Here is a 144,179-nt window from a genome sequence, read left to right as displayed (position 1 = left end):
CGTACTGTTCCTTTAAACAGGCTATGCCTGGTTTATTCAGTCCCAGGCACTGAGACTGCCACAGTTTAAACAGAAAACAAAGCCAAACAAAAAGCTGCTCGTCTGAGCGATAACTTAAACTTAGATGTCCCTGACTCAGAGTTGGAAATGGCTTGTCCACTTCCACCAACAAAATAAGTACCTTTGCAGTCTTTAGACAAACTAACAGAATGAATGAAGCGATTTGGGAAAGAGGCTTTCTCACCCCTCTGCAGTTCAGCAGCCTTCCAGGCTCTTGGGCGGGGCCCAGAGGAAACAGGAAACAGGTCTTATATACCTGAACTCTAATCAGCATGACAGGTGACAGAAAACAGGCAGCAGACAAACTGTGGAATGGAGTGCCTGTACCACGAGGCTGCCCTGTTCAGCTTAGACAGGACAGAAACTGTTCAGTATCCTGGGAGCCCTGTATATGGAGTTTATTACCAACCCCTGGTTTCTGTCACATATCCTCCCCCCCAGCTCAGACCTCGAGGGGTGAGCGACCATGGATATTAGGGAGTGCATCCTTGACAACCCGTCGGCATTGCCATGTTTGTGCCCCGACCTGTGTTCCACAGAAAATTTAAAGGGCTGTAGGCTTAGGAACCACCTGGTCACCCTAGCGTTCTTCTCCCTATTTTGACACATCCAGGTAAGGGGTGCATGATCTGTGATCAATCGGAACTTTCTCCCCAACAGATAATACTTGAGTGTCTCTACAGCCCACTTTATTGCGAGACACTCTTTCTCGACTATGGAGTAATTTTTCTCCTGGGGATTTAGTTTCCTACTTAAATAAAGGATGGGGTGCTCCTCCCCTTGAGACTCCTGGGAGAGTACCGCCCCCAGCCCTACCTCAGATGCGTCGGTTTGGACTACGAACTCTTTGGAGAAGTCAGGTGTGACCAACACTGGTTGGGCACAGAGAGCTTCTTTCAGGCTTCTAAAGGCCTGTTCGGCTTCGGGGGACCACTTTACCATTAGCGGTCCTCTTGCTTTTGTGAGGTCGGTTAGTGGGGTTGCCTTAGTTGCAAAATTGGGAATAAACCTCCTATAGTAGCCAATTAACCCCAAAAAGGTCCTTACTTGTTTTTTTGTGATTGGCCTTGGCCAATTTTGTATCGCCTCTACTTTGAGTGTTTGTGGTTTGAGTAACCCTCTACCAATAGAATACCCCAGATACTTGGCCTCCTCCAGACCAATAGTGCATTTAGCGGGGTTAGCAGTTAGTCCAGCAGACCGAACTGCGTCGAGCACAGCTTGGACCTTTGGAAGGTGGGACTGCCAATCTTCACTATGGATTACCACATCATCCAGGTAGGCGGCAGCGTACCGAACATGTGGTTTTAAAATTTTATCCATCATTCTTTGGAATGTGGCGGGAGCTCCATGTAAGCCAAAAGGCAGCACCTTATATTGAAAGAGGCCGTCTGGGGTTGAGAAGGCTGTTTTTTCTTTTGCCCTTTCTGTGAGGGGAACCTGCCAGTACCCTTTTGTTAGGTCTAGGGTTGTGAGATATCGGGCTTTGCCCAGTCTCTCTACAAGTTCATCCACCCTGGGCATAGGATAAGTATCAAATTTTGACACCGCGTTTAGTTTCCAGTAGTCATTACAAAACCTTGTTGTACCGTCTGGCTTTGGGACTAAAACTATAGGGCTGTTCCACCCACTTTGGGATTCCTCAATTACGCCTAGTTTTAGCATTTTTTTAACCTCTAAACTTATAGCCTCTCTCTTGGCCTCTGGGATTCGGTACGGTTTAAGGTTAACTCGGACCCCCGGTTCAGAGACTATGTCATGTTTAATTACGTTAGTTTTACCTGGCTGTGTAGAGAAGATTTCTTTGTTCCTTCTCACTAAACTCTGGACCTCTCATTTCTGATGCACGGACAGTGTTTCAGCTATGCTAACCTCTGGGTCAGTTTCTTGATTCTCTGACGGACCTGGGGGTACTAGGGTTAACAAGACCTCTCTATCTTTCCAGGGCTTGAGTAGGTTTATATGGTAAATTTGCTCAGGTTTCCTCCTACCTGGCTGCCTTACCCTATAATTTACTTCTCCCACTCTTTCCAAGACCTCATATGGCCCATGCCATTTAGCAAGGAATTTACTCTCCACGGTGGGAACCAGAACTAGTACCCTATCACCTGGAAAAAAAATTCTGACCCTAGCACCCTTATTATACGTATTCCTTTGTGCTTCTTGAGCTTTCTCCATGTGTTCCCTCACTATGGGTAGGACTGCAGCAATGCGGTCCTGCATTTGGGCAACATGCTCTATTACACTTCTGTAAGGGGTAACCTCGTGTTCCCAAGTTTCTTTGGCTATATCCAGTAAGCCCCTTGGATGTCGGCCATACAATAGTTCAAACGGGGAGAAGCCTGTGGATGACTGGGGAACTTCCCTAATGGCAAATAACAGGTATGGTAACAAACAGTCCCAGTTTTTCCCATCCTTATCGACCGCCCGGCGTAACATGCTCTTTAAGGTTTTATTGAACCTTTCCACTAAACCATCTGTTTGTGGATGATAGACTGAGGTTCTGAGATGCTTGATTTTTAGGAGTTTACATAGCTCTTTTGTTACTTGGGACATAAATGGTGTTCCCTGGTCAGATAAGATCTCTTTAGGAATTCCGACCCGGGAAAACAGAAGTACTAACTCTTTTGCTATGTTTTTAGCAGAGGTGCTACGTAGGGGAACTGCCTCCGGATATCGGGTAGCATAATCTAATATTACCAATATATGCTAATGTCCCCTAGCAGACTTTATTAGGGGTCCTACTAGATCCATAGCAATCCGGTCAAATGGTACCTCTATTATGGGAAGGGGTACCAATGGGCTGCGGTATGCTTTGAACGGGGCGGTGATCTGACATTCTGGGCATGAGGAACAATAGTTTGTAATTTCTGCCAGAACCCCAGGCCAATAAAAGCTTCGGAGAACCTTTTCTTTTGTCTTTTCCACCCCTAGGTGTCCCCCCAATGGATGACTATGTGCGAGGTGTAATACTACGTTACGGAATGTCCGTGGTACCAACAATTGTTTAGTTGTAACTGATTTTCTTTTATCAACCCGATATACTAGGTCGTTCTCTACCTCGAAGTAGGGGTAAGCAAGTGACCTATCTGGTTGGCCATGAGTACTATTCTGGTCCCGTATATTTCCCCTTGCTACCGCTAATGTGGGGTCCTCCCACTGGGCCTTCTTAAAACTCCCAGGACTGACCTCTAGGTCAGCGAGGGTCTTATCCTGTACTGGGGTGGTAAGTGCCTGATCAACATCTTGATTTGGGGTATTCCCTACCAAAGTAGTGATGGGGAAGGGAATTTCACAGCACTCCTCCTTTTCCCCTTTCTTATTTGGGCCCTCGTCAACCTCCATTTCTGAAAAAGGGAAAGGATTTGTTTCTTCTAACACTTCGTTATGGTCTGCTATTGACCTCTGGGCGCTATTCTGAGCTGGGGACCACATTTTTAGAAAATGGGGAAAGTCGGTCCCTATTAACACATCATGTGCCAGTTTGGGTACAACACCCACCTTGAAATCTAAAGAACCAAATTCTGTTTCAAAAAAAACATCAACAGTGGAATATTCATGATTATCCCCATGTATACAACAAATTGCCACTCTTTGTGAACTGTTTACCTGTTTCTTCTTAATGGGCAATAGGTATTCGGACACTAGTGTGACCATACTCCCAGAGTCAAGAAGTGCCCGAACCCTCTTACCATTAACCTTTACAAATGCCCACAGATGGTTATTCAAGGGGTCCTCTGGGCTAGGGCCCATACATTGGGACAACAGCGAATAAGGTTCCACGCTGTTGCATTGCATGGGCTCATCATTTAGTGCGCAGATTTTTGCTGTGTGGCCCCTCTCATGACAATTTACACATTTAGGTACATAGTCTGTGTCCCACTTAGAGCCTTTTCCCGGCTCCCCATGTTGGCTATTGCCCTTAGTGTGCGAACCACTGTTGCTGGTGCTGCGTGAAGGTGGTCGCCGCTCTTCAGCTCCCCTTAACCCCGGTACCCTTTTACCGTCTCTGGAAGAGTCCTGGAACCTCGGGTAGTGGGGTTGCTCCACGACTGTGGGTTGCGGGTGCTCTCCTGCTGCATTGTACCTTTCTACGAGGGCCACAAGCTCATCCGCATTGTGGGGGTCACTCCGACTGACCCAATGGCGTAAGGCAGAGGGAAGTTTCCTCAAGAACTGGTCCATGACCAACCGTTCCACGATGTGGCTTGCTGAGTTGATCTCGGGTTGTAGCCACTTCCGGGCGAGGTGGATGAGGTCATACATCTGGCTTCGGGTGGCTTTATCCATCGTGAAGGACCATGCGTGAAACCTTTGGGCGCGAACAGCCGTGGTTACGCCGAGGCGGGCGAGGATCTCGAACTTCAATTTTGCATAGACGTTAGCTTCGGCTGGCTCTAGATCAAAGTAAGCCTTCTGGGGTTCGCCGCTTAGGAAGGGTGCGATTAGACCAGCCCACTCAGCTTCTGGCCATCCCTCTCTCTGTGCCGTGCGTTCAAACGTGAGAAGATAGGCTTCCACATCATCCGAGGGTCCCATCTTCTGAAGGTAGTGGCTTGCCCTGGTCATTTTCGGAACTGGGGCTGCCGCTGCCAGTGGAAGGTTACTGATAGTCTCCCTCAGGATCTCGAGTTCCTGCTGTAAGCCCTGAGCGAACCGCTGTTGCTCCTCTTTCAGCAAGCGGTTTGTCTCTTGCTGGTTTGCATTCGCCTGTTGCAGGGCTTCATTCGCGTCTCTCTGGACAGCGACATTGCGTACCAGCGCACTCACCACGTCTTCCATCTTGTTTGGAGAGAGAGAAAAAAAACCTTTTTTTTTTTTTTTTTTTCTTTAAAGTTCTTTACCCCCCAGACCTTTTAGTGTTCTGCCCGCATTCGCCACCATATGTGACAAACGGCTTACTCCGGGGCTCCGCCGTCTGTCCGGGACTGTTAGAACACGGTCTTTTAGGGTAGGTTAAATGATGAGACGTCACGTACTGTTCCTTTAAACAGGCTATGCCTGGTTTATTCAGTCCCAGGCACTGAGACTGCCACAGTTTAAACAGAAAACAAAGCCAAACAAAAAGCTGCTCGTCTGAGCGATAACTTAAACTTAGATGTCCCTGACTCAGAGTTGGAAATGGCTTGTCCACTTCCACCAACAAAATAAGTACCTTTGCAGTCTTTAGACAAACTAACAGAATGAATGAAGCGATTTGGGAAAGAGGCTTTCTCACCCCTCTGCAGTTCAGCAGCCTTCCAGGCTCTTGGGCGGGGCCCAGAGGAAACAGGAAACAGGTCTTATATACCTGAACTCTAATCAGCATGACAGGTGACAGAAAACAGGCAGCAGACAAACTGTGGAATGGAGTGCCTGTACCACGAGGCTGCCCTGTTCAGCTTAGACAGGACAGAAACTGTTCAGTATCCTGGGAGCCCTGTATATGGAGTTTATTACCAACCCCTGGTTTCTGTCACAATGTACAGAACTTTTGTACTTAGTGTGAGTACATTTCTTATCTCTTAATGATATAAATCCATTGTATTGCAATCTGCACTATTGGGCCGTTTTGTGTCTTCTGTTTTGCATATACCATATTGGGAGCTGAATACCTGGAACAGTCTCCTTGTGTGAAAACAGAATGGTGCCATTACACTTCTAAAAGGAAGAACAACTACCTACATACCTCCTGGTTGAACTTTATTATATACATAACACTTTATTTTTATAAGTAAGTCACTCCTTTAAAGACAAGACGTTTTATTTATTTTAAAGCACTATTATATATTGCACAATTATTGCCTTTTCACGTTTTCTACCTATATGAGGTGTTCCCGATTGGATCGCTCCCTTCCCATCCCAAACAAAGACTGTATCTGTGGGAAATCTTAGCACATTTCCTTGGAAAGGTTGAGAAGTATCGTGTTGGGTAACATTTCATAGTTATTTTTTCCATCATCTTTATTTTATTTTTTTATTTTTTATTTTATTGATTTTTTTTTTTTTTTACACTGTTGATAAGTAAGAAACTGTGGTGCCTATGCAAATCATTTAAGTATACTGTAGTCTCCCAGTTCCACCAGAAGTTTCCCCTTAAGCCATGGTTGGATCACTCGGAGATTGATCCTCAAGGGGGGGATACTGTGACGACTCAGGAGATTCCTTGTCCCTCTCTCCCATCTCCTGTTACTCCTTCCCACTCTGCTCCCTTACCTTCTACCTCTCTTCCCCTGCCGCAGTACGTTCCCCGCAGGTCCCGTATACCCATGCGTTCCCTGAGCCCCTGCTTTGATCCTCCCCGCTCCATTACTCCCGCGGTCACAGCATTGCCTGCCCCTGTGGTGCCACCCAATCCGTTGCCTCCTCCTGGTGTGGTGCCCGCGGCGTGGCGCTCCGCGCGACTGGTGACGCGTCCGGTGCGTGCACTCCCCCAGTCCTCGGAGGACACACACACATACTCCGCCACGGCTCTCCCTGACTCACCTGTCTCCTCCGCTATGCCGCTGTACGCCATCGCGCAGTCTCGGGTCGCGCGCATGTTCCCCTTCGCTGGGCTCCGTCCGCCCCCTGCGGTCTTCCCTTGCTCCATGCGATCCCTCACTGTGTTGCAACCAGTGCACGCGCACTCCCACCTTACAGAGGGCGCACGCACAGGTTCCTCTTGTTCTGTTTCCCAGGTCTCCACCTCCCAATCCCTTCAGGCCTTTCCCCTGTCCGCCCCTTCTGTCTCCTCCTCTTCTCCTCCTGTCCAATCCTTGTCATCTCCCACTTCTCACTCTACTCCTCCCCTCTTTCCCATTGGTAACTCCTCCTTTATAATCCCTGTCTGTCCACTTCTTCCCCGCTCTGCATAGTTCCTGTTTCCCTGTGTGTACCTGACCTATGCTTTGCTCTCTCTGTGTACTCCCTGTATCTTGCTCCTGTGTTATCTTGGATCTCCCTGGTTTTGACCCCTGCTCGTCCTGGACTACTCTGCTCTCTGGTATCCCAGTGAACACTGCTACGTCTACTACGTTACCCTCTGGACTCCTGGATCTGGCACACGGGCACGACTATTCTTTCGGACAATCCCAAGCGTTGCAAGTATACTCTAACAACTCTTTCTACAGGCCCAGCAATGCTATACCACACTCCGGGCTTGCTCCCACTGCTGTGGGTGAGTGGTATCATACCGTTCCCACCGCGAAAGGAAGTGGGGGAGTGAGTGTGGTCGGTGGGAGGGGGAAGGAAAGAAGGGAACCGAACGGAAGATAAACCAAATGTCAAACTTAAAACACTGAACAATCTTTTTTAGAGAGAACAAATATATGTTAGCATTCCCCAAGGTAATCTAATCTAAATAATCTATAAGAAACAATGCAGATCCCAATCAACATTTAGTCCATTGGGCTGTAGCGTATTTAATGTGTGTATCCAATGCGCCTCTCGTTGATGCAAGATTTTAGTTCTATCCCCTCCCCGAGGGGGTAAGGCTATGTGTTCTATTGCGCAACATTGGAAGTTCTCTACAGAACCCAACGGACACTTATTAAAGTGTATTGGTACAGGATGTGTCATGTCTTTGTTTATAATTAACCTTAAATGTTCCAAAATGCGGATTTTTAGGGCTCTACTTGTTAGCCCCACATATTGTTTTTTACATCCGCACTATAGCATGTATATAACAAAATTCGTCTGACATGACATAAACGTTCTTATATGGAATCTGCGTGTTTCATCATGGTTAAAAAAATGTGTAGTTTTGATCATATTTGGACAAATCTTGCAATGTCCACATTTAAATGAACCGATTAATTTCGGAAAAAAGGACAGTTTAGTTTTGTTATAATTTGTTGATTTCAACATACTCGGTGATAAGAAATTCCCTAATGTAGCTGCTCTGCGAAACACTATTTTGGGACCCACGCAGACCATTTTGTTTAATAAGGGATCTAAGGATAATGTGGCCCAATGTTTACGTATTATTGCTTTAATAGTGTTCGCTTGCTCGCTATAGTTAGTGATAAAGAATGGCGCTTCTGTGTTCTCGACCTGTGTACCTTTCATTGCACAACTAGCTGTCATGTTTATGAGCGTATCTCTATCTGTGAACAGTGCATTCTGATATGCTAGATCCAGATCTGTACTATCAAACCCCCTCGACAGGAATCTCTCTCTCATCTCGTCTGCCCTGTGGACAAAGGCCTCCAAAGTGGAGCAGTTCCAGCGTAAACGCAGGAACTGCCCCTTTGGAATGCCTCTGACCAGAGGGCGTGCGTGACAACTTTTGGCATGAAGCAATGAATTCCTGGCATTATCTTTTCTATAGATATCTGATTGAATTTTATTCTCAATGTCTACATATAGATTCAAGTCCAAAAATTGTATTTGGTTTTTATTATATGTGTGAGTAAATTTCAGATTAAGTGTGTTATCTGCCAGATATTCAAAAAACCTCAAAAGTTCCTCCTCCCCACCACTCCAGATCAAGATCAGGTCATCAATGTAGCGTTTGTAGAACGCCACATGATGCCTGAAAGGGTTAGAATCTCCAAACACGTGGGACATCTCCCACCAACCCATAAAAAGGTTGGCGTAGGAGGGGGCAAACGAAGTCCCCATAGCTGTCCCACGTGTTTGGAGATAATACTGCTGGTCAAAGAAGAAATAGTTGTGTGTGAGTGAAAATCTAATACTATCCAAAATAAAGGCTATGTGTGCTGGAGAAAGAGTAGAGTGATTGTGCAAAAAGAATTCTGTGGCTGTTAGACCGTGCTCGTGATTAATAATATTGTACAAAGAAGCCACATCTAGGGTTACCCAGATGTAGCTTGGGTGCCAAGTGAAAGGTGCTAAAAGAGATAACACATGCTTGGTGTCTATAATATGTGAGGGTAAAGAAAAAACAAGTGGCTGTAAAAAGTGATCTATATATTGAGAAAGGTGTTCACCCAGGGAACCAATGCTGGAAATGATGGGTCTACCTGGGGGTGCAATTAGTGTCTTGTGTATTTTTGGCAAGTGATGAAAAATGGGAGTGATGGGATCTGGAGTGGTGAGGAAGTCTCGCTCACTGGGTGAGAGCACATGTAAAATCTCACCTTCGTCCATGAGGTCCTGGAACTCTCTACTGAACTGGGGAGTCGGATCCCTGTCGAGGGTACGGTAAGCCTCCAGGTCGTCTAGTTGCCGCTGGGCCTCAGATATGTAATATTCTCTGTCGAGCACCACTGTTGCGCCACCCTTGTCTGCTTTTCTAATAAGGATAGAGTCATTATCACTCAAAGATTTCAAAGCTGCCCTTTGATCTACTGTCAGGTTGTCTCGCTGCAAACCCCTGGTTCCTATGCCTTTAGCTAAGAGCGAAAGATCTCTCTCAATGCCCTTTTGGAAGATATCAATGTACTGCCCCCTCATATGTGAAGGGTAGAACACCGATTTCTTCTTGAAGCCCGAATTGGTACTCCCCAAAAAATCTATAGGATCATCTATAGTGTTATTCTCATTAAAGAGATCCATAAGGTCCTGCTGTTGGCACTGATCCTGGAAACCTAGGGGAATAGGGACAACAGTATTAGCATCATAAATGGGTAACATTGTATTCGAACTATTACTTCTGGTAGAGAAAAAACGTTTGAGGGTTAACTTTCTTGTACATTTAAATAGATCCACCATTGTAGAGAATAAGTTGAATTTTGTGCTAGGGGCAAAAGATAGTCCAAGGTGTAAAATGGACAGTTCTGCTTGCGTCAATTCATATTTAGAAATGTTTATGACATTACTGGTCTCAATACTCAAGTTTTCAATCTCTTTGAGGGCATCCCACTGTATGTTTTTCTTCCTGCCTCTTCTTGTCTTTCCTCGTTTTTTGAAGACTTTTGACTGGCCGGTCGGTTTGGATGCGTCATCTCACTGGTTCCTGCCTTCTCGTCGCCGGAAGATGGATAGAAATCACTCTCAGAGAATGAAAAAGATACAGCATGTGATGTTAAATCATTGTCCCTGTTCCCCTTCAGGATGGATCTATTACCCCCACCTTCCTTATGTTCCCTTCTTTCCTTCCCCCTCCCACCGACCACACTCACTCCCCCACTTCCTTCCCCCCCCTCCCCCCTCCCCTCCCCTCCCCCCCTCCCCCCCTCCCCCTCCTCCTCCCCTCCCCCCTCCCCCCCTCAAACCCCTCCCTGGCCAGTCCCCAGGTGGGTAAGGGTAAAACACGCACCCACAGCAGTGAGGGCGTGCCCGGAGTTTGGTAGTTGCGTTGCCGGGCCTGGTGAGTAAAGGTTAACGTTATATTTGCTGAGTCCGGGGCGCCAGAGGTCGGAAGATATTGTCCAAGAGCCAGAGTCCAGGAATTGGAGAGAGCAGCGTAGTGATGTCCGAAAGCCAGAGTTCAAGGGCAGGAGAAGGCAGCGTAGTCAAAGTCCAAAGCAGAGTTCAAGTTCAAACCAAGGGAATCCAAACAGGGGCAGGGACAGGAACCAGAGCTGAAACAGATAAGGGAGCTGGGCATAGACACTGCACATACAGGAGCTACAGGAAAGCTATGCAGAGCAAGGAATGAGAGGACAGACTGGGGTTATAAAGGAGGGAGGACAAATAGCAGGAAGGGGTGGAGCAGGGGTTTTTCTGGGAGCTTGCAGGGATAGGTGTGAGAGAGTAGGGGAGGAGACAGCGAGGTAATCTAGTGTAAGGGCCTGCAAGCTCCGGGGGGGGTGGAGCCAGTACCTGGGGAGGATTGGTAAGTAGAGCGGTTGCGCGCCCTCTGTAACACAGTCGCACGCGCGTGACGCACCAGTACCAGAGCGTGGAGGAAGGATCGCGGAGGAGGTACTCAGCTGGTGAATATGAGAGGGGGAACGAGCGGCGGAACCAGGTAGGAAGACGGAGGTACGCCGAGGGGCGTGAGTCCCCTGACGGGAGACCAGGGACCGGGAACGCGCGCGCACAGTGAGGGGACCGTGCATGCGCGCAGACCGCGAATGGGAGCGTGACCGCGCCGCGAGGGAATGAGGCAGAGACCGGGAAGGCAAGGAAAGGGGAAGGTTAGCCTGGAGGAACCAAGGTGACGGGACACGCTGGGAAGAGCGAGTCGCCCGATCCGTTACAGTATGAGTGCTATTAAACAACAGGGCTATAAAGAAAATTCCATATAATCAGAGAGGATGAGGAATTTATTCAATAATGCTCTTGGTCCAAAAGAAAAATGTTGCCTTCAAAGTAGTGTTGAACCTAAAAAGAGTCAACACTTTGCTCAGAGTACAGAAGTTCAGTATGGAATTCTTGAACTTACTGATTGCTGCAATAGATCCAGAAGATTGGATGATCTCAGTAGATCTAAAGGATGCCTATCTCCATATAACTGTAGCAAGGACACAAAAAAATAAACTAAGATTCACTGTGGGTCAAAACAATATCCGTTTGCGGCATTACCTTTCAGTCTAGTAACTTCTCCAAGAGTTTTCACGAAGGTCATGATAACCTTGATAGCAGAAGTCAGAAAGGAAGGAATCCATATATTCCATTAGAAGACATCCTAATAACTGACAAAGATATTTTACTGCAGCACCTCGCTCACAACTGCTAAAGGAACACGTTGGCTAATCAATTTAGAAAAAAGTGAACTAATCACAAGTATTAACGTTCCTGTGCATATAGTTCAATAGAGCCTGAGGCCTTATTTTCCTTCCAAAGATCAAAAGAAGGGATTTAAGGGAGAGGATCAGAGCACTAAGAAGCAAAGAATTGGGGCGTGGCCTGGTGCTCAGCTAATCGGTCGCACTTAGTCTGTGCTCCGCAGTAGGAAATGGAATAAATACACAACTATAGCGCTATACCCTTTGACAATCAAATATATAAAATCTGTTCACAAAAATAACCTGATAAAATGTAAACAGTCAGACAATTATTATATACCAATATATTACAAGTATAGAGTGTCTACTTGCAAACAGAAAGTCCTGCAGCCGCGAGTCCTCTGGGGTTATCCAAATCCCATATGAACAGTCTTTTGCAAAATAGAGTCCTCCTTGGCGCTGGTACTTGGTACCCCTTCATCAATGCAGTACATGAAGAAATGGAAAAACAAAAAGTGTAGAGAACAATAATTAGAAATTACACTATTTAAAGGACCACCTCTGTGTAATTTACCAAAAGTATATAATACTTATTAAAGTATATAATAAAATTAAATCAAATAACTGATGACTGGCAGTAATTTGTGAACACAACACTACCACACATATACAACTATACACACTTAGGGCCTATGCAGTAAACGCCGATAAGCCAGTTATCGCCAGCTTCTCGCAAAAAACAGCCTACTGCGATTCAGTAATCCCCAAGAAGCTGGCAATAAGAGCAAAAATCAGCTGGGTTTTTTGCCGAAATGTCTTTTCCGGCAGACGCGGAATGATAAGCCACTTTTCAGCACTGATCACCAGTTTCTCAAACTCGCTGTATTCTATAAGCTCTGACCAGCTTCTCACAGCTGATCGCCACTCTAGAATGCCGAGTTCCACTCCAGATCGTCCCGCCACATCAAGTTGACAAGAAGGTGGGGAGAAGCAGCGATGAGCGGCGAGAGAGGGGACTTAGAAAAAATGAGGCCCTTTTCCTGCCTCGGATTGATGCCCGGGGTCTCGGGAGCTGATACCCATTAATATCAGCACCGGAGACCCACGGCATGAATCAGATGCAGGAAAATGCATTTACAGGCAACTTCATTACCTTAGCGGCTAACCGCTAAGGCAATGAAGGGTTTAAACACCTGTGCCATGATTACTATGGGTAGTGGAGGTGGGTGAAGGTGGTATTTGGCCCTTGGTGGGTGTTTAGGCCGTGCAGGGGGGTTGCGGGTGGTTTAACCCCTTCATTACCTTAGTGGCCTAGTAGGCGCAAAAAGGATGGAGCGGATAAGATAATAGTACAGGCTGAAAAAAAATGAAATGCATGCTTGCTAATGCAAGAAGCCTGACAGATAAAATGGTGGAGCTTGAATTAATAGCTGCAAGGGAGCAGTATGATATCATAGGCATTACTGAAACATGGTGGGATGAAACTCATGACTAGATAGTTAACTTAAAGGGTTATTCCCTTTTTCAGAAGGATCGAGCAAATAGAAGAGGAGGTGGAGTATGTTTATATGTTAAACCGGATCAAAAGCCCATAATAAGGGAAGATGTTAATGAAGGGAATGATGAAAATGTAGAGACCTTGTGGATAGAAATTAGCATGGGAGGTAAAAATATAAAGGAAATGTTTGCAGGGATATGCTATAAACCACCAAATATCGGTGAGATTGAGGAAGCTAAAATACTTTTGCAAATGGAGAAGGCATCAAAACTGGGTCATGTTTGCATAAGGTGTGATTTTAATTATCCAGACATAGACTGGGGCAATGAGATTAGCATTACAACAAAAGGAAACAGGTTTTTGGTGGTGCATAAAGACAATTATATGACCCAAATGATTGAGAAAGCAACCAGGAGAGGGGCAATACTGGATTTGGTAATATCAAACAATGTAGAAGTAATAACAAATATTCAAGTCATGGAACATTTGGGTAACAATAGTCATAACATGATCTCATTTTAAATAAATTATTAAAAAACAGATTACTTGGGTTCAACAGCCTTAGCTGCCTGCAGCCATGCTCTTAAGCAGATATGCTTATAAGTAGATATGTTTGAAGTAGTTATGAAGTTAAAAAGGAAGTTCAAAAAGAAGTGGAAAAGTGGACAACACCTACTGCTTCTGATTCCTGCATTTGATCTACGTTGGAAAGGAGGATATCATCTATCACACACTGCACATCTCAACACTTAACTATTGCTGTGATGCCACCTTTATTTTTTATATTTGCTGTAACCTCACTTATTTTCAAATTATGCACTTCCTTCCACCAGTCTCCTTATGTCTCTATGTCATATTCTCTAGCCTGCTGTTCCCATGCTTGGCCACCGGGACTGCTGCCACTCTCAATGTCTGGTTCTAGCCTGCAGTACCTATACTTGCCCACCGGGAGTGCTGCTGCTAAATTAAGGAACATTCCAGACTCTGATACCTGACACCTCTGCACCTGTGCTCCACCTCCCAGCCTGCCTATATAAACCTCCCTTTCCTGTTCCTCTTTGCCTGTTTATACTGGTTCCTTAGCTTCTGCAAGGTTCCTGTGTTTACTGCTGTGCTAGCTATTGCTATCCTCCTGTTCCAGTTTCCTCGTTGCCGACCTCTGCTTGTTTCCTGACTTCGCTACCTGCCGCCTGCCTCGGACCCCTGCTTGTTTCCTGACTTCGCTACCTGCCGCCTGCCTCGGACCCCTGCTTGTTTCCTGACTTCGTTCCCTGCTGTTCCTGCCACTGGGATCCACTTCAGCCGAAGTCCAATCCTTGACACTCTAACTCTATTCATATATCTCCATCTCTCATTTCTTCCCCACTTCTCAGTTCACATGAACTCCTTTCTTACCTGCGCTCTCTGTCACCACACAGCTATACACCCTGCACTAAAACACACCCCTACAAATCATCCTCACACATTCTCTTTCTTTCCATGCTTCTCCTCCTTGCTTCTGGGGATATCTCTCCCAATCCTGGTCCCTGCCTTATATCTACTTGCTCTCGTCCTCGCCTCCCACATGCAACTTCTACTCCTTCTGGTGTTAACCCCCCCAATCTCACACCCATCCCCTGCCACCCTCCCTCCTCCCTCCCTTTCTCCTGTGCCCTTTGGAATGCTCGCTCCCTCTTTAACAAGTTCCTCTCTGTACATGACTTCTTTCTCTCTCACTCCCTGCTTCTCTTTGCTATAACTGAGACCTGGCTCACTCAGTCTGACTCTGCTCTGTAAGCTGCCCTCTCCTACGGTGGCCTTTCCTTCTCCCACACTCTCCGCCCTAATAGCAGGGGTGGAGGCGTGGGGCTCCTGCTCTCCTCTATCTGCCATTACCGAACCCTTCCTATTCCCCCCTCTCTTGCTTTTCCCTCCTTTGAGGTCCACACTGTCCAGATCTTCTCTCCTCTCCCTGTCCATGTGGCGGTCATCTATCGCCCACCTACCTCTACTCATCCCCCTTCTGCTTTTCTCTCTCACTTTGAATCCTGGCTCTCTTTCTTCCTCTCCTCAGACTCCCCTTTTCTTCTCCTTGGGGACTTCAATTGCCACATTGATGACCCCTCTCTCCCTTGGGCTTCCCGCTTTCTTTATCTAACCTCTTCTTTTGGCCTTCAACAGTGGACTACAGCCAGCACCCACAAGGATGGCCACTACTTAGACCTGGTTTTCACTAAAAACTTCTCTCTCTCTGATTTCTCCATTTCCCCTTTTCCTTTCTCTGACCATCACCTCATCTCATTCTCTCTAACTCTCTTCTCCCCTTCTCCACCTCCATCTACCCCGTGGTTCTGGAGAAGCCTGCGCTCTATTCACTTAACTGACTTTGAGTCCACTTTATGCTCCTCCCTCTCCTCTCTCTCAGCTCTGCTACAGACCCTGACAACCTGGTTAGGAACTACAAATCTGCCGTGTCCTCCTCTCTTGATCTACATGCCCCGCTTTCTCTCTGCTGCACTCGCCCTTCTAACCCTACACCCTGGCTAAATTTCCACACACGCATGCTGCATTCCTTCACTCGTTCCTCTGAACGCCTCTGGAGGAAATCTCATACTCTCGCAGACTTCCTTCACTACAAATTTATGCTATCCTGTTTCAACTCTGCCCTCTCGCAAGCTAAACAAGCCTACTTTTCTTCACAAATCAACTTGCACAAGTCTAACCCACGCCGACTGTTCTCTGTCTTTGATACTCTATTCAAACCACCCTCAGCTGCCTCTCCTTTCTCCATCTCCGCTCAGGACTTTGCTGACTATTTTAAGGAAAAGATGGAATCCATACGTCAGAACATCCCCTCTGTTTCTTCCTCCCATCCTACACCTCTTCCTAACTCTCCTCCTGCCTTCCTTGACTCTTTTTCCACTGTCTCAGAGGAGGATGTGTCGCTGTTGATTGCCTCTTCTCCCTCTACCACTTGCCCTCTTGACCCCATTCCCTCCCATCTCCTAAAACCTCTTGCTCCTACTATAATCCCTACGCTCACACACATTTTTAACTCCTCCCTCTGCTCTGGAACCTTTCCATCTTCCTTCAAACATGCAACAGTCATACCATTACTCAAAAACAGCAAGCTTGACCCTACCTGTCTTTCTAACTATCGAGCTGTCTCCCTCCTGCCTTTTGCCTCTAAACTCCTTGAACGTCTTGCTCCATTTTCTCAACACCTATTCTCTCCTAGACCCTCTACAATCTGGCTTCTGCACTGCTCACTCCACGGAAACAGCCCTCACTAAAATAACTGATGACCTCCATGCTGCCAAAGACAGAGGTCATTACACTCTGCTCATATTACTCGACCTCTCTGCAGCATTTGACACCATGGACCACCCTCTTCTCCTTCACATTCTCCATACTCCTGGTATTCGGAACAAAGCTCTATCCTGGATCAAATCCTACCTCTCCCATCGTACTTTCAGTGTCTCTTCTGCTAACACCTCCTCCTCCTCTATTGATCTCTCTGTGGGGGTACCCCCGGGCTCTGTCCTGGGACCTCTTATCTTTTCTCTGTACACACTCTCTCTAGGTGACCTAATAACATCTTTTGGGTTTAATTATCACCTCTATGCTGACGACACACAAATATACTTTTCAACACCCGACCTTACACCTGCTGTACAAACCAAAGTTTCTGAATGTCTCTCTGCTATATCATCCTGGATGGCCCTCCGCCGCCTTAAACTCAACATGGCTAAAACAGAGCTCCTCATACTTCCTCCCAAACCTGGCCCTACTACCTCCTTCCACATTACTGTTGGAACGACAATCATTCACCCAGTAGCCCAAGCACGCTGCCTAGGGGTCACACTCGACTCCTCTCTCACATTCGCCCCTCACATTCAAAACATTTCTAAAACCTATCGCTTTTTCCTCCGCAATATAACAAAGATACGCCCTTTCCTCTGTTGCTCGACTGCTAAAACTCTGACTCAGGCCCTCATTCTCTCCCGTCTTGATTACTGTAACCTCCTGCTGTCCGGCCTTCCTGCCTCTCACCTGTCTCCCCTACAATCTATCCTAAACGCTGCTGCCAGAATCACTCTACTCTTTCCTAGATCTGTCTCAGCATCTCCCCTCCTGAAATCCTTCTCCTGGCTTCCGATCAAATCCCGCATCTCACACTCCACTCTTCTCCTCACTTTTAAAGCTTTACACTCTTCTGCCCCTCCTTAAATCTCAGCCCTAATTTCTCGTTATGCACCATTCAGACTCTTGCGTTTTTCTCAAGGATGTCTTCCTTCTACCCCCTTTGTATCTAAAGCCCTCTCCCGCCTTAAACCTTTTTCACTGACTGCCCCACACCTCTGGAATGCCCTTCCCCTCAGTACCCGACTTGCACCCTCTCTATTCACCTTTAAGACCCACCTTAAGACACACTTGCTTAAAGAAGCATATGAATAGCACTGTGGATATTCTGAAAACATGATACATAAAGCTTGGCCCCTTGCAGACGCACTTACCAGTACTCCCTCCTACTGTCTCCTGATGTTCTCCCTACCTACCAATTAGACTGTAAGATCCTCGGGGCAGGGACTCCTCTTCCTTAATGTTACTTTTATGTCTAAAGCACTTATTCCCATGATCTGTTATTTATATTATCTGTTATTTATTTGATTACCACATGTATTACTACTGTGAAGCGCTATGTACATTAATGGCACTATATAAATAAAGACATACAATGCAATACAACAAAGACCTTAAAATGTAGATAAGCAGATTTTAATAAACAGGGCTAATCTACAAGTAATACATTGGGATGATGTTTTTGCAGGGAAAAATGTAGAACATGCCTGCACAACTTGTCAAGTGAGAAGGGCCGAACTGCTCCAAGGAATACAGATTCGGGCCGCACGGGTAAAATCATCATCATCATCATCATCATCATCATCATCATCATCATCATCATCATCATCATCATCATCATCATCATCATCATCATCATCATCATCATCATCATCATCATCATCATCATCATCATCATCATCATCATCATCATCATCATCATCATCATCATCATCATCATCCCCATCCCCATCCCCATCCCCATCCCCATCCCCATCCCCATCCCCATCCCCATCCCCATCCCCATCCCCATCCCCATCCCCATCCCCATCCCCATCCCCATCCCCTCTCATCATCATCATCCTCATATCTCCAGCACCTTCAATCTCTCCCAGCACCCCTCATCATCCTCATATCTGCCAGAGCAACCCTCATCCTGATATATATCTCCCCAGCACCCCTCATCCTCATATCTCCCCCAGCACCCTCTCATCATCATCCTCATATCTCCCCCAGCACCTCATCATCTTCATCCTCATATCTCCCCCAGCACCCCTCATCATCTTCATCCTCATATCTCCCCCAGCACCCCTCATCCTCATATCTCCCCCTGCACCCCTCATCATCGTTTGTGACTCCCCCTGTCTCACACCCCCATCTCTCCCACTCACCCATGCACAATACTCACCCTCAACATCACACACAGTACCCCCTAGAGGCGTCTAAGAGTGGATATGATAACTATATACAAATATATTCAGGGACAATACAAGGAGCTTTCAAAAGAACTATTCATCCCACGGGCAGTACAAAGGACTCGGGCCATCCATGAAGGTTGGAGGAAAGGAGATTTCACCAGCAACAAAGGAAAGGGTTCTTTACAGTAAGGGCAGTTAAAATGTGGACTTGTTCAAAAAAAAAGTTGGACATCTTTTTAGAAAGGAAAGGTATACAGGGATATACCAAATAAGTATATATGGGAAGGATGTTGATCCAGGGATTAATCCGATTGCTAATTCTTTGAGTCAGGAAGGAATTTATTTTTCCTCTTATGAGATATCATTGGATGATATGACACTGGGGTTTTTTGTTTGCCTTCCTCTGGATCAATAAGTAAGTATAGATATAGGATAAAGTATCTGTTGTCTAAATTAAGCTTAGGTTGAACTTGATGGACATACGTCTTTTTTCAACCTCCTCTACTATGTAACGATATAATTATGTAACTATGATCACGCCTAGAGGGGTTGGCATCTTTTGGGGACACTTATTGGATGAAGTGACCAAAGGACACCTGTGTTACTGTGGACATGGTGTGGGGATACACGGTGATGGGACAACACCCTGTACGGCGAGGTTTAGCTGTAACCATTAGTATTGCTATTGCCTGTATATGGTTTATGGTTATTGCTCACAGTAAATGTTATTATTGTTATTCTTATAACCTGTGGACTGTTATTAATAGTTCCTGCTCAGGGTTATCCCATCCAATTGTGATCCCATGTAGGTGGAGGCGCTGCCACTCAGTATATTCTTTACCCCAGGCTCCCAGTAACGGAGGCTCAGATCCCTGTGAGCCGACAGGTACTGCCAGCACTAGTTGACCCTTCATATTAGATGGGAAAAGGGCTACATTATATACCTTGAAAAAGGAGGGCCTGGTGTGACGGGGGAGGGGTGCCAAGCAAGTATTAAAGGGGTCACCCCCATTGGCACCCCCTTCCACCGTCTGGGAAGTGAGGGGTTAACCCGAAATGTACGTATAATACATATGTTCCCCTGCTTCACAACCAAATGGTACGTCCCTTGGTTATCCTATTCCCACATTTAGAGGGAATTAATGTATTTTTATTCCCCTGCCTCAGGGCAAACTGTGTTCTATTTGATAGAAATGTATATGGGTACAATTAGTGGTGTTTGTACCTATACAGTGTATGCAGCAACCACATACACTGGGATCAGGTCGGGAGTGAAAGGGTTAAGTGCATTTACATGTTTATTGCCCTTTGTCCCATTTCCCACCTTTGCAGTCTCCATTTTGCAGCATCTCCCATAGGTCGCCATTGGAGCCCCATGTAACCCTATGGAGATTCCGGCGATTTGGGTCCGATATCGCAGAAGACCTGCAGGTCGCGCCCGAGAGGAGGAGCGGTGGTTCCCCATTGAAAGTGAATGGAGTAATGCATTTAAATGGGGATACCTGGCAGCCAGCCAGACCGCAGAACCGCAAGAGCGGAAACAATGTCTGAAAAGAGCTTTGATCAGGTCTCGGTCAAGTTCACATCCAATTGGCGTGGGAACTTTTGTTCTAGGGCACCCAGAAATAAAATTATTTTTGCCCCTTGCCGCTAGGAACTCCATCACTCGACCCCAACCGGGTCCGACAATTAATGGCGATGAGAAAGGGTCGCGCCGGCCACGAGGGTCATTTATTTTCCCTGTATGTTTACCAAATATAGCTAAACATTACATACAGGGGCAATAAATGACCATAAAAAACAATGGCATTACATCAAAAAATACAAAACAATACAGCCATTCAGTGTCCCTGTATGTATGTATGTATGTATGTATGTATGTATGTATGTATGTATGTATGTATGTATGTATGTATGTATGTATGTATATCCATAGGGACATACATAAATTCAGGGGCATTAAATGGACATTAAAAAAAAATACATGAATAAAAAATAAAAAAAACCAGTTAAAGTTAAATAATATATACTTTTCTTTACTTACCATTAGATAGCCGACACAGCGAAATCCAGGGGAACCGGAAGCTCTCGAACCAATCCACAGGTAACCATAAAATAATAAACCCTTACAATCCACAACAGTGTCTTCTTTCTTCTATTTGTAATCCATTTCGTCAAAGGGGGTCTTCATCTGTATTCTTCTTTCTTCTTCCGCTCTCTTCCGGGGTCTTCTTCTCTTGTACCGCCACGCCCTGGTCCTTGGTGTATATCTTTCCTTTCTAAATATATCTATTGTATCTGCCATCACAGTTTCCACGGGTAATTAATTCCACATTTTAACTGCCTTTACTGTAAAGAACCCTTTCCTTTGTTGAGTGTGAAATCTCCTTTCCTCCAACATTAAGGGATGAATCGTTGTCGTTTGTACTGCCCTTTGGTTGAATAGTTCTTTTGAAAATTGCTTGTATTGTCCCTGAATATATCTGTATATAGTTATCATGTCCTGTCTTAGACGCCTCTTTTCTAATGTAAATAAAGCCTCTCCTCTTATGTCAGATTTTCCATCCCCTTTATTAATTTGGTGATTCTTTTCTGCACCTATTCTAGTTCCTATATCTTTTTTTTATGGCGTGATGCCCAAAGCTGTACTCCATATTCAAGGTGTGGTCTATGCATTTCCGTTTAATGCAAGATAAGATCTTGTTTGCCTTTGCAGCTACTGCTTGACATTGGGCACTATTGTTAAGCCTGCTGTCTATAAGCACTCCTAAATCCTTCTCCATTAAGAATTCACCTAATTTTTCCCCATTTAATACAGTATGTCGCCTGTTTATTCTTGTTTCGTTAATACATAACCTTACATTTATCTATATTAAACCTCATCTGCCATTTACCTGCCCAAGTTTCCAGTCTATCAATTTAGTGTCATCAGCAAAGATGGAGACTTTGCTCTCTATGCCAACCCCAAGGTCATTAATAAATAAGTTAAAAAGCAAGGATCCTAGTACCGATCCATGAGGTACTCCAATCAAAACTTTTTGCCCACCTAGAAAAGGTTCCATTTATTACAACTCTCTGTTGTTTATCCTTCAATCAGTTTTCCATCGAGGTGCAAATATTTTTACGGAGTCCAATTTGCTTTATTTTGTACACTGATTTGGTCAAATATATTAAAAAGAGAGAAAAAAAGACCGACACTAACTTGGTGGCTATGAGCTTTTACTGTAGTTTTGAGCTCTTAAGGCTCGGGCTACATTACAGTTAGATTTAATCAGGGCAGCAAAACCTTTCTACAAACGCTTGCCCCTAGAGATGGGCTGTGGTATAAGATCATCTTCCTTTTATGGCTCTTTACATCCTTTTATACTAAAGTGCTTTACAGACTAAATCAATAACTTACTATAGCTATTATTACACAATCCGTGGCACTTGTACTTATTTTATCTAATTAATGTAGAACCACATAGATGTAGGGTGGTTACCTAGTCCAAGACTAAAAAGACCATTTATAAAATTAGTTTGGGAAATTTAAATGCCTGCATCATGAGAACATGGGCGAATAGAAATGAAGCTATCGGATGAGATTTTCGTCAAAGATTGTGTATAGATGTGAATTGTGGGAAAAAAGTTAACCTTTTCATGCTGTATGAAATGATGTAGAAATTCTGGACTTTGAGCTTTTATAATAACACAGATGGGTCACAGCAATTTAATTTTATCAAATTGGTAACAAAATACTATTGTGCTACTGTATCTCACTGTACACTTGGAAGCAGGTGGTTATATTACCTCGTGCTGCCTTAAGAGGCCACATTGGCTCATGAAGGGCATTATGAAGTCCAAAAAAAGGGAATCATACTACCTACAGTACTCCTACCTCCTTTGCTACTTTACTACATGAAGGACTATTTAATAGTGACCAAACCTTGCCCTCTATTTTTAGGACAGGAGCAGTGGCTCACCGGTTTCACCAATGTATTTGTGGTGAGGAAAAGCAGTTGTAAACCTTAGGTAGTGCCAGCTTTTTAGAACCTTAGGCATTTTGCTCCCCCATTTATCATGCACCAAAAGATTACATAGCATATATACAGTAGTTTGTTACATTGTGATCAATACGAATAAAGGAGAGATGAAGGGCTGTAGAAGCATCTGCATTTCAAAAAATCAAAGTCTTAAATAATATTTTTATTTTGATTGCCCTCTTTATATTATTTATTATTTCTCCTTTGTTTTTTTCTTGGCTGCCTCCTTCCCAGCACCATGGCATTGTAGAAAGCGTGATAAAGGGTCACTTTGACACTGGGGGTGGGGGAATTAGGCAGTATATGTTATTTAATTATCTCTGCAATGAACTGCTGGAGAGACACGTGCTGGTTATAATGGTGCACAGAGTTGTCCATTTAGCTGGACTAATTGTCTGGGCAGAGTGGAGCCTTTGTCCCAGCCCAGTTGGATGTCTGTGATCTGTGTCTAAGGGGCTGCGGCCGGCGTGGGAGGGCGAGGGAAGCATTGTGTTGTATTCATGATTGGAGGACTTCTGTATCCCTTCTGCCTAGAGATGCAAAACAAAAACTCAATGCGGTTTCAGTGGCATCCAACATTATAGAGATTTTGAGCCCAGTCACACCAGGGGTGTTGGGTTATCATTACAACCCCTTTAAATATTTGCTTTAATTTTCAACCCCACTAACCACTAAGGGCCTTATTTTATATCTGCCATAGCGGTCATTGGGACAATTTTCAGCCAAAGATTTTTGGTTGAAAAGAGTCGCTTTGGAAGATATAGAACAAGGCCCTACATATTTGTAAATTCTTTAGGCAAGGTTTTTGCTTTATGCCTTTGTGTGTTCCCCTTATAATTGTGTACAGTATGTTGTTTTATTTATATTATTATAGAGCCTTGTCTTATAGCAGTATGTACTATTTAAAACTGAGTAATACACTAAAGGGTGTCGCTCACACTATATATACAAACAAAGGCTAGAAAAACCTGTTACAAAAACATAATAATAACATCATAATTACTTCAAACTAGAACCAAAAATAATTTAAAATAAGCCAAGGAACTGGTGGTGCTACTAAGGGATGAAACTAATATATGAACACACAAAAGACTAACAAGATCCCTAAGATAGCACTCAAATAAACCTACTTATCAATGAAACATGAAACAAAACAAGGTACAATAGTCAATATAGAAAAATGGAAAATGGTTTTAATTAAATGCAGAAGATCACACTAACATTAAAAACATACAAACACTGATGGCAGCAAATCTCAATAATTAGCAAGGAAAAAAATGCATCCAAGTATACAAAGCACCTGTAAACAAATGACTGTAAAGCTCCACTAATAGACCAAGATAATAAACCTATCTATAAACAATAACTAAAATAGTTAAAGAAAAATTGGAAGGTACAAATAAGGTATAAAGGCAGAGAACTCCCTAAATTCCTCTATCAACTAAAAGCTTAGAAAATAGTAATCTAAACTCAACAGAAATATACTGTATATAACAAAAAGGAGAGAGGATATAATAGAATTAACTTATATGTACTAAAAAATACCCACATGAAAAAATGTGACCAGGTAAGAGAGAGGGGAGAAAAAAGAATGCAAAAAACTCATACCCAATACAAAACAGTCACATGTAAAAGAAAGATCATCTTAAATAGTACAAAATGTATACATAGTTGCCTGAAAACATCCATGTGTATGGCACTGGGGGATACAAAAAATGCTGCTCCCATGCAAAAGCTATACAGATACCAGCAAAACAGAAGGATGAACCAGTCCTGATATATATATATAGATATATATGTAACGGGTATTCCCTCTAGTCTGACCCACCCAATCTCACATTGGCCCGTGTGGTCTAACCAGTCCCCATTACATGATCGTGTCTGGTGGTGCCCCTGTAAGCCACAGGACTCCTGAGTCTCCCGCATGATGGTGTTAGGGGATGTCATCCAGACAGGCAGCTGAGGTAGTGGGTGCGAGTCCTACCTATATCATGTGCAGCGCCTCCACCTCATCAGGATCTGTGCTTCCGCAGGGAGATGGTCTTGGTGAGGAACTCCTTCTTGGTGCTGTCATCCACTGTTGAGTAACTTCACACTCACACAGTGGGGGTATCTTTGAATAGGGCATCTTTATTGATGGTATCGATATGATAGACTGCCCCTGGCAGCTGTCAGCTTTAGCCGCACATTTTGCCGTGCTGTCCCTTTGCCAGGTACGCCCTCCCAATTGGAGTGGGATCCCCTCTCCCCATAGGGAGATCACCCCTGTGCCAGGTCGCTGGACACAGTGTGGCCTCGACAGGCTTGATCTGGAAACCCGTGCCACTAGTTACCGCACTAGTGGGCACAAGGCTATCCTGCAATCCCTTTCACAGGAGCCAAACACATCAGCAACAACAACTAACTTTGACAGTGTTGTGCCTTATATACCTCAGGGTGCAGGCACATCTCTGATGTCACTAACCAGGGACTCAGAGCATGCAGCCACTCCCATCCATACATAGGGCACCTCACCAGGGCGTGAGGGAAAAACCTCCATAACTTCTGCTGGCATTCCAGTACTTACCAGGGTTTACTGCCAGCAGGGAAGATGTCTGCAGTTCATTATTATGCATGGCTACCTATATATATATATATATACAGCTCAACCCCGTTATAGCGCAATCTGCTATAACGCGGATCCGCATATAACGCGGTTTGAGCGTGGACGCCAAATTTTAATTTTTTTTTGAACAGACTCACTGCACACTGCATACGTTCACAGCACATTGCATACACTCACAGCACACTGCACACACTCACAGCACACTGCATACATTCACAGCACACTACACACACTCACAGCATACTGCACACACTCACAGCACACTGCACACTCACAGCACACTGCATACACTCACAGCACACTACATACACTCACAGCACACTGCATACACTCACAACACACCACACACACTCACAGCACACTGCACAAACACACAGCACACTGCACACACACTGACACACACACAGCACACTGCATACACTCATAGCACACACTCACAGCACACTGCATACATTCACAGCACACTGCATACACTCACAGCACACTGCACACTCACAGCACACTGCACACACTCACAGCACTCTGCACACACTCACAGCACACTACACACACTCAGCACACACTCACAGCACACTGCACACACACACACAGCACACTGCACACACTCACAGCAGACTGCACACACAGCACACTGCACACACACACAGTCAAATACACACACAGACACACACACACACACACAGACACACTGTCTATTTAAGGGAGTTTGCTCTCGCAAGACGGAAGCAGAAGCAGGAAGCAGAGACAGGGAGAAGAGCTGCCAGATGCTGGGTAAGTGCTGTGTGCTGTTGCCGCAGCCCCAACGGGTCTGGCAATGCTGGGAGAGTTCTCAGCTTTCCCTCTCCGGTGGACACGGTACTACCACAAAAAAATCAAAAACTTTAAAAAAAAGGACCGCGCTATAACGGGGTTAAGCTGTATATATATATATATATATATATATATATATATATATATATATATATATATACACGAGTTTGTGATGTTGTTTGCTGAGATAAACCCTTGACTACTAAATTTTTAGTAGTAAAACTCAGGAAATAATCCTGTTAAGTAACAAATCTGGAATTATTCTCACTGATTTTTAGCATCAGCAGTCTCTAACATTTTAGTAGAGTGTTTTTCCATTCCAAATGCCATCTTTAGCATTAACCCTGCTTCTCACTGTGGGCCAGACACCTGTCGAAGGTCACATAGAGCCAGTACTAGAAGCATTAACTTGACCTCACATTTCAGGGACCAAAATTGCTTGCCCTATTTCTATTTCACATTCAGAAACCACATTTATGGTAGAAAAAAGCCAACACATTATGGTCCTTTTTCAATGTGGAAATAATGAAGCATTATGTAAGTTTTGATAGTGCTCTTACTAATTACAACCTCTACACTTATTGACCTTATATTAACTGTACTAAAACTTCATTGCAATGAATTTGTGGTAGGCAGTGGTTGGTTGAGAAGCTTGTTAAAAAATAATAGTGGTACCATACCAGGTTAAAAATCTTCTAAATGAGGCAAATTTCTTTTGAACTGTATCTTTAGAAATTTTCTACAACATTTATGCTGTGAAAACAGAAAGGGAGAGTCTTTCAAACCAAATTTAATTTAAAAAGAAAGGTTGAATTCCCAGTGTGTAAATAAAATGTAAAAAAGAAATGTGCTTTTTGACCAGCCGACCTAGGGATGATTTGTTCCTATAAAGTACACCTAGTTTGTCATAGGTTTTGGATGTCAGGGTATCAATGTGCAACCCAAATGTTAAATGGGAGTCAAACCATATCCCCAGATATTTAAAACTAGTGACAGGGGCTAGCATGGTTCTCATTTGTAGCTCTGTCAGTGGTAGCTTTAGAAATGTAGCCTTGGTCCCAAATACCATTGTTACAGGAATGTGTTTAAAAACAGTTTGCTTTGGAAAATCCAGTTTTCAAGTCTCGAAAAATTAGATTGAAGTACGTGTCCAAGATCAGAGAGGCTAGGGCTGTGTGCATATACGATTGTGTTATCCGCATATATGTGCATTGAAGCTCCCTTACAAGCTGTAGGTAGATCATTTGATAAAGACTGGTGGCTCTGTTCTGTCCAAGGGGTTGGATTTAGAGCCCTAGATAGACACATGTTGGGATCTACCTGATAGGTAGGATTGAAACCAGTTTAAAGCATGGTCCCCTATTCCAGAGCACTGAAGTTTGTTTGGCAAGATAACATAATCAACAGTATCAAACGTCTTTGCAAAATCTAGGAATATTGCACCAGTTCCATTCCACATTGGATCTCATTGCAAACATTTGGAAGGGAAGTTACTGTGTAGTGTTTTGGGCGAAAGCGAGATTGGAGTTGGCTAAGGAAATTTGTCTAGGTATAGTAATCGCTTAATTGGGAGTGGACACATTTTTCCATGACTTTGGATAATATTGGGAGAAGAGAGATTAGCCTGTAGTTTGAAACAGTGTTTTTGTTCTCACTTTTGAAGTTTGGGACAACTCTGGCAGTTTTTCAGGTCTTGAGGATATGGCCTGAAGACAAAATAGAGTTTATTAGGGCATCAAGCGGTATGGCAATGATCGGGGTACTGTCGTTGCACAGGGCCCCCTCGCAGGACCGCCTCCCCCCCCCCGTCGTCCTGCCCCTCCCCTGCAACACAGGGCCCCGCCACCACCCCACAGCACAATGACGCACCCCCCCCCTCCCCTCGCTGCACCTGGCCATCCCACCAGCCCCCGCAGCATCGGGGGACCCCGCAGCCATCGCCCCCCTCCCCCGCAGAACCACCAGCACGCCGCGCCCCCCTCCCCCCCCTGCAGCCACAGGCCTAATCGATCATCCCCAAGGTAAGTCTGATTTATATATATATATATATATATATATATATATATATATATATATATATATATATATATATGTATATATATATGTATGTGTGTATTGGGGGGGGTTGGGGTATTTTTTTATATGTATTTGGGGGGTTGGGGTATTTTTTCTATATGTATTGGGGGTGTTGGTGTATTTTTTTTATATGTATTGGGGGGGCGGGGGGGTTGGGGTGTATATATATATATATATATATATATATATATATATATATATGTGTGTAAACATACACACATTCCCAGTAATATATGTGTATGTATATATCGTGTGTGTGTGTGTGTGTGTGTGTGTGTGTGTGTGTGTGTGTGTGTGTGTGTGTGTGTGTGTGTGTGTGTGTGTGTGTGTGTGTGTGTGTGTGTGTGTGTGTGTGTGTGTGTGTGTGTGCGTGTGTATATAGATTTTTTTTAATGTATTTGGGGGTGGGAAGTTTTTTGCATTGGGGGTGGGAAGTTTTTTGCATTGGGGGTGGGAAGTTTTTTGGTATAAATATTGTGGGGGGAATTATGTGGGGGGGGGGAGGGAATGAGTGAGCTTGGGGTAATTGACGGAGGGAGACGGGGTGAGTGAAAAAGAGGGTGTTAGGCTGTGTCCATAGAGCCTCAGCCCGCGCTCCTCCGCGCTGACGCTGAGGCTCGCCTTCCCGGTCAGCAGCGATCCCATGGACTGGCAGGTGAGCCAGCATGCGCGATCGTGAGCTGAGGGGAGGTGGGGCAGTGACGTCGCTGGACCAATTGCCTGCGACGCACCAACGTCAACGTCACAGCGCCGACGTCACGGCGCCATGACGTTGACACTGCTTTGCTGTGATTGGAGGTTTTCAGCCGACAGCGTGCTGAAAAACAGCATTGGCTGTCGGCTGAAAAACCCAACTCCTCAGCACGCCTGAGGACGCTCGCGTGAGCCCCCTCTCAAGACATCCTCATTGAGGATGCCGAGGCTCAGCGCTGCCTGTCCTACCATGGACGCAGCCTAAGAATGAGAAGCAGGGGAGAGAAATACATGGGGAGGGGGCTCGTGAGGTGTGAAATGGGGGGAGGGGGTGGGGTGTAATACCACTGACACGGGGGTGGGGGGGCCCTGCTTAAAATGTTTGTCCCGGGCCCCACGGTTTCTGTTGGCGGCCCTGCATATAAATGCAGGGTATGGCAAAATACTGTATGTACTGTATAAAGAGCAAAGCTTTCTCCACTGTTACTATTCTTTATAAATGTACTGGATATGGGGCACACTAGAAGCAGTGTTTTAAAACAGGGGTTCTTAGGAAAGCTTGCCGGCATCACTAAAGGGTTCTGTGCAATTTTCACGCCATTTAAAAATGGTACCAAAAACAGAAGAATTTACAATGCATCTGATCTCAGACACGTTACTAGAGAGGATTGGGGTTCCTTTAATGCATCTGATCTCAGACACGCTCTTGGGTTCATTAACCCAAAGAAGGTTGAACACTGAACTAGAGATACACCCTTGCTCAGCCTATACATTAATTTAATGCAGGGTATTGGACATGCATAATAAATGTTTTGTGTATGTTTGGCAGAATTCTGTTCAGCAGATGGGGGTTAAAATGCTTATCTCTACAGTAAAGTCACAGTTTCAGATGATTAGAGAGACACATGGCAGATTTTATTGCCTTCTCTGACTATGTGGTTTGAAATTGGGTAGCCGCATGCTGACTAGCTGGAGGGCTGTTCCTCCCCACCCCCTTGCCTTTGTTTTTTTTACATAAAGTACTTGGCTATCAGGCAGCAGCAAGGGTACTGATGTCAAAACCTCTGAAAGATATTAATCAATTCCCCAGTAGGGGTTGTGGTGAATGGAATCTGTTCTTTAACCCCTGTGCTTCTGGACAGGCTCTGCAATACAGTGTGTTGCAATCCCCTCCGGCTGAGAATCAGTTGAAGAGGGTCTTTGATGACCCTAACAGGGCTGTTTTCAGGAACATAACAGGCATGTTAGAAACAGGGGAGAAGGATGGATGGGGGAAGGGGGTTGACCTATGTTAGGGTATACATCATGTTCTACAATCTGAAACTGACAGTTTTAACGTCAAATCAGATGCTGAATATGTTTTCTCTGCAAATACCCTCATGAGATTGTTCTCCTTAAAACATGAGTTGGACATACTGTATTTCGGTGCAGTTCCATTTATGAAAAAAATATGTATCAACATATGTATGTCTATAGAAACATGTTGTCAGAGTACCAGGTGTTTTCCGGCGCTGGAAGATGCCTTATAGCAGAAGATTGCTTATTAAATATGGTCCAGTATGTTGAAGTCTAAAAGTAATGTGTTTTCAAGTTGTTGGTTCACAATATAAATGTTCATTATAAATTCATCCCTTTAGAATTGCTCTCAGGTCCCCTCACTATGATAAATCCCAACCTCCACCACAGACTTCGTGACTCTTAAAAAAAAACACTTCTCGCCATGATTCTTTCAGCTTTGTTTTTTTTAATTAACTTTCCTGTCCAAAAGTGAGCACATTATATAATAAGTAGACTTTAGTTCCTCAATTTTTACAAGATCTAGAATTTCTTCAAATAATGCACAGTATCACTACTTTTGGTACCACTTTGTCCACTAAAATGTACTGAGCACACTCACCCACGTAATTAAAGACCTGAAACCAGCCAAAGCACCAGGTCTGGATGGTTTCTCTAACCTATATTACAAAAAATATGTTAAAATCCTGGCCCCACACATGCTCTGCATGTTTAATGTGGTACTGGGGGGAAGCCCCTTCCCGGACCAGATGCTCCAGGCGTCCATATCCCTTATTTATAAATCAGGAAAGGACCCGCTTGACTGCAAAAGCTATAGACCAATCTCCCTAATAAACACAGATGTAAAAATATATGCCAAATTAATTGCCAATAGATTGAGTCGCATCCTGCCCAAACTAATACACCCAGATCAAGTCGGTTTCATTAAAGATCGTCAGGCGGCAGATAATACACGACGAATCATTGATCTGTTAGAAATAGCCAACTCTAAATGGATAAAAGTTATGGTATTAAGTATGGAGGCAGAAAAGGCTTTTGACTGGATTCACTAGGCATATTTAAGAGCCACTTGGAGCTTTTGGTTTCGGGGAAAAAATGGTGAATGCTATACTATCCCTATACTCAAACCCAGCTTCCCCTCCACTCTTTTTAAGATCAAGAGCGGCACGAGACAGGGCTGCCCACTCTCGCCCCTCTTGTTCGCTCTCTGTATGGAACCGCTTGCGGCCCACATCCGCACGAGCCCAGACATCACAGGAATATCTATGAACAACCAAACTCATAAGGTGGCTCTCTATGCCGACGATGTCTTCATGACCATCTCGAACCCCCTAACCTCGCTCCCAAACCTTTTTGACTTGTTAGGGAGATTTAAAAGGATTTCGGGATTTAAAATAAATCGGGTCAAGTCGGAAGCATTAAATATTAATCTCCCGAAAGACATGGAAAAATTGATAACAATCAATTTCGATTTTAATTGGCAACAGAAAGCCATCAAATATTTAGGAATAAACAGTACTAAAGAATATAAGACTATCTATAAGGCAAATTTCCCCAAATTCTTCAAAACCCTGAGAGAGGACCTTAGAAGATGGACAAATTACAATATATCATGGATTGGAAAGATTTACAGTGTTAAAATGAATCTCCTCCCATGAGTCTTATATTTGTTTCAGACTCTCCCAGTGCCACTGAGGTTGAAGGACATACTCTCCCTTCAATCCGCGATCTCCAAATTTATCTGGGGAGGCAAAAAAGCGAGAGTAAAGAAAAAATCCTGCTAAAACAAAAATTAATTAACACACACACATTCCCAGGTAGCTCAAACTCCTGCACCCACCACATCATGAATATATATTTATGCCAAAATGAGTGCTACTGAGCGTGGCAAATGTATACAACAAAAGACAGGGGTGCCCAATGCTACATCAAATTGACAAAACATATATAACTAATAAAACAAAAATTAGAAGGGGGGCTTGTTTGTTATCCTACTATAAAGCAGCACAATTATGCCAAATTTTCCAATGGTATACAGACCCAGAATTGAAATGGTGGGTAGCTTTGGAGAAGGAGTGTTGCTCCCCAATGGAGTTAAACAACCTGATTTGGACCCCAAAAACGGCGAAAAAAGCTGAAACATGGCTGCTCTCCTCAATGACCAACTCGCTATCAATTTGGGAGTCTACCAAATTTGCTTGGAATTTAACCACTTATCTGGAGGTATCTAAAAAATTCAGCATGGGGGGTATCTTTTTCAGATTTAATTTGTTCAAATGTTTTAATCTTGTTATTACCCTCCAGATCCCTAAGTCTATTAATTCCTTTAACTTTTCAAATTGAGACGTCTGCCCTATCCAGGCCTAGAGCGAAGTTCGTGTTTTCCCACAGTGTACCCTGATGACCCCACTGTGGGAAAACACAAACTTCGCTCTAGGCCTGGATAGGGCAGACATCTCAATTTGGAAAGTTAAAGGAATTAATAGACTTAGGGATCTGGAGGGTAATAACAAGATTAAAACATTTGAACAAATTAAATCTGAAAAAGATACCCCCCACGCTGAATTTTTTAGATACCTCCAGAGTAGAGCATTTTATAACAAAATTACACCCCGACCCCCATTGACCACTTTTGAAAAGCTCTGTCTAGTAAAGACGAACACGAGTGTACTCACATCGCAGATGTATAAGGAGGTGATCGGTTCTAGCCCCAAGGTTACACAAAAATTAAAGTACATGCTGATGTGGGAGGCAGACCTAGGGGAATCGCTGGAAATGGAGGAATGGTCAGAGATAGTTACAGCCACTTCTAAAAGCTCAATATGCACCACTTTAAAGGAGAATGCATATAAAGTGTTGATGAGGTGGTACCACACTCCACTTAGATTATCAAAATGTATCCCAGGATACTCCCCATTGTGCCCTAGGCAATGTGGAGAGACTGCCGATTTGTAGCACATGCTGTGGTCCTACCCTCAGGTTACCCTTACATGGGAACACATTAGAGATTGCCTACAGAGGATGCTTAACCTCACAATTCCACTAGACCCGTGGCTATTTCTACTGAGCAGAAAGGTCCCGGGATTAGCCAAATCAGAGCTGAAATTGGTTGCACGTTTGGCATTGGCCACGAGGTGCGAGATCGCAGCATTATATAAACAAAACGAAAATCTAGTAATCCCCAAAATTCAGAACCGAATTTGGCATGTGTGCCAGATGGAAAAGCTGACAAGCCTCCTAAACAATACTGGCAAAAACTACCTAAAAGTTTGGATGCCATGGCTGGCCCAAACAGATATTCCAGGAGTGGAAAGGTCCACAATTTGGCTATGATAGCGACAAATGCATTCTCCTTCCATGTTGGAGGCGAGAAACAGCCTTGCAAAAACTAGGAAAGTGACAAGGATCTTAGGCAAAATGCATTTAACCCCGTAGTAAAGGAAGAGAGCCGGCGACTAGAAGCATCGGATACTCTAAAGGATTCGCCCCCCCCCCCCCCCTCCCACCTTTCCTTCCTTATATATTATTTTATTTTAATTTGAATAAGTCTGAATATGTATGCAATGTTGGTAACGTAAGAAAAAATGAATGAATGCATTTCTTGTAATACTGTTAAAACCAATAACGAACAAGTTATAAAAAAAAATGTACTGAGCACACATTGCCGCGTTATGGCTTCCTGTTTATGCCCAGCATTGGTACAAGGTAGAACGGTAAGAGCTGACCATCAAATCCATTGTTTGAGTGGCCCTCTTGAATGCCAGATGCTTTGTCCTTGAGTCTTCATTTACTTTTTTGTATTCTTGTCCTGAGTCCAACAAAACAAAGCGACCTGACCAACAGGACACACAAAGCATTGACGGCCACAAAATGTGAAAATTGCCTATGTGCGTTTACCATCACTTCACTTATACATAGCTCTGGCTAGGAGAATTGGCAGCAAATAAAAAAGCTTTCTGATGTGTTGTTAAAATTGCCAAACTTCACAGAACATTTTTCTCCATCTGCTTATTTAGTGAATTCTTTATAAAAGCAAAACACTGACACAAGCTCTGATGTGCAAGGGCTAAACCTTTGGCTCTTAATCAATAAACTGTATTGCCACTTCCCTGTGTTAGAGAAGAGATCAGTTCCATTCAAATGAAATGGGATGTACATCATCTCCAACCCAGTGAAGCTGCTTCTTAGTACGTTGGATAAGGGTATTTGAGGTTTATTGGGATATGGCTGGGAGTTAGATGCTGTCACGGGACTATAGGAGTGCTCACCACAAACCGGACTGGACCGAGAGGCCGAGGTGGGGATACAGGAAAACCACCGCCCTACAGCCGCGTGAGCGTGTCCGGTAAGCAGAGTCATGTGGATAGCCTGGTTCGGGACAGGAGAGTGTAGAGTCGTAGAGGTACTTGCCAGATTCGGGGTCGGAGAGATCAAGAGTAGTCGGGGTCCAAAGCCAAAGTCGAGGAGAAGGTAGAAGTCCGTAGGGCGAGCCGGGGTTCGAGGGTGCCAGAGATCGGGAGTCCAGATTCAAGCAAGGGTCTGTAACGGAAGACAAGAGCAGACTGCGAAGTAGCTTGTAGCAAGCACAACTAGAGACTGACTATGCTCAGCAATCAGCTCAGGGCTGGTAGCACTATATACTGAAAGGAGCCAATGAGAACCCCCAGCGGTGATGTCAGATGAAGGTAGAGCGCTGATAGGCTGAGGCAGGATGCAGGACAGATGTGGGAGGAACAAGTACATTGGCGGCAGTGGAGATGGACATAGTGGCGCATGCGCGCAATGTGCGCGATGGAAGGGGCGGATTGAGTCTGCTGGGAGGAAAAGCCGGAACTGTAGACGCGCGCGGGGGTCCGCCCCGACAGCGGAGGTAAGAGCCGCAGCGGGCTCCGTGGGTGGCGGCATTACAGTACCCCCCCTTCAGGGTCGGACTCCGGATGATCCATACCAGGTTTAAGCGGAAATTTGAGATGAAATGCCCGGACCAGCCTGGGAGCGTGTACCTGGACTTGCGGAATCCATGCCCTCTCTTCGGGTCCAAAACCCCTCCAATGCACAAATACTGGAGCCCTCCTCTTGAGATACGAGAATCCAGGATGGACTGTACCTCAAACTCTTCTTGTCTATTGACCAGTCTGGGGGGAGGTGCGTTGTGTTGGATCTGAGGCCTGGGTATAAACGGTTTTAATAGAGAACAATGAAAGGTAGAGGGAATCTTCATAGTTGCAGGTAGTTTCAGTCGGTAGGTAACCGGATTGATCCTCTCCAATATAGAGAATGGGTCGATAAATCGGGGTGCCAGCTTTGGGGATGTGATTTTAACGGTATGTTCTTTGCAGATAGCCATACTTTCTGACCCGGGGCATAATTGGGTGGTTTCCGACGATGGCGATCAGCCTGTCTCTTCTGCATAGCCATGGCCCGTTTGAGATTATCCTGAATCCTAGACCAGGAAGCTCGAAGATCCCGAATCCTCTCTTCTGCGGCCGGAACTCCTGTACTAGGCCTAGACTGAGGAAGGGCGGAGGGATGAAAGCCAAAATTAGAAAAGAATGGAGGGTGGACTCATTCCTGAGATTATTATGAGTGAATTCTGCCCAGGGGAGTAGGTTGAGCCAATTGTCCTGAGAGTCAGATATGAAACAACGAAGGAACTACTCCAGTGACTGATTGGTTCGTTCAGTTTGACCATTGGTCTGTGGGTGGTATCCAGAGGAGAAGTAAAGCGCCACGTTAAGTTTCTTACAGAAGGCCCTCCAGAATCTCGAAACAAATTGTGACCAACGATCAGAGACTATGGTTTGGGGTGACCCATGGAGCCTGAAGACTTCCTTCACAAATACCTCGGCAAGTTTAGGGGCGCTGTGTAGGCCTTTGAGTTGGATAAAGTGCGCTTGTTTAGAAAAGCGGTCAACCACTACTAGTAGAGTGTCCATACCCTTAGATATGGGGAGGTCGACAATAAAGTCCATCGAGAGATGTTCCCATGGTCGATCGGGAATGGGAAGGGGTTGCAGGAGTCCTGGAGGTTTATTCTGTGGAATCTTGTTTTGTGGGCAGGTGGAACATGCTGAGACGAAATGTTGAATGTCCTTGCGCATGCCTGGCCACCAAAAGGTTCGTTGCAAGAGGTCAATAGTCCTTTTGATCCCTGGATGACCTGCCATTTTGGCGGCGTGCCCCCATTGCATTACCTTCTGGCGGAAGGTAGGGGGTGTGAAGAATCGTCCAACTGGCACCCTGAGACCCTGAGGGATTTGATCTTGAACCTTGGTGATCTCCGTCAGTGCGTCAAAGGTATTGGCAGACAGGACACATTTAGGAGGAAGGATAGTCTCTTGAGGGTCTTCGGTTTTATCTTCTACAGAGAATTGACGAGACAGTGTGTCAGCTTTAATATTTTTAGAACCAGGGAGGTATGAAATAAGGAAGTTGAACCGGGTGAAGAAGAGGGACCAACATGCCTGCCGGGCACTCAGACGGTGGGCAGTCTCAATATATAAGAGGTTTTTATGGTCCGTAAGGATGGTGACGGGGTACTCAGCGCCCTCCAGCAGGTGACGCCACTCCTCCAAGGCCATCTTGATCGCGAGGAGCTCACGGTTACCCACGTCATAATTCCGTTCTGCTGCGGAGAATCTTTTAGAAAAGAATGCACAGGGATGCAATCTGGCCTGTGGGTTCTTCCTTTGGGATAAGATCGCCCCTGCCCCTATGTCCGAAGCATCCACCTCGAGAGTGAAGGGTTGTGCTGGATCAGGATGCACCAAGATAGGTGCTGTGACAAAGGCTTCCTTGAGAACCTGAAAAGCCATGATGGCCTCGGGGGACCACAGTGCGGGATTGGCGCTCTTCTGAGTGAGGGCTGTGATGGATGCGACCAACGTGGAAAAGTTCTTTATGAACCTGCGGTAATAATTGGCAAAGCCTAAGAACCTCTGTACCGCTTTCAGAGAGAGGGGTCGGGGCCAATTCAAGACAGCTTCCACCTTGGTAGGATCCATCGCAAGTCCCGTGTCCAAGATTATGTAACCCAAAAATGACATGGATGACTGGTGGAACTGCCATTTTTCAAGTTTGGCGAAGAGACGGTTCTCCCGCAACCTCTGAAGTACTTGTATGACGTGCCGAGTATGTTCCAGGGGATTCTGGGAGAATATAAGGATGTCGTCTAGGTAGACCACCACGTGTTGATCCAGAAGATCTCTGAAAATGTCGTTAACGAAATCCTGGAAGACGGCTGGCGCGTTACAGAGACTGAAGGACATCACGAGGTACTCATAGTGCCCATCACGCATGTTGAAGGCCGTCTTCCACTCATCTCCCTTACGAATCCGAACCAGATTGTAGGCTCCCCGGAGATCCAGCTTGGAGAAGATAGTGGCGCCTTGTAACCTGTCGAAAAGTTCGGCAATCAAGGGAAGTGGATACCGATTCTTGACAGTCACGATGCCACGATAATCAATGCAAGGGCGAAGTGTGCCATCCTTTTTCTTTACAAAAAAGAAGCCAGCTCCTGCCGGAGAGGAAGACTTACGAATGAAGCCTCTCCGGAGGTTCTCCTGTATGTAAAGTTTCATCGCCTTGATCTCGGGGGGAGAAAGCGGGTAGGTACAACCTCTGGGGGGAATCGCGCCAGGAAGAAGGTCGATCGGGCAATCGTAGGTGTGATGGGGTGGTAATTCCTCCGCCTGAATTTTGTCGAAGACATCTCTGAACTCCCAGTAGGCGTCCGGAAGGAGGGGATTCATGGATTCCAGATGTGTGGCACCTACTAGGGCCTTAGACGAATCCAGACAAATGTCTTGACACCGGTCTCTCCAGGTGATGGGTTGTGACTGGAGCCAGTCGATCTAGGGGTTATGGTGCTGGAGCCAGGGAAGACCTAATATCACGTCTACAGCCGGCATGTGGATGGCATCCAACTGAATATGTTCGGAATGGTGACCAGTCATCTTAAGACGGAGGGGAATGGTCTGCTGTGAAACGAATGCAGGCTGCAACGGCCTACTGTCAATGGCTTCAAGGCCCACGGGCCAATCCTTGGCTACCAGAGGAATCTGGTTCTTCTCCACAAAAACCTGATCGACAACGTTCCCACCAGAACCGGAGTCTAGGAAGGCTTCGTGGAGATGTCCCCAAAGCCTCCTGATAGGGTTATAGGAAGGAGTATCTTGAATGGTACTTTGGGAGAGGAAGGAGAGGTTACCATGCCCAGTGTAGTTCTCCCAGTACTCACTGGGGGCTTGCGTTTCCCGACTTGGAAGGACAAGTACTCACCAGGTGTCCACTATTTCCGCAGTAAAGGCAGAGGCCCGCCCGACGCCAGCGTAGTCTTTCTGTCAACGAAAGGCGAGTCCCACCAAGCTGCATGGGTTCTTCGGAAGATACGGCGACGGACTCCCCTGGAGCTTTATGTGGGCAGGAAGTGGGTTGGGTACCTTTTTGACGCTTCCCCTTCTCTGCTCTTCGCTCCTGGAGACGCGGGTCCATACGGATACAGAGTCCGATGAGTTCCTCCAATGATGTAGGACGCTCCAGGGCGGCAGGTTCGTCTTTGAGGGAGTCATTTAAACCCTGCCAGAACACTGCGGAGAGTGCTTCGTCATTCCACCTTGTTTCTGCCACAATAGTGCGAAATTCCAGTGCGTAGCGAGCCACAGAGCGATTTCCCTGCATTACATTGAGGAGAGAAGATGCGGCTGTTACCCTCCTACCTGATGTATCGAACACCCTCCGGAATTCAGCACAGAATCGGTCCAGGTAGGAAGTCAGATCCGGCCGTTGCTCCCATATGGGTGTAGCCCAGGCCAGGGCATCATCGGGCAGCAGCGAGATAATGTACGCGACCTTGGAACGTGGAGTAGGAAAATGAGAGGGTAGAAGCTCAAATTGGATGGAACACTGCCCCAGGAAGCCACGACATGCTGAAGGCTCTCCCGCATAGCGATTGGGAGTAGGTAGGCGAGGTTCAGGAGGGTGAGTTGGAGCTACCGGCGGGGAGAAGATAGGAGCAAGCGGAGCGGCAGCAGTATCGGGAGAGGACAGAAGGGATTTGAGTTGTTTCAAAATGGTACCCAAGGAGTTTTAGAGCAGTTCCATACGCTGGTTATTTTGAGAGAGACAAGTCTCTACTTCCTTGAACAGGCCATCGTGTTCGCTTAAGCGTCGACCCACCTCGGCGGAGTCCAGGTCTGTTGGGCTGAGCATAATGTCATGGGACTATAGGAGTGCTCACCACAAACCGGACTGGACGGCGAGGCCGAGGTGGGGATACAGGAAAACCACCGCCCTACAGCCGCGTGAGCGGGTTCGGTAAGCAGAGTCATGTGGATAGCCTGGTTCGGGACAGGAGAGTGTAGAGTCGTAGAGGTACTTGCCAGATTCGGGGTCGGAGAGATCAAGAGTAGTCGGGGTCCAAAGCCAAAGTCGAGGAGAAGGTAGAAGTCCGTAGGGCAAGCCGGGGTTCGAGTGTGCCAGAGATCGGGAGTCCAGATTCAACCAAGGGTCTGTAACGGAAGACAAGAGCAGACTGCGAAGTAGCTTGTAGTAAGCACAACTGACTATGCTCAGCAATCAGCTCAGGGCTGGTAGCACTGTATACTGATAGGAGCCAATGAGAACCCCCAGCGGTGATGTCAGATGAAGGTAGAGCGCTGATAGGCTGAGGCAGGATGCAGGACAGGTGTGGAAGGAACAAGTACATTGGCGGCAGTGGAGATGGACCTAGTGGTGCATGCGTGCGACACGCGCGACGGAAGGGGCGGATTGAGTCTGCCGGGAGGAAAAGCCGGAACTGTAGACGCGCGCGGGGATCTGCCCCGGCTGCGCGCATGAGCAGCAGGGGCTGCAGCGAGAGAGGAGAGGCTACGGGACCGGACGCCGCGTGCCCCGACAGAGGAGGTAAGAGCCGCAGCGGGCGCCGTGGGTGGCGGCATTACAGATGCACAATGAACATTCTCTCCTTATGTAGCCCTCTTTCCCCTTAGTAAAGAGTCTACCGGTACTGCCATTATCTGTTGGCTCACAGAAGGCCAGAGCCTTCGCCACTGTGAGCCTGGTGTGATCAGATGTCCACCTGAAAGGGATCCTGATACAGCAGCATAAGCCCCTCCCAGGAACAATACCAGTAATACACACACACATCTGTATATATAATAACAACCTTTACTATGAACCATAACCAGAACCCTGTTCCACACAGTATAACAACCCCAACTCTGTACCACCAATGAGTGTCACCACTCAAAGTACATTAGATACTAGGCACCAATACCCTGATGTCCTTTTCCCCATTGTACGGGCCCACACAAGATTGTAGGGAGTAGCGCTACCCCATGAATTGTTGGTGCACTTGGTGAGGTACTTACCAAGTACTCCAGTACGCGGTGTGGCTGACTTAGCGATGGGGATTCGCTGATCCGGCGAAGTCCACGATGGTGTCTGCCTCTGCGTTGGGTGGTCTCCGGTAGGAGGGTTCCACCTTTAAGAGTCTCTGTACGTAAGTGGTCTGATCCCAGACCACAGGGCCGCAATCACCGCGCGGCGTCTTCCTCTGTGTCCCTGACAGTACTCAGTAAATGGGGAAGTGTCCCTATCTAGGGCCTTTCCTGAAGTAACCACAAGCTCACTTGAGTGGGGCCTATCTGGGACCTAAGGGGGTACTCTGGCCTAGTCTGAGTGCCACTGACACTCAGATCCTACCTTCCCCTTCTCTATCCTGGCTTCGACTGTTGTGGTCCAGCTGAATGCGCAAAATGTATCCACTCCGGCTCCCTGCTTCTGTCCCTAAGGCTCATGGGACTTGTAGTTCCTTGCGGAGCCATTTTAGGCTGCCGCAACTAAATAGCTATTGCAAGTGATAAACAAATACAAGTGCGCAACTAAATACCTCAATTGTAGTAAAGTTAACCCATTAATCACCTATGTGATATTTTGAAATAAACAACCTCTGTATTGGAGATAGGCGTCTGCAGCTATAATGATAGGGATGAGAACACCCCTAAAGCAACTGAAATACAAAGAAAACAAAAGCGTAAACGCACATAGTGAAGTATGTAAAAATTATATATATATTGTGAAGGTAAAATATCTGCATACATCAGATCAATTGTTAATCAGCATTTCATGTACAATGACATGAGTTACCGGACTTCACAGAGTCACCACTGGATCGAGGGACATCTGCCCCGCTGCCGAGGAGGGAATCTCCGCCTGGGAACACACCGTCGCGACACTTGGGGTATAACCTCTGCTCCTCTCCAAAGCCAAGGCAGGAAGCCCCAGCAGGTTAAGGCCGTCCAAACCGCCTCTCCGTCCAGCTGATCGCAAGTGGAGACGCTCTCAGGAGTCAGAGCTGTTACAGCCGTGCCGGGCTGATTCGCCGAGTGTCCTGTATGTTGTTCACGACCGGCCGTAAAGTGAGGATGGCCGTAAAGTGGAATATCACGTCACTTAGATTTTTCAAAGTTCCACCGAAAATGCTAAAAACTCTACATGAGTGTAGGCACGCAGATTGAGATAAAGATTATCATATGGGCTATTAAAATCTATCCAACGCATTTCGTAGCGAAAGCTACTTCATCAGGGATATTTACTTAATAAAATCTCAAACATATATACCCCTAAGTCACATCTGATTGGTCAAGCATGAAGGCATAGTGCACCAATCACACAGCGATTTGGCAAGACCACACATATGTGTGTATAATTAGATCATTATTATTTCCTATGTTGATCAAGCTTAACCCCATCAGGTCTGGCCAGGGTACCATTTAATACACTTTTATTTCAACAGAAAAAAACACACACTTAGAAAACAATATATATATATATATATATATATATATATATATATATATATATATATATATCAATATAAAAACTGCCTATACGGTCAAAACAGATAAGTATGGCTCTGAAATGAAACAGACAATCTGTTAGTACTTATTCAGGAGGAATATAACACATATTTAAATACAAAATCTAAAGTATATATATATATTCCGGATCTAGACACATTAAATTTAGCAAGACAAAGCACAGAAAATTGATCTGAAAGACATATTCTTCAATATAAACACCATAGGTCTATATTTTCGTTTAAACCGTTAATGCCTAAGGTTTCAAGTTTCTGTATCCAGTATGTTTCTTGTACAGACATATCCTTTAGCCTATCACCTATCACCTCGTCTATTTCGAGGTATATGCTTAATCCCTTTATAAGTTAGAGATCTTTATTATGATGGGTAGAATAATGGCGACTTACGCTATGAGTCTGTAGGGCGTTTTTAATATTTCTCACATGCTCTCCGCATTCAAGAGATTCCCTCCTCGGCAGCGGGGCTGATGTCCCTCGATCCAGTGGTGACTCTGTGACGTCGGGTAACTCATGTCATTGTACATGAAATGCTGATTAACAATTGATCTGTGTACGCAGATATTTTACCTTCACAATATATATATATAATTTTTACATACTTCACTATGTGCGTTTGTGCTTTTGTTTTCTTTGTATTTAAATAGCTATTGCGCCTGCGTGAGCCTTTTGTGTGCATGCACGATTATCCAAAATGGTTGCGCCCTACCGGCGTCCCACCACGGAGGCTCCGTTGCGCCGGAGCACTTCCTACAGTACCCGCTCTTCTCTGTAACCTCCCTGAGCATCCGGCAAGTCTCCTGCTCGTAGCGGCGGTAAGGCCTCGGCCAGGTTGGGAACAGGAGCGCTGGCACTCTTGCACTGCGTCCTGCTCGGCCGAGCGATTCGGGGCCAGCTAGGTGTGCGCGTTTCTGGGGGCGCGGCCACAACGTCACGTAGCTGGTTCGTTCTCATTGGGCGAACCGCTCATGTGATGCGCTTGCGAGCAGCAAATTCAAATTTGCTTGCTCGGCAAGCAGCTAAGCGTCGGGCAGGCGCACCCGCCCGCTCACGCTGGCCACACACTTTGCCGCAATGTGTTTAATTGCGGCCAGCGTGAGCACGCCAGCCCGCTCAGTGCCACCCTGGACGAGGCCCCAGGAGGGCCAAAGGGAACCTGGCTACACTTACAATACATAGGGAAGCACCAATGTAACTGTACATAATTACCTTGCTAATTAATTCCTGTAACACTTTATTCAGAGTTCTGAGACTATACATAAGACACATGTATTGTTTTTATATATTAGATCAGATACAAAAGGCCAGTGCTCCAAAAAACTACATTACATAAAAGCACAATTCATGCTTGTGTTTGCATTAAAAAGATCCTGCTTCAGCTCTGTATGACAGAGAGCAAGTACATTTACTTTCCTGTGTCTAAGGTATTGGAGTACAGTGTAAATGTTTTATCTAATAAATCTTAGTAATATCCATATTAGTCATGTGTGTATCACAAGCGTTATACCATCTTTGATTCCCTTTCAAGGTCCCCAATAATACCTGTTTTTATGCACTATTTCATGGATATTATTCTGTACCTGTAAATATATCTTTGGACAACGGTTTTTTGGAGTAGCTGAAATGCTAGCAATTTCTTAGCTTTACTGTGCATAGATGCAGGAACACTTACAGTTGTTACATCTGAAGTATTTATCATATAGTGAAAAGATGGTGGAAAGCGGCAAATCTTTAAAAATCTAAGTAAAAAAATTAAAATAAAACCTAGTGGTAATGTATAAAGTTAAACATGCCCTGATGTGTGGTGAATGAGCAGAAATCAGCAGTCTTTGTGTGATGTGCTGATTGGCTCCCTTGTAACTCAGCCCCCTGACTGCTGTCACTGCCCTGGACCGTCCCTCTCCTATCCCAACTCCTCACTCAAAGGCAGGGACAGTGGCTCACATCAGTGGCAGGGACAGTGGCTCACAATAACAAAAGCCAGACAAGAAGGCAACTGAGGTCTTTGGTCAGAAGGCACAAGGGAAAGACGGAAAACTGAGAGGAGAAATAAAAGGAAACAAGGACAGAAGTGCAAGAAGAAAGAGAGAATTAAAGACAAGGGGCGGGGGGAATCACTATTGTTTGAAAGAAGATAAACTGGGGAAATTTGAAAGTTCCCCAGAGGAGCCGTCTATATATATACTGTACCAGATCCAGGGGAAGCTGGTTTCTTTTTCCAAGGACCTTCAACTAGACATTAGAGATCAACCATGAAAGCTGCAGTAGACATTAAACCGACTTTAACCATCATCAAAACGGAGAAAGCAGAGTATGAGTCCTATTCCTGCTCCGGTAAGTTGCCATAAGCACTGCTGCATTGTGTAACGGGAACAGTGTGAATTGATAGACAAGAGAAGAGGTTCTATGAGAGGGCGAGCAATACAATGAGAGGGCGAGCAATACAGTGAGAGGGCGAGCAATACAGTGAGAGGGCGAGCAATACAGTGAGAGGGCGAGCAATACAGTGAGAGGGGGAGCAATACAGTGAGAGGGCGAGCAATACAGTGAGAGGGCGAGCAATACAGTGAGAGGGGGAGCAATACAGTGAGAGGGCGAGTAATACAGTGAGAGGGCGAGTAATACAGTGAAGAGGGCAGATATACAAGCCAAAGAAACGGTGAGAAATACTACAGGAGATGGAGTATGGGGAGAGAAATGGAGAAAGACAGAAGGAGAATTTACAAAGAGTTGTTTTTGTGTGTGTGTGTGTGTGTGTGTGTGTGTGTGTGTGTGTGTGTGTGTGTGTGTGTGTGTGTGTGTGTGTGTGTGTGTGTGTATATATCGTGTGTATCTTTGTATATTATGTATCCGTGTGTATGTGTATATATATATAGTATATAGAGAGAACACACACACACACACACACACATATATAGATTTTCTTTTAAATGGACACAGACTGAAACAGATCGAAAGAGACACCGTTTTTGTGGTCTTTATATTAAAAGAAAATACGTTTTCTGTTTCTCTTTTTTTGTACCATACATATTTATGCAGCTGCAGTGTGAGCATCTGGGCTGCTGCTGCTGCTGCTGCTGCGGTTTGAGATGGGAAGGGTGTGAGTTAAAACTGAGAAAGAAGAAAAAAAGCATCAAACTCGTGACCTTCATCTCTCCGCCCTCCCCTCCTGTTCAACCACTCCAGCAAACATTGGGTTAAAGAAAGGAGATTTTAGGTCACCGTTTAAACCGTGACAGTATAATTCACTCAGTACAAATGAGCTTTTCATAACGGAGTTTCTTTTTTCCAAACTTCAGTCCCTTGACATTTTTAAACCAGCATGGCCAGGGTGAAAAATATTTTCACTAAGTTAAAGATAGGGAAAAAAGGCTTTTGTAATAATAATTTTAAAAAGAACAAAAGTAGATAGAAGTGATACTCTTAATGTCTGATCAAGGGGCCGGAGACTCATAACAGCATGCACTATTTTGAAACATTAGTTATAAAAAAGGCTTTTGTTCTTTTTTTCTCTTTTTTTATTTTATTACAAAAGCCTTTTTTTTGTCTACAAGCTAACGTGCTACCATTCTCTATTTATGTCACTAAGTTTAAATAATAATGCTGCATTGTACAAAAGTAAGGTAGACATAATACCTTTAATGGCTAACTAATAGTTATAGAGTGCCAACTTTCTGAACCATTTAGGTCTCCCTTGAAGAAGTGAACAAAGTGGTCCTGAAAGCTTGCCTTTGCATGGAGCTGATGCACACACAGCCTTACTGTACAGTACTTCACTGTAATAACAGTAGGAGAGTAATAGATTTCTCTGTACCACTCAAGGGGTTAACTATGTAATGAGACATACTTTGATGCACTAGATGAGACTATACCATGCTAAAAGCTCTAGCTTTCACTTCTTTACTGCTGACTTTTATAGCCTTGATGCTGTAGGATAGTTGGAAGCAGACAGACATAGCTGTCTGTTTTCAGGAGCATAATGGGACCACATCTGTAATTATAGACTTTGGCAGCTTGGCAATTTGTTACAGACACCTCTGATAGTAATAGGATTGACCCTTTCACTGCCAGATGCAGTTTAAGGCAGTTAAGGCATTGAGTCTTTTTTTGACATCTAGATTGTAAGCTCTTCAGAGCAGGGACTCCTCTTCCACAATGTTACTTTTATGTCTGATGCACTTATTCTCATGATCTGTTATTTGTATTATTTGTTATTTACAGTATCTGATTGTCAAGTGTATTACTACTATGAAGCGCTATGTACATTAATGGTGCTATATAAATAAAGACATACATACATACATACAGACATACATCTGTATCAGTGCATTAACCTCTCTGGACATCAGGCAGCATTATCCACTGTATGACAAGCTGAAGTTTTACACATTTCAAAACTGGATAGTGGGCAAATACATGTTGAAGCATTCTCGGCAACAAACTAAACCTTAATAAACGCAATATACATTGTAAATGATGTGGTATTTGTCATTGTGCTGTTTTGTAGTTATAATCAGCTTTAAATAAAAAAAACTTTTAAATATTAACAACTTTTACAACATCTAGAATTAAGAGACACAAAGTAAATTATGGTGAGTATCACAGGTTACAAAAATCCTCCACCGTACAGTGTCCAGCAAATAGAAATACTACTTAACATCACAGTAACATCAGACAGGTCCACAACCCTTCCTTTCCCTATTATCTTTTAGCATACTGTACAATGCTTCAACTGCAGTCAGGGACTCTGGACTCCTTAGGTTATGTACAGTAAACATACCCATAGACAGTTGTTGCAACCTTTAGGGTCTCATCAATGTGAGGTTGGTTTCTGGTTTTGCAATGTGAAGCAAGTAGTGGCTACAATCAGACACAAAGTAAGTTGTGGTGAGTACAAACTAGTGTTAAAATAATTAAGAGGTAAATGTCAAACATTATGGGGAAAGTGATATTATTACTACATGGCTAAGTGCATTGTACTTATTGATGGCTATAGAATAAATATGATGGCAAGTGTGGTGGATAAGTGGAGAAGACTCCCAGCAGAAAGGTGACCGAGACTAATTGGATTATTAAATTCAAAAGTGTATTGGGCAAACACAGGAGAACAACTGAAACAAGAAAAGAGAATTAAAAGACAAGGAGAGACAATCAAACCAGAGGTCACAAAGGATCTATGGTTTGATTGTATGTTTTAAAAGCAGTCACTATTATTTAAAGGTCCAGTGCCACTTATTAACCTATGTTGCAGTAAGGTTCAATCAATGTAACAAATTCTGTAACATTGTTATGGGAGACGTACAATATTTATTAGCTTTACATAATTAAGGCCTTTAAACCAACCCTTGAAAAGCTCAATTACACATATCATGCAATATTCAGTACGTACTACCCGAGGCAGAAGTAGGTTTTATTTGCGCCTGGTGCAGGTTCCACCAACTGCGCCCTCCCCCCAAACCCCCCAACCGATGGCTGAAATTCAAAGGGCATATTCTCAAAGCTCCGAGGTCACCGTTCCATGTCATCTGCCCTGGATGCCCTATTCAAGTGAATGGGGCTTCCAGGTCAGATTGCTGTTTCGTGCAATCTCGGAGACCCAAAAATTCTACAATAAATTGAATTCTGTGCTCCCTATCACGCTGCCCACTCACCCTGTCCTAGTTCCGTCTGATGATACTACTATAGTTAATGACTCATCTTGCAGGGAGCAACTAGGCAGTAACACAGCTCCTCCAGTAGCCTAGCTGGAAACATTGACTGCTAATATGTGATCAGAAAAGATTTAACAAAATTAAACAACTTATCTCTGAGAACAGTTTACGCAACTGTAACTGGCTACTTTATAAACATACCATTGTTCAGCTTTTCTGCTAGATCTGCCCCTTGTCATTCTCTTGGGTGTAAGAAATCTACCAAAAGGTGTTTTGAATTTAGATTTGTACAGGGTATGCTAATTACAGTTCTCATCCAAGGGACAGCTAGAAATATATATATATATATATATATATATATATATATATATATATATATATATATATATATATATGTAGCAGGGTATCTCCTGACTACTATTCTGCCCAATGGGCTTCCAGTAAACCCTGGTACTATCAGGTTGCCAGGAGTTGGTATTGGGGTTTCCCCCTCACCTTTAGTGCTGTACTTGAGTGACAGCAGTGGGGTGGTACATCCTGTTGTAGCTGGGACAACCGGTTGCTGTCTTCTGGCTGTACTTAAGGGCAGGGCCACCCAAAAGAGTTGTTCCTTCCCCTCTGAGGAAGGCAAGTCACACAACTGGGAGCCTGTGATTATGGTCTTCCCATGTGCTCTTCTCTCCGGGGGAGAGTGAGTGTGGACCATACCTCTGCCTCTGCTAGGGAGGTGGGGAAGAGCTGGGACGGCTGCGCGTGCCCTTGGCCTGTAGTGACGGTCCAGGGACCATCTTCAGTGATAGCTGACCTGACAGACCATCGGCGGATGATTCAGCCCTCCTGTTGCCAGCAGGTATATGCACCATACACCCTGTAATGGCCCCTATCTGTGATTGGGTGGGGGAAACACTGTTACATTTGGAGGCGCTGCAGAGATCTGTAACAGGACAGGCTTTTAGCTAAACATAGCTGGAAGTAACAAGGTACGGTTCCAGAAAAAGTACTAGTAAAGGAGGGAGGCTAGGTATAGTGTCCAGGGGACCCTGGCATACCATAATCAGGGACCAGATTTCCCCGCCAAGAAACTATGGCCTAGACTGTCCTATTGGGTGAATGGTCTGGAGACACAAGGCTATTGCTGTTATAAGTTGCCCTAAGGTTGATAGTCGAGACGCCTAGAAGGGGGTGTACCTGGGAGCCCCAGGAGCCAATGAAGGAAGGGTCTGCGATACTGGCAGCCAAGTGGGGCAGTGTAAGAGTACTGCACAGAGAAGAGCCCAGAGTACTACTAGCCAGTAGCCATACTATGGAACCAAAGAGTGCTTGTAATGGACTAAGATCATGTACAGCGTATTGAGATGGAGCTTTGCTAGCCTGGGGTACAACCTAATCTTGTTAGACTGCTAATCTATGTGCTCTGAGGAACCACAAGAACCGGATTCCTGTCAGAATCGCGGTCACTGTCTGGCCTGTGAAAAAAATGCGCTCAAAATGGAGGTTCCCCTGTCGGGAATGCACAACGTGAATCGCACAATCCAAAATGGCGGTTCCCGTCGAGAATGGAAATTGCGTGGGAGGTTTGCAAAAAATCTGAAAGCCTTGTTGCAAAGTTCTGCAAGGGTATGGCATGAAAGCCAGGACCCCACACAAGCGATGAGCCATGCCCAGTCCACGTCACCGAGTGCCCCTCCTCTAATCTCCACCAGATCGAGGGAACACATTGACAACCAATGCCCAAAGACTTTAGAGAATAAGGGAGGTACCGGATGCAGCAAACTGTACCCTCAGTTCCCTGGAGCTTGGCGGGCGAAAGGAGTAAATTACACTTTTCTTTTGTGCCCGTGTTTAGATAAAGTGAGGTCAGGCGATATGGACTTTGTCTACTATTCACTGCCAGAAGGTTTCCTGGATGTACCCACTGATGGGATCACTAGATTGATGTGCTTGGGCCCTGATTGTGCATTCCCAGAAGAAGACCTTGTTTGAGGTGCTATTTTCTTCGTGAGGGGAGCAAGCTATCTTGTGTTTACAATTGGTGAGTTCCAAGCCCTGACAACCGAGACAAGGCCTGAGACGGTTCCAGACCCGGTCCCCGCAAAGGAACAAGAGACAGTCAGTGAACCGAGACCAGCCACAAGATGCCAGGTAAGGTGACTGCCTGGGGTGATGATCCACCGATGTTCACAGAGGTGCAGGAGCCCGGAGAGGCCTTGCTTATTGCCCCTGATGACTCAGAAATGATCCAGTGCCTTTCCCCTGTAGATGTGTCCGTACTCTCTTCCTTTACCAGCAGCCGTAGATCTTCGGTGGTGTTTCGACCGCTGTCGATTATGCCGACCAATGCTGTGGAGGAACTGAACGGTCCTAATGGCTCAGAGAGACGGAGGAGCCCTGCAACAGTAACCGCGACCGTGAGACCTGAAAGGTGGATGAGCCTATATTCGGTGGAGGTATCCAGAGGCTTACAAAGCGATTCTCCGGTGATGATGGAGGTACCTTATGGTGCCGAGATCCAGGCGGATGATTGAGAAGCTACTTCCGGATGACTGCCGGATGCCGGCGCCCTTCCGGTGCGGGACCTGGAGTTGCACCAGGACCCCGCGAGACCTGCCAGAGATGATGTCGAAAGGACAGCGACCGCTGGGGCAGAGGAGAAGATTTCGATTCCTGCTCCGGTGAGTACTGCTATTACCCCAATAAAGAGACATGCCTTTATTCGGGCCATATACGAACGCATAGCCCGCCAGAAAGAGGCTGAGGATCTGGCTAAAAAGGAAGTTAGACCCCCGGTGTTCCCGGATGTAACAACACCTGCTTTCTTGGCTCAGTACCGAGACTATTTGCGAGGTCACAAACCTATGCCCCAACCAATCGCTGACCAGCCGATAGTTAGTATTACCCTAGTGTCTGGCCCCGGTAATGTAACCGTTTGGGACTCAGATACTTTCAAGGCTCCTTATCCTGCGACCCCTGTACCTGTTGGACTGGCCGAGGTTGGTGTTCCACCGGAAGAAGCGGAGGAGTAAAAGAGCTGCTAAGTCTCTCAAACCTTCCCAGGACTATCGGGATTGGGAGAATGATTTTGATAATGGGTCTGTGGGGGCGTCCAGTATTATTTCTGAAGGAAGTAAGTGGCAATGTCTGTTAGGGCTGATGTGTCAGGATGTTCCACATATACTACCACACATAAAGGGTCGTCGTCAGCGGCAATAGGCAGGTTCACTGCTAAGGGTGCCGCAGAGGTCATGAGACGCCGTGATCGAGAAATTTGTCTAGGCATAGTACAACCCACAGGAATGGCCCATCGGCCTATGCCCAAACCTCCCTGGGACAGTGAGATCATGGAGGAGTATCTGCCCTATGAGGGATTAGGGGGATCGTCTAGTCTGTTTAAATGGGAAAGAGAAGAGATGCTCACCATAGTCCTGGGCACAACACTGATAGTTGCAAGAAAAATTGGGGGTCTAATAGTTCTAGAGATAATTGGGATTCTGAGGAGTCAGATGAGAATTGGTATAATGCAGAAGAAGAGGGTGATAGTACAGGGAAATGTTTTAAGGAATCATCCCGGCCTGACACTGCAAGACCCATAGCCTCCATACCTAAACTATTGCCTGGTTGTGGTAGTATAGTATGTTACCAGGAATATCACTACACTCTCGCTTTAGATCCAGTGGATCATGCGGTGCGCAGACCGCCCTAATAGAGTAATTTCAGTGCTAGTGCCCATTAGTACGATGCATTAGTTAGTCACTAGAACCGATGAGACCACTATTATTGATAAGAAGGTTCTCCAGGTTGGAGGAACCTATGTTAATACTACAGCCATGTGCTGTTTTTCACAGAGAACTGTATATCATGCATATTAATGTGATGATCATGTGAATTGTTTTCTTGTTTTTGTTCAGGTCTCATTTGACAATGGTACCCGAAAATTTAGGACCAAAGCAGGGTCGTTGGGAATCCACCAGAGGGAGAATGTAGCAGGGTACCCCCTGACTACTATTCTGCCCAATGGGCTGGCAATAAACCCTGGTACTATCAGGTGCCAGGAGTTGGTATGGGGGTTTCCCCCCTCACCTTTGGTACTGCACTTGAGTGACAGCAGAAGGGTGGTACACCCTGTTGTAGCTGGGACAACGGGGTGCCTGCCTTCTGGCTGTACTTAAGGGAAAGACTGCCCAAAAGTTAGAGTTGTCCCTTCCCCTCTGAGGAAGGCAGGTCACACAACTGAGAGCCTGAGATTGGGGCCTTCCCATGTGCTCTTCCCTTCGGGGGAGAGTGAATGTGGGCCATACCTCTGTCTCTGCTAGGGAGGTGGGGAAGAGCCAGGACGGCTGCGGGTGCCCTTGGCCTGTAGTGACGGTCCAGGGACCATCTTCAGTGATAGCTGACCTGACGGACTGTATCCAGCATAAGACTGCTGTGTAACTGTTACTGCAGAGTGTAGTAATAAACCCGTTCCTGTTTTGCAATATACTTCCTGCCTGGTGCGTGACCTTACTGGGGGGAGAGGTAATACCTTCTACCATGGAAGATCACCTTCAGTTCCTGGAGTCCACGGCAGTTGGAGACGGTGCACTGCTAAGGAGATATGTGGGGTATGAACCCCAGAAGCATGTTCCTGTGTCCCCACTACCATCGGCGGACAACTCAGCCCTCAAGTTGCCAGCAGGTATATGCACCATACACCCTGTAATGGCCCCTATCTGCGATTGGGTGGGGGAACACTGTTACATATATATACACCGATATTTTACAGTGTTGCTTAGTTGCAAATCCCCTACACAAAAGAAGGGTTGCTTGACCACACTACCAAATGAAAGCCAAAAGTGCATTTGCTTTGAGTTTTTGCAAAGAATTACATAATTCAGGTTCTATTTATACAGTTCCTCCAATAATTTCAGACAAATCTGACAGTAGCTTAAAATCATCTTATTGTAATTTAATTAGAGTAAGATATTATGGACATGAATATATTCTACCATCTCTATCATGTCTAAAGTGCTTTGCATTCTGGAATCTCTAATGACTAAGAAAAAATACCTATTGCGTTAAAATCATGAAATAAAGTTATTCAAAGATCAGTCAAGGATTTTTAATTTTATTTGCATTTTTTAACATTTGCATTGACTTTTTATATTTTCATTGATACATGTAGCTTTAATGTTAGCTATGAGATTACTCAGGGTTACTATGAGATCAGTCTCATAAAAAAAAACCATTCCTCCGATTTGTTTATACAACCTGTTAATGGTTAATTAAATATTTTTTATTGACTTTTTCATTGTAACCGCATTATTCATTGGAAAATCATCCAGCAGTTAAGATTTAGAAAAAAATAGATTGATCAGAGAAGATTGATTTTCTGTGGTCTGCTGATTCGCTCAGTCCTAATCACTGCATATTTGGAATCACTGCAACTAAAACCCAAACCATTCCCTACTACAGCAAACTAGGGGTGTGGCCCCAGTGGGGGCGTGAGATTTTCTGGGGGGCGGGGCTTACAGAGGCCACGTGCTCTTCCCCAAAGCATTTACTTTAAATACCAGGGATTGCGCGCAAGGCCTCTGTAAATTCCCTTACCTTGTCTCCGTCGGCTTCTGGTAACACGTTGTCATGGCAACGTGGCGTCAAATGCCGCCGTGGGGTCACATGATGTCACGTTGCCATGAAAGCCGGAGACAACATAAGGAGTGGGGGGGGGGGGGTGGGGACACGTGCAGGGGGGTTGCAGAGGTAAACATTTGTGCACCCCTGACCTACAACATGCAAGATATAATAGTACAGTTAGGGGTCATGTCAATTGGACCTGAAATTGAAAATCTTTCTAAACTTAAATCTTAGGCTTGGGTCCCGCTGCATCCGGCAGCGCGAGCGACCACGTTCACTCTACTCACCAGCTCCTTACTTCCTCCCTAGTCGGCCCCAGTCCCTCCTCGCTGCCAGGCTCACTTCGCACTGTGACGCATCAGCCAGCAGGGGCTACAACAGGACGGTGATCCCGAGCGGCGACGCGCCACGTGGTGTGGCAGAGATCCAATGAGGAGGGGAGATCGCCGGCAGGGGGGTGGATCCTTCCTCAATGCTGGACACACACAGACACGGACACACACACACAGAGACATGGACACACAAACACACACACACACACAGACAGAACAGGAAATGGAGGGCGGTGCACAGCCGAAGAAAACTCCCTCAGGCAAGGTAAGTGCAATAAAAACTTCTATTTATTGGCACATAAGGGTTAAAAAACACTCACACACACAGACACATGGATCAGAAAATGTACATCATGGCCGCGCCCCCGTCATGGCTCCGCCCCCGTCATGGCCCCACCCACCCGACCCATTTTGGCCACGCCCCTCATGCCTAAAAACGACTCCATAAAGACTGCAGATCCCGGTGAAGTGCCGTTCGCAAGGTGGGCGCGCTAGCGCGTGCAGCGGGGCCTTAGCCTAAGGTAGGATAGACCTCTCTAACAGATATGAAAAAGTAGGAAAAGTAACAATATATTTTCTATAGGTCACAGTCTTTATTATCTCTCTGTCTGAGAACATTCTTCTTGTGAACAGGTGGAAGATTTGTCATGCAAATTGTAAGGTTGTTTTCAGTCTCTCCATGAAAGAAAACTCGATCCGAACATCTAATCCAAACTAAGGAAAAAGATGTAGACTGTTTACTGGCGTCGTGAGGAAAGGGCATGAAACATTACACAATAATGATGAAAGCAATGATCCTGCTATCATGTCAACAAACAAGGATCAAAGATAACAAAGTAATGATAAGGTTGTTTTAGTTTTATTCTACTATTTCACTGTTTGATTTTAGAAGAAAGCTAATTGTTTAGATGCATTCAAAGTAAACAGATACAGCGCAACCCCCTTATAACTCTGTGCGTGGGGTCCAAAGAATTACATTGCGTTATAAGTGCATCGCGTTAGAAATAATGTACAATTGTATGCATTGTACAATAAAGTATTTAAGATACCAATAATCGCGTTGTAACGTATTCATAAATACGGAAATTGGGAGCCACGCGTGCATCGCGTTATAAGCGGATTTGCGTTGTAACGGATCGTGTTATAATGCGGTATCTGAAAATAAGGGTAATAAGCACTCCCTGCTTTGCTGTATGGAGGTTCAACTTCTGTAAAGTAGTGGTGCTTCTGTCTCCTGGGTCAGCCTGCTGCCCAAAATATAGATCAAATACATACATAAGGAGGAGTGAGCACTGCGGATATTTCACTTAACCTGATTATTTAGGCCATAGAATTCAGCGTTTCAACTGCATGTGCAGCATTTCTCAATTACCTTGATAATTCATATTGAGAATTGGCCTCTTTTGTGCATATTCATAATGTAGTCATGATTATTGCCACTTTCAAATTGCTGACCTGTAACAAATATTGTATATTGATACTGTTGCTGTAATGTTTAGTATCTTGACTTTAATGTGGCTTATCATTTCAACTGTTTTCAAAACTTCTATTTCTACTGCCCATTTTTCGCCATGTGAGTTGTGTTCCTCTGAACAATAGCTAGCTGAAACTCAGGACTTTATTCCACATACGACGAAACTGACATTTTATTTTTTTGGGGGGGAGAAGAATGCTCATTGAAGACCAATAGGGTTTTCGTCCAAAAAAGTCACGAATGGACGCCTAGGCATATATATAATGTACCCCCTGAGAGGCTTTTGTTTCGTGGGTTTCCAACCATGAATCAGGAAATTTGGGTTCAGTTCTCGCTGACTGACCTCAGCCAACTTTTCTGATCTCTCTGAGACCAAGTTAGATTGGGCTGATTTGATACAACTGTTTATGCAGCATCAAAAAGAAATTAAATTAAAAAGATAAAATATTTACATTACCTCTCAAAATAGATTAAAAGATCACCCTTTCCTAGCTAGGTACATTATGGATGTTCCGGAAGAGTGACGATTACCACGAATCAATGTGATTTCACATGACCTACAAGAGATATATTCGAAAACAAGGTGTATGTTCTGAAAAGTCTATATGGAACACAAACGGGGAGTTTATCTACATACAGTAGGACCATATGAGAACTCACTGAAGTTTTATAGGAGCCTAATGAAAAGTTTATTGGTCTCGTAGTAGTATCATAGAAATGATGTATATTTAATGTCTTGTGGCACAGCTGAAGAGTGACTGGTCTCATTGAGGTCATATGGGGTAAATGTGGCACAGAGGAGAGGGGTATTTTGGGGGTGAGTGAACAGAGAGCAAGGTTATACAAGAGTTTGTTGACATGGAGATAGTTGGAATATAACAGATGGGATGACCTCATACATGGCATCCTTGTGGCTCACAAAGGAAAGGTATACCAGGCCTTATGACACAGAGAGGAAGAGAATATGAAGTGGAATATACCTGCATTCACTAGTCACCTGTTTACATGCACCAATGGTGGCTGCACTTATGATGGGGGAGCAGCCTGCGACATTTTAATGGTGCGTTATTCCCAGAAGGTTCTTTTCTGGGCTGCTGGTCTCTGATGTAATAGAGGTTAACATGTTGTTCTTAAACAGTAAATATTTAGCATAGTCACAAGTGACTCCTTAATATTTCCCAGGTGCTTTTAGATTATATTTTTCTTTTATTTTCACGATTTGTGTAAGTTTCTACGGTAATGCTCGATTAACTGTTTCTAAGTCAGATATAGCTGCCGAATATCCATTAACCCCTTTGCTGTCAAGGAATCCTGCAGAGGCTGCTTCATCATCACATTGCAAGCTAGGGACCTGCAGAGTGCAGAGTATTTCTCCATATTTTTCTGTGCTATAAATGATCAGAGCATTGCCCCATCAACAATTGCCCCTCTATGCACATATATATATATATATATACATGTAGAGGTATCAGTACCGTGTTAGCCGAGCTTCAATAATCAAAAAATAAATAGATGATACCGTTCTGTGGCTAACAAAATGCTTTTATTTGTGCGAGCTTTCGAGATACAGTGATCTCTTCTTCCGGCGATGTTACAATGAATGAAGCAAGGATTACTTAAAAACAGTATATAAATATATAATATATATATATTTGTTTATTTATATATCCCTAAAGGATTCCCTGCAATATTCAGATAATTTGAAAATTACATTGCACCAAACACCGCTGTCTGCGAGTTGGTGTATGTAATTTTTAACCCAGGCTGTGCTGAATAGCTGTGTAATATGCCAGTCATAAGCCTATAGGGGTCCATGCTAAAACGGGTAAGAAGTAAAGCGTAACACTCTATGCTCATTTGCATGTCATTACCCAGAACCCTGCCTGCAGTGGAAGCATTGTTTGCTAAGCGATAATGAGGAAAGACAGGGTTGCAGACCTGTCTGAGACATGCAAATGTAGCCACAAGTGCTATTTTTATTTACTTTACACCAAATACAGGAGAATTTACCATGCGTCTGATCTCAGACACATTATTAGAGAGAGCTACAAAAACAAAGAAAAAGGGCAAAACTCCCGTATCGCTATTAGAGAGGGTTGGAGTTCTGCAGAATTTTGCAATATAATCATAGGGTTCCTTAACCAAAAATAGATTTGAAACCATTGCTTTATATGATAAGAAAAGTAACACAGTTTATGTTGCATCAACTTCTATTCACCTGAATGGAAGGAAGTTAATGAATTGCTAACTATATGCTTCTCACCATATTGAAAAGGAGCGTGCAGAGAATTGCTCCATTGTCATCATCATTACATGAGCCACATCTGTCATAAGCTTCTGCGGTCATTTCTTTATCAGGAGCAGGGGAGTGAAAACTTTTTTCCCTGCGCCCCCCTGCTGGCATTTCCCCTCTCTCCGCACCCCCCCCCCCCCCCTTCTTACCTTGGCTCCGGCGTCATGATGTCACCTTGCCATAGCGACGCGTCTAAGATGCCGCCGGAGCCAAGGTAAGTACAGTTTACAGAGGCCTTCGCCGCTTCCCCAGTTTAATTTAAGTGCCTTCGGGAAGCGCACGGGGCCTCTGTAAACCCAGCGCCCCACACAGACAGTCTCGTGCCCCCCAGTTTGCGCATCGCTGATCAGGAGCACTACTTCATTATTCTCTACTAAACCCATTCACAACAAAGTATGCTCTATTAAACAATTGAGATTTCTGAAAAATACTACCATTGCTTCATTAATCCCCTCTATTTCAGGCTGAGTTTCAGCGCATCACTTAATTTACTCTTGTTCACATAAATGTAAGTTTGTACATTCATGCATTAAACATTAGAATGGCAAAAACTATTTTTTTTATGCCCATGTCTAATTGAGGTTAGTGACCTGAGACATGGACAAATTCATAGCAGGCAACACCAGTCTTCGCTGACATGCATGCTCTGCACACTGTGGTCACACTCAGTGAACATTTCTCTGAGCAGCAGCAAGGAGCCAATTTCAGTAACGGTTTTCACACCTCTGGCCATCTCTGGCTGCAGCTGTGTGTCTGTCTCTGTGTAGGGTGTTGTGAAACCCGAGCTCATTACAGTATGCCCTTTGATGATTGAGAGGCCTGAGATGCATTGCAGAGCTATTACGATCTGTGCACAGCATTACACTCCAGCATTTACAATCCTTTTTCAAATCCTAAATAATATTCCTTATTAACAGCTAATATGATATGGGGTTAAAACAGGTGCACAGTGGTTTTCCTTTCATTTAATTTACAAATTACCTTAACTTTGTTATCATAATGCAGTAATCGCTGTGAAATTTTAGACGTCTGGAGAGCTATTGATGCCTCTCTGTGCCAAGGGTACTGCACCCTACGCTTGGTGGGCGGCTTTCTCGTGTGCAGCTCCAGAGGTCTGGAACTCGCTACCGCCAAAGCTCAGGTGTATATCGACTTTACCACTGTTTCGGGCATGGTATAAGAACTAGTAAATTGTTACAATGTAGCGGGCGCTCTCGTGAAATCTAAAAAATAAAGAATGAAAAAAACGGGTACCCAGAAAGTGAAAAAATATAAAAGACATTATTTTAACATAATGGGATGGTTCTTAACAAGGAAACAAGTCCTCCCACGCATTTCAGTATAGGAGGTAAGCAGGCTGTTGATATCTCCATTACTCCTACCCACTCCCCCGATGGAGCTAACAACAATACACCCGTGGGACTCTGTTTATGTCTTCAATTGGAGGACGGTCGCAGTACCAGCAACTCCAGGACTACAACTACCCGAGCCGGACGTTCCCTTATACCTCCCCCGGTCCAGTTTCTCTGCTTCACTGGAATTGGCGCACCCTGAAGCGCAAGATCACTGGTCCCTCTAGTGCTGGAACTAGGCTTCACAACACACATATATATATACAACCATAATACAGATGTATTATTGACAGGTCGGGGCAATGGCGGGCTTAACCTTTATTAAAATCAGTCACATCTACCCCTACCATCAAAATGATGATCTATTCAGTCACAATGCTGTTTGACATATCACTCCGCCCTCTCCAGTCACACTCTTAAACTTGTAACTTCTTACTCCGTAACACTGCGAAAAATGGCCTATACTCTGTCACTCTACTGCTAAAACTATAATGCATTACCTTTTCTTTTCCGTCTTGACTATTGGAACCTGCTACTAGAACAAGGGCGCCCAACTCCAGTTCTCAAGGGTCACCAACAAGTCAGGTTTTAAGAATATCCCTACTTCAGCACAGGTGGCTCAATCAGTGGCTCAGTCATTGACCCTTGAGGACTAGCGTTGGCCACTTTTGTACTGGAAGGTCTCCCTGCTTTACAACTTTCTCCTTTCCAATATGTCCATAATATTGCAGCTACAATCATTTCACTTTCTCCTAGAATGGAGTCTGCTCTTTTCCTTTTCAAAGGTGCATTCTCTGACCAAAAAGCACGTTTTGGAAATCTTCCTTAAACAAATGTAACAAGGCTTAAAGCAGAATGTGCTGCTTTTTTTTGCTTTATTTGGAAAATTAGGCATGGCTTATTTTTCTTTAGGGCCTCATTTCTTCACCCTTTTTCCATCTTGTTCTTATTAGTCTGTAAAGATTAGAGAAAAGTCATAAAGTGACCACCCCGCCCCCAATTCAGAGGCCCTGAAGAAAAACAAGTCATGCTTAATTTCCAAATAAGCAAAAGCAGGCAATTCTGCCTGTGTAAACTCTTGATGAACACAAAGTGACATCGGACAAAACAGCCAGAGTCTCATCTTACTATGTTTCCAAATATAAAATTGTGTCAGATTTTAATAGTGTCGATCACCAAGATTTAATCTCACTGCCATGAGTACACTTTGTCCCTTTGTCCCTAAGACTCTCTCCTGACTTTCCTACAATTTATTAATACCTGACTAAGTTCTCCTCACTTTCAAGGCTCCACATGCCACATGCTAAATTTCAGCACTGATGTCTCTCTATACCACTGCTCATCTCATGTACTTGGCTCACAACTGTCTCCATTGCCATAACCCGCTGGTTAGAAAGCGCTTCGCACAGCAGATGCTAATAACAATTATAGACTATGGGGACACAGCACGCCAAACTTACTTTAGCAAACTATACACCCTCTACAAATCAATATGCCACTTTGTCCTACAATGTAACTACAACACACATCACTGCAAAATGCTCAAAGACTAGATTGGCCATCACTTGAGTCTAGATGCAAAATTCATCTTTCCTGTTTTTACTTCAAATACTTCTTGGGCAAGCTGCTCACTCCTACCACCCGTGCACTTATCAGCTGAAATCTGACTACTAGGGACTTTTCATGGTCTCAAGGTTCAAAAAAGTATCCGGCCGCTCCTTCTCTTACCGTGCACCTCACAGCTGGAACAATCTACCCAAGACTCTCAAAGCCATTACCAGTTTAAGTTCTTTCAAAACTAAAGATGACTCACATTTTAATGTGGTCTGTAACTGTTTTTTTTAATAACTTATTTTATCTTTAATAACTGTTCATGCAATGTCTTCATATATAATGTATAACCCTGTTCACCGAATGTAATGCAATGTCTTTATATATAATGTGTAACCCTGTTCAACAAATGTAACCATGTATTTGTAACCATGTTACTGTCATCATAACTCTATGCCCAGGACATTCCTGAAAACGAGAGGTAACTCTCAATGTATTACTTCCTGGTAAAACATTTTTATAACTAAATAAAATAAATTGCACCCCTTCTACTTATACTGCTCTTTTGCTTAAATCTTTTTCCATGAAGTAGCAACTCCCTCACAGTTCATATACGCCAAGCACCTTCTCTTGCCACCTTTAAAGCAAATCTAAAAGACAAACTCTGAATGAAGTAGTTCAAAAGCCTGCCCTGGTGGCCCCTTCTCACCACACACAGTCATATACCAACCTGCCATCCATTACACGCCTACCCAGAATTCTGTCCCCCAACATACAACTTAGATTGTAAGCACTCCAGGGCAGGGATTCCTTTTTCTATTCTTTTTGTTGCTCTTATTGTAATATAATTCCATCTATTATATTGTTTATTTTGTAAGGCACTATGTACATTGTCTGCACCATATAAATTAAAATATACATACAGTACATACATCAATGCAACAGATAATATACACAAGTAGCATTAATCATCATATTTATCACGATAGGCTTTTCAATTAAATATCGTGCTATGGACCGATTTATAAATAAGTAAATCTATTAAGATTTCTTAAAACAGGAAAAAAAACTGTAAAGTTGTTAAAGTAACTGCTACATTGCTAAGTGCTTTCTAACAAAGATGTGAATGGGTTAAAGTAGGTGGGGGGTTATTTATCAAAGTCTGCCAGGTGCAAAACTGCTGCAAAACTACAGCAGATTATACAAGGAAAAACGTTCACATGGAAACCAATGGGATTTGCTGCTTTGATAAATCTAGTGCAGTGTTTTTGCATCACTTGTGCTGATGGGGGACTTTGATACATTTACCATTATGATATATTATGAGTAATTTCATCCATCCCTGCATGGTTACTGAAACTACTGGGGGCTTACTGTAGGACTGGGTGATCCACTAGCTGTTCTGGCAAGATGTGTGCTTACCACCAGAAGGGTTTATTTAACCCTTTTCAACACACTGATTAAGATAGAGAATTCAATTCATCTACATTCTTGTCTGTGGGTTTAGTCATACGGGGTGTTCAGTAATGATGAGGCAACATGTCTTTGCTCTTTGCAGATAGATGCCAGGCTATCTGTTCATCAAATATTTCTAGCCATCAACCCAATCAGAGATAGATATCTCTTTTGCTACCATGTCACTCACTATTGTCTTATTTTGAGAGACAACTGTAGCCAGCCACACATCTCATGATGAGAAAAGAGCAGATGGAGAACTATCTCATAGTTAAAAAAAACTAGCAATATGCATGATTGCTGTGTGCTTTGAGAACAGAAATTGTCATCCTACTGTATAAGATAAACTGATATCGCTTACTCTGGGCCATATTTACCAACTGGTGCCTAATGAATAGGCCTTCTAGTTAAGCACCGCATAGCAAATATGTGTCTCTGCTAGATCCTCATTAGGGTATGATGCTTTTAAGTGAGAATATCTTATGATGCAATAGGGGACAGCCACGGATACCTGTGCATTAACTCTTACTGCTAGAAGGTAGAGGAATTTGTGTGAAGTACAGTCTAGTGAGAATGTATACATATTAAAATAGTAAAGCAATTAATCGATTTTTCACCAGCTAGAGTTACAGATGCAGCGGCCATTATTTTAACAAATCCCGCGGTATATACCTCGGAATACCCATGTCATGGCGCGGGATTTCTTCCAAACTTCCCGCCTTAAGACGCGAGTGCAGAAAATGGCATTTTAGTGTTCTGGCTTTTAAACACCTGAAATTGACACAGTAGTACAGTACTGTTCAAAATTTATTCATTTCATTGCATTTAATTGCACACAATCCATGAAATTCAAACAAAGCAACCGCGATAAACACGTGTGCTTGGGGCGGTTTGCCGCATTCATACCACGTGGAGTACAGCAGCGCACACAAACACGGCGCCGTGATTTGTTAAAATGATGGCTTCTGCAGCTGTATGATTGCAATGCTGTGCTATTTCCGCACCAGTTTTGTCTCCATTTGGCAGCTTGGGGACACTGAAATATAATCCCTTCTTTTTACAGCCGGGAGACGCAGCAAAATACTTCCCTTGGTCAATTATCTGATAGCCAACCTAGGATGCAGAATGATAATATATGGACATTAGATTACCTCTTTCACCAGTGCTTGACACGGCTGAATGTAACATTTTAATTAAGGGCTATGCCACTCTTGGCTTTCTACACACACGACTCAGTCAGTCTTAGTTCCTTATCAATGGAGTGTCAGCTTTATTAAACCTATTGCATCTGCAAGTTTACTCTTTTTGTGGTTTGTGACGGCTTTTATTAATGTTAGAACAAAGCAGAAAATATTTGTGGATGATATTTTGGGACCATGTATAGCATAGGAATTGATCCCTAACACTTTGAGTCTTTTATATACTATGGCAGAATACATTTGTGGTTGTAATGTAACTCTGTGTCTTCTTGCCATTGCAGTAATTTGGGCAACTGCTTTTCGGGTTCTTTTGGCAGGGCCGGTAATATTAATGTATTGGATGGATAAATAGATTGGAGCCTATCGCACATGAGAATTGCCGTAGACTATTGGTACTGTTTATGGTTACAAAGAGACATAATCTATATGATACTTTCTTCCCACATTATCCCACTGAACCTTGATATTATAGACGTATTATTAATTTCTAGAACAACACAGGTCTCCATATCTGAAGTGTTGTTTAAATAGTTTCACAGAAGGGGCATATTATGGCTCTCCAGCGTGTGTTGGAATTTTCCCCACATGCATGGCACATGTTGAACATTTTCTCATGATCAGCTGTTGGGTGTTCATGACAAAAAACCCATACCATAAAAGAAGCATGTTGCGGTGGCGTGAAGATTAATCTTATAAGGGGGTCGTTCCTATGACAGAAATTCCTCCCATATGAAGCAGTTACAATGGGTCTTGTGAGAAGATGTTCTTATAACAGGAATGATTCCCTTAGGGAGCTGCATGCTAGGGCTGTGAGAAAAAATTCTTATAAGGGGAATGCACTTATAACTCAAATGGCTTCCATATGAAAGGGGGCACCACCAGGGGTGTGAGAAATGTGTCCTTGTAAGTTGAATTCTGGTTTGCGTAAAGAGTCTGTTCACAAGCCCTACAGTTTGTAATAACCTCTAACCCCTTTTCAGCTGCGGGGGGCTACAACGCAATACATAGCAATGCATTATACATAGCAATGCACTATAGACCTGTGAAGGGGTTAAATGCTGTTTTCCACATAATGAATGTGTGTGTGCGTGTGTAAATAGCATGTGCATGCATGTAGGAAAAGGAAGGAAATTTGTGCGTGAGGACTGAAGGTTGGGAGGAGGTTAATCAGGCAGTGTGGGAATATTTAGAAATTGCAGTCAATTTGGCTGTGGAAGCAGTGATTTAGCTCCCATACACACAGTGAGGACTTGCTCAAAACTCATCCCCTCTGGTGGTCTCGCATTACACTTGGATGACTCAGTCATAGAGGGCGGAGGAAGAATGGCCATTAACCCTGACCAATCTGGTGTGCACTGTGTGTAAGAGTGTAAATATAGCTTTATTGGCTATTTGATGTTTGCAACCAAAAAAGTAAGATACTGTAGATCCTTTTTTCATCATGTTAAGTGATCCTGCATTTTTTTAACATTAGTTAGTCATTAAATATTTAGTTTTTGCTCCATTAACTGTATTTTTTCCCATCTTTACCCATCTATAGAAAATATCACTGACGCTGTCTATCGTGTGTATATTTTAATGTATTAATGAAGGGGTTGAGGGATAGAAATTGTACTGTCACTACACACTATGTCTATCCTTACAATCCAATTTATATTGCTTAAGATACAGGGAGATAAAGCACTTGCCATACTGAATGGATCCTGAATGGATCCTGCTATCTCTGAGGTCAACAGCTTTATTTGTGGATGGTTCCTTTTGTGTGCAAATGACTATTTTTGGAGACTAGTATGGGGCATATGTATTAAGACAAATGTGCATCAATTCTGGAAGAAAAAAGGTATTCTATACATAAACAGTGAATCCCATTAAGTTCAATGAGAGTTTTCTTTGCTATCTCTGTAGTAGTTGGTTTTGCCCAGGAATTGTACCACCTTTGCTTTGACCCCCTTCCTATGTGTAGTAGCTGATGGTTACAGTGGTGACAGTTCTTGCAAGTCTAAGGCCGAGTCCATAGATGGACAGGCCGTGCTGAGGCGTGCGGATGCTCCGCGCTGAGCCCCTGCATCCTCAATGAGGATGCCTTGAGAGGGGGCTCACATGAGCGTCCGCAGGCGTGCTAACGAGATGGAGGTTTCAGCCGAGCGCCAAGCTGTTTTTCAGCGCGCTGTCGGCTGAAAACCTCCAATCACAGCACAGCAGTGTCGACGTCACGGCGCCGGCCCAGCGCCGGCCCAGCTGGGCGATTGGCCCAGCGACGTCACTGCCCCGCCTCCAACCACCTCCCCCCGGCTCCGATCGTGCCCGCTGGCTCGCCTGTATGGGCATGAAATCGCCCAGATTTCAGCAGGCGAGCCTCAGCGTCAGCGCAGCTCGGATCGCCTCACCCCTCTATGGCCCGGGCCTTAGGCCGCATCCATAGTGGATCTGACAATGGAGGCCAATGCGCGTGTTCATTGTTCGCACGAGTGCCGAGGTGGCCGATGCGTGGCGAAACAAACTGATTTAAATTTACCGCCTGACGGCCAGGTTACGTGCGCAGTTCAGCCAATGAAGGTGAACCATTCACATGACTCCACGGGTACGCCCTCGCTATGCCCCCATTGCGTAACACTGCAGATCACAGATCTCTGCAAGTACAGGCGCGTGTGACGTCACGTGGTCACGAGCCTTCTATGGACCTAGCCTTAGTCATGTGCGAGAGAATGTTATTTATTTGCAGCGCATCTAGTCAATATTTAGCCTCGTTGGTCTGATGAACACCTCTGTACTCTCACTCATTATGTTTTCTTTACAAAAGCTTTTTTACTTTTGGTGTCCTCAACATACACTTTTGTGTAATTTGCTTTGACGGCTTTCTCCATGTACAGTACTGAGCATGGACGAAAAGTTTAGCAGGAAGGAGTGTAAAAAAGGAGCTTGTGCCATTGTACTGTAGCTCATAAAATGCCAGTGTAGTCTAAAGGTTTGATGGGCAGTATTGGGCTGCACATTTCAATTCAGATGCCTTGCTTGTTCTGTCTAGATATCAATATTATATATGGATCACTAGGTAGTTAATGACTCCTACATTCCAACTTAAACTGGGACATCCTCAGGCACTGAACAATGCTATTTTCAGCTCGTGGTCACCCTGGCTCCCGAGAGACTTACTTGTCAAGTTAGTGTTACTTCCTGTTATCTTCATAGCATTTAAATAGCTGTTGCCTTGCAACTTACTATTGGAATACCTGGAGAGAGATTAAAAACAATGGTAACTTCAATGGTGCATGTACGGGGAACCTGAGATACACGTCCCTGGAGGTGAACATAGCGCAATACAATCCAGAGGAACCCCTGTTTGTGTATATAACAGGGTCCCCCCCTGGGTCCTGCTTACCTCGCTGCTGCGCGAGAGGTTGCTGAGCGATGTGGGTAGTCAGGGAGGCGATCTAAGGGCGTCGCCATCTTGGATGAAATTGCGCATGCGCAAGGCGACCATTACCCAGAACAGGCTCCGCAGGAACTACAGCCCTCAAGATGCATAGGTGCGACGAGACACATGGGCTGCAGAAGCCAATAGGACACCAGCATTCCCTGCACCAGAGAATTGCTACTTTGCGCGTGCTGGAGACAACGCCAGTCGGAGCTGGGACGAGGAAGCCGTAGGGTGTGCATGTGCAGGCTGTCCGTGACCCCTGCACTAGGCCAGAGAAGAATTAGTCCCCAGCTTGGCCCCGACTCACACATAGATTGCGGCTGCGCTAGGGACTTACCCTTAAATAGGGACATTGCCCGCTTAGCACACCAGTTGAGGAACACAGGCAAGATGCAGCTGTGGACTGGTGATCCAGTGGTCTGGGACCAGACTATCATATTAAGAGACTATCTTCCAAGGTGATACAATCCCCGTGGGAGGTCACACCACGTGAATGCGGATGTCGATGTTGACAACCGTCGCTGGATCAGTGGATCCCATCATTCCATTGTTGGCTTTACCGTGTGTCGGAGTACTCAGCAGGTACTACAAGTGCACCAACTGTAAACACATTAGTGGGGGCAGCTCTGTCTCACACATTTGGGTGGGAGTTGCTACTCGTGGACAGCAGGGTGGTTGGGTGCCTGAGGGCCCCTCAGGTTGCGAGACTGTATCGCCAGTGTGTGGGCATCGGGTTGGTGTATACAGGAGGTAACAGTCGTGTGTGACCGGGTGGGTGGAACTGTGTATATATGTGTTCAGTATTATTTTGCCTGCAGTAAAACTATTATACATTCTAGCGTGTGTTTTAATGTATGGGGTTCCTGTTACGGGGTTATCCCACAAAGTAGGATCTAATGCAGGTGGAGGCGCTGCCGATTGTTGACTCAGGTACACCCCAGGCTTCCAGCAGCGGAGGCTCAGGCCTTCCGTGAGCCGCAGGTAAAACAGCACATACTGTACACCATAGCTGCCATATCTCCCAGGGGGTTGGGGAAAGTGCGCTACAAGTAAAAAAAATAGGAGTCGAGATTGTTGCTTTGACACCTTCACTGCCAAGGCATTTTACCCATGCATGGCCAAGGGAATGTAACATTTAACATTTTTAAACAATGATTTTATGGTAAATCTTTGTAATCCATACATTGTTTTTTTTTTACACTTTAATTGTTGTTGCCAAATGAATATTAGGTGATGGGACTGCAGCAATCTCATTAACATGCAACGAATATTGGGATTTTTTTTTATACAAAACAGTATGTAATATGACTATTTACGTTGTTTGAATAGGCTATATATTACACACCATAGATTCCATCATTTATCTACTTTCAGAAAATAGAACATCCAATACATTTTCGTTTTATGTAGTTCATGTTGTTAGATGAAAAATTGATGGTGGGCCCCATAATAGAATTACACAGATTTTTATGCACTTCTACTTTCTCATGTAATTACAGTAACTAAAGAATAAGGCACCCAGACATCACTTATATTTTCAGAATGTGGACAACCAAAAATGTCCTGCGATGGGTCACTTTAAACTGTCTCTAAAAGCTGACAATAATGACAGATTAAATAAGAATGGTTAGATCAGTTTAAATGGGCTCCTTCTGAATGGATATTCCAGGCAAAATGTGACACATTGTGTGCTCATTTGCATGTCATCTCCCAGAATCCCTTGCTGCAGTGGGAGTACTGTATGCGAAGTGATAATGGTTGAAAGGCAGGGTTGCAGACCTGTCTAAGGGCTCGTTCAGGGAGCCAGCTGAGGACTCGGAGGGAGGGCGGGAGGCAGGCAGTGCTGGGAGTTTGCTGGGCGACATGTGATTATCCCCCAGCAGACTTTTCAGCGTTGGGGAGGGGGCGGGGCTACAGACGGCAGGGTAAAGTATCCAAGCTGCAGTCATGAAATCATTCTGAAGAATGATTTCATTGGCTGCCTTGGTCCCTGTGACGCTGCTTCAGCTCCAAGAAACGAAATTTTCGTTTACTGAAGCTGTCGTCAGCAGCAACTCCTGGCTTCTGAGGCAGGGCAGTAGCTACCCTGACAACAAGTATTCAAATTGAATACTTTGTTGCTCACGGCAGCACGCACGTCAGCACGCCCTGCCCCCGAAGCCAGCACCCTGAACGAGGCCTAAGACATGTGAATGTGCTCACAAGTGAGAGAGATAGATATAGATATATATATATATATATATACACACAAATACAACTGTATGATCATCTGCATGTCTTAGGCAGGTCTACAACCCCGCCTTTCCCCATCATCACCCAGCATACAGCACTTCCACTGCAGCAAGGGATTCTGGGAAATGACATGCAAATGAGCACACAGTGTCACTTTTTGCCTCAAAAACCATTTTTAACATGGTTCCCTATAGGCTTAAGCTTGCTGCATGGTCACAGCTTTGAGCACAGCCAGGGTTAAGGTGCATACCCAGAAAACCACCCACAGACAGCTGTTTCGACCTTGATGGGTCTCATCAGTGTGGGGTTGATTTTAACTGGGTATGCATGAGAGGCTATGGGATAGGCTATACCATAATACTGAGTTAAGTTATGGTGAGTAAAAAAAGTGACAAAAACCCTCCACAGGAAAGCAAATATGCAAATACAACTGTATGCTCATCTGCATGTCTTAGGCAGGTCTGCAACCCCGCCTTTCCCCATCATCACCCACATACAACACTTCCACTGCAGCAAGGGATTCTGTATATATATTGTAGAGATAGAGAGATAGGTTTCTATATAGATCTAAAATGTGTGAATGTGTGTGTATGTATATATGTATGTATGTGTATATTTATATATATATATTGTGTGTGTATATAAATATATATATATATATATATATATATATATATATATATATATATATATATATATATATATATATATTTACATACACACATACACACACGTATAGTAAAATGTGGTACTCCAGCTGCTGAAGAGTCTTAAGAGTACAGGCACTCACTCAATTTTATTCTTGATTTCTCATTTAGAATTCCAAAGGGACTTGTTTGAAAACAATGATCTAAGTTTACAGATAAATACATTTATTAATAATAATACAGTATTTGGTTCAATGTGAATCTGGAGTTTGGTAATAGGTCACAGAGGGAATAGAAGAGAAATAACCACTTCCAGAAAACGTGTAACAATGTCTCTTCCATTGTGTAGGTCTAATGAGGATCTTGTTTGCCGCTTGGATTCATGTTTTATCTGAAGTGCTTCCTCTTATCTGTGGTGCCGCCTGGAGTTCTGGGTTCCCCTTTGTGTGTGTGTCTCGCTGCTGTGATAATCCGCTGTAACCACTCTGCTAATATTTTCTAATCCCCTCCTAGCATTGTGATACGTGACCACCAGCCGAGCCTCCAGGTCTGGAATATGATCCCACTGGAGTTCTGGTAACTGCACAGCTCAGATTAGACATGTAGACATTTTAGACAATTGTATGCATGATAGAATATCAGTGGGGTTTTTTATGTTTATCACACTACCACTACTTTTCATTTACGAATGTTATTTTTTATTTCTTTTTAATAGAAAAACTATATATATTGTTGTCTCCGTTTCTATGTTAATAGGCACCCTAGGCGAAATTTAGAACTTACGCCCCAAAAATAAAATAAACAGTGGTGCAGCTATCAGGGCTGCAGGGTGTGCAACTGCACCACAGCGTGATGCAAAATAAAAATAATAGGGTGCCAAAATAAAGGACAAAAAAAAGAAAAATAATTAAAAAAAAGATAAATAAATGAAAAATAATAATAAAAAAAATTAATAATTATTCCTAATGCGCCCTCTGACGGTAAGGGGGTACCCAGGCCAGTAAATAAAGGTATTATGCCCTGCTGGGTGCCCCTGAGTCATATTGGGAAAATGTAGAGTGTCAGCTCTGCAGTCCAGTAATGGCTGCAACACTGTAAATTTATTAAAAATGTCTGTGTGTGTCCCGCTAGGTATAAGGGAACCACATCAATATCCTAAGTGAAACTGTATAAGTATTGCAACAGTTATGTATCAACTATGAGTATTGCAACAGTGTTTCCCTCCTGACCGTAAAAAGGAAAAAAGGTTTTAAAATTCCAGCAGCCTCTCGCATAGCACATAAGCGGTAAGCTAACTTTGGCTAAGAATGTCCTAGCGCTTTGAATTTTGCTGTGCGTGTGGCTGGGGGTTAATCATTAAAACAGTTATATTTTACTTTTTATAAACTGTCATGAATGAAAGTCCCCCTCTTTTAAGTGTATTATATTAGAAGAGCAAAGGATTATTTTTCTCAGGCAGGTGGAGCAGCGGAAACACTTGATTCACCAGTACCGTGGTCAAAAGGTATATGGCAGGACAATCCTGTAAGTGAGTCATGCATAATTTAACCCCGGACTTGTAAGGTATCACGCTGGCATGGTTCCAGCATGTCTGCAAAGGTCCGGAGTTAAAAAGGTTCCGACCGCTAAAGTTGTTAAGTGTGGCGGAGGGAAAATAAGTGCTGGCATCCTAGCAGATGTCCGGGTGGAGTAGACTACCCGACGCCAAGGATGGGGGCTTGGCTGGGTATGCTAAGTGGCGAAGGCGCAAAGTTTGCACATACCCTTGGCATACTATGAAGCCCCTGCCCGGTGCTGGGCGTTACTGTTAAGACCTGGGATAGGTGGGTTGTTTAGTTCCCACACCGCGATTGGCTGCACAGCATAGAGATAGGGTTTTTTACTGTTTAAAGGTCCCTGCAGCCAATCGGGAAATTAGATTCATCGTGCGGTACAAAGATTAAACATCGTAACCAAGATTTGTACCCAGCTTCAAGAGTTCATAATAACTAAGGACTTCCATACCAATTCTACAATGGTGGAACAAAGTGAGCAGTCCTGGCGAAAAAAAAGTGGTTGCCCCCCTGCAGACGCACTTACCAGAACTCCCTCCTACTGTCTCTGTACGTTCTCCCTACCTACCAATTAGACTGTAAGCTCCTCGGGGCAGGGACTCCTCTTCCTTAATGTTACTTTTATGTATAAAGCACTTATTCCCATGATCTGTTATTTATATTATCTGTTATTTATTTGATTACCACATGTATTACTACTGTGAAGCGCTATGTACATTAATGGCGCTATATAAATAAAGACATACAATTAAAGCTCACTCCATTGCACCTTTCACCCCCATGGGAACTTGCATAAAGTTTGCAAATCTAATACAGAGTGCTTTTCCTGGTATTATACAGGTTAATAAGAGCTTCAAACAGACTTAGAACTATGCAACTAATTTTGACAGATTTATTATAAATCATTCTTCCTGGTAATGTACAGGTTATTAAGAATCTATTTTAGTGTTAGGACCCTTGAGACGTGGTCTGCCTTGGAGGGGCTCAAGGGCTTACAGCACTTTGGTTAAAAAGAATTAAACTAAAAGACCATTTTATTCAAAAGATATATATATATATATACTGAGCTCTGTCTGTGTTTCATGTTCTGTCTCTGGTTTTAAATTCTTCCTCAGTTAACCAATTGTTAATTAATATGGAGGTTGTGGCTTCCTCCTGCAGCACTACTGTTGAAATTGATTCTTCCCTGGTAAACACAGAGGCAAAGAATTTGTTTACAGTAATACCTCTGCTTTTCCCTTATCTCCAATAATCTGCCTGCCCATCTCACACTGAAAGGGTCCTATATTTTCTTTTCTCATCTTTTTGTTATTAAGGTACTTAAAGAACTTTTTAGAGTTGATCTTACTTTCTATTGCAATCCTTTTTTCATTATCCAGTTTTGCTAATTTGATTGCCCTTTTGCAATTTTTGTTACATTGCTTATAATTCTGATACAATGCCACCGTCCCTCCTGGCTTTAAGAATCTAAACACCTTCCTCTTCTTGTCCATTTCCTCCTTTACTTGTTTATTTAGCCACATTGGTTTTGACTTATTTCTTTTATACTTATTACCCAAGGGTATACACTGATAAGTGTGCTTTTCTAACAATGTTTTAAAGACTGCCCATTTATCTTCTACATTTTTCCCTGCAAAAACATCATCCCATTGTATTACTACTAGATTAGACCTCAGTTTATTAAAGTCTGCCTTTCTAAAGTTTAAGGTCTTTGTTGAACCCAAGTAATCTGTTTTTTGATAATGTATTTCAAATGAGACCATATTATTTTCACTGTTACCCAAATGTTCCAGGACTTGAATATTTGTTATTACTTCTACATTGTTTGATATTACCAAATCCAGAACTGCCCTTCTCCTGGTTGCTTCCTCAATAATTTAGGTCAAATAAATTCAAGTCATTGTGAATTTTGAGCAGTGAAGGTTAGGGGTATAGATTTAACATGGAGCATCAGAAGAAAAAACCTCGGTCTTCTGAAATTATATCTGTATACTTCCACTGTGAATTAATTGTTGCACTATATTCACCTTCATGACAGTATGGGAACACGTGATTTGCCTCTTTCCCTACTCAAGCAATAATGTATTTGCCCGTACTGTAGCTCTTGGAGGAATGGTTAAATACTGTTTCCTAGTTTCTTAGTGTAGCTAAATGCCAGCTTGGCCACGGGTAAATATTATTTTCAGACTGGAACTGTTCTATGGTTTTGGAAAAGCTACCTTTGTTACATACAGTATATACCGAATAAGCCCCCCATACACTGGACGAATTGGTGTTAGAATTATTTGTGAATACAAGCCTCCTCATTAATATAAAATAGAGTTAAGTGAAACTTAGGACACCTCCTGCTATTGTAAAATTCTGTTGATGCCACTTACTCATTTTTACGTGGATCCGTAACGTGATACAAACAGCAGTTCTATAAACTATCCCAACATTAGAGAGATAGAAAAAACAAAAATAAGCCACTTTATAAATCACTGTTAAAAATACATATTCTCTAAAACATTTTTCAGTTCAAATTAAAAAGTGCTAACACATAACAAATAAACTAAATACTGATATTGAGAATCCTAAGCAAACCTAAGTGAAATTCTGAGAACCCCCCAACCATCTCTAATAGCAACTCTGTGATCAGATGCATTGTAAATTCTTATGTATTTAATACAATTTTCAAATGACCACAACATTGTCGGGAACCCTTTAGGGATGCCTGGAGAACTCAATGGTTCCTAGGAACACTGGTTGAAAACACTGGCATAGAGAGAGGGATGGAAAATTCCAGGGATTCACTGGAATTCCTCATAAATATACACTGCATAGAGTTTACTTTGCTTTCCTAAAGTAATTGCCTAAGAAAGTTGTGTGAAATATTTAATATATGTGTGTTGTCCCTAATAAATAAATTGTTGATCACTCATACTGCTTAGGGAACTTTCCAATAGTGTATTTAATAAAAAATAGTACATATTGTTTAGACATGTAATCTCCACAATGTATTTCTGTTCAACAATAGGAGTCTTAGTCTACTAAGTGGTTTCCTGCTGCGAATGGCACAGCACTGTTTAGTAAATATGGCCCTAAGTGTCTGTAAGGCTTATTAACAAGTTTCTATGCATTCCGACTTTGGTCTGTTTTACAAGAGTACTGCTAGGCCTGGCTCCTTGATAAAGGACCTACCGGTCCGAAACGCGTAGGAGGTGCCTGTTTTTGTCCTCCAAGGGGTGAATATGTCTCCAACCGTGCACTGAATAAAGGTACTTTTTTTGTAACCACCTGGCTCCCTGGCTGTGCGCCATTCGTTTTTTCTTCCTGCTAGGCCTGGAACTGTTTTATTAGGTGATAATGGAGTATCTTCATCTAAATCCTACATGCTTTGGCGCAAGATGTTTTGTACTTTACCCTTTAATGCTGCCCATTTTAACTCTTCTTCTGCTAGATGGTTTTGGATTGCAACAGGGATATGCAACCACACATACAGTATGAAATCCCTCTTAATTTCACATTTGTCATTTATTTTTCTTATATTGAAGCTTCCAGGCATCTAAAATTTAGATGTAAAGCATGGATCCAAACCGCTACTTCTAACATGACTAAGGTGACTTTTTTTAAAACAAAACCCATCATTTTAATTTGAAAGTACACTTTTTGATAGTGCTTTTTAAAGCCCCCCCACCCCCTGCCCAAAAGCCACTATTTGGCCTAGAAAGTCAGTCCTGTTTTTCACAATGGTGCTACCAGTGGTTCATGCAAATGCCGGTTTCTAAGAAGAGACAATAAAGAAACACACCATTGCAATTACGCAAGAAATAATAAAAAGTACATAGTACTGTACCATTTAAAACATGTATTGAGTGCACACATTCAAGATAATGAATACCCCTGAGGAACTGACAGAGCTGGCCACAAAACGTGTAGGGTGGAGCCATACTGAACGTGTGCTTAGAGACCAAGGAGCCAGACGCACAGCAGTGAGGTCATCAGTGGAGGCTTAGAGTGCAATCGCAGCGGGGATAGGGAGGAGTGTGACGGCAACCCCTGCTGCTGATCGTCGCTCAGAGGACTCAAGCCACGGACGGCATTTCGTGTTGTACATTCCCACAATATATATTGTGTTATCTTGGATGCGTGCTGTCAATAAACATTTTAAATGGTACTGTACTATGTACTTTTTATTATTTCTTGGGTAATCCACTATATCTGGTGACTGCGGAGGATCGTGAGGATCGGAAGACAAAGCAACTTTGGATCACCAAAACCAGAGGAGGCGATCAAATACATATTTTCCCTGCCTATGACCATACCACATTTCTGTAAGTAGGCAATTGTCTCTGTGAAGTGTGCTCTAAACATCAAGGGGTACAGCGCAATGGTTTGTTTCTTGTTTGTCTCTTAGAAACCGGCACCTGCAGGAACCACTGGTAGCACCATTGTAAAAAACTGGACTGACTTTCTATACCACTTTTATGGGACTGGTATTGTACAGTTTCTATTACGCCAGAGACTTGATCTGTGTTGTTCATTATCTGTATGGGACAGGTTTTTGAAGACCTGTCTGTCTTATTACCCAGGCGGCCATACTTCTGATTGAGAACTGAATTTACAATATCCATCAGAGTATTTTGTAATATTTCAAACAGTCATTGGTCGTCCAACACGCGTTATCAGGATTAGTTGGTCTTCCATTTGGAAATATTGTTGTGGGGTTCAAATTCCTTTGATTTATTTTTTAGCTGTAGAATCTTAGGGGCTAGTTTGACAAACTATTAACCCCTTAATTCATCATTACCAGTACATTTGGTACTTTTGCCATACAGGCATTATTAGGTCAACCGCTATTTGTATGTAATTAGGGTTCTGTTTATCACTATTTGGCCTACTGGACCTACACTCTTTATTCGCTGCACCAAGACTAAGATGGTCAAGTTCCTCAAAATCCTACTTAAAAGAATATGCATTACACCGAGTAATATTAATATATCAATGAAGTTATTTACGCAGGGAAAGTGTCTTGTTTTTTGTAGTTTCTGGCTCACTGAGTAATTTTGTTACTTTGTGCTCTTCCTTCTCTTTGCCACTTTCTATATCTCCTATCATACAGTATATAGCCATCTAATCTTGCTGTGCTTTAGTTCTAAGGCTGTGGGGCCCAGCGGCACAAATGGGAAATACTGGCGTAGAGCGATATATGCCTGCTACTTCCACATATAAAATGACGTATTTTATAGTATTCGTAATGTTACAGTATTTGATATGTCAGTCACAGGCCTACATGATATTGGACCATCTGCGGAGTTTTATACGCTATAACTATTGAATACCGTGAATAAATAGTAATACTTCTGGGCCCAAAGCCCACTCAGACATATAAGCACAGAAGAGGCTGGACGAGGTGACATTTTTTTCTTGCACTGCAGAACTACAGTATTCTTACAAGTCCTGTCTCTTCACCCCACGCAAGAAACTAGAGGTCATGAAAAAACAAAATTGGTTTGATATTTTAACGAGAAAACGATTTGCTTACAAAAGAATTATGAGAGAAAGAAACTTGAGAAGGAGTTGAGAAACAATACCTATTTAGTTTCACAAGCAAAGTTACAATTTTTTTTTATAGGTGCAGTTTCACTCTGACCCCAAAACATTATATGTGCAAATGTCTTTTACTCTACTCTTCTTTTTTTTTCAAAGAAATGTTGATTAAATATTTTTTCTATAAAATGTTTTTTTTTCTTTTTTTTTTTTTTTAATGTCCCCACAATATTAGATTTAAAGTTGCATTCCTTGCCTGGGCTTGCCCCAAAAAGAAAATCAGCCACATTGTATACAGTATGCTCTACACTGTTGGGTCTCTTGGCTAAACATTTTAAATTATGAAGAACAAAAACAATTGTAGATAAAGTGTTACATAGCTAGCCCATTCCAGAATTGCTATGTATTGACTGAAGGGAGGGGTAGTATTTAATGCCTTGGGTGCTTCAGACTCATGATGTGCATTGCAAATTAGTATTGCGTATTGGGTGCAGCTAAATCAACCACAGAGAAGCCATGAATGAGTGTGAATGCATAAGCTTACCCTGCAAGCTCTTCACTTGAATCACTGCCAGGGTGGATCCTCTGTATCTGGCTGATGTATTCCAGAATGTATTGCTCTGGATTTGGCACAGAGATAGCACGCTAGTATTCCTAGAGGTAAATCCTGGTTTTGGCATGTACAGTATTCATAGAACTAATGTTGTGGATTTGGCACAGTACTCTGGGTTTTGCATGACACAGCATAGTATTCTTGGAGAGAGCTTTTCGATTTGGCATTTTATTCTTAGAAGTAATGTGAATCTGACAGTGTGCACCATGGTGTTCCTACAGGCAACAGCTGACTCTCACGCAATGACGGTGTGTATCGTAGTAGCATTATATTTTTGCACTCTGTTCCTAAGAGTAATTCTCTAGACTTGATAATGTGTACTATTATTGAGTTTCTGGAAATAACTATATTTAGCATGTGTTTCCTGCAGGAACTGTGTACGATAGTAGTATTCCTCGAAGAAGTATTCAGATTTTTTTATAGCATGAATACACACAATACTCAGCATTTGACAACAAGAACCATAGGATTCGTAGAGGTAACATCTGGATAAAGTTTTGTACAGAGCACACTAGAAGGCTTGGATTTGTATTAGGTAGCTGTACACAGATGTCAATGCTTTCTTGTTTTCTTGCTGTATGGCATTGATAGACATAGGCATGGACATAGGGCACAGTGTCACAAGCCAAAGGTGACAAGAGACATAGTGAGTGTACTGTACAGTTGACCTTTATCTGCCATCCAGCAGTTTTGGGGACACATGTCAACGAAAGAGGTGGAGAGGTCACCTTGCTTCGGATATCAACTAATATATGCTATTCTTAAAACTACCATCACTTCAGGCCTATACAATAGTGTGGCTGAAAGTATAGTAATAAAAGATAACCTGAGTGCGTGACTAACAGCTGTACTTAAATGCTTTGCTGCCAGAGGAGCCCTGAAATGCAGGCCACTCTATTAGTAGAGGATTAAGCAAAGAGCATCAGGGAAAGGGATGGAAATGTTGTTCATCTGTGTGCAGAAGGAGAGAGGATATGTTTTATGCATTACGACTGATGGAACCTGCAATTGATTATTATCATCCTTACTTATGAGGCACCAGTCATCTTTCTGCACAATACAATGCAGAGTGAATGACCATGACACAGACGATAATAGAATGATAAATTGTAACATACTGACGCAATATGCATTGTGTTCTCTGATACGACTGCAACATTTGTGAATGTGTTACAAAGGCACTAGCAGCAATATGCATTTATTTATTCACTGAACTGAATAATACTTCCGGTATCCATATTTTCCAGTGAATCATTTCCTAGTAACATTGGGCATATTTCTCAAAAACCTATCGTTTGTTTGTAGAAAATCATAGCTTCGGTCTGTCCTCTAATGCAGGGTTGTTTCAAGAGAAATATGTGTGCAGTAAGTTGGAAAGAAAACCTTGTAATGTCTCTAACACTGAAGGAACCAGTAAGAGAAGGGTTACTAAAGGTCCCTTTAGCTGACCTGGCCTATTAAAATGTGTACATGGAATTTACTACTAAAGGAAGTTGAGGAAACGGATCAGAGATGATCCATCTGTGAGTCCTAGTTGTAATACTCTTCAGGTGTATAACAGGAGATATGGGTTCAAGACAGTGACATTGATCTGTATTGTTTTACAATGTAATTTAGTACAATAATGAAAGATATGAGTTAGTTTTTGTTTCTGTTTAATATTGCCTAAGTAGGCAACACTGTGAAATAAATAACATTATTAATTTCTTGCCTACAAGCACTCAGCACTTCATCTCCCCGTGTGAAAACATTGCTGAAACATATTATTAATGGATATGTACCTTTTAATTGCAGATATGGAGTGTGCTGACGTACCCCTTCTGACTCCCAGCAGTAAAGAGATGATGTCTCAGGCACTCCGTGCTACCTTCAGTGGATTTACCAAGGAGCAGCAACGCTTAGGGATCCCCATTGGTGAGGCCTTATTCAAGATGGGGAGTGGTAATGGCAACTGACCACTGTTTTTAGTGTGAATAGGTCAACTCGTGGGTTACTGTACTTTTAAATGTCAGATGACAAACATTAAAGCTGCAGTTCAGTCTTTTTTTTTTTAATTTATTTTAATTTATTTTTTTACTTCAATAGTTTCATGTGGGCAATCTCTAATTACCAAAAGAACTGTGTAGCTGCAGGTCAATTCGTTCTCCATGTATTGATCGGCGAAATTTGGTGACATAATTAGTGAAGGGATCTGTTTATATTCTGCTGCAGTCCGTCAGTGGAAGCTCATGAATATTCATAAGCACTCCTGCGCTGACATGTGCAAGAGGGAGGGAAGTGCTGACAAAGGGGTGTGCCAGGGCTTGTGACAGGACATGAAGGGGCAGTGCCTTAGCAAAAGCTCGTTAAAATAGAATACAAGAAAATTGGTCTTTCAAAGTTGTTGTTTTTAAAACAGAAAATGCTAAAAGTATTTTTTCTTACTACAGAACTGATTTATTAAAAAAAACACACATGCAGGATATTGACTGAACTGCAGCTTTAAGTGCTACTCAATGAGCCTTTAAGCAGCAAATCTACCCTGCTAGATAAACAATGTATTTTATTTTGTTATACCTTTAGCAGCTGCTGGTTCTTTGCTGTTTCAGTTCTAGTGAGTCTGTCAACGCATTGCAGAACAATGCTCAGGCATCAAAGAGGTTAAACCCTCTTTGGGGGAATTTTCATGCTATTTTACATTTCTCAGGCATTGGGCCTCTGAAGTCTGTGTCATCGGTAAATTTTAAAATGTACAACTTGCAGGAGCCAAACAAAACTGAAAAATAACAGTAACTCATTAGTAGCTTCTGAAAATGAACAGTAGGATTATGCTTAGAAGTAATACTACGTCATAATATGAACTTAACTGTGAATTTATTTTGTAGACAATCGCTGCTTTGAAATAGTATTCTCTATAAATATTCAAATTCTTGTAGTATATTATGACTATAGATAAAGTAACTGTCGTATCACTGCTCAATCAAGCAGTGAATAACTGAATTTACTGTGCAGTCTAATCTAAATCCCACCCCCTCTCCTTTTGTTCCACTCAGATCCCCTAGAGTGGACAGATACGCATGTGAGGGACTGGGTGTCGTGGGCGGTGGATGAATTCACACTGAAAGGAGTGGACTTTCAGAAGTTCCGTATGTGTGGCGCAGCTTTATGTGCCCTGGGAAAGGAATGCTTCTTGGAACTGGCACCTGATTTCGTTGGAGATATCTTGTGGGAGCATTTGGAAATCCTGCAGAAAGGTAATGTGGCAGAGCAGTGTGCCAAATAAAACCGGCATGGTTAACCCAAAATAAATGACCTAAATATTTGTGGAGGATGTTTAATAATATCTTTAAGAATAACAACATTATTTCATATAGCACTTTTCTCCCAATGGGACTCAAAGTGCTTCACACTTGCAATGTAGTGCGCGGTACACAGCACGTAGGAGTTTTACAGACCAGATAAGCTTACAATCTATTTTATTTAAGTAAAATAAACCAAAGTCCGCAGCACTCTCAATAGAAAAAGGGTAAAAAGGTCAGACAGTCAACATGCTCCAGAGCAACGTACTGTACGTTTCAGATCACAAGGTATTTTCTCAAGCTCTGTCTTTTTTTTTGTTTGTGTATATATATATATATATATATATATATATATATATATATATAATAAAGAAAAAATAAAAGTGGCGCTAGTCCTATTAATGAGATGCAATAAATAAAGTCCCGCAGCTTGTGTCCCAGGAGGTAATTCAAACTCCTCCTTATATAAGATTGGTAGAAAATAAAGTTGTCCTCCAGAGCGTGGTCTTATTGCTCTTTTCTTCCTTATGTAGAAAAAAGACAAAAACAAAAAACACCACACACAAGTGGTATAATAGGCGTCGACACTCAGTATCTTAATCTATAGAGAAGTAGAGAACTTGACACTTGCCTGTATATTTGTTCCCGTAGTGCATACTCCTCTATTTTCCTTCTGCTGTTACCTTAAAAAGTGGAGAGAGGCATAGCATAATACTGTTTATTACAAAAATAAGGGAGGTGAGATAAAAATACACTTACAAACGACCAACCACATGGATTGTGGTGGTTTCTATTGCTGCAAGTGTCCTTTAAAAACTTCCTTGCTGGAGCTGCTTTTCAGTCACTTTTTCTCAACTCCTGACTTGTCTGTCTGGGTCCACGGGGATGGGAGGCTTTCTCAGATTTGCGCACAGTCTGTTGTGCCTCTCCGTGTGCAGAGCTCCCTGCTGTTTGTCAGTGTTGGTTAGCAGATCCACAGACTCCACAGGTATGGTGGCTCCAAAAGACCAAAAAGGGGATGTCCACATCAAACTAGTTTCGCCTGGTTTGGCTTCATCATATATATATAACATACACAAAAAATGAATACCGCATCAACAGCCAACAAATAAGTACATTATCTAAACCTATCTTTACCAGAAAAATAACTGAAAAGAAATTATAGAAAAAAAAATTAACTGCTAGGCAGTGCTTGAGGAGTAAAGTAAATATGAAAACACAAAGAAACCTCTAAAGAGCACTCAGACAAATTATGCAAAATAATGATAGTAATTTATTAAATCAAAAAATAATGAAAAACAAAAACAGCTGACTGAAAACCGGCCTGACTAGACAAAAAATAAATGAAATATAAACAGACCCAAGGAAAACTAAATTACCATATAAGACCCAAACATAATATGAACAGTACCTAAGATGATATGACCACTATGGGGACAAGGTACCCATAGCGATCTACAACCGGCCGGTCATTAATACAGATACTGGGCAAAAAAACAATAAAGGAAAAAAATAATAAACCTTTAAAGAAAATACATGAAATATGGTAAAAAATAATTAACAGGCATGCTATACCAGTGTGCAAGGCACTTAATAAAGAAGACCTATAGGCATGAAACTATACATATAGTACATGACATTAAAGAAACATTATTAGAAAGGTACTTCAGTGACCCAAACACAGATGTCAAAAAGATGGATAAATAGGAAGATACCCTTGATAATATGACAAAGCCACAATCCAAGAATAACTTCCAGGGGTAAACAACGAAAATATAATGTCCAAATAAAGTGCTAGCAGGCAGGGCCAGCAGCGTGAGAGTCCCACCAACGCGTTTCGCCCGCTAGGGCTTCTTCTAGGTTCCACCTAGGTTGCGAGTTTTCGAAATACACTGATCTCTTCTTCTGTCGGTGTTACAGTGGATAAAGCAAGAGAGGTTTTTACTTAAAAACAGTGCATCTTGGAATGTATCTGTGACTGAAGCCTATCCCTCCCCCCTGTGCTGTATGCAATTTATGACTTAAGGTGTTAACCGGTCCCTGAATGTTAGTGATGTAAGAGGGTGTGTGTGCGTTTGTGTATGTATGTATGTATGTATGTATGTATGTATGTATGTATGTATGTGTGTGTAAATATACATTTATAAAGCCTCCACAGTGCATTAAGCGCTTGACAAAAGGTGTGTGTGGAGTGGGAGTTTATACCAATGGTGTGGGTAGGTGTAGAAATGTAAGAGGGTGTTGCATTACTATTAGTGTGTGTAGATACAATGTGTTCCCTATTGGTATATAGGGATAGAATTACATTGTACTTTGTTTGTGTAGGAGACAGCTGTGTGTGCATCCATATAGTGCAGTATGTATAGACATGGCCTTTAGCACTCATGGGAAGAGTTCTCTTGTGTCCGGGTAGTGACTGATGAAACTGCGGTCTCGGTTTAGGCCACCGCTAAGTGTCCCGAACAGTTGCATACATTTGTATTCATGCAACCGTCTCTCTTTCGGTGTTCTAAGATTACCTTTGAGTATGGCCAACTTCAGATCGTTCATCTTGTGGCCAGAGTTAGAGAAATGTTCGCCAACAGGACTGTCTCTTGTTCCGCGTGTGATGCGGTGGTGATGCAGATTCATTCTCTTGTTTAGCCCCTGCCCCGTCTCACCTATGTAGTAGCAGCCCCCTGGGCATTTCATGCACATGATGAGGTACACGACACTGCTGGAGGAAAAGGTGAATCTTCTTCTGATTTTGTACTCCAGATTCCTGAGTGATATTTGTATTGTGCCCGCTGTGTGGAGCATTGCGCAGGTTTTGCATCTTGCGTCCTGGCATGGTCTTGTCCCACATTCAGTTGTACTGTTGAATACTTTACTCCTAACCATCATTTTCTTGAAATTATGGGGTTGTCTGTATGAGAATAAGGGTATTTCAGGGAAGACCTGTTGCAGTCTTTTATCTTCATGGTTGTAATTCCCTGGCGATCTTGCGTAAGGCTTCTTGGCGTGGGTTATATGTGACCACCAAAGGTACCCTGACGCTTGTCTCTATCTGTCTGTATTCAAGGCAATCACTTCTTGGTATTCTGGTGGTTTTGTGGATGTGCTTGTCTACAATTCTGTGGTTATATCCATTGGTATATACTGCCACTCCACACACACCTTTTTGTCAAGCGCTGTATGCACTGTGGGCGCTTTATAAGTGTATACATACACACACATGCATATATAAGTGATTGTACTGCGCACTTTGAAAATGCAAACAAATGCAAAGAGTATAAATGATACTTGCGCAAGCACCGGTGCTCCTGGTTCAGGGATAGCCCATCTGCAGCAGTCCAAATAACATGGAAAAAGAGATGATCCAGGGCTCCACGGATTTCAATACAAAAATATATTAAGTCAGAATATATGACGTTTCAGCCATAGCAAGGCATGCCAGTCACTTGATAAAGGCCTTGCTATGGCCGAAACTTTGTATATTCTGACTTAATACATTTTTTGTATTGAAATCCGTTCAGCCCTGGATCATCTCTTTTTACATACACACACATACATACAGTCCCGCCAACGCGGGGGTCTGCCGGGGTTGGCATCCCGGCCCCGTGAGTCAGGGGGCCTGTATTAAGCACTTTTATACCAATAAGCACCGTTATATACAGGCAAAACACTGTACTAGCAATGCATTTATTTGTGACAACGTTTGGGAACTTTAAAACGGCACAATAATTTACAAAGGAAAATAATGTACTTTAAAAAAAAAAACATGTAGCACACACACACACACACACACCCTTCACCCTCCCTCCGTCGGGGGAAGGAGAGAGGAGAGCTGATTCTGACCGGGGCCCTAACACACAGACAGCTGACATCCCGGCTTTTCTAGACTGCATGAGATCCTCCCCCTCCCTCTTGCAGACTCACCAGCTACTCCTGCACAGCACACAGATCAGCTGCAAATGGTTGATTGATGCAAGGGCTTGGGAGATGCAAAGCCAGTAAAGTCTGTGAGTGGGTTTACTGGCTTTGCATCTCCCAAGCCCTTGCTTAAAAGCTGTGTCTAAAGCAGCATGCATTGGCTAAGGGTTGCTCATGTAATGTGAGCATGAGATAAAAGGTGGCAATGTGTGCTCATTTGCATGTCATTTCCCAGAATCCCTTGCTGCAGCGGAAGTGCTGTGTGCTGGGTGATAATGGTGAAAGACAGGGTTGCAGTCCTGTCTAAGACATGCAAATGAATATACATGAATATTTACAGTTGCTATATATATATATTATATATATATATATATATATATATATATATATATATATATATACCATAATACTGAGTTAAGTTATGGTGAGTAAAAAAAGTGACAAAAACCCTTCACAGGAAAGCAAATATGCAAATACAACTGTATGCTCATCTGCATGTCTTAGGCAGGTCTGCAACCCTGCCTTTCCCCATCATCAAGTGCTGTATGCTGGGTGATGATGGGGAAAGGCGGGGTTGCAGACCTGCCTAAGACATGCAGATGATCATACAGTTGTATTTGCATATATATATAGGGAAAAAATACAAATATGTCTGCTGATCACCACTGACATTGCAGCTTTCTATTGGCTGGCTAAACAAGGCCGACACCAGCTGTATTGTTCTGAAAAATAGGATTTATATTCCAAGTTCATGACCGCTTGAGAAGTTCTCCTTTAAAACTACAGTCTAATTGAATAGTCTTTATTTTGGGGGTCGGTGTGTGTGTGGGGGCAAATGTATAGTAGTATTTGTAATGAGGCATAGCTTTAATTGACTGACTATTTAAATTGGAGTCACAGGCACATATATTGTGAACCCAGAGCATAGTGTGGGAACTAAACACCAAAATAAACAAGATATTCCAGAAATGCATGCATATTTACAACAAAGTAGAAAATGTAATCATAGAATAATTTTTTTTTTCGTAGCCGTAGGAAGCAGACCTGCATTGTATCAGTACAGTGCATTAGCTGAAAATTTTACACTACAGACCCCTATTTAATTTGACGTGAGCTTCATTCACTTGAACTCAGGGTTATTAAATTAGGGCCTTTATGAGGATAAACTAGATGAAATTATTTTTACCCCTTTTATATAGGGGGTTGATAAGATTTCCTTTTTCTTTCAATCAGAAAATATTAGATAGCATTCCTGTTACCTCATAAAATTACAAACTGCAAAGTTAATACCCCCGGTATAACGAAAGGCCACACAGAACATACCACCTTAATGCAAAGTTTATGCTGACAATATGGACCTTTCATGCATTTCATTCTAAAGGTACATATTGTTTAATGAAGGACACTGACCTGCACTGTCTCTATGGCTTGCGCTGTTACAAACCACTTCACATATTCTGTGCAGAGAGAACTTGCACATTGCATTCTATTACAGAGCCTCCATCTAGGAAAAGGTTGAGAGAGTCTGTCAGAGTAGTAACGGCATACCCCGCTTTAAGTACACTCATTTTAAGTACACTCGCGAGTAAGTACATACCGCCCAATAGGCAAACGGCAGCTCACGCATGCACCTGTCAGCACGTCCTGAACACAATACCGGCTCCCTACCTGTACCGAAGCTGTGCGCAAGTGGGGAGACTATAGAGCCTGTTACAAATGCGTTATTTACAACATTTATGACGATTGCAGTACAGTACATGCATCAATAAGTGGGGAAAAGGTAGTGCTTCACTTTAAGTACATTTTCGCTTTACATACATGCTCCGGTCCCATTGCGTACGTTAATGCCGGGTATGCCTGTAGTTAGTTTGGCGATGGTGCATGCACAGTGTCATCTGTCATTTTCCAGAATTAGTATGTGACCATAAAATACACTGCAAAAATGAGGTACTGAAATCTACAGGTCTCCCATACCTTCCTGCTTGGCAGGAATAAGCCATACCCACAAAACCATTCATGGTGCTTTGCCAAGTAGAAGCCGTACCCAATAAAAAATAAAGCAGAAAGAACTTAAAAGAAGGTATCGAGTTCAAGCCTAATTTTTAAGAAAAAAAATTCAGACTTCTCCATCAACATTAAAACTTCCATACCAATATTTATTAGAAATGTGATCTGTGCCTATGAATGTGGGCAAAAGAGCCATTTGCTGAAGGTCATATGGAGCTGACATTGGGATTCATGTTTGGTTCACCTGTTTTTAAAAGAATTTACATTGCCCCTAGGCATAATAATAGCAGTGAATAGATTGGTAATGTAGAATCCTACAACAAACAGCCTATTTATTGCTATACAAATTACTCTTTATTTAAGAATAAACCGTGGCCTTGATCCACAAAAGGGTGTTACACTTGTAACATGGCTCACATTCATATGAATAGGTGTGCTAAGGCTAGGTCCTCGCTGCCTGGTGCTGCGCCCGCTATGGCGTGCACTGCAGGGACAGGAGCCGTCCCTCAATGGGTCCGGGCCCGCTACATACATTCCTGCCATGTTGTGCGAACAGATTTCTCCGAAGACAGGAAATCTGTGCTCACAACTTGCAACGGAGCGCTGGCCACGCCTAGCCGGCTGTTCAGCCAATGAGGGCCCCCGGCGGTTCAGCCAATGAGGGCAAACCTGCCGGGTGACGTCTTGGCCGTGTCCTCCATCACCCCCCCCCCCTGTCTTTCGCCCTGCAGCTCGGTGCAGACCTTGGATCTCGGCTGCAACTGCCGCCAGCCTGGCAGTCGCACGTGCAGCGCCAACACCGGGGCCTCAGCCTACAGCTTTAACACCCTTTTGTGGATTTGGACCTCAGACCATAGAGCTATATTCTATTATCTGCTGTGGGAGAAAGCAGTAGTTCATTAGGAGTTGTACTTGTGTAATATGTCAAATATATTAACCCAAGTTTCTTTTTCTCTTCCCCCTTTTCTGTTTCTCTCTACCTTTTTTTTATTTTTCCTTAACCACACGTATATGTTTTCAGAGGACAGCAAATTGTACCAAACGAACGATTTAACTCAGGCATATTCAGAGCCCAGATATACCTCAGACTACTTCATCAGTAAGTATTTACCTCAACAGAATCTACAGTAGCTTGATGACATTAATGATGTTAAATGGATCTTCTTCGATAAATTAAAGACTGCAGGCTCATGTCCTGGCAGTTTGGCATTGGCAGTACATTATTGCAATGGAGATGGAAAAACTACAGAGAAAAGCACAATAACAATGTTGTGATAAAAAGTTTCCTTTTTGTGCACTATTGCAGTGGTGCGCAAAGTGGGGGTTATTTATTTGATTTAATAAAAATATTACGCTCTCTTACAGTAACGAATTCTTACAGAGATCTCTTATAGTAAAATAATAAAATGCAGCCCAAATGGCGATAAGCGCAAATTGCTGATATAAAATAAGCTGCATAAAATCAACATAATATAGAGAGTGTCCTCAATAAGAAACATACACATTTATAGTAATATTTATACTATAAATAGCAATATTTCTTAGACTACTCTACTCACGTTAGTTAGAATAACACGTGTAAACAGAAACTAAAGAAAATAATGTGCAAACAGTAGCAACATCATTTGTTGGGTAACTGAAACTAAGGGAGATCATTTACGTAGATAATTTTAGTAGCTGTATTAGTCATGGAAAGAAACGTTTCATAGGTTGTGGTGATTTTCATGGGACCAACATGAAAATAATGCACCAGAGAAACCAGTTTGTAAGAGAAAAAGTCGGCAGTGTGGTTAATTAGTTTATTAAAAATCTATTGAAATTCTGATGTTGTATCCTTTTAAAGGAGCAATCTGTGCAATATCCTACATATAAATAGGAAGACAAAAGAGAGGTCTCCCACAGATCCCTTTTACCACTGCACAAACAGGCTAATAGTAAATAACTAGCTGAGAGACCCGGCGTTGCCCGTGATGTAATTTTGGGGGGGCGTACGACAGGGTTAGGCTTCCCCCCCCCCTTGACAGCTAGGTGGGTGACTGAGTTGACTGAGTGTGTGGGTGACTGAGTGGGTGGGTGACTTTGGGTCGGTTTGACTTTGGGTCGGTGGGTGGGTGACTTTGGGTCGGTTTGACTTTGGGTCGGTGGGTGTGTGACTTTGGGTCGGTGGGTATGTGACTTTGGGTCGGTGGGTGGGTGACTTTGGGTCGGTTTGACTTTGGGTCGGTGGGTGGGTGACTTTGGGTCGGTGGGTGACTTTGGGTCGGTGGTTGGGTGGGTGAGTTGGGTCGGTGGGTGGGTGGGTGAGTGGGAGACTGACTGGGTGGGTGAGTGACTGACTGGGTGGGTGGGTGGGTGACTGACTGGGTGGGTGAGTGGGTGACTGACTGGGTGGGTGAGTGGGTGACTGACTGGGTGGGTGAGTGAGTGACTGACTGGGTGGGTGAGTGGGTGACTGACTGGGTGGGTGAGTGGGTGACTGACTGGGTGGGTGAGTGGGTGACTGACTGGGTGGGTGAGTGGGTGACTGACTGGGTGGGTGAGTGGGTGACTGACTGACTGAATGGGTGGGTGACTGGGTGACTGACTGAATGGGTGGGTGACTGGGTGACTGAGTGAGTGAGTGGGTGGGTGAGTGGGTGACTGACTTACTGAATGGGTGGGTGACTGGGTGACTGAGTGGGTGGGTGACTGAGTGGGTGGGTGACTGGGTGAAAGTGGGTGACTGGGTGAAAGTGACTGGGTGGGTGACTGGGTGGGTGGGTGACTGGGTGGGTGTGTGGGTGGGTGACTGAGTGGGTGACTGGGTGTGTGTGTGACTGAGTGAGTGGGTGGGTGACTGAGTGAGTGGGTGACTGAGTGAGTGGGTGACTAAGTGAGTGGGTGGGTGACTAAGTGAGTGGGTGACTGAGTGGGTGGGTGACTGAGTGGGTGGGTGACTGAGTGGGTGGGTGAAAGTGACTGGGTGGGTGTGTGGGTGACTGGGTGAGTGCGTGGGTGGGAGACGGTGTGTGACTTACCTTGACCCCGTGGCATCTGGCTGGGGCAGGAGGTGAGTTCGGGAAGCTGGGGGGGGGCAAGAGTGGCAGGAGTCCCGCGCCGCGCTTCCCCTCTCCGGTAGCGGCGCACGTGATGGGGAGAGCAGGAGGCCCGGCCCGCGCTTCCCCTCTCCGGTAGCGGCGCACGTGATGGGGAGAGCAGGAGGCCCAGCCCGCGCTTCCCCTCTCCGGTAGCGGCGCACGTGATGGGGAGTCCCGCGCCGCGCTTCCCCTCTCCGGTAGCGTCACACGTGATGGGGAGTCCCGCACCGCGCTTCCCCTCTCCGGTAGCGGCGCACGTGATGGGGAGAGCAAGAGGCCCGGCCCGCGCTTCCCCTCTCCGGTAGCGGCGCACGTGATGGGGAGTCCCGCGCCGCGCTTCCCCTCTCCGGTAGCGTCACACGTGATGGGGAGTCCCGCGCCGCGCTTCCCCTCTCCGGTAGCGTCACACGTGATGGGGAGTCCCGCACCGCGCTTCCCCTCTCCGGTAGCGGCGCACGTGATGGGGAGAGCAGGAGTCCCGGGCCGCGCTTCCCCTCTCCGGGAGCGGCGCACGTGAGGGGGAGAGCAGGAGGGCCGCGCCACGAGGGGGAAGGAGCCTGGAGTTTGCTGCTGAGCAGCAGGGCCGCGCTTCCTCCGCGGCGCACGGTGAGGGTGATGGTGCGGCTGGGGATGTTGCGGAGCGTGGGGATTTGGGTGAGGTGGGGAGGGGGGAGAGAGTGAGGGGCACCGGGAGAGGAGGGGCACCGGGAGAGGAGGGGGGGTGTGGAAGGTGAGCTGCGGTCCAACTGACGGGGGAGAGTGTGTGTCCCTGTGTGTGTGTGTGTGTGTGTCCCTGTGTGTGTGTGTGTCCCTGTGTGTGTGTGTGTGTGTGTCCCTGTGTGTGTGTCCTTTGGCCGTCACTCCGCCTCAGGCCAATGAGAGGTGTGCGGGGGCGGCCCAAGGGACCAATGAGATTTCCCCTAGGGACACCGGACATCCAGGCAGGCAGGCAGGCATGCATGCATGCAGGCAGGCAGGCATACAGTGCTTTCACTAATATAGTATAAGATAACAGGGATATAATAACAGGGATATAATGCTCCTTGACATGTATCAGATAGGGCTGTACATGTCAAGGAGCATTATATCCCTGTTATTATTTACTATTAGCCTGTTTGTGCAGTGGTAAAAGGGATCTGTGGGAGACCTCTCTTTTGTCTTCCTATTTACTTGCTATGCCAGTAACATCCCTTTGCACCGGCTACGCTATTGCTATCTGGTGAGCGGTTTACTATCAGTTATTTCAATATCCCACATATGTGGGTTTAAAAATAAATAACTATAGAAAGGGACCTCGCTCAGACCCCTAGAAGGTAGAGGCGTGCTGCCTGGGGATGGGCTAGATAGATAATAAATGTGTATCGAGAGTGATACACCAAAGAATCCCCTTTAGATAGGCGCACTGCAGACCTGAAAATAAAGACGGTCAGGGGTAGGATGTAGTGTGTATAAATAAAAAACTTTATTAAATATTTGTGTATAAATAAAAACTTTATTGAATATTAGTGTAATAATGTACACAAAACAGTATATAGTGCTGTACTATACACTGACTAATAATAGACTGCTGTAGGTCTATGTCAACCTCCGTCAAGCGTCTCACTGTGCTCCCATTAGTTCTGTCTCCCTTGAAGTGTGAAAATCTAGGCAGATGCTCTAAATGTCAATAATCTAGATGGGTTATTGTAACCCTATGACATATTGGTAGGTATAGGCTCTACCGAGACTAACAGAGAAGTTCACGCAGCACATCAACGTAATGTGCACACTGCGCATGCGTCATGTAAGTTAAAACAGTAGAGTCTGTTTATATGCGAGTTGCGCATGCGCCGGGGCAGTGCGTGAAGTAAATGTTTGGACGGCCCGTATAAGGTTGGTAACGGGTAAAGGGAGTACTGGGTGTCGAGGAAATGTTCAATAGTGATTACACATAGTGACACACAGAGCGTAGTGCCTATGGATCACTATAGATCGTAGTTTGATATGAACCCAGTATATATGCGTATTCTTTGTACATTGGTGCGTTCATGTGTCAAAGTTTGTGCTGTATCTGGTATAGTGTGCGTCTCAAACGGGCGTAGGTACGAGGATGCTGTGCACCTTTAGTAGCAGGAGTAGTGAAAAATAGTAAACGCAGGTCTGGGCTGCTTGGTAATATTTTCAACGGGGTTTTTTGGTGCCCATGTGACCGCAGAGCTGCTCACTCGTAAACTGCTGCAATTGAGAAAAATGGTATAGCACACGAGACCTAGGTAGTCAGAGCAGCCGTGTCTATACAGGGCTGCATCGAAAAAACATGCACGGTAGTATTTAAAGCAGGCAGGCTATTTTGATAGTGAATAGCAAGTGCTGCCCTGTAGCAGCACTAACACCAAGGTGTTAGTGCTGCTACAGGGCAGCACTTGCTATTCACTATCAAAATAGCCTGCCTGCTTTAAATACTACCGTGCATGTCTCGTGTGCTATACCATTTTTCTCAATTGCAGCAGTTTACGAGTGAGCAGCTCTGCGGTCACATGGGCACCAAAAAACCCCGTTGAAAATATTACCAAGCAGCCCAGACCTGCGTTTACTATTTTTCACTACTCCTGCTACTAAAGGTGCACAGCATCCTCGTACCTACGCCCGTTTGAGACGCACACTATACCAGATACAGCACAAACTTTGACACATGAACGCACCAATGTACAAAGAATACGCATATATACTGGGTTCATATCAAACTACGATCTATAGTGATCCATAGGCACTACGCTCTGTGTGTCACTATGTGTAATCACTATTGAACATTTCCTCGACACCCAGTACTCCCTTTACCCGTTACCAACCTTATACGGGCCGTCCAAACATTTACTTCACGCACTGCCCCGGCGCATGCGCAACTCGCATATAAACAGACTCTACTGTTTTAACTTACATGACGCATGCGCAGTGTGCACATTACGTTGATGTGCTGCGTGAACTTCTCTGTTAGTCTCGGTAGAGCCTATACCTACCAATATGTCATAGGGTTACAATAACCCATCTAGATTATTGACATTTAGAGCATCTGCCTAGATTTTCACACTTCAAGGGAGACAGAACTAATGGGAGCACAGTGAGACGCTTGACGGAGGTTGACATAGACCTACAGCAGTCTATTATTAGTCAGTGTATAGTACAGCACTATATACTGTTTTGTGTACATTATTACACTAATATTCAATAAAGTTTTTTTTTTTTTTTTTTTTTATTTATACACAAATATTTAATAAAGTTTTTTATTTATACACACTACATCCTACCCCTGACCGTCTTTATTTTCAGGTCTGCAGTGCGCCTATCTAAAGGGGATTCTTTGGTGTATCACTCTCGATACACATTTATTATTTAAAAATAAATAAACCAGTTCTGCAGTATTGGATAATACGTACTACATTTTTTTAATTCAACTCTTGAATTAAAAAAAAATCAATTTTTAATGAGTTTGAATATAATGAACATCCTTTGATTTCTGTAGCAGTTTTAAAACACTTCCCCAGCAGTACAAGATCTTTGCAACACTTTCCTGTTTGTTATAATTTGTTGACAATATTCCCAGCAGTTTCAGTTGCAAACTAATATTGGATAATCTTACCTTAATAATTTAACAATGCATTGTAGCTGCTGAGTTACACTGACCAAAGGATTGAGTGAAATGGAAAGGCAGCCATTTAGTGAACCCTGTGAAGCAGGATCTTTACAGGTCGATTACAGGAGAACAAATCAATCGGCATCTTAGGTAATTGGTTTTCCATAAAGTTAATCAAAGGCTGCATTTATTATAAATATATATATTACAAGTGCCGCTTGGATTGCCTCTTTAAGCCCTACAATGTACCTGAACAAATGTACTACATAAAGTATAGGCCAGCAAGGGTTTGTACGCATAGCTAAGTAGATTCAAAGGCTGTCATTATTAGTTAGAGGGGACCCATGAACATCCCATATACTTCCAAGAATTGATAAAGCAGCAAGAAATTAAGTGGAGGTCTGAAGCAATCAGCTGAATGTAGACCTAAAATACTCTCTTCTACTTCTGACTTCATGGTGTCATGTCCTATCCCTCATCCTCCATTCCTGCTTTTAAAGGAGGAAGCAGATGTGGGATGACACAGTCCATACCTCACTATAAAGACTTCTTAAAAGTGGTGCTGGAGGCAAAAGCAATAGGTTTGATGTCCACAGACAGTGATTATGGGAACCGTATGCTGCCCAGCAACTCGGGTGGAAATCACTGTCTCTAAACTAAAGGGGAAATACCTTATAGAACCAACGAGTACTTAAGGCAGTGTAAGTGGTTACATGATGCATTTTTTTAGCCAATGTCTGACACCTATAAGCATTTTTGAATCATTTTTTTATCGAGCAGTTGGATCTCATCTGGCTACTCCCTTTTGTGCAACATCTTTTCAATTGGAGTTTTCATGGCCCAAGCGCACCTCATTTTATCTTTATTGGCTCTCTGATAAGGACAGGGTGGGCTAAAGGTAAAGAAAACACATGAAAGAAGACCATTTATAATTAATAAGTTAACAACAAATCTTTGATTTTAACTTGGTTAGATTTTTTTCAAGGAAACCTATTACATTTTGTAATTCTTTACAACAGGTTATCGTTTAACCGGCTCCATGGGATTGCAACATTGACGTTACGCGGCCTCTATAAATCCATCAGCTACACAGTATGCCATTATTAGGAGAGGGAGTGGCTTAATGAGAAAACCACTGACTGGCACTGAGTTTGAAGCAGGGGAACCTGGTTCAATTCAAGGTGTTGGCTTCTTGTGATCTTGGGAAAGTCACTTTGTCTCCCTGTGCCTCAGGCGCCAAAAACATAGATTGTAAGCTCTGCAGCAGGAACTGTGTCTGCAAAATATCTCTGTAAAGTGCAACTTAAATCTAGCAGCGCTATACAAGGACAAACAATTATTATTACAGTTTTATTATTATCTGATGATAATCCAGCTCATGCAGTGTATTAAAGATAAAGGTGTGCTTAACGTCTTTGTCTGTGCAACAGGTTACGGAATTGAGCATGCCCAGTGTGTCCCCCCCTCTGAGTTCTCCGAACCCAGCTTCATCACAGAGTCATACCAGACCCTGCATCCTATCAGCTCAGAAGAGCTTTTGTCTTTGAAATACGAAACTGAATACGCCTCGGCTCTTCTCCGTGACCCCCTGCAGACTGATTCTCTGCAGGGTGACTACTTCACCATCAAGCAGGAGGTGGTGTCTCCAGACCACATGTGCGTGGGACGCATCAGTCGAGGTAAGAAACACATTTGTGTGAACAACACGCCAAGCGTTTCATGACTTCTCTGCCAGACTAAGCAGCTTGTACATTCCTAACCCATTTATTGTCACAACATCGTCTTGATGTTTCTCATTCAAACTTGGAGCCTCTAATTCATTGCAAGTTCTTCTGGGCATCAAATTGCAAAGTTTGTTAATTTGTGTGTGTACCATATTTTCTTTTGTTTTCCTATTCACATATTTCCTCTTTTTTAAGCTCTCGCTCTCCTTCCACCCCTGCACATTTTCATTTTTCCTTCCCCCATCAGTCGTTTAATACTAATACTCCTACAAAATAAACTTTTTCTTGTATGCCTTTGATAATATACACCGACTGTACTGTATTATTATTAACATTTCTTGACACTGCTATATAAGAAGATGTCTGTTTTCACCTCAAAAACGTTTTCAATAATCATTGTTTTTAAAAAAATATTTAAAAAATTTAACTATTTTATTTCTAAATATGAGCCAAAAATAAAAAAAATACCACTTGGTAGATTTGCATGTCTCAGACATATCTGCAACTCTGTCTTTCCTCATTATAGATTAGCAAACCCTGTTTCCACTGCAGTCAGGAATTCTGGGTAATGACATGCTAATTAGCACAGTGTCACTCTTTACTTCTTATCCATTTTAACATTGCCCCTTATATGCTTATGCCTGCCGTATTTCCAGCACAGCCTGGGATAAAGAAGTGCATAACCTGGAAACCTACTCGCAGGCAGCTATTTCGACCTTTTGGGTCTCATAAGTGCGAGGTTGGTTGCTGGCTATGCAACATGAAGCTGTAACGTGGGTATAACCAGACATGATAAAAGTTATGGTTATGCGTCCTAATCCTACATTAATACAAATGTAAAGCCTCTCTCACTTAGTGACATTAGTAGATATTAAATAACTATATTATTCTATCGGCTAGACCATATTGTGTAAACCATATCGTCTAAGTTCATCATAGGTTGGACTTGACGAATGTATCTCTTTTTTCAACCTTATCTACTATCTATGTAACTACTGTATGAGAAGATACAGTAATAAAAATATTCTGATAAAAGGCTATGAGAGTCTCTATGGAAAACACCTGGAAACAGGGGTTTCCATATGAGTACTACTGCATTTTTTAGGCCTTAATAAATAAAATAAAAAACGTAGAAAATTAAAAACCTTGAAAATCTGCTTCAAAGGGCATCACATAGGAGCTCACTGTCAAATTAGGTCATATTGGAGGGAACTGCACTGCACCTCCTTTCCCTTTCTGATTTCTCTTTACCGATTGTTATCTGGTTGCTCTCTCCCAAACCCATTCCAAATATCTGCAGATATGTTGATCCAATGGAAATGTAGTGACTGGATCACTAAGCTAACCAAGGAGGCTGCAAGGAGCTATTATGCCTGAAATGAGACACAGCTCAGAATAGTTTTGGTGCTTTTTCATGAATCCAAGTGCACAGTCACTAAATAAAAATTCCAGGTGTGAAATTAAATTCTCCCATTACCATTTTGCTGTATTATAATAATGAAACATTTTTTTTAAGTGGCCAATAATGCATAGTTTTGAAATGTAATTAGTCTCTAATCAGATGCTAAACCATTATAGACAAGTGTTGTAGGATTGTGTCCCCTTTATCAGTTAAACGTAGACAATTTTTGGCGGTTTAAAAAAAATCTATACATACAAATATTCTATATACAACTTTAGTTTCCAATATTGGCAGAGAAGGTTATGTATACGTGAGAGCAGAGGCGGGACTAGTGAAAGGAGGGCCATGATGCAAGAATAATTTTGCCCTTACCCCTGGGAGCAGCACCGAGCTTGAAAAGTCCTGCTGAAGGTTTGGCAGGATGTATAACTTTTGTGTGTCTGTAGCTTGCATAGTTGCGGCCTAAGATGAACACGTATCATTTTGGGCTCCCTTATTCTTACTATTAATATACAGAATCCAAGGATAATATCAAGAAAATCTTTAATTTTGCTAATACTTATACCTTCACTTGACACTTAACAGGTAAGCTTGGTGGACAGGAGTCATTTGAAAGTATTGAGAGCCATGACAGCTGTGACCGGCTCACTCAGTCCTGGAGTAGCCAGTCCTCATACAACAGCCTACAACGTGTCCCATCCTATGACAGCTTCGACTCGGAAGATTACCCACCTGCTTTGCAAAGCCACAAACCCAAAGGCACTTTCAAGGACTATGTGAGGGACCGGGCTGAGCTGAACAAAGACAAACCTGTCATACCTGCTGCTGCTCTCGCTGGCTACACAGGTAGAGTCATGTGATATTGCAGACGCTATTTTTCGGCTACTAGAATTGTGCGTACATGTCACTAGGCAGAACACAGTGCACATACACCATAAACTGTAAGAGCCAGAAGGATGGACTCAAGGAAATAAAGAAGAACAGGGCACGAGGGAAAAGGCCAGACAAAATAAGGGATGTAGAACTAGAAGCAGTAGCTCTGCAGGGGGGCACTCACAAAAGACAATTAGATTGTTTCTCAGATACATGGTCACAGTAAACAATATGTTGATAGGAGAAGAAGCAGGCACTCTGGGGTCTTGCAGTCATAAATTTAAATCCAGTAAATAGAAATGTATGATTGGAAGAACCAAGAATGCCTTTCCCTTATTTCTCAGTTTGTCTTTTTGTTTAGTTGCCTGACACCCACTCAGTATGTGACAAAATTAACTTTGTCTTTCCAGCTTTTGCAAGTTTGTTAAATTGGGTCATGATCTCGGGGTCTGATAAGTAACCTTAGAGAAGCGCTCGTGACTTCAAAAGCAACTTTATTTTTTTTACCTTAAGTCACCTTCACACCTTCTGTGTGAGTTGTAGGCTGATTATTATCTTATCTCACAAAATATGGATTTAACAGATTACAGTAGCTGAAAGGCAGGTCGTCCTTGCAACAATAAATTCAAAGCACCTATCCATGCTGAACTTTTTTTTTAACTTTGTTTGAACTGTATGGTCTCTTGGTGCTGGGGCAGCATTTTCCCACACAAGGTGACCCACACAAACTTCATCCAGGGATGGCAAAAATGGGCACCCTTACCTGTTGATTCATTGGCATTAAGCTTGCCGGAGGCTATTTTGGTGAAGGATATTCATTCTCTTCTTAGAAAATGAAATGACGGACCTTCGAAACCGCATGATTTCAATACTAGTGGGTGATATTGCTGTTTGAAGTTTCTGTTTTGTTGGAAGACACGTTGTGAAGACTTTGAATTTAAGTCACAAGCATTGTCTGAGAATTATATGCTCAGGATCGCGGTTTGTGCAGCCCACCTTGTGAGAAAGTACACCTTTGTTTCTTGTGCACACGAATTTGCACTGTATGAGATTGAATTATCATAATTTTCTGTTCAGCTATATAGGTAGAGATGTAGCATTGTTACCTCTGGTTGTATATTCTGCAGCATCACTTCCACTGAATCATATGGAAATTCTGATTTATTATGTGATATCTTGGGCTATCTGTCACGCGCTACATTTGTATACTGTGCAAGGATAAGTTGCTCAGGTTTTATGGGTGCTGCTTGGTACAGTTGCTCTGTAAAATGAGACCGGAAACCTCTGCGCTGCTTTGTGCTTTTTCAGAAGTCACAAAGGTGACTTTTCGTAAGAGGTTCGGGTGTAGAACTCACATCTAAGTCATAAGGTAATTGTAACCCCTTCTGATGCCAGAGACGCCAGCAATATATAGGCTTCTTAAAAGGCTATACCAACACTTATTGAGCAAAGCAATTGTAAGATGTGTACCTCTTCTTAAGAGTTTTCTAACAGTACCTTCTACAGTATGTCCCATAAAAATTATTTAAGACTAGCAGTGGTGTGTTTGTAGGGAAAAAAAGTGCTACAACTTTCTGGTTAGTATTTCCTAACAAGTACATAATCACCAAATCATGTTCATTGTTGATCATCTCTATTCCTTGGTTAATTCCTTTGAGTTCACCATTTTGACCAGCCATACTCCTAGGCTGACGTTCTGAATCACATGCTGATCATGTCACAATATGCTTGTATGGTTAATATGAGATAATAATCTGTTGCCTCTGACGCATGTGTGGTCGGTACATTCGCGGCACCATTCTCTCCAGCCTAACCCCTCAGACGTTGTGTGTCCTGGTTTCACACATTCTTTGTGGCCTCCCCTTGTAGCATGTAGAATTAGGTTTTTCTTTCTCTGCAGCAGCACTACTTCTAGTGTGAAAAATGTGTGAGGAATGTACTATGAGGCACTTATGCCACTATCTGCTGCTAGTTAGTGGGGACCTAAATTTTACTGCAAAGAAATGTGAGTTTAGGGCCACTAAGATGCACACAGCTGAACAGATGTATACAACTGAGACATACACATAATTCCTTCTCACAGAGGTACAGAGTAGGGAATAGGTTGTGCTCTTTCTGTATTCAGTTGTGTGGAAGACCAGACTAAAGCAATGACAAAGGTTTTCGTTCCCAGACTCCCTGCTTCCCATCCAAGCTTTTAACTTGGAATACTCCACTTCATGGACAAAATTCGATGCTCAGCTAATGCCCAACTACATATGGACACAACCCTCAAGGACAAATCTTTTACCTAAACAACCCAGGCACACATGTACACATCCACGTACTTGCCAAACCCACAAATATGTATACAACTCAGACATGCACATAATTCCTTCTCACAGAGATACAGAATAGGAAATAGGTTTTGGTCTTGCTGTATGCAGTTGCATGAAAGACCAGACTGAACCAAATGGCAGCAATATGCTACATTGAAAAATCTGACAAGTATTTAAATTAAGGTTGGCAAATGAAGCTGGATCTTTAGCATGAGTTTTACTGCCCTTATTTCTGCCTTCTCTACCCTTCCTAGTCACTTTTTTTTAACTGATTCCTTGACAATCAGCCCCATACATAAAGATTCATATAAATTACAATGAAGGAAACATTTTAAACTTGCTAAATGTATTTTAAAATACGTATCAATTGTTTTTTCTAATGGTGTCACTACATCTAAGGTACCTAAAGTGTAACCTATAACACATACCACTCTTATTAAGTCACTTTGAACCTTAGTGGACTGCACCTGTAAAACTATATAGAGCTCTATGTCCCTATGTATGGGCACATACAGAAACCAGAGAACTAATTCTCTACCAGGCTGTACTGACACACTGTGTTTGTCAAGTGTGTCACAAAAACGTATGCCTCAAGAAAAAATTTGGAATACACAAAAATACTATTCTAAACCAATTTTTTTAAATATAGGAACATTGCATTTCAGTTTGTAGTAGGAATACAAAATAAAAACGCATGACACAGGATCAGTTTTTACTAAAGACGTGAATCTTTTTACACTATAACAGATCACATTGAATAAAGTACTTGCATATATACCAGCGAGGTCCGTAAGAGTTGGCTCCTACTCAGAAAATGTCTATTAACAATCAGTAATGACCTTCGCACTTTACTAAATAGAGCTCTAATAGTCTAATGGTCCTTTACTCCACAGTGAGAGTGTGATAGACCTGTGTCTTTAAGGCCTGACACCCACGCTTTTAGATTTCAAACTAAGCTTGCCCAGGTGTGAGTTGTCGAGCTGCACCACAGACTTATCTGGGTTTCCAGAAAGTCGTGCGTCATGATTGCTGCCAGTTGAGCAGCATCTCAGAGTTTTAACCCTGTTAAAACCTCACCACAGTCTTTTCAGAAAATGTGTGACGGGAGCACTGTGCTTTCACAGACCCATCTGATGCCATTGGGTTTAGGATGGCAATGCAGCCAAGATTGCTGAAGTTGGGATACCATAACTATAACTTCCTTAGCCTAATATTTACTACCATTTCAAGTGGCACTCATATTGAGTGAGTCTAACTCCTTTTTGCATCAGTCATTTTATAGAAAGAAGTCGTCTGGATTTGACAGTTACATATTAATGGACAGACATTGACTATTTAAGAGGGGAAAACGAAGTAAAATTTAAAGGATCAGTTCTTACCCACGTCCCCTTTTGCTTTAACATTTATAGTAAACGGGGGGTCTCCAGAGCTGAGCCGAATTCATTTCAGCGCCTGCGATCCCCTTTGTTCCTCAGATACTTACTGGGGGAAATGCCACTGGGTCCTCACTTCCAGGGGAAACAAAACAGAGGTTTAAATCTCTGAATAAGAAGCCGCTTCGTCATTTAAACCTTCATGGAGCACCGACTGCACCTGCACCTGTAAGTATCTCGGGAAGCAGGGCACCCGGAGCTGAAAATAAAGTGGTTCAGCTCTGGAGACCCCCTGCTTGACATCCATGCTAGGGGGCTTTTAACTTTGGAATACTCCTTTTAAAAGAATAAAATGATATCAGTGAATTAGAGGCCCCTCTGGTACTGAAGGAGTTAGTGCACGACGCTATGCTAGTAGATATCTACAAAAATATTTTCTTTTTTAAACAGAATATGTACTCTTTTGAGCCTGGGAATGTTCCTTTCCGCTGCACTCCAGGGGCTTGCAGTCACAGCGCATAACAGCTGTGGCCTGAAAAATTGAGCCAAAAGTGTGCATGGGTCACAATGTATTTTAGTCTCTCCTAACTCTAGTGGATTTAAAATCCATTGAACCATGTACTTCTAGAAGTAAAAGATAGGATGGTGCATCGATTTCTTTAATGAGCTGTATTAAGTTACCGCTTACAACTTTTGGCCCCAGTTTCAGTTCCAATATGCCTCCCTGTCCCATCTTTTCCTCTCTCTATTTAACACTGTCCGCTCCCCTGTTGTCTTCACTCCCCCATCATCAGATCATTAAAACATGTTGTGCCAAGGGTTCTGGATAAAGATAAAACGTCCATTATGTAAGAAGAGACCAGACAGTGTCCCGAGTTGGGGACAGAGAAAGCTCTATGGACAGAATAGGGTGCTGTCTTTTCTGGACGTTATTTTTAGGCTCAGGGTGGCACCCCCCTATGGGGAGGCATTTTTTCACAGTGAGGCCGCCACATTCCTAACATGTGACAGACTTAATCAGCTCTCTGCTCTGGCCGCCATGACTGGCCATGCCCGAACAGGGGCTGCATTGTGAACAGAGATAGCATGTGAGTCCCATTGACTGGGTTTATGCTTTGAACCCTGCTCAGGGCAAAGATCACTGGGTTGCAGTTTAGGACAAACATGCGCTGTTGGCATCCCATTCACTGCGGTAGGATGGTTGCAGGCCATAACAGTAGTAAGGAATAGATGGCTCTGAGATAAGCTTTTCACATTTAGTGGATCGGCACATGTCTAAAAGGTTTGATAAAGTTAATGTATACTGATATACAAAGTCTTTACTTTAACAGATGACTAGCTACTACTATTGGTACAAGGTTAAACAGTATGGCTTCTATAGGGGTGTATATCACAGAGGACGAGACCATGCCTTGATTTGTCATCCTTTAAAAGCAGAAAGCAATAACTTGGCGAAAACCTTATTCATGTGCTTCTTACAATGTACATATAGTACTTCGTGTTACAACTTAAATATTGCTATACAGCACGGAGGTTAAAAAAAGTCCCCATGACCGCACCTGCTATGTGTGTGCATATATCTAAATGAGTGTACTGTACGTGTGTGACATTTCAACAGGTTAGCAGTTAGCTTAACATAACGAAGAAGAGTTGGGGGAAAGCATGTAAGAGCTAGAAACATAGAAAGATCAATATAAGGAGATGTCACATTGGTCTGCGTTTTTTTGTTTGCCGTGCTCTGGATCAAAATACTATAAATACAAATATAGGATAAGTATCTGTCGTCTAAATTTAGTATAGCTTGAACTTGATGAAAAAAGACAGTATGTCCAACTTCATGTACTATGTAACTATGATTTTAAAAAGACGAGACCAGTCACTGCTACAAGAAACCTATAACATCGATTTTAGGAAGTTTGAGATCTCCACGAGTTTGTAAAACAAGCGCATAAAATGAAGCTGTTTTTTTTTTTTTTTTACTCAAAGGCCTGGCTAACAATCATATTAACAAACACACAATCATATTATACAGCCGCCAGATGGAAAAGTTATTCCAGCACATTGCAGGAGAACAGTCCCTCCTAGAACCAAACTGTACCAATAGCAGTAACATGTTTAAGGGGTTAAATCTGGGTTATTGTGCTTTTTAAATGTATTTTTATTTTGTTTTACAAAAAGCTGATACAGTATGTAGAAGTATTTTAAAAGTTTGTTTAAACACAAACTGAGTGGAAACTTAGGGGGGGTCTGATTTACTCTGGCTACTCCCTTTTGCGTGATAATCCATCTCTGTACAACATTACTTTATTGACGCTGATAAGGGGAGAGTATAGGAAATTATTGATAAACCATCTACTCAGAGCCTGCTTAAGGACAATATATTCTGCTTCATATACTGTACAAAGAAATAAAATTGGCCAAACATCGGCTTTAAGCATAGTTACATTTGTTTAAAGAAAGTCAATAGCATTATTTACTATATGTTTTTTGTTTCGCTGCCAGGATCAGGGCCATGTACTCGTGGTTTTCTAAGCTCGCCCTCCCTCTGTCATGGTTTAAGTGTTACTTGTGTATTTCTTTGTTTCAAAAGATCAGTATGAAGTCATGTTCTGCATGTATGGATCAAAGGATAAAGCATGCACTGTTTATGTTGGGGCTTTCCAATAAAAATCAATTGCATCCATTTGTGTAAATGCTACTATATATAATGCGCCAATGTGGCCTGTCTCGCAGTGAAGTTGTTGCAGTCTTTGAATTTTCACATACATGTTATGCATGATTATCCATTCATATTCATATTGCTTAACTCTCCTTATTTATGAGTGTGACTCCCTCATAATTAGATTAAAAATGTAAGCATTTTCTACTTTATCCTTCAACCCAATGCAGATCAATAGAATATGAAGAGATATCTCACATTTTCCAAACAGATCTTCCTGAAAATAGATTTCACATTGACCACTCACGGAATCAGACATAGAATTCATATTTCTGAAGGGAAAGTACCCTGGATCATCATGGGTGTGCGTTTTATTGTACTATAAGGGACAAACAGGAACAAGATATTAGCCTCTCTGACGTTTGTTTTTCCTTTGTAGGAAGTGGTCCCATCCAGTTGTGGCAGTTCCTTTTAGAGTTATTAACGGACAAATCCTGTCAGTCCTTCATCAGCTGGACGGGGGACGGCTGGGAGTTTAAACTCTCTGACCCAGATGAGGTAGGTCACTGTGCCACAATGAGTGCGCATTCACAAACGGAGTGCTGCAGCCCTGAGAACATTTCTTTTTGCTAACACATTCTGTATGTTGGGGAGGGAGACTGGTGCGTGCTGTAGGAAGTGGAAAAATATAATCTGATGCAAAAAAATGGCATTTTAAATATGCATTGCATAGTAACAATGTTATTTTCCCTGCGGTCATCTTGAAAGATGCAGGGTGGTTATTCTGAATGTTAGGAGAACTGGGGAGGCGGCACATCTCTTTATAACATGCATTTAAAAAATATATATATATATATATATTTCTGTTTCTGAAGAAGCTACTGTACTTTTCTCCTTCCTGTGTCCAAAAAGGAAAAAAAATTACCCGGAGTGGCATAAACGTTTTTGACTAACAGACCTATGCAAAGTGTATAGATGCTCTTTTGAATTTCCCTGCAGAATATTTAGCAAAATATGGTACACTTGAGCTTTTACTTGGAGCGGGAAGGGACAATTAGCCACGGCCATTCAGCCACTAAGGGTTATTTGGGCGTGGCTGTTTCACCCCTGAGGTAGGGGTTACTATTTACCAGTACCGGTACATTTTTTAGGGTTAGGATTTTGAGGGTAAGGGGTTAAAGATACTGTTTTTAGATAAGGAGTAATGGTTTTCAGTGTAAGGTGTGCCAGTTAGGGGGTTTTGGGTAAGAGTTTCAATTTGCAGTGTACTCTATATTATTATTTACTATGATGTACGGCATAGTTAATAAACACTACTTAATAGATCAGGTCTCTGCACTGTTTTGGGCCAGTAATTGTACTTTTATACTTCCAGTATGGGAGGTCAAGTTCTAGTTATGTGGCTGTATGCATTTGAAGAGGCTTTGTGTGTTTGAGAGCAGTTTTTTTTTATTATGTTACTAGAGTAGTGTTTTTTTGTTTATACGTGACTTTAGGGTTGGTCAATAATAAAAAACTTCCCATGATAACGATATTAAGCAATTTATTGCAATAACAATATTTATCGTAATAAATACCCAATAGAAATTTTTTTTAAATCTTATTGTGAAATATATGTATTATTAAAACGCATTTAATGCTTTATAAATGTAAAAAAATATATACATTTTTGTATATTTTAATTTATGAATGAAACATATATTTTAAATGAAAATAATTTTACAATAAAAGAACTAAAATCCCCATGCAGACCATTCTCTCTGGCACACATTTAATGGGCATTGGAGGAGGAGGTGGGGGGGGGTTAATGGCCATAGGGTAGGATAAGGGAGGTATGGGGTAAGAGGAGAGGGATAAGGGGTAGGAGGAGGGAGTTCCAGGACTTGAGGAAGGGGGCAAGAGACATGGAGTGGGGAAGGAGGTTGAGACGTGGAGGGGAGGTTGGAGGGTGTCAAGAGATATTGGGAGAGATAGGAGGGTGTCAGGAGATGGGAGAGGGGGTCAAGAGACATGGGGGATGAGATTACGAGAAGTATTCCTTGAAGTTGCAGGATGTCAGGGTTTCTCAGTAATGAAACTTCTAGATCCATGCCCTCCTTTCTGCGGGCTTCCATACTGAAGGGAATGGTGAGGAAGAGGGTGTATGGAAGTTGTGTAAGGAGGCCAGCATCTCTGTAATCTGAGTAGTTGGCAGATACCGCGTGATAAACAATGGTAAGTATCGAGTTATTGTCCATTGTTACTACGTGGTATTACTATCATACCAGTATATTGCCCAACCCTTATATTGCTGATACATACAGTATAGCTTTGCAGGCTTGGTAACCAATGGCACAACTACAGAATCTATGAAGGTCCTACTGTACATTGGGTGTTTTGGCTTTAAAATGACACACAAAGGCAAAAATAATTTAAATGTTTTACTCGTTTTTCATAGGTTGCGAGGCGTTGGGGCAAGAGGAAAAACAAGCCTAAAATGAACTATGAGAAGTTGAGCCGCGGCCTGCGCTATTACTATGACAAGAACATCATACACAAGACAGCGGGAAAGCGATACGTCTATCGCTTTGTGTGCGACTTGCAGAGCCTCCTGGGATATGTGCCTGAGGAGCTCCATGCAATGCTTGATGTTAAACCAGACACAGATGAATAAGGAGGAGCATGGGGATGTCAGGAGCAAACAATAAAAAGACAATCATCCACAGACCCAGGCGCATTTCACTGCAGCCATTTTCTGTTCATGAAAGCGCAAGATGGGTGCAAAGGATTCTAGGAATAGTATATAACTGGGAAGAGGGGCGGGACTTCCTTCATCAGTGGACCTGTGGGAGATATAGGAAGATGGTTACCCTTGGTTGTAGCTGCCAAGGGAGTGCCTGGACCCTTCCAAACCCTACTTTTTTTTTTTTTTTACGTTGAACACGAATGAGAGCAACATGGTTGCTTATTTTAATTAACATGTTATTTCCAAAAGTTGTGCCAGTATTTCATATATTTTTCTTAAGACAGTTTTGCTTATGTTTTTGTTTCATATGTTTAGCCAGCTTTTGCCAACAGAAGCAAACTGATATATCAAATGTCAGATTAAATACAAAAAGGAGGTAGTATATTGAGGAGTTTCGTTAAAAGTACACAAGTGCTTTGCAGATACCGGCTATTAACACTTTACAGACACATGTCAAGCCATATGGCTCTGTGGGAGATATAATCACCAGGTACTCTCCCTCTTACAAACTGAGTGCTATAGCTACAGTATATTACAACAGCAATAAGGCAAAGCAGGAGTTGAACTACATACAGTCTAGTGTATGGGAGTGAAAGCTAGGGCTTTCCGGATGGTGCCCAAATTGCTGTAGTTCTTAGAGATGATAAGTACATGATGGGATGAAGTGGGTTTCAAAATATCTCTCAGGACACAGGAACAGATGTAGGCAACAACCCCATTTAGTCCTCGCACATCTCCCCAAATTGTTCCAAACAGCCATAACCTGCCCTGGAACATACTGCACACCTTAATGCCTACGTTTTGCTAAATAACATTTTGCTGAGCCACACTGAAATAGTTAAATCTAAGCTCCTGTCCACTATGTTGAAGTTTCCCAGATTGTATTTTTTAGAAAAGAAAAATGTATATATATTTTACAAGGAAAAAAAAAAAACACTTTATGACCATTTAAAAGAGAAGACTGCACAGATTTATTTTCGGTAGGGTGCATTAGCTCATTTACATCAGTACCAAGAGAATAACCCAGTGTACATGGAGAGCTATATTGTAGCTTTATTTACATATTATCAATCATGACGATCCTGATGATCTTGTATATGCTGTTGAGATGACATGCATATATGAGCAGGTTGCTCTTTGGAGTGCAATTATATTATAACTTACCATCTTTAAATCCCCCTCACAAGAGGCTGACCTTTTAATAACCAACTTCCTGCAGTGTCTAAAGGAATAAAATAAACAGGCCCTACTTAAATAAGAGATTAAACATTTATTCTTTGCTGGAACCATTCATATATAGACAAGCACGGAAAAGTGAAAGAAACTAAAATGATGGTTGCAATTCATCAGTAATGTTTTTTTCCATCTGTTCTGTTGATAAGTGCTTACTCGTCACAAGGCTGTGTGTGTAACAAGGCGCTGAAGGAAATTGGTTGCCCTATCATCCACATTCGGGACAAAGGCTGCAAAAGTCAGCAGGGAAGGAACTGATAAATACATTCCACATATCCATGATGTTGACCCTTTTTTCTGCTAAAAAGATTCTGCTCTGGTGCAAAACTCTTTTGTAGCAAAGGGCTTTGAATAGGGGAATGGGAAATACTTGATCTATTTTGTAATTTTTTTGTATAGTTATTTCTAAAAAAAAGAAGAAAAAAAAAATAATAATAAATAAAGATTATTATTTAAAGCACCAGTTCCTCATATAGGATTAAAAAAAAAAAAAAAAAAAAAAAACATTTTATAAAGACATTCTCAACTTATTTGCATTTCTTTTTTACATTTCTAAATTCATTTTTTTCCCCCTGATGTGAATAAGCATCTTTAACCGTTGTGCAATATCTATATTGATATTTGTTTTTATCTAAATACTGTGGCATTTTCAAATTTTTTTTTTTTTTGGAGTAAACTGTTGCTTTAAAATAAAGCTGTGCATCATTGAGCACCACCAAAGGAAGCCTCAGGTTAGTGATCAAAGACAATACAGTATCAGTATTAGCTATTTTATTAAGCCACCTTGGTATTCAAAAGCAAGGTGGTGAAATCACACAGAGCCATGTTGATGTACAGTATGTGGTTTTCTGTGCACTGAGAATGTAAAACACATTCATGTTTGTTGGGGAAAATATACTTTTCAAGTATCTCTCATTTGTGCTCTTGCGATGTAAATTTTGTATTTTGCATCCTGCTGCAGCAATAATCAAAGGGGAAGTTGTGTTATCGCAGCAGCGGCTTCCCCACTGGTGCTTATTCTGGGTTAGAGTACAGTGGGCTGTGTGTTGGTACAGCTGCTCCATGTCATGCTCTGTGTTATGTCATATGTAAGAATTTGCAAGCTCCTTACATCTTAAGGACATTTTTGTGCAGAGAGGCTCATTCCACCTCAATTTATTTTTACACAAATAAAAGGAAAAAATGGAGCCAGATAGGTGCCGAAATGGATTCATCCCATTATAATATATGTACCAGACAACTCCACCAATTAACATTCCTCAGATTAAAAACTGATGCACATGTACAGAGCTAGAGGGACGTGCCTTGATATGTTGATGTGAAGAGGAACACATTCTATATTTTCCCTTTAATCAAAAATGGTCTTTAAACATGTATTTTAAACAATTGTTTGATACCCCAATTTTAGAGACTAGTAGCGTTAATATTGGCACTATGACTTATAACATACATTACTTATATTCTTTTCTGTGAGAAGAGCAGGCATCTAATCATTTGAAGTGCTTTATAAAATGGGGTTTGTACTTTGAATCCTGTTTCCATTGAAAGGTTACATTCAGATAATGAATATGCTACCCAGTGGCTGAATTGTAACTCAACTCGTGCAGTGATCTATTGTGCTATAGTCACATATGATATCAGTATAGATTAGTACTATCATCAAGAGCTATATTACAGAGTGGTTCTATTCCATAAGACTCTTATGCATTGGAAGGCACCTTATTTAGACTTATTAATGTGCTTCTGAAGCTGTAAGGTGCCACAGTATATATGGGCCTAAAATAACTGCCTGAATAAGTGTGAATGTCCCATCAGTGAATTGCAAGCCTCCCTGGTGCAAATTGTGTGCCTTATTGAGGCAATTACAGCATCATTCAAAGTTTGCAAAGCTCTAAAAATACTTGGCATTTCCCTCTTATAGCCACTTTATTAAGATGATCCTTTCTCAGTGATTTGGTTAATTATGTCTCATTTATTCATGGTCATTCATGGCTAACTCTTTTGGCAGCAAAAGGATTCAAAGCGTTATTTTAGTTTTGCATTATGAAAAACCAACAGCACCAGATTGATCAAAGAAACATCCTATTGTCGGTATTAAGATTTCTTGCTTTGATAAATCTGGTGCTGGTCATTTTCTCCAGTGGAAAGGAGTATTCAAATTGATAATTAATCCAGTATTGCTCATTTTTCACTGTGCTTTGTCTAGAATTCCCAAACATTCCAAAGAGTTTTTTTAAGTAAATACATTAAAAATATATATATATATATATATTTATATAATGAGCTACACATTAATACATTTGTACTGACTCCAAGAATGTAATGTATACATTTATGCATCAACAGTGTCCTGATGATGCTTTAAAAAATATTACACATTGTTATTTCTTTCCCAAACTGTTGCTTTATAATTTATAATTTAGAATAAAAAAGTAAAAACAGGAAGTCTGTTTTGACAAAAATGTAGCTGACTGGTGTAGCAATTTCATATGTACTGACTTTTGTTTTTACTATGGCAAAATAGAACCATGTTACAAAGGGCCCTATTTACATAGCAGTGTCTCCATAAGATACCTTATGCTGAAGACCCCTTATTGCTTATTTATATGAATAGGCCACAAGGTACCTTCCAGTGTCATGTGACTTATAAAGAACTATAGCTTTAAAAAAAAAAAAAAATAGGCCCCAAAATCTCAAGATATTTCTTTCCCTGTAGTTTACTGATGCAGGAACATCAACTCTGGTAAATATTTTTATACATATGTATATGTGAGTTTATGTTCAGCAGTTTAATTTCTTACTGTGTTTTAAATCTTTTGAGATTAAATGAAGCATTTACACAAAAGACGTGTAACTGTGTTTGGATTTCTTAGTTTGTCTCCTCTCCTAAGTTTTTTTTCTTCACGTCGTTCTGCACTCATAATTCTACATATATCTTGTCTTTTGTACACACATTCTATCCAAGTGGTTTAGATTTACACATGATGCCACTACCTGGATGATCGCTCTAGTTAAGAATGGAATACTGCAGGTTAGGGGATAAAAAGTAGCACATGTAGCCCTTTTTCCTTCTAATGTGAAGGGTCTACTAGTGCTGGCGGTACCTGTCGGCTCACAGGGATCTGAGCCTCCGCTACTGGGAGCCTGGGGTAACGAATATATTGAGTGGCAGCGCCTCCACCTGCACGGGATCCCAATTGGATGGGATAACCCCGAGCAGGAACTATTAATAACAGTCCACAGATTATAAGAATAACAATAATAACATTTACTGTGAGCAATAACCATAAACCACATACAGGCAATAGCAATACTAATAGCTACAGCTATACCTCGCCACGCAGGGCGTTGTCCCACCACCGTGTATCCCCACACCATGTCCACAGTACCAGAGGGGTCCTTTGGTCACTTCACCCAATAAGTGTCCCCAAAAGATGCCCACCCCTCAAGGCTTGATCAGCGCCTTCCAATTCCGTTGTTGGTGCACGTTTGGTGAACGGTACCTGCCGGGTGTGTCCACATCCGAGCGCGCTGACAACGAGAAGCAGGGGATCCGCCGATCCAACGATATCCTCCACTGGATGAGATGTCTCCCTCTGGAGTAACTTCCGCAATGATGGTCGCTCCCTCTCTTGCAGTCTGGTCACAGACTGCAGTAGCAATAGTTCAAATGAAAACACTTGTGGCCCTAAGCTGGTTAATCACTAAAAGGGCAGGATCCCTAACTGAAGGGGCCTTCCTTAAAGCAGCCACAAACTAGGGTGAGTTGGGGCCTAGGGGATCTCTGGCCGAGTGCAGAGGGTCACAGACCCCTGCACCTATACAACCTCCCCTAGCTGTGTCCCAGCTCCAACTGACAGCAAACCCTCAGAGTACCAACTGTAACAACTGCCTCAGCAGGGAATCCTAACACTCCATTGGCCAGGCCTAGTCACCTGACTCCGCAGCTACCTCCCTTATCCAAAGCTGCAGCGGAGTTAAAAGCCAAACCAGGGAACCCAGGCGACACACATATTGCCCCTTATTTAAAACTCTAAGAAAATAGGTATTTTAAAGTTAACAATGTATAATTATTAACCTGCATCTATTCATGCACATTTTGTGCATATCCCAATTCTAATTATATTGAATTAGGGGGATAGAGTTGTGGTGTATATTCAGGGCCGCCAACACGGTGGGTCTGCCGGGGTTGGTATCCCGGGCCTGGTGAGTAGGGGGGGGGGGGGGCGGCCGGCCGGCACAGCAAGTTGGCCCCGACCTCTGGCCAGGCCCGTCTGCCGGTCCTCTCGTGGCCGGGCCCTGGCTCTCCCTTAGCAGCAGCTGCATGACTCTTATCCGCCTGTCCCACGCTGACGGGCCTTTCTGGCGTCAGCGCACCGGAAGCTCTCTGACGTCAACACTCTCTGCTTCCGGCATGTGACAGCATGAGAGGGAGGCCTGGCTGAAGCTCGGGGTGGGACCGAGGGATAGAGGCATGCAAGCTGCTGCTGAGGGGAGATTTGGGTTCGAACGCTAGATCTGGGCCAGAGGTCGAGCTCAACTTACAGTGCCGGCCCCCCACATCCACTGGGCCTGGCCTGATCATCCACAAGATAAGTCTTTTTTTTTATATCTATAGTTGGGGTCTTTTTATATGTATTGTTGGGGTGGGAGCCTTTTTGTATATGTATTGGGGGGTGGGCTTTTAAAAATATGTATTCGGGCTTGGGGGTCTTTTTAATATGTATGGGAAGTTTTTTTATATGTATTGGTGGGGGTCTTTTTTATATGTATTTGGGGGTCTTTTATATGTATTGGGGGGCTTGGTGGAATTTTTATATGTATTGGGGGTTTGGGGGAATTTGTTTATGTATTGGGGGGCTTGGGGGTATGTTATATGTATTGGGGAGCTTGGGGGTATTTTTATATGTATTGGGGGGCTTGGAGGTATTTTTATATGTTTTGGGGGGCTTGGGGGAATTTTTATATGTATTGGGGGGCTTGGGGGAATTTGTTTATGTATTGGGGGGCTTGGAGGAATTGTTATATGTATTGGGGGGCTTGGGGGAATTTGTATATGTATTGGGGGTATTTTTATATGTATTGGGGGCTTGGGGGTATTATAATTCCTCTACCTGCATCTGCTGGGATCTATATTGTACCCCTATTAGTTTAGGGGACATCACTTCATAGAGGTTGCTGGGAAATGTGATACAGATCGTATATATTAATTATAAATAGACATGAGACCAGCTATGATTTATACCCCATTGTTATTACATATAGCAGTACGCATGGTGTATGTTGCTACCATACGCTTAGCAGATTGTAACGCTTTGTGAGCTATATTGCTTTATCACAACTATAGTAGCCTTTGATATTTACTGCCATATCTTAGCTCCGGCATGACTTTGTGCCCATAGTGCATTTGGCTGGTGTTATTTACTTACCATGCTTTATCTTTTAGAATAATTGATACACTCTATTGTATACTAGATTTAAGCAACTAGAGACATATCTCAATGCTCAACCTAATACAGGTTAGAAATAGAAACTAAGGTGCACTGGGTTATGAACATACATAACACAACAAGTTAACTCAAGGTTAACAAAAGAACCCAGTTAGCTGCACTCAAAGTATTGATAGCAGCTGAAATAGCCCGGGATACCAATTGTCCCACTAGGTGGAGTATATTAACCCCTTCCCAACGACACACTAGAGTGAGTATAATCTCACAAAAACAAAAATAAAGAAATTTTATTAATTACATCGGCGACGACATTAAAAATCTATACATAACACAAAAAAATGCTAAAATCCCCTATGGGGGGATTCGTAACAGATCCAGACTGAGAAATAATAGCTATTATGGAGACATCTATTAAGGTGGTACGTAATGACCCAAAAGGTAACTCAGTATATTATCTGTTGCTAGTCCAACCAAAATATGTAAAATACAGATGGTATTTGTTAATGTTTCCATCTATATACTAGATATCAATGGCAATAATAGAGATTCAGTCTAAATCAGCAGACGCGGTGGGTAGTATGTAAATAGAACTTACAAAAGTCTATTCTAAGTTCTCAAGCAAAATGTGACCAGTGTAGGTATAAAATAACTTGCATAGCATGTGAACACACTCTAAATGAGTACCTAGGGGGCAATGCACTAAGCTCCGTTAAGTTACTTTTAGACCGCAAAGTGCTCTTCGATCGTGATTTTTGGCTCAACCCGATGCACTAAGCAACGCAAACAGGCACTTTGCGGTCTAAAAATGACTTTTTTGCTCGATCGCAACCCTGTTTGCGTGAAATTCTGCCCTTAAGCGGGATGCACTAAGCAACGCAACCTTAGTAAACGCGAAAGTTGCGTTGATCAGAACACGTCAAGTCAGAGTAGATGCAAAGAAATCTGGAGGCATCCGGGGGTGTCCCCGGCTGACCCCGCGGGGGTCCCAATGGAGCCCGGGGGTCACGTGGGTGTCCCCGGCTGACCCCGCGGTGGTCCACGGCTCACCAAGCGGGGGTCCCCGCGGGAGTGCGGGGGTCCCTGTGGGAGTCCGGGGGTAACTGCGGCCGTCCCGGGGTCCCCGCGGGAGTCCCGGGGTACCCGCGGGCCTGCGGTACCAATGTTGCACCTCCAAAAATAAGAAACAACAATTCTAACTAAATACACCCCCCTAACACATACTATACAGTAATCGCCAAAATTACTATTATCCAAATATGGATTTGGCCATTTTAAATACATATAACATTCAATAAATACAGTCAAAACATATTACACTTACCTTTTACAGGCACCCACGATGAAGGCCGTCTTCATCCTCATCTTCATTCTGCTCATGCCCCTACGGTGCTGCAAAACATGCACAACAATTACAATAGCCAATGTAATGTCCCCTAACCCCTTAATCACCATAGCGGTTATTAACCGCTACAGTCATTAAGGGGTTAACCCACCCTCACCTACCACTCGGGAGGCCTACATACCCTCCCACACTAACCCCTCACCCCGTGAGGCCTAACCACCCTCACCCACTACCCACAAGGGAGGCCTACCCACATACCCTTGGGGCCAATACCCCCTCCCCCCACCCCCAGTAACCACAATAAAAACCATACACTGCCCCACAATAAACATCATTCTATTTATTAAATACATAACCCACCCCCTGTGCCCCCCCATAACTACATGATTTATTCTTTTACATACAGGGTTCATACCCCAGCCCCACGCGAGTCCCCGGCGGGCTGTCGGTCACCTGACAGACCTACAGGGTACCAGTAACATGTTTCACACAGGTTCTGGAGGCCTGATGGTGGGTGTCGCCAAGCACCATGGCCCCCAGGTGGTCTCCTTGGGTTACCGTGGGCCACAATTGGGTCCCCACAGTAGGCCCGCGGATGTCTGGGAGCCCCGGGTCAGACCCACAGGTGTCTGCGGGGCCTCGGGTGGTTCTCACGGGGGTCTGGGGAACTCACGAGCGCTCACTACGGGTCCACGGTGCCCCCACGGATGTGGGACCACCGCTTCATCCCCACACCTACGGGTCCGCGGTGCCCCCACGGACGTGGGACCACCGGTTCTTGCCCGCTGACTACAGGTCCGCGGTGCCCCCACAGATGTGGGACCACTGCTTCATCCCCTCAGGTGTCACCTGTGGAACCACCAGCCTGATACCCGTGAGATACCCGAGGAGACCGCAGGTGGTCTCCAGAGGTGTCACGCAGAACCAAGGAACCAACCCTGAGTGTAAAATAAATAAACCGGATCTATACATACATCCCCCCCCCAACACCTACAGTACAATAATGTGCCAAATAACTATTATCCAGATATGGATAATAGATTATTTGCCCATTATTAAACACATAAAACATGCATAAATCAAAACATGCATTTTTAATCTTAAAATCACCACAGTGCATGTTAAAATAAATCCAGCAGCCATTGCAAATATAAAAAAAACAAACTGCAGCTACACAAATGTCTATGAAATGTCACACAATTTCATTGAGTGTGTACATGATGCAATTAATCTGTGCATCATATAACACTATGCAAAATATATGTAACAATAAAATACACTATGAACAATGTCCCCTAACCACCAATGCCATCCTGAAAATCAATTAGAAACTAACCAACATCAATACAATTAGCATCAATCAATTAATCCATTTCCTCAAACAATTCAAATACAATACAAATCAATTATACAATTCCCTATTCAATTGCTAAAGCCAAACCATTGCCAAAACAATTCTAATTTAAAGTAACCACCATCATTCTAATCTTACTACCATGAAGAAGCCTTTAGCTAAATACAAATTACATTATTCACAACAATGACAAAATAAAGATGCTAAATACATTATCCATACATGAAAAGAACCTAAACATGAGCCAAACAATCAATTATTATCCCTGTATGTCTATCCATACAGATAGATAAACATAACATACAGGGGCAATAATACAGCCTCAAATACAATGCATTTACATACAAAATTCACATACAATACACCCATTCAGTGTCCGTGAATGTATGTATATACATAGATACATTAACGGGCATTAAATGGGAGTGAAAAAATAAAAGACATGCATGAAAAATCATAAAAACCTGTAAAAGTTAAAATAATAAACTTTTCTTTTGCTTACTCACCATTAAATGTCCACTGTCCGAAATCCAAGCAACACGGAAGCACAGGAACCAATCCACAGGTAAGCCATAAAATAAAAAACCATAACAAATCCACGTCTGTGTCTTCTTTGGGGTCTTCTGGGGTCTTCTTCCATCTTCTTCCGGCTTCTTAGGCCATGCCCTTCTTCTCTTCTTAAGAGGGGAGATGTTCCCTCCTCGGCGACTACTGTAGTTTCAAAATGAGGCGACATAGGCTTTAATAGGCCTATTACGTCACATTTTGGTCAAATGTTTCGCACGGTCCTGATTGGGCCGTGAAAAACATGTGATTTAGCCTATGGAAAAAAAAATGATGACGTCATTTAAAGGCAATGAAAGCACAGCCAATCAGAATAGCTTTGCTTCAATTGCCTTTAAGATGACGTCATTAAAAGAAACATGGCCGGTCTCACATGGTACGGTAGCCAATCAGAGCGTGGAAAATAATCCCAACTCTGATTGTCTCTAGTATCATGTGACAGGCTTTCAAAGACGTCACATCCGTTCTCCCCCAAGCCTCTGTCACATGGTCTACTAGAGCCAATCAGAGATGGGATGGAGTTCCCATGCTCTGATTGGCTACGGTACCATGTGAGACCGGCCATGTTTCTTTTAATGACGTCATCTTAAAGGCAATTGAAGCAAAGCCATTCTGATTGGATGTGCTTTCATTGCCTTTAAATGACGTCATCATTTCTTTTTTCATCGGCCTAATCACATGTTTTTCACGGCCCAATCAGGACCGTGGGAAACATTTGACCAAAATATGACGTCAGAGGCCTATAAAAGCCTATGTCGCCTCATTTGGAAGCTAGTCGCCGAGGAGGGAACACCTACTGTACCCTCCTAAGAAGAGAAGAAGGGCGTGGCGTAACAAGACGGAAGAAGATGGAAGAAGACCACAGAAGACCCCAAAGAAGAAAGAAGACACAGACGTGGATTTGTTATGGTTTTTTATTTTATGGCTTACCTGTGGATTGGTTCCTGTGCTTCCGGGTCGCTTGGATTTCAGAGAGTGGACATCTAATGGTGAGTAAACAAAAGAAAAGTTTATTATTTTTACTTTTACAGGTTTTTATGATTTTTCATTCATGTCTTTTATTTTTTCACTCCCATGTAATGCCCGTTAATTTATCTATGTATATAATACATTCACGGACACTGAATGGGTGTATTGTATGTGAATTTGTATGTAAATGCATTGTATTTTATGCTGTATTATTTTTATATTTATATGCTGTATTATATTTTATGCTGTATTGAGTGGTGTTTTGGACCAGTGGGCGATCCGTAGTTCCCCCATCCTCAGAGCCGTGACGTCACACGCACAGAAGGACGCGCAGAGTGAAGCTGGGATCTCACAGTGCAGGCGAAGGAGCTCCGGATTACCAAGGGGAGGCGGTGAGAGCTGCGGTGACCTCAATATACACACATTTATTGTGTCAAATGCTTGATTGTTTTTAGCACATTGTAAGTGCACATTTTATATACCTATTTTTATAAAGTTTTTGTATACATCAGATCGTGCTATGTTTTGCTGTCTTTCTGTCTCATATACACCACAACCATGCTGACGAGACGAGCCTAGAGGGAGTTCCACACATCAGTAACATCCACTGGGTAGCAGCCCTATCTGCAAAACGCTTTTTTTTCATTGAAATCTTGTGAGTAGGCATACCATCAGAGCCAAGATTGCTTATCATCATATATCTCTTTACCAATACATCTGCACTTAAATTTTGTATTATTTCGTCCTTGTTTCCCATATGTGCACCTCCTGGATTGTCTGAGATATATAATACATTCACGGACACTGAATGGGTGTATTGTATGTGAATTTTGTATGTAAATGCATTGTATTTTATGCTGTATTATTGCCCCTGTATGTTTTGTTTATCTATCTGTATGGATAGACATACAGGGATAATAATTGATTGTTTGGCTCATGTTTAGGTTCTAGTTATTTTGCACATTATTGTACTGTATGTGTTGGGGGGGGGGTGTATTGGCCCCAAGGGTATGTGGGTAGGCCTCCCTTGTGGGTAGTGGGTGAGAGTGGTTAGGCCACATGGGGTGGGGGGGTAGTGGGGGAGGGTGTGTAGGCCTCCCGAGTGGTGGGTGAGGGTGGGTTAACCCCTTAATGACTGTAGTGGTTAATAACTGCTATGGTGATTAAGCGGTTAGGGGACATTACATTGGCTATTGTAATTGTTGTGTATGTTTTGCAGCACCGTAGGGGCATGGGCAGAATGAAGATGAGGATGAAGACGGCCTTCATCATGGGTGCCTGTAAAACGTAAGTGTTAAATGTTTTGACTGTATTTATTGTAATTTAAATGTATTTAAAATGGGCAAATGCATTATTATCCAATTTTGGATAATAGTAATTTTGCCCATTACAGTACTGTATGTGTTAGGGGGCGGGGGGATGTCTGTTGTTTATTGGGGGCAATTGTCCCCAATAAACATGCTAATGTGCCTTAACCCCTTCATTGCCATAGCGGCTATCCGCTAAGGTAATGAAGCAGCATTAATGTATTTTTAGTAATAGTGTGTGGGAGCAGGGGGTTCCCTGAGCAGAACCGCATTGATTTCTGCCTCTGACACCCCCTGCTTCCCGAGTTACAGGCCCCGGTTTGGGGCATCAGTGCCAGTGCGGACGCCATCTTTATAGAGCCCATGTCGCGTCTTGGACGCTATAAAGATGGCAGCGGCACTGGCACCCAATGCCCCATACCGGGGCCTGTAACTCGGGAAGCAGGAGGTCTCTGAGGCAGAAATCAATGCGGTTCAGTTCATTGGATCCCCTGCTCCCGCACACTATTATTTAAAATACTGCACCGACACACTTTATTCGAGCAAATACCCGGTATGTACCTGGCAGATACCTGGAATGCGCCACTCCTCACCTCTGACAAGCCCCGTTGCCTTTGCCTTCCCAGCCTGGGTTCATGCCTGGCTGATGGGCGGCTGATCTGTTAAATGATAATGATTAGGATATAATTGGCTGCAATGCTTCGCGTGTCTACCAGATGGCATAAATTCATGAATTGTAATGCAGTATATATATATATACTGTGCAGTATTGCAGCCAGCAGGAATAAAATGCTTCAATCCCTGCTTGGAAAATACCTCAATGCACTCGGGCAGAAAACAGTCACAAACCTCAATACACCCGGGTATACCCGAATTCGTGGGACTAGCCAAGCTCGAATAAAGTGTGTCGCCAGTGTACATTAATGCTGCTTCATTACCATAGCGGATAGCCGCTACGGTAATGAATTATTGTTTATTGTTATGTATGTTTTAATACTAGTGTAGATGTGCAGGGGGTCTCCTGAGCTGAACTGCATTGGTTTCAGGTCCGAGGACCCCCTACTTCAGGAGATACAGGCCCCTTTATGGGGTGCCGGTATCCCCTGCAGAATGTAAATAACCTGGTCACGTGATGCGAGAGCTTTAAACTGCAGGGGATACCGGCACCCCATAGCAGGGCCTGTAACTCCTGAAGTAGACTGTGTAACATCAAAAGCGTCACATCATAAGTGTACATCAAAAGTGTCTACAAGAGTTAATTTTGGAGTTAAATTTGGAGGTGAAGATTGGAGGAAGATCTGGACTCTGCATTACAACTTTGCCACTGTGAGACATTAACTTTTAACCTCTGTGATTTATTTGTACACTTTTATCCTCCAGTACCTTGGAACTCTCTCCTCCTGCATCTCACTATGCCCTCCCTATTTCTTTTGCTGTTTACCGTTTCCTCACTCCTTTGTGAGCATTTCTGTTCTCTACAACATCCCCACTGCACCATTATTTATACACTTCTCTCCCAACTACTTCTGTACCCCTCAATAAAAATCACCCACACAAATCCTCTATTCACACCCTATATCTACTCCTTCCTGCTGCTGGGGATCTTCCCTAAGCCTGAAGCCAGACATACACACCTGATCTCACTCATGCCTCCCTCCCACCTCTTCCCTGTAAATGGTGTTAACCTTTTCATATAACACTGACCTTCCTTAAATTTTACCCCACAAATCAAGCATCCCAATAGCCTGCCCTCATGGCTAGTGTCCCACTCTTAGTCACTCCTACCACCCATTGTGACCAAGCACTGCCATCTACAGCACTTACTCCCTCCCCTGCTGTCTCTGTAAGTTTCCCATTAAATCTCTTCGATTGTGAGCTCTTCGGGGCAGGGATTTCCTTTCCTATTGTCTGATTTTGCTGCACTTATTGTATAATTATAATTCCCTGTACTGTATTCTTTGTGAAGCACTGAGTACACTTTTGGCGCTATATAAATAAAGACATACAATACAAAGTAGGGGGTCCTCGGACCTGAAACCAATGCGGTTCAGCTCGGGAGATCCCCTGCTCATGTACACTATTATTAAAATGTATTTATTTAGTGTACGATCGCCTGTAACAGTCTTGCATGGAGATAGCAAATCTCCATGCAAATGTTACATGCGGCTTTTTTTTCTATCAGCTAGCGAACGGAAAGGTTCAGAACGCTAGCAGGGGGAAAAAAAGCATCAGGTACGCTGTGGCTGTTTTGAGCTATTTTGAGCAGGTATGTTAAAAAATGGCCTCAAGGCCTTAGTGCATCGCGTCTCCGGCTTCACTTTTTAACGAACCTGCTTTTTGGCCAAATCAGAACGCAAAGCCATTGAGCTTAGTGCATAGCCCCCCTAGTATGGCCGTTATGCAGTATAGAACCACAATCATATAGGTTAGTGCTATAGTGTGAAATCTCTGAGATAAATAGCATTGCTATACATAGTGCAGTTCATAAATTGCAACATAGACCTTTATAACTCAGAGTAGACACAATATAATTGCATTGTATACATGAAAACTGCGGCAAAAGGTTATTATATCACAGCATGTAGAAGTAAGCAAGATAACTACACATACTGCACCGACACACTTTATTCGAGCAAATACCCAGTATGTACCTGGCAGATACCTGGAATGCGCCGCTCCTCACCTCTGACAAGCCCCGTTGCGTTTGCCTTCCCAGCCTGGGTTCATGCCTGGCTGACGGGCGGCTGATCTGTTAAATGATAATGATTAGGATTTAATAGGCTGCAATGCTTCGCGTGTCTACCAGATGGCATAAATTCATGAATTGTAATGCAGTATATATATATATATATATATATACAGTGCTCGACAAACCCGGTCGCCAACTCGCCAGCTGCGATCGGATATTGGCTCGTGGCCAGTAACCTTTCCCCTGCTCTGCAAAAAAAAAAATCCCGTTCGGAAAAAAAAAAAAATTTGAAAAAAAAAAAATCGTAGCTGATTGGCTGTGACACGGGATGGAGTTGCCAGGACTTCAAACCGCCCTTTCTGCATGGGTAAGTAATGGGGGGGGGGGGGTCGAGTGCGTGCGTGCATGCGTGTCTGCTGCTGCTCCTCCTCCTCCTCCTCATATCCTGCTGTATAATTCTGTCAGCTCCTATAATTTACAATTTACTGATCCGGTCATGGAGGAGTTTGGACAGATGCTTCAGGTGGGGGGAATTTAATGCACTTTGAATATTTATATACTGTATACACTGATACATCCTTCCCCCTCTCTCCGGTGCTCCCGCTGCCCGCGCGGGTCACATACTGTAGTGGCCGGGGTGTTTCCCTCCCCTCCTCCCGGTGCTCCCGCTGCCCGCGCGGGTCACATACTGTAGTGGCCGGGGTGTTTCTCGCCCCCCCCCCCCCACCCTGTGTTCCCGCTGCCCGCGCGGGTCACATACTGTAGTGGCCGGGGTGTTTCTCTCCCCCCAACCACCCTGTGTTCCCGCTGCCCGCGCGGGTCTGAAGATACTGCAGTTGCCGGTGTTTCTCTCCCCCCCCCCCCATCCTGTGTTCCCGCTGCCCGCGCGGGTCTGAAGATACTGCAGTTGCCGGTGTTTCTCTCCCCCCCCCCCATCCTGTGTTCCCGCTGCCCGCGCGGGTCTGAAGATACTGCAGTTGCCGGTGTTTCTCTCCCCTCGGTGCTCCCGCTGCTCGCGCGGGGCGGGAGGAAGTAGCGGGGTGTTTCCCCCCCCCCCTCTCTCTCTCCCCTCCGGCGCAGGTCCCTTCCTGTGTGTGTGTGTATGATGAGAGAGAGATTGTGTGTGGTGTGTGTGTGTATGGAGAGAGAGATATTGAGTGAGTGTGTGTGTGTGTGTGTGTAGTGTGTGTGGTGTGTGTGTGTGTGTGTGTGTGTGTGTGTGTGTGTGTGTGTGTGTGTGTGTGTGTGTGAGAGAGAGATTATGTGTGTGTGTGTGTGTGTGTGTGTGTGTGTGTATGGGTATGAGAGAGAGATTGTGTGTGTGTGTGTGTGTGTGAGATTGAGTGTTTGTGTGTGTGTATGGGAGAGAGAGAATGTGTGTGTGCAGGACACCAGAGGTAACCCCCCAGTCAGTCACCCCCCCCTCCACCAGTCAGTCACCCCCCACCCAGTCACCCAGTCAGTCACCCCACCCAGTCACCCCACCCCCCCACACAGTCACCCAATCAGTCACCCCACCCCCCACCCAGTCAGTCAAAAGTCCCCCCAGTCAGTCAGTGTCAGTCATACCACCCCCCCCACCCAGTCACCCAGTCAGTCATCCCATCCCCTCACCCCAGTCACCAAGTCACCAAGTCAGTCATCCCACCCCCCCAACCAGTCACCAAGTCAGTCAAAAGTCACCCAGTCAGTCAAAGTCAGTCATCCCCACCCCCCCCCCCCAGTCAGTCAGTTACCCCCCCAGGTCAGTCAGTTGCCTCCCCCCCCGTCAGTCAGTTACCCCCCGTCTCTCCCCTTTGTCTCTCCCCCCTCTCTGTCTCTCCCCCCTCTCTCTCTCCCCCCTCTCTGTCTCTCTCTCCCCCCTCTCTGTCTCTCTCTCCCCCCTCTGTCTCTCTCCCTCTCTTTCTCTCTCCCCTCTCTGTCTCTCTCCCCTCTCTGTCTCTCTCCCCTCTCTGTCTCTCTCCCCTCTCTGTCTCTCTCCCCTCTCTGTCTCTCCCCTCTCTTTCTCTCTGTCTCTCCCTCTCTGTCTCTCTGTCTCTCCCCTCTCTGTCTCTCTGTCTCTCCCCTCTCTGTCTCTCTGTCTCTCCCCTCTCTGTCTCTCCCCTCTCTGTCTCTCCCCTCTCTGTCTCTCCCCTCTCTGTCTCTCCCCTTTCTGTCTCTCTGTCTCTCCCCTCTCTGTCTCTCTGTCTCTCCCCTCTCTGTCTCTATGTCTCTCCCCTCTCTGTCTCTCCCCTCTCTGTCTCTCCCCTCTCTGTCTCTCCCCTCTCTGTCTCTCCCCTTTCTGTCTCTCTGTCTCTCCCCTCTGTCTCTCTCCTCTCTGTCTCTCGGTCTCTCCCCTCTCTGTCTCTCCCCTCTCTGTCTCTCCCATCTCTGTCTCTCTCCCTTCTCTGTCTCTGTCTCTCCGTCTCTCTCCCCTCTCTGTCTCTCTGTCTCTCCCCCCTCTGTCTCTCTGTCTCTCTCCCCTCTCTGTCTCTCTGTCTCTCTCCCCTCTCTGTCTCTCTCCCCTCTCTGTCTCTCTGTCTCTGTCTCACACACTCTCTGTCTCACACTCTCGATCTGGATATCTTATTTACCCTGTATAATCTTAACTGCCCTATACTACACCGAAATAACCTATACTGCTTTCTTCCAGATCTCACTCAAGCTTCACCCGGGAGACATCAGAATCCCCCCCAACCCAGAAGACAGGTAAGGAACACCTCCCTCCAATGTATAACATTGCGGGAATGAGGGTACCTGGACATTGAGGGACTGCGGATCAGGTAAGATCCCAGGCGGGATTGCTACTTTAATATTGTGAAGCGGGGACGTCCAGATACTGGTTAAGGGGTTCAGGAAACTAGTCATTCACATCTGGCTTTTTTTTCTAGATCTGACATTTATTCACACAAACACATACTCAATCTCTCTCTCCCATACACACACACACACACACACACACACACACACACACACACGTAACAAGGACCAATTGTAGTATAATGTAATACAATAAATAAACTTATGTCAAAAACGAATGTTCTTACTAGGAATTTATTCAATTTATTTTATTTATGTATTTTTTTAAAAGCGGGGGCGGGACTAGGGGCGGGGTTGTGGGCGGGACTAGGGGCGGGGTTGGGGGCGGGACTAGGGGCGGGACTAGGTGGCGAGTAGATTTTTTGGTTCGGCGAGTAGATTTTTGGGTGATTTGTCAAGCACTGTATATATATATATATACTGTGCAGTATTGCAGCCAGCGGGAATAAAATGCTTCAATCCCTGCCTGGAAAATAACCCAATGCACTCGGGCAGAAAACAGTCACAAACCTCAATACACCCGGGTATACCCGAATTCGTGGGACAATAAAGTGTGTCGCCAGTGTATGTAAACACATTTGTTACAGTGTCTTGAATCATCACACTTAATTCAGTACTTGACATAAAGACTCATACCAGTGTCAGTGAATGCACAGATCTAAAATGTGCTAAGTGTGTCCTGTAATGTTGCGTCAAACGAACCGACACCCTCAGAATGCATCTCTGAGGGTGTCGGTACGTTTGACGCATGTCGGTATACCTGCGGCTGGTAGGGTTGCCAGGTGGCTTGTCCAAAAATACTGGACACCACGCCCCCCCCGAACACATATAAAAAATATCCCAACACCCCACAAATGCATATAAAAAATACCCCCAAGCCCCCCAAATACATTTTAAAAATACCCCCACCGGGTGACGCTGGCGAGAATGGCTGCCTAGGAGAACTGCTCCGGATCCCCACCAGCTGCAAAGTGCTAGATCAAGCGAAAAACGAAACAGAAAGTTCCCAAATTTGCTAATAACCCTAATTACAACCTCAGGATGTCAAATAAACTAAAAAAACCTACCCTGCAAAGTGTATCTACCTTCTTCTCCCCGAACCCGCGCTCCTCGACCATCGGAGAGACCTCCCAAGATGGCGCTGGTGCGTGTGCCCCCGAGGAAACAGAGGGAAGCCGGGCAGCTGCAGATCCAGAGATACCAGGGAACTTATACATGAAATACATGGAACGGCTGTTACATAGTTACATAGCAGATGAGGTTGAAAAAAGACTTCCGTCCATCAAGTTCAACCTATGCTATATTTAGACAACAGATACTTTATCCTATATCTATACTTATTGATCCAGAGGAAGGCAAACAAAAAACCCCATTTAGGGGAAAAATTAATTCCTTCCTGACTCCAAGAATTGGCAATCGGATTATTCCCTGGATCAACATCCTTCCCATGTATATTTATTTGGTATATCCCTGTATACCTTTCCCATCTAAAAAGATGTCCAACCTTTTTTGGAACAAATCTATTGTATCTGCCATCACAGTCTCTATGGGTAATTAATTCCACATTTTAACTGCCCTTACTGTAAAGAACCTTTTCCTTTGTTGCTGGTGAAATTTCCTTTCCTCCAACCTTAAGGGATGGCCCCGAGTCCTTTGTACTGCCTGTGGGATGAATAGTTCTTTTGAAAGCTACTTGTATTGTCCCTGAATATATTTGTATATAGTTATCATATCCCCTCTTAGACGCCTCTTTTCTAATGTAAATAAATCTAATTTAGCTAGCCTCTCCTCATAAGTTAGAATGTCCATCCCCTTTATTAATTTGGTGGCTCTTCTCTGCACTCTCTCTAGTTCCATAATGTCTTTTCTTAGGATTGGTGCCCAAAATTGTACTCCATATTCAAGGTGTGGTCTTACTAATGCTTTGTAAAGTGGCATAATTATGTGTACTTCCCTTCCATCCATTGCCCGTTTGATGCAAGATAAGATCTTGTTTGCCTTTGCAGCTACTTCATGACATTGGGCACTATTGCTAAGCCTGCTGTCTACAAGCACTCCTAAATCCTTCTCCATCAAGGATTCCCCCAATATATCTCCATTTAATTTGTAAGTCGCCTTTTTATTCTTGCATCCCAAATGCATAACCTTACATTTATCTGTATTAAACCTCATTTGCCATTTACCTGCCCACGTTTCCAGTCTCTCCAAGTACTTCTGAAGAGAAATTACATCCTGCTCTGATTCTATTACCTTACACAATTTAGTATCATCAGCAAAGATGGAGACTTTGCTCTCGATTCCAACCTCAAGGTCATTAATAAACAAGTTAAAAAGCAGGGGTCCCAGTACCGATCCTTGAGGTACTCCACTCACGACTTTAGCCCAACCTGAAAAAGTTCCATTTATGACAACCCTCTGTTGTCTGTCCTTTAACCAGTTTTCAATCCAGGTGCATATATTATTACCGAGTCCAATTTTCTTTATTTTGTACACCAACCTCTTGTGTGAAACCGTATCAAAAGCCTTTGCAAAATCTAAGTAGACCACATCAACTGTATTACCCTAATCTAAATTCCTACTTACCTCCTCAAAGAAACAAAGGTAATGCGGAAAGGATTCCAGGAAGATCTCGCCTCGGCGATCGATGGCTTAAAAACGGAGCTGAACTCCCTCTCGCAGAGAGCAGGCACTTTAGAAAATAAAGTGGAAGAGATCGTCATAGCTCAATCCTTGACCGAAGAGGAAATGGGCAGAATGAGAAATAAGATCAGGGCCCTCAGGGAGGGAAAAGAAGACCAGGAGAACAGGCACCGGCGCCAAAACCTGAGGGTGTGCAATATCCCTGAGTCAGTAGACACTGACTCGCTAAGTCCCTACCTAAAAGACCTATTCATATATCTGGTCCCGGAGCTTGCCCAGGAGGAGGTACAGGTTGACCGAGCGCACAGAGCTCCCAGCCCAAAAGCAACAGACCCTAAAAGAACAAGAGACATCCTCATAAGATTCCACTCTTATTCTATTAAAGAAAAGGTGCTAACTGCCAGCAGACAGCGAGGAGTCCTGCAGTTTAAAAATGAACCAATACAGATTTATCCAGAGCCACAATCGAACAAAGAAAAGAATTGAGACCCCTCACTGAACTCCTGAGGAAAAACGGGATCCAATACAGATGGGGATTCCCTTTTAAATTGGTGGTCCAGTCTAATGGAAAGTTTTCCTCCATCTCATACGCTCAGGATATCCCCCGGTTTCTGAAGTCACTGAATATCCTTCCTCTGGGCGACGGTGAGGACTCGGAGAACAGGAGGCACTCACCTACTCCTCCAAGAGCTCCAAGAATCTCTGAGAGGATCGCAACCCAGAAGAACCCAAGAGCTGGAGACTGAGAAGATCTACTACTACAAACAGGGGTGATATGGCGTTGATCCCCCACTTCCCGAAGCAGTTGTGCTTCACCTGCCAGTTGATGGTCCCCCCCATCCCTCTCTCCCCCCCATCCCTCTCTCGCTCCCCTCCATCCCCCTCTAGCATCCCCCTCCAGTGTCGCCCCCATCCCCCTCCAGTATCCCCCCCATCCCCCTCTAGCATCCCTACCCCATCACCCCCTAGCATCCCCCTCTCACTCCTCCTACCTTCATTTCTTGATCGGACCTCCATCACTCCTTGACTTCTCTGGAGCAAAACGGAAAGAGCCGGCTGGGGGGTGGGGGGAGGCTGCAGGGTTGTGGCGCCCGATGGGGTTCCGATGGTCCGCAACTTCCCGATGCAGCCGGGATCCCCCCTATGTGCCGACGGATCTGGCCTCTCTGCGCCAGGGGTCGGTGCAGGAGGGGTGGGTCACGGGAGGAGCGAAATTGCGTTGCCGGACCCCTGGGACTCCCCACAGTCTTCATGGGCTCAATCGGTAGATCTGCTCTGGATCCCTGTGCCGGGGAGCTTGCCGGATGACCACAGGATATTTGCTGAGGACCGGGACTCCTGCTCAGGTTTGGACACACACCCATGATGGGTCTATCCCCCAGGTCACACATCAAGACCCAGAGGGGGTCATTCTAAACATACTGATCTCCTCCCTCCCCTAACCAGACTTCGGAATAAACTCCTGCTGATTCCCTCCCGTTCTGATGTTTCCCCTACCCCCCCCCCCCAGTTTTTTTTTCTTAAAAGGATTATAAGGATAAGTTTATGTACAAGTTTATAGATATAAGTGCTTTAGTGTAAATAATATGTATAAGCTTAGATAGATGGCTGAGGCATCTCTCCCCTGTGTTAGGTCCCTCCCCTATCCCTCTGTTCCTCTCCCCCATCTCCCCAGGTCTGCATTCCCTGTATGCTCGCTCTCCTCCCCTCTCAGACACCCCTCCCATAGAATAAATGTTAATCCCAGTCCCTCAAATCAGTTCAAGTTGAAGGCTTTGTTAAACTTGCTATATAAAAATAATGGTCTATTGGTGTAAAATGAGTATAGATGAGACCTGGTTATCCATAATAGGGTCTCACAAGAAATCTTGATGCACGTTAGGGGGTAGCGAAGAGAAATAGAATGTTATTAAAAGTAAGATAGAACAAGCATATGTAATTTGTTCTGAGTTGGGACTGTCTCCTGCCCCTGTTTGGTCCCCCTATAGCGACCTGCCCCCTCCCTTCCCCCCTCTATGCACCGACCACCCTCCTCCCCCCACCCTCATCCCCCCCATCCCTCCCTTCCCCCCCCCCACCACCACTCCCCCCACCCCCCCCCACCCACACCCCTCCTCCTCCCCACCCACCCCTCCTCCTCAACCCCCCACCCCTCCTCCTCCCCTCTCCCTCCCCCTAACCCCTTTCCCCCCCACCCCCCCTGCTTATTCCAGCCTCTCCTTCCCCATCTCCCCCCCATCTCCCGCTCCCCCCATATTTCTCTCCCGTACTCCTCAGGGCCATGGTCATCTAACATCTCATTCTGATTACTGGTCTCCTCCCAGCGAAAAAGGATAAGCTAAAATACTGAGAATGAATGGGGGTTTTATCTCTGTGTGGGTTTTGTTTTGGATCTTCAAGGTTAGCAATGTTGTTATAGCCGCTTATTCACAAGATCCAAGGAAATGTGTTAGTCATAAGTATATGTATTAGTGTTTTGATTATGTAAAAGTTTAATTTACATCCACAGTAAACCAGCGATGTTAAAGCTAATGTAAGTAACTCCCTCATCTTGAGCTAGTACTGTTATAGGGAGATGGAACTTAAACTGCTGATGCTAAAGAAAACAAAAGTTGGTGGTTAGCCTGGGCTGAGGTTCAGGTGAGAAACGATTGAAGGTAGTGGGAATGTACTGATTATCCCGGTCAATGTCGGGAAAAATTGGATCCTAAATTTGGGAAATATAATTGCTTAAGCATGAAAAACTGAATGTATTAATATTAAAAAGTGGGGACTGGGTTTTTCTCCTGGATGTTCCAGTTCCGAAGCATACAGTAAGGTCTCTCAGAGAAATAAGACCGTTTCCTTCGCCACTAGGGCTATGAAGGATTTTTGGATGGGGCTCTCCAAAAGCCCTTCTGTTTCCCCCTCTCTCTCTATCTCTGTCTCTTCCATCCCTCTCTTCCCAACTCCCGTCACTCCCTTCCCCGGGGGGTCTCCGTCTCCCCTCGTGTGGGGGATCTGCCCCGGACCGAGGACAAAGAATAGGGCATCGGGCCCACTCTGTCCCAGACAAAAGAAAGAAAGGCTGGCTGCCTTGAGAAAGCGACCGCGGATAGGGCCTTTGTAGGCTTTGAAGCACTGTGTCTAATTCCTCCAATATAAAACTGGTCTCGATAAACGTCAGCGGGCTTACCTCGATAGGAAAGCGGAATCTAGAATTTCAAGAACTAAATAAGTTCAAAGGGGACATTCTCTTCCTACAAGAGACACATTTTAATTCCTGTACCCCTATAAACACATTCAAAAAGATATATCCTCAGGCATACTATGCGTCCTGTCAATTCAAAAAGAGAGGGGTAGCTATATTATTTCGATGCAATACGCCATTTGCTTTAGACTCAATGATAGCTGACCCAGAGGGTAGGTACCTAATCCTCTCAGGTTCTCTCTCAGGATCTTCAATCACACTGGTAAACATATAAGCGCCTAACGAGGGCCAGATAGCATTCATCAGGACATACTGGAGATCGTGAGTAAAAACCAACACAAGTCAGTTTTAATAGCAGGAGATTTCAATATTATCAGCTCCCCAGACCTCGATAGAGGAAGTGCCCAGGGTACCAAACCTCCCAGGTCCACTATTCTTCGTGCTGAGAGCCTTAGAGATATCATGAAAGATTTCTCTCTGTTCGACATCTGGAGGTCCCAGCACCCGGGACAGAGAGACTTTACGTTTTTCTCCAACCCACATCAGACCTACTCGAGGATTGACTTTTTCCTAGGTTCCAGAGATGGTCTCCAGGTGTCCCTCCAGTCAAATATTGGCTCAATTTCCTGGTCTGACCATGCCCCCATCAATATGCTGCTCTCTTTGCCCTTCTCAAAAAATTTCCGATGTCAGTGGAAACTAAACGCCTCCTTACTAAACTCCACGGAAGTGGTAGATTCGATTTCCCAAAAAGTCTCTGATTACTTTGTTATAAACAAGGGCTCAGTGAACTCTCCGGCCACGCTGTGGGAAGCCCATAAGGCAACAATTCGAGGTTCCCTAATTTCCATAGCATCCTACCAAAAGAAAAAAAAGGAGAAAATCTATAAGGAACTATTAGAGAGAGTCCGAGTGCTGGAGATCTAACACAAAACAAAACCTACAAAAAAAATATATAAAAAGCTAGACAAAGCAAGGTCGGAATTAAGAACCGTCCAACTTGAGGATTTAGAGCGGGCGTTAAGGTGGACAAAGCAAAGGTTTTACGATAAAGGCAATAAGGCAGACCGGATTTTGGCCAATAAACTTAGAGGTCTAGGGGTAAAATCCCAAATTACAGCAATTCAAACGAAAGCTGGATTCAAAACATTTAAGAAAAACGAAATTGCCCAAGAATTTTCGGATTATTAAACAAAATTATATAACTTGAATCCCCCCCAAAACGCTCAATCTGGATTGACGGCTATCTCAAAATATCTAGAGGAGTGCAGCCTACCGGCCCTCCCGGAAGAAACCATCCTCAAATTGAATGAAAAAATAAAAGGTGAGGAATTAGTGGAAGTTTTAAAACAGTTAAAAACAAATAAGACCCCAGGCCCAATTTATACTACAAGAAGTTTAAGGTGGTGCTAGCCCCTCATCTTCTAGCAGTTCTCAACTCTTTCATGGAAGGGGAAGCGATTCCTCCCTCGATGTCCTCAGCGAACCTAGCGATAATCCATAAAGAGGGACGAGACCCGTTGAACTGTGGTATTTATAGACCAATTGCTCTTCTTAATTCGGACCTAAAAATCTATAGTAAAATATTGGCTAACAGGTTAAACCCAATAATCCCGAGTTTGATCCACAAAGACCAGGTGGGATTCATTCCGGGCAGACAAGCCTCGGATAACACTCGCAAAATTATAAATATTGTCGACCACGTGCATCTCTCAAAAACGAAGCTTGCTTACTGAGCTTAGATGCTGAAAAAGCATTTGATAGAATCAGATGGGATTTTCTGATCCAAACATTAGTCAAATTCGGCTTCAGTGGACCCTTTATAGAGGGGGTCAAAGCACTATTCCAGAACCCATCAGAATTTGTGAAGCTCCCGGGTGGAAGCTCAGTCCCCATAAAAATAAGGAATGGTACGAGACAGGGTTGCCCCTTGTCCCCACTCCTCTTTGCCCCAACGATCGAACCCCTCACAGCAACAATCCGAAAAGATCAAAATATAAAGGGAATTAGGATAGAGAGAGGGAGTATAAGTTCTGAATTTAAGAATGAACACCAAATTTCGTGGCTAGGAAGAGTGGCGCCTGTAAAGATGAACATTCTACCTAGACTGCTGTACTTATTCCAGACGTTGCCGATCCATGTCCCGTTCGCGGACCTGAAAAATATATAAAACAGAATTTTCCAATTCATATGGAACGATAAAAAGCCTAGAGTAGCCAGGTCAAGCATGACGGCACCGAGGGAGTGTGGAGGCCTGGGAGTACCAGATATACTTAAATATTACCTAACAGCCCATTTAAAACAGGCGGTGACTTGGAACAATGATCCAGCGTCCTGCTGCTGGTTGGAGATTGAGACCCCCTACGTCTCTCCCCTCGCTCTCCCGGTCCTACTGTGGTCGGGGTGGGGGGGAGAGGAGATAGTGTCGGGCAAGACAAGCCTGGGAGCTATGAGATGCACGTGGAGGATATGGTATAAGTCTAAAACTAAATATAGTTTAACGTCTTCCCCTTCAGAAAACACTAATCTATTCGGCAACCCAGATTTCCCCCCGGGTTGCGACCCCAGGGACTTTAAACAATTTAAAAAGGCCAGTATAACAAAGGGTTCCGATTTGATAGACGGGTGAAAGCTCATGTCTTTCTCTGAATTGCAGAAGAAACACCACCCAGTAGTCCTCCCTATGTTCAGCTTCCTGCAGATCAGACCCTTCCTGATGGGAAAAAAAAATAGAAACAAGGGGAGGGCAGATCATAAACACAACAAAGGTATACAAGTAGGTAAATATATATATATGCGTATACTCAACCCATAAGGGTTTAACTTTATGAAGGATTGATTTCCTGGAACTGCTCGTCTTTTGTATACAAGTCCTCAATGTCTCCAAAGATCCCCCCAGAATAGATGGAGCCTGTCCACACCCGCCGAATCACTGTATGTGTTGCAAAGTTTTTTACCCATTTTTTATCACCAATTTTTATCATTAAATAAGAATTCAATATATAGTCTCCATCTATATATTTATTATCTCCTTGGAGATTATTCACCATCCCTCCACCAGTTTATGTCACTGTTACATATTGATACCCACCCTTGGTTCCTTTCTTTCTTCCACTCCGGGGGCAACTTGATATCCTGAGGACCTGTGTGTTAAACAGCAGCCAAGAGGAAGGTGTGTGGTTCTAGGAGAAGACCATCTACAGAGTTAAGCCCCGAGAGGTCTTTGCTCACACAGGCCCATGTGAGTATTGTCAGTAGTTTATCCATCCTACTTTATCATCTCTGACTCTCAGTCACCACTAGTAAGCAGATATTCCGTATAAGAACTCACAGTGCTATATGCCTACTTGTATACCTTTGTTGTGTTTATGATCTGCGCTCCCCTATATTTGGGAGAAAAGGATATCTCCCTAGAAGGGTGTTTGAGCAGCAGACAGGGGATCCCCAGGTGTGTACATTCACAAAGAAGGAGACACAGGGGTTCCCTAAATTGGTAATATTTTTCCATTTTTACTCGCTTTATTAAAGGTGATAAATTTAATCTCTAGAGAGCGCCCGGGTACCTTTTGTGCACAAAACTTCCTGATGGGAGTAGCTCCTAACTCTAAGTTTGAAAAACCTACTAACTTTGAGAAGCGGTGCGCAGTAGGGGCGTATCGGAAGGGTTTGATATCAGGACTATATGAGGGGTTAGCACGATCCTTGATACCCGTCAACCATAGCTACATGTTAAAATGGACTGAGGACCTCAATCTAGAGATAGATAGAGATGATTGGGAGGACATTTGGGAAGCAGCAGCTAAAATAGCAATTTGCACCACTATTAAAGAGAATATTTACAAAATTCTATTCCACTGGTACCTCACCCGAGTAGGCTGAGCCAGGTCTTCCCGGGTTTGTCCGACCTCTCTTGGAGGGGCTGTGGCCAGAAGTGAGACCTGGTACATATTTGGTGGACGTGCCCGGGTATTCGGCCATTCTGGAGTATGATTCACTCCCTGGTGGAGGAGACGTTGGGATTGGAGGTCCAGCTGAGTCCACTGACATTCTTATTAGCAAAACCTATGGAGGATCTCCCAAACTCATCCAAAAAACTGGTATCGTTCATCCTAACAGCAGCTCGCTGCGCAATAGCTGCAAAATGGAAGCAGATCAAGCCACCAAGCAAACAAATGGTGCTAGCCAGAATAAGGGAGGTCAGATCAATGGAGCTGCTATCAACTCTTTTGAAACAAGATGTTGGTAAATTCAACAGAATCTGGGACGAATGGCCCTACGACTAAAACCAAAAACGCTGGATGTTGCCGTCATCAAGAAGCGTCCTGGAAATTGGCTGGGGTGGGGCCTCCGGTGGGGGGTGGGTGCCTCCTCCCCCCCTCATCCTACTCCCCACCCCCATCCCTTTCCCTTCCTACCCCTCCCCCTTCTCTTCTTCTTCTCCTTTTTCTGTTTCTTCCCCACTTAGTCCAACTTTCTATCCCCTGGCTGGGGGGTGCGCGGCAAGGGGGTATGACCATTAGATCTGGGGAAGAAAACGCTTCATCTGAAAACACTCGCGCCATGCCTCCTCCACTCGGCATATTGCCATGTGTTGTGGTGGTCTGCCTCCCTCTACCTAGATCTGAGATATATTATCATGTATGTTTTTCCCTGTAAAATCTCAATAAAAAAGTGTGAAACAAAAAAATACCCCCACCTCCCACAAATACATTAAACAAAATACCCCCACCTCCCCAATACATTTAAAATATACCCCCAATATATTTAAAATATCACCCATCATCATGATCTCATCTCCCCAGGCTGGCCCCCATCAACATTTTATCCCCCCCCCATAATCATCTTATTCCCCCCCCCCCCATCATCATCATCTCACGCTGCCCCTGATGCCAACCCCTGATGCCAAGTGCCCCTCCTCTAATCTCCACCAGAGGGAGGGGGCACGATGAGAGCCAATCCCAGAGTTCTGCCCAAGCTGAAGGAGGAGTCGGATGTGATCTGCCGCACCCTCAGTCTTGCAGAGCTGGCGACAGAGAAGGAGCTAATTGCCGAGCTCGTGTGCTTAATACACTACACACGGCAAGCAATATGGTGGCGTGTCATATATCTACTTACCAACCCCCAGGAGGCTTCCTGGTGGTCGAAGTGGGAGGCCGAGAATTCCTCAGGTGTCTGTGCCTGCAGTGCAGACTGCCTGGGGCTGAGCCAAGTACCAATGCTACTATTTGTGGCCGGTAGATCCATTCCCTACCGTCGTTGCCCAGCCGGATGGCCCACAAGCAACGCTGATGGAGGTGGACAGCATCAAAGTGGCTACTATTCCAGGCCCGTGTGCCCTACCGGATGATCTGGTTGTCGACCCGGTTCCATATTCGGTTCCAGTGGCGGAACCAACGAAAGAACAGGTGACTGCCCATGGAGAACGGGGATCACTATCATTGGTGGGGCCGGCGCGGGACCACTTTGTGTCTATTGCCACCAGTGACTGCGAGGAGCCCCTGATGTCGTTCTCCTGCGGAGGTGCCCCTGCAGCAGCTGTTGGATGACGAGCATGACAGAATCTCATAGGTGGTGATGCGCCTGCCGGCAAACCACCCCAGCGATGCTGAAAAGTCTTGTCCACTTACCTGTGACAAGGAGCGGATAAGCCCAGAAGTTCCCCCGACAGCAGGCGCTGGTACGGCCTGAGCCGCGTAGAAGTCCCACGGGCGTGGAGACTCCCAGTGTTGCGGAGGGGAGACCGGAGGTTGCTCCTGAGGACCGGAGGATCATCGCGAGCCAGCTGAGTGGTGACACAACCCCACCCTACTCTCGACAAGCCACAACAGAGGAGTCCAGAGAGGAGGCCCAACCTGGGGCCTACGTCCAAGTAAGAGACCACGTCAAATGTCCGGTGCCCCTCCCAGCGGATGACGTACTTCTGGTGCGGGACCTTGACTTGTACCGGGACTCCGCGACGTCACCGGGAGAAGATGTCACTTCTGACTCGACCGCCGGAGCGGACCGGAAATCAGCAACTGCTGTCCCGATGAGTACCAGCCTCTCTAAGGAAGATATGGCGCACTATATGCACGCTGTAGCGGGACAAGGCAAGCAAAGGCACGGAAAACAGGACACTAAAAAGACCCCCTCTTGTTGAGGTATAGCCCTACTCCAGAACTCTGTGCAGGACTATGGTACTTCCCGTATCCCAAGTCCTAGCACCACTACCACTGCCCCTGCCCTATCCAGTTCAGGGTCCCATTCTTGCCACCGGGGTACTAGCAAGGGTAAAACATCCAAAGCTCCCACTTTATCCATGGACTGGCGGGATTGGGTGACCAGTGACGAGGGGTCTGATGGGGAGATACCATTGTCAAGTAGAATACCAGTGCCGAACCCTACGGTATTCAAACCTTTGTCTAGGGGTAGACCCAAAGGATCATAATCTTCTGGGAGGGATACCTCAGGGATATCTTTTCAGGAAGAGTCTGAAGGACCTGTATGTGTGTCGGGTACAGATGATCACAGTGGGAAGTGGTGGGCCCGATTGCTTCAGGGGTATTCGGTGCCCATGGACTGTACCCGGTTTATACTAATGAAAGATGATATTGTTGATCATTGGTGGGATAAGGGCATCTACTCTAAAGAAGAGGCTGCTGAAGAGCTTAGTAGGTGGTTGAGAGAGAATAAGTAGGGAATTGTGATTCCTAAAGGGCCTTCTATATTATACAATAAAATTGCTCCAGAAGAACCTTTACACTGGGTACTGCCAGGTAAGGCCAGGAATAAGAAGCTCACTAAATTGAGTAGAGCCGACAGAGCTATATTGGCGCGGTACCGACATTCTCACGGGTATGAGTACCCCTATGTGCCAGAACCTAACATGCTGGAGATAGAGTAACAAAGGGATACCTGGCTTCGAGATTCCGTGATTGATTATTTAAGATTGAAGAACAGTAGCTCAGCTTTTCATATGGAGGAAAGAATATGTTACTTGATGAGGGTATGGAGTGTAGGGAGAAATATCTTCATGTACAAGTTAGTGTACCGCCCAGAGAATGGACCTACTCAGTCTTATTTTGTTAAAGTAATCGACCATAATAGAGGGAGTTAAGAAAACCTGATCCCAGGCATTACTATTAATTGATGGATTCTCCATGTTGGGAGTATCTTAGTATATTAGTTTTTTCTGTTAGCACCTTCTTAGAAGCCTTCTTAAGGTAGATGGGTGTAACTTGCAGATGATATGACAATACTGATAAATAATTTATGTCATGTTTATGTTATGTCATGTTGTATTTTGTACTTTGTACAGGTTGTTCTCCTGCAGGATGGCCCAGCAAATTAGGTCCAAGTGGGAACCATTTGATTCCACCAGAGGGAGAGTTTAGCCCTGGCTGGATTTGGACTACCAGTCTGCCCTCCTCCTGGCAATAATCCCTAGTAAGGGTAGGGGCCAGGAGTAATAATGGGTTTTCCCCACCCCTTGCAGCTCAGTGAGTTAGAGAAGGTAGTGTAATCAGGCCTGGTGTCCAATCAGGGGCAAGGGGCTGGTTCTTACTGGAACTGGCTTAAGGAGCTGCACTTCCTCAATTTAGCCAGTTGCCTCTACCATTGAGAGAGGCTAGTCTATCCAACCCAGTAGTGCAGGACTCTGTTTTCTGAGGCCCTCCCTGCGGGGAGTGGAAGACTATTCCCCTTACCCTACCAGAGGGTAAGGGAAGAGCAAGGACTGCTTCTGGTGGCCAGTGGCCGGGAGTGTAGGTCCAGGGACATCCTAATGGTAAAGACCCTGCTGCTGAGAATTGATTGCGGTGAGAGTAACAAGAATAAAGAACACCTGTTTTCACATTCTCCTTGCCTGAGACTGAAATTTATCAGGAAGGAGAAGAGATAAGTTCTCCTGCAGAGATTTCCCCAATATCTCTGGGGGCTGCAAGAGATGGAGGCGCTGTCACCATGCGTACGATTCGGGCACGGCCCCAGAAGCCTGTCCTGACTTCCCCTATAACACCATGCGGGAGACTCAGGGCCACTGTTTATCAGCAGGTATTCACCACACTACCATGAGTAACCAGAGCAGCTTTCCCCTTAATAGACCCTATATGAGATTGGGAGGGGGAAACAGGGTTATACAGTACAACACAGTGATACAATGTTACTGGGTCCAAGAGCTGACTCTCTGGGACCCTTATACAAGGGACAGTAGTAACCAAAACGGGCTTAACCTTTATTAGAGCCTGGTTACCCCCTCCCGTCACACCTCCCCCCTCAGGATGAAGATTCTGGGGCAGTTACCTCATCAGGTGGCTCTGCAAGCCTGGATATTCGTGAAGTTTTTGGGTCGCTGGGGATGTCCTGTTTGGAGAGTCCATCGGCATAACTGTGCTCACTACCTTTCTTGCGCTGTATGGTAAAGTAAAACTCCTGCAGGGCAAGGCTCCAGCGAAGTAATTTGCCATTCTCCCCCGAGACCCTCTGTATCCAGCTGAGGGGATTGTGATCAGTGGTCACAGTAAATGACCTGCCATCCAAATTGGGCTGCAGTTTCTTGAGTGCCCCTACAATGCCCACACATTCTTTCTCAATAGTGGCATAAGCCACTTCTCTTGGCAGCAGGTTCCTGCTCAGATAGACAATGGGTTGTTCACCCCCCTCCTCGCCCACCCGGCTGAGTACAGCACCAATACTGTAATCGTAGGCATTGGTCTGCACAAGGAAATGCTTTTTGTAATCTGGTGCTGACAGAATAGGAGCACTAGCCAGTGCTGTCTTCAATGCCTGGAATGCTTCCTCACAGGCAGGTGACCAGGCTACGAGAACCGAGAGTCGTTTCTGTGTTGTCAGTCACGGGTTTGGTAAGGGCACTATAATGTGGGAGAAACTTCCTATAGTAACCAGTGGTGCCTAAGAAAGCCGTGACCTGTTTCTTGGTTTGGGGCACTGGCCACTGAATGATGGCTTCTACCCTAGCCGGCTCCGACTTGAGATGCCCTCCACACCAAATACAGAACTTCTGCCATAGCCACTAGACACTTGGTATTTTTAAATGTCAGCCCTGCTTCCCTAATTCTCTTCAACACTGCTGCTACATGTACTAAGTGAGTTTCCCAGGAGTTACTAAACACAGCTATATCATCCAGGTATGTCCTTGTGTCACAATGTGCTCACCACAAACAAGGCGTGACCGTAGGGATGGATATAAACACGTGGACGCGTCTGGAGTGTAGGTTGGTCAAGGTAGCCGGGTCTGGGTTGGAAAAATACGGATAGTGGATATACTTGCCGGGATCTAGGTTGGAGAGGTACGGATAGTTGCAGGTACTATTAGCCAGGGTCTGGGTTGGAGAGAGAAGAATAGTCATTGTACGGATGCCGAGGTCAGGGTTGGGGAGGTGCGGATTGTCGTAGCTAGCCGGGGCAGGAGTACAGAAGAGTGGAGTCCAAAACAAGCCGGGTCAATAACAGAGAGCTACGAACAAGAGGACAAGACAAGACTGCGAGGCTAGAAAGCAATGAACACAACGTAACATTGAATTATGCTCAGCCAATTTTCCAGTGGGGCAACTGAGCATAAGTAGGAGCGAGCAACCAATGAGAAACCTGCAGCGTGGAAGTGTGTCAGCAGCGAGGGATGTGGTTGGTGAATCCGGAGCAGGAATCAGGTGGGATGAGGATTCCTGATAATTTCTGAGGAGGAGGGAACTGTGTGCGCTGAATGTGTGTGGCGTGCGCGCGTCGCGCACCCCGATGGCATGAGAACGCAAACCAGCAGGAACAGGGTGCGCATGCGCAGCTGCCCGCGGAGCTGTACCCGACAGAGCAGCATCTCTATCAGCGGCGGGAGCGGGGAAGACGGGAGCAGGGAGCGGAGGTGAGTGGGGAGCACGCCGAGGGTGGCGTGACTTCTCGATCCTTACAGTACCCCCCCACCCTTCAGGAGCGACCTTCCAGGCGTCTCCAGACAGGCTTGATGGGATATTTCTGATGAAAATCCATACGAGTCTGGGAGCGTGAAGATGGTGATGAGGGACCCAGGAGCATTCCTCCGGTACAAAACCTTTCCTGTGGACCAGATACTGTGTAGATAGGGATAGTGTGATAGCAAGTCCAGACCGGACACCCACGGGGACCACCCAATGACCCCTGGACAACACACATGGGGACCACCTGAGAGCCCCCAGACACCTGTGGGGACCACCTGGAGGTCCACGTACACCCGAGGGGACCATCCAGGGACCCCTGGCGGCCTCTGGTTTCAATCCTGTGTTTAAAAAAATTAATTAAGCTGCTAAAATGGCTGACAAGTTTGTCACCAGTCGAGCAGTGATGCGCAAGAAAGGGGCTACCCAGGACACGGCCACTCGGGCCAAGGGAGCCAGAATCACGCCTCAGTGGAAAAGCAAGGCTGCAACAGATGGAAGTACACCCAAAGCTGCAGAATTTAAACATGAGAGGAGGTGCTACCAGTGCAATAAAACTGGGCACATCAAGCCAGACTGCCCAGACCGTCCTAGGTCCAGTGGACCCCATCATGGGCAATGCTTTCCAGCTGCGAGGCTGGCATACACAGAAGAGCCAGGTACAGCCATCCAGCCGACTCAGCGAGAGGAGCTGATAGAGGACTCTGCACTGCCACAAGCTATCACAGTGAGTTGGGGCCTAGCTGGGGCCTAGGGGGTCTCTGGCCTAGTGCAGAGGTCACAGACGCCCTACTCACTTTCCGTGAGTAGGATTCCAGTTTTAGACCTTCCAGAAGTGATCAGTTTGTGTATTTTTTGGTTGATTGTCATCACTTTAATATTTTTTTCATTAAATGTATCAGTTATATTGCAGCTATTTTGTTTTGTTTGTATATGTTGTGTGTTGTTAGTGATTGTTTGTGTGCCAGTGAGTCTATCAGTGTTGCACTATGATTTGTCCCTCTTTTCCTTACATGTTATGAGACAACAATCAAGCCCATTTTGGACTGTGAGGGCTGGACTATCAGTGGTCAAATTACTCAGGTGATTTAAGTTTCACATGGGCGCCGCTATTATTGTGTTTTTTATATTTAAAGAATGAACAATTTTATTTGTACATGATAATAAAAGAAAAAAGAATAATACAAAGATACAATGTCGCCTCTTCTTCAAAATTTACAATCCTGTCTTTATCTTCTTCGTAATGGCTGCAATGCATTCTGTAGTTCTTTTGTCATTGAGAGAGGGGGGATTAGGGCAAATTATTGACTGTTATTACAGTATGCACACAGTACAATCAGTTTGCACACACACACCCCTTTCCTGTAGTGCTGCATCTCTGAAAAGAAAAGAAACAGGATTAGTGCATTTCAGTATTGAGTATTTCACAATATTGGACTACAGTATAACTACTGCCTAACTATATATAACTGTATAACTAAAGTATATACTGTAACTATATACTGTATACAGTATAACTATAATAATTTATGGATTGGAGCACTGTCTTACCTGGCACATTCAAAACAGAAACAAATTATTATACCAAGCATTAAAAGCATTAAACAATGAAAAAATGTAAAACAATTTTACCAGGATTAGTGCATTAAAGGCCATGAGTATTTAACAATATTGGAATATACTGTAAATACTGTCTAACTGTATACAGTATAACTACAGTCTATACTGTACTGTACAGTATATAACCATATAATGTATAACTATAACTATACTAGGTTAGACAGTACACACATCTAATACAAATGTACTGTACAGTGGAGAGTGAAGGCTGACATAAATGGTTAAAATGGTTATTTTGAGTGCCATACTTACTTGTACCATACTTACTGTACTTACGTTACTACATCACAGTACAGTACCTTACCAGGTTCCGGGGGCACTCCCATTACACTGTAAAAGAACGGCAACACGCTAGCAATATGTCAATATAGTTATTACATCTTTGTACTGTGAGTCTGTCGTTCCAGAAACTCATTATTCCTTTTGCTAATTCATCCCTTTTCGACGGTTTCACAACTTTTCTGATATAATCCTTCAGCGCATGCCACACCAATTCTATGAGTTTCAAATCTGGTGATCTGGAATGGGAGGGGGGGAAAATGTCGAATTAGTTGAACAGATAAAAACAGTTTAAAACAATGAGAAAAAGTTCTTGTACACTGTAGTACAGTACTTACTCTGGTGGCGTCTTAACCCAGTTGATAACGCTCGAAAGAATATGGTAGTAGAGGTGGTATGTTTAGGGTTATTGTCCTGGAAGTAACGGTGACCAGATGGTAAATCATGCCTAATGTATTCAACAATACGGGTGATAATTTTCTCTTGGAAAAATACTTTATCCAAGATTCCTGGAACAAGAAAAGAAAAATGTAACATTAGGGTGCCAAATACTGTACACTACAGTTGTACAGTTCATAAGGCCACAGCATGTGACTGTGTGCATTATTTTACCCTCAAAGATGATGATGCATCCTGGTCCACGTCTAGAGATCGCACCCCACACATGCATCTTCACTGGGTGCTTGGTACACGGCTTCAGAGATAGGCGCCTTTTTTTGTGGAATGCAAAAGTGGCAAACCTCTCAAGAGCTACAGTTGTCTCGTCAGTAAAGATGACATCTTGAAAAGTCTCGCCACTTTCGATCCATGCCCATGCTTGGCCCACTATTTTGATCTTGTTGGCATCCCTTATCATAGGATATGCTCTGTAATAGCATTAAATTCATAACAAACCCCACACTGAGGAGACCCATTAAGCTTGAAACAGCTGTCTGTGGGTAGGTTTACTGACTATGCATTTTAACCCAGGCTGTGCTCAAAGCTGTGAAATGCTGCAAGCTTAAGCTTATTGGGGACCATGTTAAATGGTTTTGAAGCAAAAGGTGGCACTGTGTGCTCATTTGCATGTCATTTCCCAGAATCCCTTGCTGCAGTGGAATTGCTGTGTGCTGGGTGATAATGGTGAAAGGCAGGGTTGCAGACCTGTCTAAGACATGCAAATGAGCATACAGTAATATTTCCATTTGCTATATGCTTTAATGTGGAGGGTTTTTGTCACTTTTTTTACCCACCATAACTTAACTAAGTGTATGTATGTATGTGTAACCCTTGTTCCCCCACAACTAAAGGGGCTACCGGTACTGCCGTTACCTGTAGACTTACAGAAGGCATGAGCCTCCGCCATTGGGAGCCAGGGGTGATTGTATGTTCGCCTCGGTGCAGCGCCTCCACCTGAAAGGGATCGTAGCGCTGCAGTATAAACCCCTCCCAGGAACAATACCATTAATACCCACACACATATGTATATATATATAGCAAATAAAAAGATTACTTGTGAGCACATTCACATGTCTTAGGCAGGTCTGCAACCCTGGCTTTCACCATTATCTCCAGCATACAGTGCTTCCACTGCAGCAAGGGATTCTGGGAAATTACATGCAAATGAGTAGACAATGTGTCACTGTGATAGGGTAAATAAAAGCCACCAGCTATATGCCTGGCAGACATATGTTTAGTCTGCAGTGCAGCAGTGATGAGGTTAACTTCAGCTGGGAAGCTCATGGCAATTAGTTGAATCCCAGCTGCCTAATCAAGGTGTGTTAAAAACCCCAGGATGTGCACACATGCAGCTAGCTGGTCAGGAGACAGGAGTGAGTTACTGAAGAGATTACAGATATAAGGTCTGTTTGCAAAGTACATTTTTTTATGAACTGTTGTGTCCTGCATGCTGAAGAAAACCTGTTTTGTTTGAATGCTGAATAAATAAGCCTTGTCAAGAGACCCCGCGTGTGTCGTTGCATGTACGCTGCAACAGTCACCTTATATATATATGTATATTACTTAAGGTTGGAGGAAAGGAGATTTCACCAGCAACAAAGGAAAGGGTTCTTTACAGTAAGGGCAGTTAAAATGTGGAATTCATTACCCATGGAGACTGTGATGGCAGATACAATAGATTTGCTGAATAAATAAGCCTTGTCAAGAGACCCCGCGTGTGTCGTTGCATGTACGCTGCAACATATTTTGTCAGAAGTGCCGGGATTTTGAAAGGCTCCTGCAGTAAAAGGGCCACACAAACACAAGAATGAGAAAAATTGAAGAATTTTTAAAGAGTTTCTGTGCAAGCAGACCCAACTACAAGCAGAGAGAGACGAAAGACTATTGCAGCAGCAGGCAGCACAGGATGAGCGGATGGCCAGACTGCTGACCCAATTCCAGGGGTCTGCCAGTCCCGAACCTGCAAACAAACCCCCAATACTCCTGAGGAAAATGGCTCCGAACGAGGATCCAGAGGCTTTTTTACTGACATTTGAAAGGGTTGCCAAAGCTCAGGGCTGGACTGCAGATCGCTGGGCCACTGCTTTGGCCCCGCTCCACATAGGAGAAGCCCAGGCCTCATATCAGGGCCTCCCTGCAGATCAGGCAATGGACTACCGACAAGTAAAAGCCGCCATACTGGATCGCTTAGGTCTGACCCCAGAAACCTACCGGCAGCAGTTCTGGAACATGAAATACACTGCTAAGATGAGACAACGGGTCCTCAATCAGTGGTTATTGGACTTGTGTACGCGCTGAGTTCAACCCGAGGAGTGCACTAAGAAGGCAATTCTTGAGCAGGTGGTGTTGGAACAATTCCTACAGATAATACCCCCTTCCGCACACTCGTGGGTAAAACGCCACGCTGCTTAAACCCTAGCTTTGGCGGTTCGACTTGTGGAGAACTTCCTTGGGGCTGAGGAGCAGGCGAGTGTCCTGGACCCGACGGATCCGACTCCACCGGCACTTGCGGACGCCCAAAGAGGGAGGTCGGATCAAC

General features: G+C 43.9%; 1 protein-coding gene across 2 annotated transcripts; it reads left to right on the top strand.

The window, feature by feature from the left end:
- Positions 1-43,895: 43,895 nt before the first annotated feature.
- On the top strand, positions 43,896-109,832 carry ETS1 (ETS proto-oncogene 1, transcription factor). Of its 2 annotated transcripts, none has more exons than XM_075603309.1 (8): positions 43,896-44,328; positions 78,698-78,817; positions 79,936-80,136; positions 87,122-87,199; positions 94,218-94,466; positions 96,499-96,759; positions 103,576-103,694; positions 105,574-109,832. In XM_075603309.1, the coding sequence occupies exons 1-8, from the start codon at positions 44,247-44,249 to the stop codon at positions 105,787-105,789; spliced, it is 1,326 nt and encodes a 441-aa protein (XP_075459424.1). In that variant the 5' UTR covers positions 43,896-44,246; the 3' UTR covers positions 105,790-109,832. The 2 variants fall into 2 exon arrangements, with proteins under 2 accessions (XP_075459424.1, XP_075459425.1); XM_075603310.1 differs by lacking the exon at positions 43,896-44,328 and adding an exon at positions 74,938-75,074.
- Positions 109,833-144,179: the final 34,347 nt, after the last annotated feature.

The sequence above is a fragment of the Ascaphus truei genome, chromosome 6, assembly GCF_040206685.1.
Source record: "Ascaphus truei isolate aAscTru1 chromosome 6, aAscTru1.hap1, whole genome shotgun sequence".
Lineage (NCBI taxonomy): Eukaryota > Metazoa > Chordata > Amphibia > Anura > Ascaphidae > Ascaphus > Ascaphus truei.
Note: the sequence above shows the minus strand (reverse complement) of the source record. Positions and strands in the feature narration are given on the sequence as shown.

Bases quoted from the DNA above. Each gene is read 5' to 3' on its own strand.
- ETS1 (XM_075603309.1), top strand. From the start codon at position 44,247: ATGAAAGCTGCAGTAGACATTAAACCGACTTTAACCATCATCAAAACG. The intron at 96,760-103,575 runs GTAGAGTCATGT...TTTCCTTTGTAG, and splicing joins TGCTCTCGCTGGCTACACAG to GAAGTGGTCCCATCCAGTTG. The intron at 103,695-105,573 runs GTAGGTCACTGT...CGTTTTTCATAG, and splicing joins AACTCTCTGACCCAGATGAG to GTTGCGAGGCGTTGGGGCAA.